Source organism: Anser anser (assembly GCF_964211835.1).
Source record: "Anser anser genome assembly, chromosome: 3".
In the NCBI taxonomy this organism is placed as follows: Eukaryota; Metazoa; Chordata; class Aves; order Anseriformes; family Anatidae; genus Anser; species Anser anser.
In genome coordinates this window covers 72,915,367-73,017,251 of record NC_139722.1, presented here as the reverse complement: position 1 = coordinate 73,017,251, position 101,885 = coordinate 72,915,367, and the positions used below count along the sequence as shown (strand labels likewise).

General features: G+C 43.4%; 3 protein-coding genes across 4 annotated transcripts; 1 reads left to right on the top strand and 2 right to left on the bottom strand.

Annotated features, from left to right (window-relative positions):
* The first annotated feature begins 15,020 nt into the window (after positions 1–15,020).
* LOC310897720 (solute carrier family 22 member 2-like) lies at positions 15,021–28,095 on the top strand. 2 transcript variants are annotated; one of them, XM_083831610.1, is made up of 11 exons: positions 15,021–15,528; positions 16,857–16,960; positions 20,997–21,151; positions 22,024–22,192; positions 22,967–23,081; positions 23,642–23,748; positions 23,915–24,129; positions 25,801–25,909; positions 26,444–26,556; positions 27,092–27,191; positions 27,895–28,095. In XM_083831610.1, exons 1-11 carry the CDS (start codon positions 15,118–15,120, stop codon positions 27,959–27,961), a joined length of 1,665 nt encoding a protein of 554 aa, XP_083687736.1. In that variant the 5' UTR covers positions 15,021–15,117; the 3' UTR covers positions 27,962–28,095. The 2 variants fall into 2 exon arrangements, with proteins under 2 accessions (XP_083687736.1, XP_083687735.1); XM_083831609.1 differs by lacking the exon at positions 27,895–28,095 and having other exon boundaries at positions 15,023–15,528; positions 27,092–27,449.
* A 2,779-nt stretch (positions 28,096–30,874) lies between these two features.
* Positions 30,875–43,213, bottom strand: LOC310897721 (solute carrier family 22 member 2-like). The gene is made up of 11 exons (XM_083831611.1): positions 42,718–43,213; positions 40,545–40,648; positions 39,298–39,452; positions 36,972–37,140; positions 35,913–36,027; positions 35,367–35,476; positions 35,035–35,249; positions 34,495–34,603; positions 33,310–33,422; positions 32,131–32,230; positions 30,875–31,829 (listed from the first exon to the last, which is right to left on the bottom strand). Exons 1-11 carry the CDS (start codon positions 43,126–43,128, stop codon positions 31,763–31,765), a joined length of 1,668 nt encoding a protein of 555 aa, XP_083687737.1. The 5' UTR covers positions 43,129–43,213; the 3' UTR covers positions 30,875–31,762.
* Positions 43,214–45,015: 1,802 nt separating this feature from the next.
* On the bottom strand, positions 45,016–100,539 carry IGF2R (insulin like growth factor 2 receptor). Its single transcript, XM_083831608.1, has 48 exons — positions 100,324–100,539; positions 93,774–93,907; positions 88,970–89,094; positions 87,200–87,298; positions 86,660–86,792; positions 85,430–85,550; positions 83,077–83,191; positions 81,451–81,613; positions 81,136–81,316; positions 80,201–80,304; positions 79,647–79,811; positions 79,173–79,313; positions 78,699–78,845; positions 77,655–77,786; positions 77,056–77,203; positions 75,625–75,802; positions 74,948–75,063; positions 74,389–74,551; positions 73,585–73,764; positions 72,590–72,691; positions 71,794–71,895; positions 70,980–71,154; positions 69,969–70,136; positions 69,299–69,442; positions 68,273–68,451; positions 67,852–67,939; positions 66,159–66,365; positions 65,648–65,778; positions 64,818–64,915; positions 64,182–64,318; positions 63,399–63,589; positions 62,625–62,751; positions 62,144–62,266; positions 61,010–61,272; positions 59,109–59,321; positions 58,033–58,182; positions 56,801–56,962; positions 56,088–56,295; positions 55,550–55,696; positions 54,855–55,089; positions 53,720–53,856; positions 52,638–52,752; positions 51,558–51,704; positions 49,967–50,151; positions 49,032–49,218; positions 47,767–47,931; positions 47,109–47,178; positions 45,016–46,678 (listed from the first exon to the last, which is right to left on the bottom strand). The coding sequence occupies exons 1-48, from the start codon at positions 100,434–100,436 to the stop codon at positions 46,277–46,279; spliced, it is 7,416 nt and encodes a 2,471-aa protein (XP_083687734.1). The 5' UTR covers positions 100,437–100,539; the 3' UTR covers positions 45,016–46,276.
* Between the last annotated feature and the right edge of the window lie 1,346 nt (positions 100,540–101,885).

Sequence of the window (101,885 nt, the reverse complement as noted above, 5' to 3'; positions counted from 1 at the left end):
GCAGCAGGGACAGAAGGAAAGTTGTCTCAACGTGAGCCACAAAGCCTTTCCTTCGGCAAGTAGAAGTGAGTACTGCGGCGATGTTTATTTACTTTGCCAGAGCTCTACTTCACCCCTTCACCTCCCCCACAGATTTAATTTGCAAGTCTTTCCTTTTTAAAGTGTAATTAAAGTGAGGCTCACAAACTACTCCTGTCCAAAATACAGGAATATTTTTTTTTAAGTTGGCTACACCTATTCAGAAAAGGCTTCTGTATGACCTCGTTCATTTTATTTTCACAAAATCTCCCAAATATTTAAAAGATAAATTATGAGTTTCCCCTTCTCTCCCTCAGAAATGAATGGAAAACAAGTTATTTCACTTTTCTGTTCTGCTGTTTTTTTGAGTCGGGGGAGAAGGGAAAGGAGATCCAAGTCTGGGGTTTATTTTGTGTGCTCATGGGCACATCTTGTTGCCCTGAATGAGATCAGTGGCAACAACAGTTATTTTGCACTTTGCTCGGGATTTTAAGGTCCACAACCCTCCTCTTCCCTTGCAGGAAGGAACACAGGGCCAGCACTGATGAAAGACATCTCCAGAAATCCCTTGTCTCTTGTTGCCTGTAGCTTTGACCATGGATGTCTATGGTTTTGGGTAGAACTAGAATTTCCAGAACAGTTAGATCCCATCTAAGGAAGGCTTTGATCACTGTACAGACTATCTGACATGGATTTTGTAACCACCATGAAGACCAGTGCTGTGGTGTGAGCCTGGCAAAGATGTGTGTTGTAGGGAGAAGAGCTGTTGTGCTTGCATCAGAAGATGCATTCAAGGGAATTTTGTTTGGCTCCTGGTTATACTGTTTTGCAGCAGTCAAACTTAGAGGTCATGAACACATCACCGCTGGGTCCAGGTCTGTGTCTAAGGAAAAGGGACACAGTCTGACGGCTGGTTTCAAACAAGAGAAGCTGTTTTATCCCAACTGAGGGTTGATCATGCTGGGATGTCAAAGGTGAGGTGGCTTATTCTGACAGCTCGCAGTGACCAGGGAGGAGGTCGTCTCTGCAGGGACCTCCACAAAGACAAACAAATGGGGACAGAGCCTGGTGCAGGTGTCAGCACAGCCTGTGCACTACCCTCACAGCTCCCCTTGAGGGTGTATCAAACATCCATGGCTTCTCCGGCCTTTCCCCAACAAGAAATGTGGCTTTTAACCCTCTCAGGTATTGGCTCAGTTCTGAACCATGAGGGCTGGTCCCCTGTCGGCCATGTAACAGCACAGCCAGGCTCAGCTTTCACCTGTTTAAGAAACCATCAGTTAATCGGTGGAGCTAGACCAGACACAGTTGAGTGAGAATTTGGTCCAATATCTAAGCACTGCTTCTGGAGCTGCTTTCTTTCCCCAAAGTACGTATGGTCTAGTAGCTGGATCTCAAAATTTCATGGATCTCACCCATTATGCTCCAGTTAGGCACAACATGTGCACCACAGCCTGCCAGAAAATTAGCAGCTGAGGTAGATCAGCGCTGATGTCACAGCAGTGGAAATCTGGGAATGTTCCTAACATTCCCCACTGTAATTGCTCCTGGGAGATGTGAAGGTTCATTCAGTAAAGTCAATTCAATTGTCTGGTATAGACAGTGTCAAAGTGACCTTAAGTCCGTAGTGTTCATTAGCGTTTTCATTTCTTGCTCCAAAAACGGCTTATCAGTATTTGCCACCATATCAATGTGCCGCAGGACTCCGGTTTCTGAAAGAAATTTAAATATCTCAGTGAGAGGTGCATGAGATTATGTATTACTGTTACTCTACAGCAAGCAATTCCCATTTTTGCTGAGGCTTTCCTGGAAGCTGAACTTTGCGTGCTGCGAGAGATGAACACATCTGAGAACGGAAAGATGGTGGGTTTGTATACAAAGCCTGCAACTGTAGCCTCTTGAAAAAATGCTTTTGAGGACAGATCTTGGGGTCAAACCATAATTCTAAGCATTTTATCCTACGCATACAGTAAAAAATTATGCTCTTTGATACTGGGAGATAAGCAAGGGAATAAATAGCTAAGGAAGATGTTGACTGGTGAAGAAGACAGAAGCAGTAAAAATAGATGAAGAGAAGTGAACAGAAAGAGGGAAGGGGAAGAGTGGAAAGGCAGCAAGCCAGGGAAAGAGTAGAAGCAGAAGGAGCCATGAAAGGGGAGCAGAGGAGAAAGAGATATAGAAGAACAACTAGATTACAAACACAAACATCTTTGGAGCTGTTTTTAGACCCCTAAATGTCACACCTATTTCAAAAACAGAATGAAAACTGCGTAGTCTAAAGGAGAAGACACATACGCTCCCTGTCTACTCATGGCACTAGACTACTGTTTATACTAGCCTGGAGAGCTACCCCAATCAAACCCTGGAAAGTTCCAGCTTTAGTGCAACACCATGGATAATTGTTACCAGTACTTCAGAGAAACAATTAAAAACCTCAATGTTCTTCTTTTGGACAACATAAGCAGTGAGGCAGTGACATCAATCAATTTGCAGACACCACCCGAGATTATAGCATCATTTCCATGATAAAATTACACAGAAAAGCACGACCTAAGTTTAGATGTCCTACGGACATATGCCTCTTGCTAAGTAAAAGAAGGCCTGGGAGCGAGACTCTGCAGTTGTCTACTACTCTTCATATTATGTGACTGCTTGATGCTGCTTCATTTTGCACCAAATTTTTGTCTCGCAGACAAGTTTGCTACAGGCTAGACAGTCCTAAGCAGCAGGGGTGAAAACCAGTCCGTGTCACTTCATCCTAGGGCCAGGAGACTGCCTACACCAGTCTTTCTTCAGCCCTCCATGCCAGGAGAAGGGGCTGCCTTTCTACTGGACCACAACCCTGCATTTCGGGATTGTCTGAGCCTCCGTTCCCTGGTGACCCCACAGCAGAGACCACCGCAACAAACCAGGCAGTAGTAGCTCAAGGTATGTTGAGAAGATCTTACTGGCAAAGCTTGGTTCAAAGCAGAAGATGGCAGGGCCATTTTTTGTTCTTGTCCACTCAATTCACCTCCAGCTCTGAGAACTAGCTGCATCCCATGGGTCTGGCTGTTCTGTACAGAAAGCATTCTTATTCCGTGCTGAAGTGCAAAACTTCCATCTTCTTCTTTTATCTCCCCTTTCTTTCCCTTCAAGATTTCCTTTTTCTTTCCAAGAGGTGCAAATCTATTCAGTGGAGTATGTCCTTTCCCAGGCCTCCAGGATCAACTTAGCTATCTTCAGGCTAACTGTGAGACATGGGAAAAGTCAGTTCCAAACAACGGGGTTTCCACCTTTTGGCAATCCATGAAAGCAGCACACAACGCACTATACTCCCCTCCCTCACTATTTCCATGGCCTTTAGTCTATTTTTACCATCTTGGTTCCAAGAACAAATATAAATAAATGTAGTTCTAGGAACTGTAGAGTACAACAACCAGGGGGATCTGTACTCATCACTAGGACAGCAGCTGAAACAGCAGAGAAAAATGGGGACACTGGGAGAAAAGGGAAAGCCCAAACAAGAAAGAAAAAAACAAAGCGTAAAGGGAAAAGCAAAACAGAAGCGATGAGGAACACACAGGAGGGGGGGAAGAGAGAGAGAAAGCAGCAGTGACCACAACTGAGACAGCCTGTATTTCTGTCACTTTGAGCACATATGGACCGAAATTACAGCAGGGGAGGAAGCCATCCTCTACCCCCCAGCCAGCACTCACTCCTACACCCGTAGATTTTCCTCTTGCCACCCTGGTGCAGAGGGTGGGAGGTCAAGGGGTTTAGGTACCAAAACTCCAGGGGATCTCATCCCTGCTGCTGGCAGTGGCAAGGGCTCCCTCCCTGCTGCACAAGGCATGCCAGGGCGGCTGCACGCTGTTCCTCTTCGCCTGCCGGAGAAGATCAGGCGCTGGGCATCCAGGTGCCCATGGATAGGGTGAACCTATATCCCACTGGCTTTAATCCTACTTCTGTGAGGGAACAAAAAGCGTCACAGCTTCTCCGTGACCAGCGGAAGGAAGGACAGCCAGAGGAAAAGGGATTCCTGCACACGCATTTTTACAGTCAGTAAGTGGCTTCCCTTGTCCTTTTCCACTTCACCCGGTCGCTCTGGAGATACGCAGAGAGGCTGCGCTACCTTCCTGTCCAGATAAATATGCCACGATCCCAGAGGACATTTGTCAGGACCCTTGACAATGACTTTGAATAACCGAGCATTTCAGTCACAAGACAGCCCGAGTTTAACAAAGGCTATTTTACACAATGGAATGTACAAGGGCTTCTCCAGAGATGGGTGTAAAGTCCTGCTTAAAAAAAAAAAAAAAAAAGTATCCTCCTGTTATCAGACAGCTGTCAATCACAAGCTTTTCTTCTCTCTCAGCTACCCCTGCCTCATCTCCTGCCTAGAAAGACGGGGAAATTACATCGTTTTTGCTTGTTTTTTTTTTACTGTTGCACACCCCTCCCCTCTGATTCTGTTTCCATCCAGTTTGGAAGCAAGTATTTCTCAATACTAAGAAAAAGGCTGTGCGTGAAAGTTTCCAGCCCAGTTTTGTGACAATAAAGGTTAGATATTTACATTACATCAAGGATGATGTCAGTGTAATTTGGATTTCCAGGGCTGCCACTCAATAGCTGCCTGCTTCTCTAGCTGTTTGTGAAGTGCGACTTCACACACACACACACACACAGAAAAGCACAAAAACCTTTGCTAAGTTTCTAGCATTAGTATTTTTAATATACTTCTGTACCATTTCTCAGTTTGCAGTTTTATCAAAAATTGCCAATGAGCCTTTTTTTTGGTGATCTTTCTATTGCATAATCTCTCTTTCCGAGAACACTTAGGATCTTTGAAAACCACTCAGCTGGTGAGTGTAACGAGAAAGCTGACAGTCGTACATTTCAGGGAAGGTAATAGAGTACTTCCCTAGAGATCACCACTGATCATCTTATGGACAGCTTTATGTAGAAGAAGCATGACCCAGTATAGAGAGTAACTGAGCTTCAAAATACCCAACGAGCCTGAATATCTAGCTGATCAAAATCAACACAGGAGAATTAATGTACATCTCATACTTATGAAAACTAACAAACCAAACAAAACAAAACAAAAGGCGAAAACAAACACAGCAAAAACAAACAAAACAAACAAAACCTCAGTCTTTGTTTCTGCCTTTTTTGAGATATCTTTTATTTTTATTTTTTAAAAGCCACCACTGAGAAAGACCCAAGATACAGCCCTGCAGAAAATACAAAAGGCTGCCTGAGCAGGGTAAGTTCAGAGCAGCAGCAGGGACTCAACGCGCTCCATCAGCAAAAGTTGGAATCATCCTGGAAGGATAGATGGGAACAAGTAATTCTTCAACACCTTCCTCTAATCTCCATGTAGTTGTTTTTGGAAGCTCTTAGTGGTAACAATCTATTTATAGTTGACTTTGTTTTTGTAGTTTATCTCTCCTGTAACACAGTGTCCTTTGTCCTAACTGCACAATACTAACCAGAAAGAATTCTTTACAGCTGGGTTCTCACCCCTTGCTTGATGAGCATGCTTTATTAATAGGAAGAGGGACCAAGCCACTTCCATCAGGCTGTTTAGCTGGGCATACACCCTCACTGTTAATGATCCAGCACCTCGTGTGCTACTCAAAATGGGCATCTTTAGATGTGTGGACCTACCACAGCGTATTCCAATTACTCTGTACTTTCTGTTGTTTTAATACTTATTTGCTTTTAAATGTCAGTACATTCATTACACATGATTTATTTTATTTTCCTTTCCCTAGTAAATGTTTCTGAGCATACTGAAGAAAAAATACAAAGATGTAAATGAATGGTGTGGAGACCCAAAGCAAGGCTGATTCAACAAACATTAAAAATCAAGGCGGAAAAGGAACTTTTTACATTGGTCTGAGGTCCCGAAAAACTGAGCAAGCAGATGAGCTGAAACAAAGGGCAGTTCAAGCTGAGTATTTCTGAAAAGCTGCAGCATTCCCATCCATTTTCCTATGAAAAAGTCCTGCAGTGACAGGATGGAAAATCTAACACCTACACCTTTGGAAGATGGACCAGACAAAATAATGCAGATGGCAGATGCTGGGGCTACCAAATGGTGAAGGGACACCAACAGCCATGGGCAAGGGTTGGGACCACAGCTCCAGCCCAGCTCCACGCTGGCCAGTTGCAGTGGAATAGGGAAGCAGGGAAGGACGCCTGCGAGGTGATGGAAACCCTGGGGCAGTGCCATCAGGGCACGTGGCCTTCCCTGGGGACAGGCCCACCCTGAGGCCTGGGGGGCAGCCAGTACTTCCAGTCCTGCCCATCTGCTCCTCTGCACTGAGATGAGGAGGCAGGACTGGACCGCCTCGGTGAGCAAGCAGTTACCGGACTAACAGCCAGATCCTTCAAACTCAGATTTAGGAGCCTCGCCCAAACTTGAACTTTATTTAAATGCAATTGAGATGATTAGTTCATACAGCATTTTTAGCAAAATGATAGCTGAAGAAAAGCAGAAGGGGCTTACTTCAGTTTTGTTTGATAAATGAAAACAACAGTGTTACCACATGATTTCCACATACACATCAGCACAGCTGCTGGCACCACCTGGATCGTGCCTGCGCCAGTTGAGCACAAGGGCTGTCAGTGCTCCTGCATGTGCTCCTCCTCATCGTCAGCAGCACAGCAGCAGCCTGAAGGAGTCACTGACCCAGGGGGAAAACACTGAGGTGTGCACACCTTTGGCTGAGGCTTGGTGAGGTTCGGTGGCACCACACTGGTGGCTGTCGGTGGCAGCCGGTGGTGGCCAGGCCGGGCCCTGGCAAGGTGGCACAGGTGGCTCCCAGGGGCAGCCAGGGTGCTGGGAGAGAGGGGAGCTGCTGCTTCACAGGTGGCTCTCGCTCCCGGGGGGGTTGTCAGTGCTGAAAAACAGCACCTGTGACGGCTAATGCAGAAGTAATGGTATTACCACCTCAAATGTCCACAGGGAGATGGTTTTTCCCTGCACTCACTCAGCCCATATCACTGGCCACCCCCAGTGCCTGCTTGGGAAACTTAGCTCATTTCCATGGAGCTCATTTAGCTTTTTAGTCACCTATGGCCTTTCCAGACATTCTTCAGCTTCTCGCTTGCTATCCAACAGTTTTATTTAGCAGCTCTAGATGCATTTTTTTTTAAGATTATTTTTTCATAGAGTTCACTGTGCCTGGAAACCCCAAGATAACCACAGCAAGGCAGAAGTTTAAACAAAGTTCTTGTGTGCTATCATCTGACTTAAAAGCGTTTCTCTGAACACTTGCCTCCTGCAGTTATCTAAGAGCACATACAACTGTTACAGTAAGTTCTTGATAAGATCAAAGTTTAGGAGCCTGCAATGTATTTTTTCCCTGCTTGGTAGCTGTCAGATTTGTTTTGAACCAGGTACAGCTCTGTGCTGAGGTTTGCATACCCAGCTGCATCTACCCTGCCCAAACTCACTGAAGAAGATGCTGTCTCCTACTTTGCCTGGTCCTTGATAGATGTATTTCTATCTGCTATTCCTCTTATGTCTGTAGAGTTCAAGAAAACAACATTTCTCATGAACTTAAGCCACATATATCCCAGACAGCAGACGTGTCTGATGAGTATTTATGCACTGCTGGGAGCAATGGCAGACCTGGAGGCTCTCATAAGTATGGTTGTAAGGCTCCTATCACTGGGTAAAAATGATGCCAAACATTGAGAGGGCATGAGCTTGCTCAGCTGATAATGGTTCTCCCAGAAAGTATTGAAGAGAACTTCTGGCTGATGTCCCTCATGTTATGCTGTCATCCTGGGGCTGGCATTGAGACCTGTGTAAAAGCAGAAAGTTGGCACAGACCCTACATCATGTGCATTAATTCAACAGAGGCATGCGTTTACCCAGAGGCAATTCAGGTCAACACAGTGTGCTGTGTGACCTGGGAACCAGCGCTGGTGTTACCGGTGCGCTCAATTCTGCTGCAGGCCACAGTGGAGGCATACATACCCTGAGATCGGGAAGAAAAGTTGAGATCGTGGCATCTGCTGCTGCCACCAAGGAACAGCTGTAGTTACATATCGACATCGCTGCAATGTAGCTATAGGCTGCCTCCCCACCCACCCACCCACCACTCGTCCCACACCCCATGAAGGACGTAGTAACACAGTCTTCATCACATATATCATTGTGAACAGTCAGTGACCTGGATGCCCCTCACAGCATGACTCACTGCCTTGGCCACCCACTGCCAGTCTTATGGACTCATGGAGATAACATTGAGTTCAGACTCCTAATTTCCTGGTGTACTCACAGTCCACCTACTTTTGTGTTTAATCCCCATGGGAATAGCCCAATAACTGAGAAAGTCAATGGGAACCTCTTGTAACAGATGGATGGCTTGCCCAATAGGGCTGTCAGGGCACACATTTTACAAGGTCACTCAGTCCGAAATACCTTTTTGCAGAGCAGTTTGTGCTCCGTAAAACCGTCTGTGCTGCTGGTTTTACCACCTCCACCTGGGAAAGTCACCATGGGCCCAGAGGGAGGTGGTGTTCGGATGTCAGTGCCTGCTGGCCAGGGGCGGCTGTTTGTCCACCACCAGCTTGGTAACACAAGATCCTCCCTGTGCACACACTGCTCCCATGCACTCGCAGTGACACACCGTTGTTGCCATACTTGAATCTGTGGCTCCTTTTGTGAACGCTTCCTGCACTTTGTCCTTGTTTTTATCTTTATTTGACTTGGAGGCCAAGCTTCCGCAGTCACTCAGCTAATGTGCTTGATTCCGCACCTCAGGTCCAGGCCCCCAAGAGGCTGCTCCATTGGGAGCTCCCCTGCCTTCAGCTGCCCAGGTCCTCCTAGCCTGAGAGCAGACCCACTCCAGCCCCGGAGTGGCCCTGCTGTGGATTTACGGTTCACTTGTACAAAACCCCCCAAAATTGGTTGCGATTTCCTAAGCCCTATTCCAGACAGTATATTTCCCTTCAATGCTGCCTGGTAGCAAGTTTCCTTGCCCTTCAGCCTGGACAACCCCCAGTTCTCTGACCAGCGTCTTTAGTCTAGCAAAGTCCCACTGCAGTTACAGGAGTCTGGGGATAAAGTGAGGGAGGGCTGTCTGCATTCGTGATGGATCCAGCCCCGTGACTGTTGTCCCTTCTGGAGTTAAGTTACCGGCCATCATTCCTTGGCAGCTTTCTTTATTCTTGCAGACCCAGTGGGATTGCACTTACCTTATCTCATTAGTAGTTGCAGCTGGCCCTGTGTCATCGGTGTGTTTTATTATCTCCCAGAAGTGCAGATGGATGCCCAAATGTTCGTGAAGCCAAACTACGAGATATCAAACCCCAAAAACTTACAACACAAGCTAAGATATGTAAATAAAATTAAAGAGCGGGAGCTCTCAGTGTCTCAAGAAGAGAAGAAGGTCCAGAAGAGCACCTACCATGAGAGGCAGGGTTAGATAGCCCCTTCTACAGGGGCAGCAACTCACTTGCACCCATACTGTGCTAGAGGCAGCAGACCAGAGTCGAGCACTGAACCTCACCTATAAATGTGCCTTTTCTCAGCTCCAAAAAGGCGGGTTTTACAAGCAGTTTGAACAGAAGCAATAGCTTCATCTGCTACTTTGCAGAAAGCCCTTTTATGGGGACAAATATCAGGGCTAATAGCATCTGTGTTTGTAAACAAACACTGGCAAGCTACATCACAGCTGTGTGCATCTGATATTTACTTCCCCAATCATTCAAACTAGCAGAATGTATTTGAACTGCTTTTGCATCCACAAAAAAAAAAAAAAAAAAAAAGTCTGGAGAAAAAAAAAAGCTGGAAAGTCTTTCAATACAGTCTTTCAGCCACCTTAGCAGCTGCTCTGTGATATGCCAGGAGCAGGGCTGTCAGAAATTCAGAAATTCAGAATATCAGGTCTCATAGTGCTATACCACTTTTTTCTCTGTTAGGGCCCAAGACAGCCCAGCACTCCTGTATACTGCTGCCTTGAAGATCCCAAGGGATTTCAGCTGGATGCTCAGGACAAGGGCTGCAGGAGTAGCCAGTGGTTGAGGTAGGACAGAGAGGTGAGTTAGGGTCTCTAAAGAGGACCAATTGGTCTTGGAGGACAACAGTGCAGACAGCCCATGCTCCAGGCATGTGTAGAAATTGTGTGACTAGATAGGCAGGTAGTTGTGAGAAGAAAAAAAAAAAACAATCACCATCTAAAGAACAACCATGTATTTTTCCTCCAGTGCCAAGCACTCCCTCCAGACTCCGTACCAGTAGTTGCAGCACTGTCTGGGCTCCTTTGCTCCCCTCAGTAACCCGTTATCACTGCCCCACTTGATAAGAGCGGCTACACACACCCCAAGCACATTGCAGGGTGACCTTGCCATCTCCTTGGTGACTCAGGGCAAAGCAACAGGACCCCATGGCATGGGTTCGCAATGCCCTAGGGCTGCTTCCCTCTCCACAGGCAGCACAAGCATCCCTCCACCCAGCCACGGGTGGCCCGTGCACCCTAGTGCTGGTGGCAGAGTACCTCAGGAGCGCTCCCGGCCCTGGCAAAAGCCATGCCCCTGCAGAAGTGCTATGTGCAGAGAGCAAACTCCAGCAACGCATCATGTTCCATGCTGCAGCAGACGCCAAAGAGTGAGTACTGGGCGCTGAGTTGTCTTTGTCACTGGCAGAGCTACTCCCAGGTTGCACAATACTAGGTGGTAATTAGTGTTCAATGAGGAAATGAGCTCAAACTGTGACTTTTGGATCTAAAGGCAAATAATCCAAAGCTAGAGGAGTTTGCCAGATATAGTGTGATTATCATCTAAGAAAAATATGTTATTAGTACGTGAGCCAACTGTAAGGTACACTTTGTTTCTCTAAGTTATAAAATACGTTCTCATGGTGCAAATAAATACCAAGTACAAACACGTGTTGCTCCTAATAACTTACGCAGCCTAAAACAAAGTGTGTAGGCTCCCTCTATAGCCAGCTCCTAGCTTTTAGATATGTAGCTCCCACTGCTGGGTCTGAAAAGTCGAGATCCCATCATGCCAGGCACTGGTGGACTACAGACTCCAGGGCAGCCCAAACTTGCTTAACCATTTTTGACATGCATCTTTCTCCCAGCAGGAGTCAGACCAGAGCAGGTGCTGCCTGGATGCCCACAGTCAGCGTAACAGTGCAGCCCCACCATGAGCTCAGCACTTCATGCCCTGGTTCGTTTGCCAGACATGCCTGCATGTGTCAGCACCTCATCTGGGTTAAATTCATGCTGCTTGGTGCTCCAACTGCTACTGACAGCTCTGGGTGCTGACCTCTGCTGTCAGCCACCACTGAGCCTCCTGCCAGACACCTGGATATACGTATCTGGAGATACCTGGAGCATCCTGGGCAACAGGCATGGACAACTAGCTCAGACCAGATGCTCAGCATTTGCATGGCTGAAGTTAGCTGAGGTGAAGCCCTGCTGAAAGCTGAAGCTATCTCACCACAAGGAGGACATCCTGCTTCTCCCCTCCTGGTCCCAGCTTCCCTCTCCCTGCAGCTGCCAGCCATGCGGTCCTGACCCTTCCCTTGCACTGACTCTGCACCTCCTCAGCCCTTTGCTGAGCCCCTGTGACCAAATACTGCAGGGCAAAACTGCAAGGACAGCTACAAGGATCAGTCTTGGCCTAGTTTGCGAGTTGGCTCCACTCATGGAGCGCAGGGCCAGCGAGTGCCAGAACTGGGCATGGACAGGGGATGGGGAGTGATGGGGACCTTCACACCAACAGCTCGGACTGGCTCTCCCTGCCTCACGTACCTGCACCCAAGTTCTCAGGCCATGAACCCCAGCGGGAGTACAGCTCGCCGCTTGTTTGGAGGCTTGCAGTGACTCCACAGCTTTCCTGTGAACATGGTATTTCCTCCTTGGGTCCATGGCAGCCTGTGATTCTGGCACGCAGCACCATGCCTATAGCTCACTGTTAAATGCTTACGTCCTTGCTATACTCACAGGAAAGAGAGTTGCGATAAGGCCTACACATACAGCAAAATGCCTCACCAAAATCATTACTACCTGATGTGAATGAAAGAGTGACTCACGAGAAGGAATTCAGCACAGCAATATTACTCATGCAAGAAGACTTTCAGGAGAACACCTTAGGAGGCACCTCAGTGGAAACCTCTAGCTCACCTCTAGTAAATCATTTTAGCCTCAAAGAGCTGAAAACTAAGCTCTCAGAAGAGCTAGCCTGTTATATCTCTCTGTCTCAGTTTCTTGGCCTTCAGGACTAAGAAGATGCTTTCAGATCTTTGAAAGTCATGGCTATTGTTTGGTAGCAAAGTGTTATTTATATATCCTGTAATTATCAGTATGCATTATTATTATGGATGAATTAGACTTGCCTTGCATTTGCATCCATAATATTTTAGAGCAGAATTTTAGCCTTTGCTTCATTCCCATTTCACCCAGCCCTGCGAGCATACTGCTAAAGCTCAGGAAGGTCAGAGTACAGGAACACTTAACACATCTTTTGGAAGGCTGATTGTAAAGCAGGCATGGTAATGTTTCACTGCCGTAAACTGAAGAGATTACTGATTATACACAGTAAAGCTGTCCCAGCTGATGGTTTGTTTCATGGACCTGCCACTGCAGGGCAACGTGGTTCCTCCACTGGAGGCTCAGATAGCCTTTGCTAGCAGAGCAGCTCGGGCTTTGTTCACCCTGCCGTTACACGTTGTGCATCGATTGATGTTGTGCTGCACCTGCGCTAATAAATAAAATGGGCAGGGCCATTTTTTCTTGCTGGAGGTGTGTGGCACGGTGTGGCTTACATCTATATTGCACCATCCCCAGCCAGAGTGATCTCTTCTCTTCTGCCCACCTGCGACAGCCTGCAGCCAGTGCCACTGCTCCAAACACACCTGAGTGTCGTGAGGACTGTGCCAATGGCAATCAGGCAAAGCAGTCATGGAGACTGGTAAAGATTAGGAAGTGTGGATGTGGGACAATGCTAGAGCCCGTATACAGTCCCATTTAAGTTCTTGGTGTACAGATGTCACCCTGGCGAGCTATCACGCTGCCACTGTTTGCATGCACTCCTCTCCAGCAGCAGAACTGCATGCTTGCTTGCTCCCTGCTCCGATCCCGATCTCCGATCTGAAAACTCAAAAAGTCTGTCTGCAAAACACCTTAAAGTGATCAGACAGACAGACTCGGGTATGCTCAGGCAACAAGAGTGACATGCCATTATGTTGGTGGGATGTACCACTGAGGGTTTACTGAGGGAAAGTGGCGTAGCCAGTGCATGCCCTGCTCCATCCCCTCAGCCCTTGTCCCAGCAGCACAGATGCACACTGAGCCCCGCTGAGCTGCTGAGTGAATTCCCTGCAGACAGAGAAGTCCAGAAGGATGGAGCCCACCAGGCTGAGCTGTGCCCTTGGCTGGGTAGCAAAGCTGAACCAAACAGCTATTCTTCACAGAAACTGCTTTCCAAAGTGGTCACTGAGGAACCAGCACGTGAGGAAGGGTTAACGCATGTTAGTTTGGGAAAACTACTCAGTTCCCCTAAGACTGGTGTCACTGTACACAGGAGAGAGTCTTGCTATGATATTCAAGGGCAGCTCAGATATCAATAACAAAATCTTCTGAATGCCATGAAATATCTGCAGCTACTCAGTAGCTTACTGACAATACAAGAGAACGCCTAAGTGTCGCTGGACGTTTTCCAAGAGAAGGAACATCAACGTACCTTAAAAGTGGAGACACAACCTTCTGCCAGCAGAATTGGCATTGGACCCAGTAATTGTATCAGTCTTCCTCCACTGTGAAACTACACCAGGCAGAATCAGGAAAGGGAGTAAAGTGCACATCCAGGATGCTTTATGCACTTGTTGCTGTAATTAATTGAGTTTTGGCTGACCCAAATTTCAGCTGAGAATGAACACGCCAGATACATGCACTGCTGAGTCGTGTGTGTGCAGGTGGGAGTAAGGTTTGAAGGATGCTTGTGCAGTGAGGTCCTGTCACTGACCTGGAGCATTCGCAAAGGGACTAGCCTCTTCCCCGCTTCTGATGTAAAACAGACTTGAACAGAGATAGGTGAACAGTTTAGTCGTAAATGGTCAAAGGTCTGCTCCTTTCTTAACGGTAAAAGATGTTTATTGCAAAGCAGCAGTCCCTTTTGTGATTCATGACAGTTCCTAGGTATGACTGCCATTGCAATTCAGCAGGGCTTGTTATTAATAGCCCTTTAAAATATCACATTACTTATCACCTCTGTTTTCCTCCAAAGTTCGTTTCGTTTTGTGCCTCATAAATCTCAGGGAGGTCACTGAGTGTCCTTGGGAGAGACATTAACTCTGTGACACCCACCTGCGCAGGGATTCCCTTCAGAAGCACTGAGCAAGCTGCAAAGTTTTTTCATTTTGGCTGGAAAAGAGCGACAATAAAAACTGTCTTCAGAACATTTGCAGGAAGAAATATTCTTTAAAAGGCCAAAGCCTTTGTCCACAGATGTTTTTGTCCAAATCCACACCTCTGATGCTCAGCTGCACTGCACTGAATCTTTTCCAGTTCTCCATCACTTCTTATATTACTTGACACAAGCTAATTTCTACAGCGGAAGCAAATGGGGAAAAACATGAAAGGACCTTATGTAACTGCAGCTATGGGAACACAAGAGAAATCATCCCACACAGCAAAACAGACTGAAGATGCCTCCATTCCTTAGGCGCACGTTCAGGTCCTTCAGTTGCTCATATACAGAGGAGAGAATGACATTGCTTTAGAAATATTTATGGTCTCTGTTAAGTGGAAAACACTGGACAAAGGAATCATTGCCTGCCCCATACTGTGCACTGACAGACTGTCAATGACTTGAAATGGTCATAAGGTAGGACACCAACTCTTGTATTTCAAGCCTGCCACATACAAAATAAAGCAACAAAAGAAGGCCAAAACATGAGAACCAAAGTTTGTTTAGAAGGGGCATTTGAGAGACAAAGGTTGCAATGCATGGCTTGACGATTGACCATTTTCTTTAATTATTGGTTCGTGGGTTTTGAACAAACACTTCAGCTGTGATTTAAGCTCACAGCAAAGGCAAAAGCAGTGAAAAGCCCCAGTTAGATATTTTAATGAGCTGCAACAGAGGAAGATGCCAACCCTGGATGACATTTTAGAGGAGATCGGCGAATTTGGCAGGTTCCAAAAGCAAACCTTTTTCGTCCTATGTTTGCTCTCTGCCGCCTTCACTCCCATTTACGTGGGTGTCGTCTTCTTCGGGTTCACCCCCGAGCACCGCTGCTTCAGCCCCGGCGTGGCGGAGCTGAGCCGGCGCTGCGGCTGGAGCCTGGCGGAGCAGCTGAACCACACCGTGCCCGAGTGGGGCGGCCACGGGGCCGCTTTCGGCAGCCGCTGCAGGAGGTACGACGTGGACTGGAACGCGACGGGCCTCAGCTGCACCGACCCCCTGGGCAGCCTCGCGGGCAACCGGAGCTCCGTCCCCCTCAGCCCCTGCCAGGACGGGTGGCTCTACGACTACCCAGGGACCTCGCTTGTCACCGAGGTAAGGCACGGTTCATCCGACATGATCACTCTTGCCTGCCTACCTTAAACTCACCCTGGTTAGAAAGAGAAGGTGAAATAAGGTTTCCAGGCTGAATTCTGGTTACTCGTGATTTAGTATTTCCATACATCGTAAAAATAGAGTTTTACTTTTTTCCCACCAAACAGTGCAGATTGCTTCTGCAGGTTCAGCAGTGCGCAGCAGCTGTAAACTTTGCTTTTCCAGAGCATCCTACAGGCAGAGCCTTGTTTTAAAAACAGGTGATTGTCCTGGAGGCTGTAATGTCTGAGTTCCTCCTCCTTGGAGGAATCCTTGAGGTTAAAAAAAAAAAAAGCAGCATCATTCCCGTCTCCCAAAAGAAAACACTGCTGCAGAGAAGTTAACCTCAGTGTGCCTTCCCCCCCGCTTGGGTGTGGGTTGACAGCCTGCCAGTTGTAAATCAGAAGGAGGTTACAGAGTTCCCTTTCACCGCAGTGAGTCTGTCAAAGCCTGGGCTTTTTGCCGGTGCCAGTGAGGAGCAGGACAGCCATTTCTCAGCTCACCCCTGCCAGAGCTCACGGCAGCATGCTTCAAGGTGCTGCAAAGCCACAAAAGAAAGACTCCAGCTGGCAGATCTCAGCTACGCTGGGACCTCTTCGCCTGTCACACACAAGCCTGGATGAAGGCTCCAACAAGGAGCTCGGGGATTTACTAAAGACTCCTCTTTGACCTTTATGAAATTTACATCTGGCCAACTGCCTGGCTTCTCCCAGCTGCTGCAACTCATTCAGTTTGGCCAAGGCTGGGAAAACATCTCCTCACCCACGAGCAGTGTCATCTGAGGGCAGAGCAGAGCCACAGATGGAGATCTCCTCTGCCTATAGTCCCTGTACACACAGACCTCCGCTGGTACGGCGGCGGCCCCACCACCTTGTGCCCTATGCTGCTTTCACTCAGTGAGATGATACACGATGAGGAGCAGGCTTTGACATCCATGAAGGAAATGGTGCTGCAAGTGTCCTCCAGATTTCAGGCAGATGTGGGGGAGGAGAGGGTGAGATTTTTCTGAGCTTTTTCATTTGTTTGTTCAAAGAGTCTCTGCCTTTCTCACTCCCTTTATGTGTCATTGCGTAATCATTTTCCAGGGTGTAACTTTTCTGCGGGGTCTGGGATAATCTGCACAAGCCTTTCAGATGTTTTTTATAAGAGATTAGCTTCTTTTTCAGATCCTTTTTTGTTGTTGTTTTTCTTTTCATTTTTTTCCCATTGGTTCCTTCCATTACCCATCCTTAACAAGCCATCGTTTGTGTTGAACATTCCCATTCTTCTAACTGTGCTTGCCCTTGCAGTTTAACCTGGTGTGTGAGGACTCCTGGAAGCTTGACCTCTTTCAGTCATGTGTAAACGCTGGATTTTTTATTGGCTCCATGGTCATCGGCTACATGGCAGACAGGTAGGTAGCGTGCAGGCAGGTGTAAGATGAACTGCTCCCTCTGGTTTTGTTTTCTCCATGTCACTGAACCACATGTATGATTCAAGGAGGAAATGAGTGCACGCAGAACTTGGTACAAAAGGCCCATGTGTCACGTACAAAGGGGTAGATTGTGATTCCTAAGCCCTTGATTTCAAAGGCTGTTGTGATCCAGGAATTCATGGAAATGTCACGGCATTCACTCTCCCAGTGGTTTGTGTAGAATTTGCATACTTAGGAGTGAAGAGATTTTGTTTTCTTTTCCAGTGGCAAACTGCAATGGGAGCGCAGAGTTTGAAATGAAATTGTAACTCCTGCACCAAGATTTATTTACCCATCTTGTAATAATACTTTTTTTCACGTTAATTTTAACACTAACCAGCTGGCCATAAATCAGATTTAAAATAGGAGTGGTTTTGTCAATGCAGAAATAGAAATAGTTGTTCCTTCCTAAATTTTCTTTGATCCATCCCTTTCTCAGCTGGCTGCATACATAGCCGGGTCTAGATTTTATTATCCCTCACATTCTCTTTTCCGAGATAAATGTCATTGTGCCATATATCTGCCCACTTTTTTTTTTTTTAGGTTACACTCAGAACAAATTTTATGGTTTGTCACTGACCTTCCTGTTCTTGTTCGACACTTTTTTTAGCAAAATAGTAAGAGAGACTGGAATTTGGAGAGGTGAAGGTAATGGGGGCTGAACAATGAGACAAAGGCTTCCTTCTCTAGCATTGCCAGTCCATCTTGGAGAAATATTTTTGTGTTTTCTTTTTTCTTGAATTCTCAGAATTTATGAGTGCTGATGTCTACAGCCTTTCCTGCCATGCTGAGCAGGCCCCAAAATCAACTTTGCTGAACAGATATTGCCACAGCTCCCTTCTTTTCACTTTCCTTTCTTCTCCAAGCAGAGAAGAAAACCCAACAGGAAGGTGCACCACTGTCACCCATAGCAATTCTGTAAAGTGTCACGTATTAAGGTTGGGACTGTGTGTCTTGCTGGTTCCACATCACGTTTTGTTGTATGAAAACACATCTTTGGTTAGGCCGCGAGCACCATTTTTGTGGAAAAAGCTGCTACCCCCATGCTGTCCCCCGACATGGATGAACATGTTTACAAAGAAGCTCATCTACGCATAGGTTGGACAGACCACTTCCCGGTCTGCAGAAAACCATTATCTTACGGTCTGTGAACCAGAGCATGTTGAAAGCTTTATGCTTAAACATTTTTCATCAGAAGATCCTAATTTATCAAAGTAACTCTTTCTGGCCACCTCTTGTGTGCTGCTACCCCTGTGGCAGAAAGCTTTCTCAGGTGAAACATATCATATGGTTGCAGAATTACCATAAAGACCCAATGTCCAGTCTTCAGGCCTGGGCTGGAGTCCGTTGTGTGATTTGACGGATAAAGGTTCACATTCTGAAGCTATTTTTTTTTGCTTTTCTTCACACATTTTGAAAAATCTTGTTTTCTTTTTGCACCAGAAACATTTGTAAAACTACAATCTTCTCTTCTCTGAAAACAAAGCTCTTGTTCTCTGTCCAGTTTTCGAGGCTTTCATACTTGAAAGTATTCCATCCGTTTTCCCAGAACTGATGCTTTGATAATAAGGCACAGCTTATGGGAGCAAAGGACAAGATATGTAGCAGCCATTCTTCCAGGAATGGTAGGACATGAAATAGCAGTGAGCAGATCCTGTGGCCATCAGAGGAGCTACTCTTTAAATTCCCTTTCCAGGACAGAGATGGACTAAGCAATAACATTAACTAGCAAAGGCGTTTCTTGGCAGCGTATAGATATGTGAACCAACGGAAACCAGAAACCTCAATCCCACAGCAAATTATATCTGAAATGCTTTCTCTGTGTCAAAACACTGAAGAATCTTTTTACCATGTCTTATTATCAGGCAAAAGTATGAGAAGACATGAGTAGGATATCATTGATGTTAAGATAATGCAAGTGCTTGTTTTCATAGTGCTGAGGGGTTTTCTGCTGCTCTACTCATTGGCACTCTCTCCCAGTTCTCTGGGGTCCTAAATCACTACAAGCACCCAAGAGCTAAACAAAATCTCATACCCGTAGAGAGTTATGCTTAGGGCAAAAACAACCCCAGAAGATTCAATTTTAGTAGATGGAATGGGAAAAAGGCCCAACTTTTGTGTTTGAAATATCCATCCTCTCCTAATCAGAAATCAGGAGTGCATATGGAGTGCTGTTTTTCCTGTGCTTTAGACTGCTGCAACCTGATGTACTCAGGACAACTCCTGAGAACATTTTAGGTACTTCAAAAGGAGGTTTCATCAGCTCTTCTCAAGTCCGAACTATGCTTCTCCCAAAGGGATTAGACCTTTACATTTGCTTCATCAGTCTCTGGGCACACTTCCAGGCATGGGTGTCTTGGAAAAGGCACTCCTGTTTCCTGAGACACCTGCCGAGGTCAGTGCTAAGATGCAGCGTTTGTACGTCTGTCATTCATTGCCAGGGTTCTGAGAAAAGGTCTTCTCAGGAGAGGGCTTCTCTCATGGTCTGATAAGGCTCTCTTGAGCCGGCCTTTAAGAGTCAAAAATGTCTGTGTGTCAGACTCATGAGAGAAGGAAAGTATGAGAGATTTGATCTGCCCATGTTATTGTGGAGAACTAAAGACATTTATTTTGGCTGGCATTTATTATCACACTATTTTTGTCAGTGGACATCGACAAATTTAATGTTTTTTATAAATCATACTTCTAACTGAATATTTGTCTCTGTCAGCTAGAGAACAAATGCCTTCCCAGTGCTCTAGTAAGCTTGTTTCTTTTGGAAACAATCTATTCCTGACTATCAGTGAGTCACTGTGATACAGGGAATGACAAATAGGGATGTACAAGACCCCCTTCAAGAAAAGCTCAGCATGTAGCAAAGGCTATTGAGAAAATACGTAAAGATAACAGTTATCAAACACTATACACATGAAAACTATTGCAGCTTTGAAAGATGGGCTGAAGAGCTACATCAGAGCATTTCTTAAACTCAACAACTAAGTCATTAACCAGAAGTAAGTAATGACCTGAAAAAAAAGAAAAAAAAAAAAAAAAAAAGGATGGGAAAAGTTCCCTGAGCTTCCATCAAGACGAAAAATGCTGTAAAGGGAAGAGTATATCCAGACCACTACTCAAAAAAAGGCGGGCAGAAGGGGGACAGGGACCATTTCCAGCTTCTTCACACCATTTGTTTTTCCATCCAGCCCTGCCTGCGCGGTGGGTGAGCAGGGGAGCCTGGCCAAAGCAGGTTGCGCTTGCTTTCTGCCAAAGCACCACGTGGACTGCTGGCATTCATCACCAGCCTGTGCAAACTAGAAAACTACCAGAGCTCAGGAATAAAACAAAGCAAACTAAATCAAAGAGGGTGGCTCCTACATGCTCCCCTTCCTCCCACTGAGACAGACAAGCATGGTCCTGTCATGAATTCTGATTTTTCCAGTGCTCAGACATGGCCCTGAAGCCCTCATGTGGTTGTCCGCCTTTTCAACCATCTCTCTGAAGAGATACAGTACCTTTCTTTTCTACCTAGTCTTGCTTCTGGCCTGGGCCACTCCGCACACCACCAGTTAGATACCAGTGCTCAGACTGCTGTGGCAATGGCATTTCTAAGCAAGCACGGTGGCTTCTTGGGTGCCTCGCACCTGGGCTGTTCTCCACAGGTCTGTGCCCTGGGAGGGCCCACTGGGTGTGAAGGCAAGTGAGAGGAAAGGGACAGAGAAGTGCCTTGGGAAGGAGAGGTCAGCTCCTTAAAAATGTCACTGAGTAGATGAGAAAACAGTAAATTATTACTCAGGTCAGGACTTCAGGTGCTAATAAGCCTTCACTCTCCTTGTACCTGAGAAACCACCTTGAACAAAATCTGCCAGAAGAAAGCACCTGTTATTTCAACTGGTAATGAGCAATCCATGAGGAATGCCTCTACCATTCAGCTGGGGTTTTGTGCAGCCATGAGATGAGCCTTTCTTTCCTCTATTTTTTTTCTTCTTTCCTTCTGCAGGTTTGGCCGCAAGCTCTGCCTCCTGATCACAGTCCTCGTCAATTCGGTCTCAGGGGTTCTCATGGCCTTCGCACCCAGCTACACGTGGGCGGTGGTCTTCCGTCTGGTCCAGGGACTGGTCAGCAAGGGGGGCTGGCTGACCGGCTACGTCCTGAGTTAGTTACAGCACCTCACAAGTACACCCTCCGGCCACGACCCCCCGGTTTAGCAGCAGGACTCACCTCACCTTGGGCCCTCCATTTTTTAGGGATCTGTGCATAGCCAGAGCAGACAGGGACCATGTGCTATTAACTGCCAAAAGCGGATGTCTATGAGCCAAGCTGTGTTTTGTTTTGTGAGATGTCTGTCTGAGGGTTTACAGGCCTGCACACTTTGTTATCGCGCCTACATCATATTCCTGGAAAGCTTACATCGGCTCGTACATATAAGCATAATAATTGGGAGGTGGCTATAGAAACTAGGGAGGGTTTGTACCTGAAGAGTCACATGTCAAAATGGAGGACAAAGTCTAGATACAAGAACTGGAAATGCTGCAGAGATACCCACCACTTTTGCAGGAAAGGCAGCAGCAGCAGTGCTGTGAGAGACAACGTTCATGTTTCGCAGACGTTGTGCCAAAATGGCTTTTGCTGCAGCCCAGCAGGGTGACGCAGACTGCTTGTGTTCCCAGACAGTCCTCAGCCAGGAGGAGAAGGAGGGAGAAAGCTGTCTTTGCACGTGTTATGGGTGAGCCCTGACACCCCTGGAGGCAGAGACCAAGTCCCCAGCTGGATGGTGGAGACTTCATGGGCAGCCCCAGCTGTGGCCACCTCCAAAGCAGAGCAAATGACACCTCCTAGAAACTCAGAGCAGTGGCAAAGACCAAGCCCACAGCCCATACCCCATCCTGCTGTGTTTTTCCATCCATACCCATACCCCCACACTGTGCTGCGGGGGCTCCACATCGTGCAGCCAGTGGCAGCTCCCTTCCCCCAGCTCCCCAGCCCCACATGTTTTCCCTGTGCTTCACGTAACATTATTTTTGCAGCTGCGGAATTTGTTGGCTTAAGCTTCCGGAGGACCGTGGGCGTTATCTACCAGCTGGCCTTCACCGTGGGGCTGCTCATCTTCACTGCTGTGGCTTACGTGCTCCAGCACTGGAGGTGGCTTCAGCTCGCTGTCACCCTGCCCAATTTCTTCTTCCTGCTCTACTATTGGTAAGTCCCCAGTGTTGCAGCTCCCAGCAACTCCAAGCCGAGCAGATAAAAGCCGGGGACTGCACCTGGAAGCTGAAGCTGCTTTGCAGAGGACTGTTGCCTTTGGTAGGACTTCCAAGGCAACATCTGACCAGATCTGGCATGAGCCACCTGAGAGCACGGGACTACACACAGTAATGTGTCTGTGTTTGGAGGCCTTGCCACCCATCACAAAATAAGAAATCATTGGCTTTTGAAAAGTACTTCTAGGTACTGTGAAAAGTGGGATCTTTTAATCATTAATTAAATTTGCTTTGTTTTTAACACCATCTAGTTGATTATTTGTAAAAAAAAAAAAAAAAAAAAAAGTGACAATTTTCCCTAGAAAGTTTCATAACCAGATTGGGGAATTTTTTTTAAGTTTATTTTTAACACGGAAGAGCTTAAGGATCAGTTTATCAGTTTTACAGATGTTCTTTTAGTACCTACAGACCGCGAGCCATTTCTAAAACATATCAACACAATCTACCTTAGAAGAATGTTTCCAAAATGTCATGAAATTGTTTTAACATTGAAAAAATAACAAACAAAAAATCAGGCCAAGTCATCATCCAAGTGGAGCCCAAATCAGAACACAATCACTGACAGCCACAAATACCATTAAGTTCAATACCGCTCACAGGTATTCAGTATACTGTAGGACCCTAGCATGAGAAATTCAGTTCCATTTTCATTTTATGTCTAACAGAAAAATGCATTTTCCTGCCTTGTAGATGTCATGCTTGTGTGTTGCAGGTGTCTGTCTGAGTCCCCCAGGTGGCTGATAACTCAAAAGCAAAATGACAAAGCCATGGAAGTTATTAAGCGCATTGCCAAGGGAAATAAGAAGAAACTACCTCTCTCGTTCCAGGTGACTGCACTACATTTGCTGAAAGCAAATATGTATGCAAAGCTCAGGGCAAACAATGTTCTAAGTTTAAGATTGCTTAGGGCTTAGAGCAGGGAGCAGCTCAGTGACCAGAAGGACAGCAGTTCCCTAAATAAAACAAGTTCTTCTCTTTGACTGCCAAGGACCCTAACAGAGCATGTTTGAGAGGAGAGGCTTGCAAAAGTAGCCAGCAGAGAAGGAACATTCTTTCTCTAATTAGTACCAATCAACACACTGTAAACTCTCCCAGTCTCATGACTGAACAGTCCAAGACATCCTCATTCATTGTTTTTTAAGTTGCTGCTTCATGCCATGCAACAGCCTCATACACGTGGCTGCATGGACATGAGGACTGTCTACATAAATATTCATGTTGCCTTTCCCTAAAACACTTTGGAGAAGTTATTTTCCCTTCAGTTTCATAACTGGCAAATCAATTCCCTCATTTTCCCATTAATCCAGAGGAAAATATCCTTGCAGAGCTCACCAGCTTCTCCCCTGCCCACTCTAATCTCTTATCCTTCTCTTGCTTGTGCTCTCAGCATCTCAAATCTGAGGACGACGATGGAGAAAAGCTGAAACCTTCATTTCTAGACCTGGTCAGGACACCTCAGATAAGAAAGCACACGTGCATCTTGATGTACAGTTGGTAAGGAAATGGTTTTGCAGCCCAGACGGAGGTGTTGTATTCAGTGCCTTGAATTGTCATCATTGATTTAAGCCTGTTTTGCTCCTGACCAGCTGCAAATCTGAGGTCTTTGCACAAACTCTCTCCCAAAGAGTTTGGCTTCAACTGCACCCTGTTCTCTGCCTAGGTTCACGAGCTCCGTCCTCTACCAGGGGCTCATCATGCACATGGGAATAGCCAGTGGGAACATCTACCTGGATTTCCTCTATTCTGCCCTTGTTGAGTTCCCAGCTGCCTTCATCCTCTTGCTGACAGTGGATCGCATTGGCCGTCGCTACCCGTGGGCTGTGGCAAATGTGCTGACGGGTGGCGCCTGCCTTGTTACAGCTTTAGTCCCAGACAGTGAGTCACTCGGACCTCCTTGGTCAATGAGTTCTCTCCCTATCTCCTTATTATTGCTCTGGAAACAGAAAGCAATCTTTGTGAACCTAGACCATGTCAGTGTTGTGATCCAGTGAAGAGAAATACTGTAAAAGCTCATGTATGTCCCAGCACCACCATTTACACCAGCTAATGAGAGGCTTGAGAAATGGGGTGAACATTTCCAAAATGGCATCAAATCAGATAGCAAGTCTCCAGGTGCTAGACCTGAGGAATGCCATGCTAAGTCTATGATTTTTGTCTAGCTTAAAATTTCAATTTAAATGCACAGTTCTGGGTGTTCATCCCCAAATCCCTGTTTTCCATTTCTAAAAAGGAAAACTATAGGGGTGCACACACACTTAGACACCATCTGGGTACAGTAAGTGCTTTCTGCAGTGCTGCTGCCATCAGTGTAGGATGTTGAGCAACCACGGTGACAGGCACTTGGTGTGTATTCAGCTGGGCATTCTCTGCAAGGCCAGAGCCTCAAAGAAATGCGTCCCTCAATGGCTACTGAAAGAAACATCTTTCCTTTCTCTTTGTGGAGTATAATTAGGCTGAAACCACAGAAGTTGCAGTGCCAAACAACTATCAGTTCATGGAGGGACAAGGACAGAAACCACAAAGTGTTACGGAAAAATGTCATAGGCAAAAAAAAAAAACAACGCATTCAGACAGTGGACACTTTAACAAGCGGCTGGGGACTGCAGAGGCACAGACGGGTCTGATGTGCTTTGCTGGGGTGGGAGCCCGCAGCTGCTGCCCACAGCTGCAGTCGATGCCAACCACATGCAGCAGCAGCCAGTGGCATGGCTCTAGAGGGGGTCTGAGGAAGGGGTTATCAGCAGCTATCAGCTGGTGAAATGCTGCCGAGGGCTGGGTGCATCCCTCAGCTGGGTAGATGAGGAAGAAACTCAGTGCTGCGTATATACTAGTTGCCAAAACTGCTGAAAACACAACCTAAGATCAGGTTGGGATCAAAGGACCCAAAGGGAACACAGCAGCGTCCCGGACTGACACCCAGTGCAGGGCTGGGATACTCATTTGTTGGCAACAGACGCCTGCATGTCCAGGTGCGAAAGCAATTACAGAGCACGCACCAAGAGAGAAAGGGGACAGCACAAGCTTGCCCCGTCTAAAAGCCATCAGAAGTCTCTGTGCAAAAGTACAGAGTATCTTGCAAATTAGCAGATTTCAGTGCTAATTTCAAAGATTTCAATGCTTCAATTAAAAAAAAAGAAAAAGAAAAAGAAAAAGAAAGAAAGAAAGAAAGAAAGAAAGAAAGAAAGAAAGAAAGAAAGAAAGAAAGAAAGAAAGAAAGAAAGAAAAAGCAGCTGTGCTCTGTTTAGTTTTATTGCAAGCAGGAAATGGTGGCTTTGTATAAGCTTTTGGTTAATACACTGGACAAACCAAATTACTTTTTATCACCAACATCTCCTCTCTTTGACAGTCTCAGATTTGTTTGAATCACAAGACAATAATGTTATAAGTTCTTTAATGAATGAAACAGAACACAGTCACGTGCTGTCTTCATGACATTTCATGCCAGTAAAATTACTCTTTTCTAAAATTAAATCTTTAATGCTGTTTTATGTTAAGAATAAAATGCAGTTTTATATTCCAACGTAAACGTGCATAATATCTTTCCAGCTCTTTATTGGCTTAAAATGACCGCAGCTTGCCTGGGAAGGATGGGAATTACCATGTGCTATGAAATGGTTTGCTTGGTAAACCCTGAGCTGTATCCCACTTTTCTCAGGTAAGTGCACCATCTTCTGTTAGGGGCTAAAAGCAGCAGGTGTTCCCATGTATCCACTTGAGACTACTGTAAAGACTTGGTAGAGTCACGATTTGGACCTCAACAATGCCTACTGTGGAAAAAGGACTTCTGGGAGCTTACGGATCAGCTTTACAGATGTCCTGTCAAATGGCAGAAGCATCATTTAAAACTAAAAGCTCACAAGCAAGCTGTTCCCATCAGCAAACACACCGTGGGGAGCTGCAGAAGAGATTCCTTGTGAGGAGGTAGGAGTAGATGATCTCAGAGGTCTTTTCCAACCTAACTGATTCTACGAGAAAACATAGGGCTGTTTTCCTGAGCCTGTGGTTGCCTGATGGGGTATGTAAGAAACCTTCCCAGACATCCTCCAGGCTCCTCTTTTAGTGCAGTTCGATGAACCTGTGGTCAAATGCTCATTAACATCTCTCCGTCATTATAGGGCAAAATGAGCCCTGTACTGGGGGAGAGATGTTAATGAGCTTTTGCCCAAAGCCTTGCCTGCACCCTTTCCAGGAACCTGGGAGTGCTGGCCTGCTCGTCCATGTGCGACCTCGGTGGGATCATAACACCCTTCATCGTGTACAGATTTGCAGAGCTCTGGCATGAGCTGCCCCTGGTTGTCTTTGGTAAGAGCTACGAGACCTGTTGCTTTGCCACAGCCTAGATCAGTGAGTCTGAAGACCTATTTCCTTCCTGTAAAAAAAAGTGTTGAAAAAAAATGCTCACACACCTATGTGTGTACAGATGCACATAGCAGGGTCTAAAACTAAACAGAAGACAAAATGGGACAGGGGGGCTGATAGCAACCTTTATTTCATGTCCGAATTAGCCAAAAGTAGGGATGGCAGCCAGCATCACCCCCATCCCACGCCAGCTGAACAAATGCAGCCAAAACCTGTTTCCTATGCGCGAACAAGGGAGAAGGGAGGCAGACTGCCTGTGGGCCTATGGGCCAGGGTGGCTCTCCACACCTCCATTGCCCCATCAGAGGTGACTGCAATTACTCTGAGAAATGAGCATCACATAGACAAACAGCCAAGTGTTATTACCACTTTGAGGAGCCCTTATTCAACCACTGGGGCAGCTGTGTCTCAGTTAGAATTAATTAGCAACTTAGAAGTTGCATTGCCCTTGCAACTCTGGCTCTTGCTGTCTCTGCAGCTGTGATCGCTTTCATCGGTGGTGGCTTGGTTCTGCTCCTACCTGAGACCAAGGGAAAAGCTCTGCCTGAGACCCTTGAAGATGCTGAAAACATGCACAGGTACGACATGGAGGACAGGCCCCATGGGGCAGGGCAGCTCTCCTTCGCATCAGCAAGACCTGGGAAGGAAAACTGTCTTGTCACTATTCGTCACCAGGGTGCCTTGGTGCTTCACTGACAGTACAGAGAGACTTGGAGAGGGAAGGGAGCAAAGAGGATGGAGACGGATGGAGAAAAATATGTGGGGCAAGACTGGGACAAGCCAGAAAGGGAGCAGCTAAAAGTGATTCCTCCAAGCTGGAAAAGGCCACAGAGATGCTAAATCCTGGGCAGAGCTCAGGAGCCCTGAGTTGGGGGCTCTATAGGACCTGGCCAGAAAGGAATGGCAATGTGGCACAGGGTAGGACAGGAAGAGGCTGTCTCTAAGATAAGTTAGTAAGTCCACACATACAGCTACACAACCAGACATTACTTCAGAAAGCACCTAGAATAACAGCTCTTCCAGTAGGAAATGCCAAAGTTACTAATGGACCCGTTGATATGATTTTCAGACAGCCATGCAGCTGCAGCAAGGCCAGAGAAGATCTCCAAATTACTTCTCTTTCTGCTCTCTTTGAAATAACCTGACCTCATCTGAAAAACTGCCCGTGATGAGATAACCATTACATTTAGTTTTCAGTGAATGTGAGCATATGGATTACTTAGTGGATCATGCTCTTTGCCACCCAGAGCTTCATCTGTCTTTCCCTTATTCCTTCTGCAGGCAAAAGAGACGAAAAGAAAATACGATTTATCTCCAAGTTCTGACTTCAAAAGCCACTCCCAAGTAAAAGGACCCGCTTTGCCCCAGACCTGCCTTTGCCCGGGCAGAGGGGCAGCAGAACAGCCCCCACCCAGCACTGAGGGAAGAGCTGAACAAACAGAGTCAGCTCTTTCCCGGCTTGCTCGTGCACTGCCAGCAGCCAGAGCTGCTCCCAAGCTACACATTAGCTTCCTGGATTTCTACTTCGGCCCCTCATGGACCATTCTTCCCTGAATTTCTCTACCTTCTGGACACTTTCATGCTTCTGGTGTCCCTGGCCATCCGGCAGCAGTGACTCTTGCAACGTGGGCAGGACTATCATGAAGGAATTCTAATTTTTTTTTAATTATAGCAAACAAAACAAAAAAGCAGTCCTTTGGGCTGCTCACTTGCAGTTCATTTCTGTAGCAAGCAGTAGTGTATTTGTGCTCACAACCCCCCCACGCACTATATCTGATTTTACATGAAAGCAAGCATGTAGACCGTAGCTGATTTACTGCCGTGCTCCCCCTACACTCCTGAAAACCTTGGTACTATTTGTCCAAGTCTCCTGATGCTCAGCAGATTCAGTTCCAGCCACCCCACAGCGAGCACCTCTGCAGAGCATGCTCGTGGAGCCCAGGGGCATTCAGAAGCATCTCTTCCTACCTACGTGATCCCTCCTCTTCTGGAGATCTAAGTACAAAAATTATAAATACTTATAAGTCCAGACTGGCTTTTAAGCTTTAGCATCACTGAACTTGACTGTTAGATAAGCTGGAAAACGAAAAGCAAGGCAAAGAGGAGCTGCAGGCAGCAGAGCCTCAGGACATGGCTCAGGACTAAGGGGAAAATGAGCCACAAAGGGTCTGGCTTTCTAAGCAGATCTCCATGAATAACATGCCAGAAAATCACTGCTGTAGGGCTTAAAGTTGAAGGTGCTCTCTGTAGTCACTAGGATCCCCTAGCAATGTGGTTCACATCATGTTCAGCAGCTTGCATATATTCTGTGGAGTTGGGTTTGTCTCCTAACCAGCCCCAGTTCTGGGAAGAGGCCTGATTTATTCATATTTTTTTACTAATACACCGAATGAAATGTGACAAGTGTATACAGTAGGGATTGGACTGGAGCAAGCTCAAGCACAATCTAGCACACTTACAGCTTTGATCACGCTATAACAGGAGCTGGAAATGACATAAGCTTTTCAGTGACCCATGAATTGGCAGAAAATCATGGGATGCACACAAGACCACCTTGACAAAACAACCACATTAAGATCATAGCTTCCAGACAATAACCCTTAATGAGTCTCTGATAGACTACAGAGGCCTGTTCGAAAGGATAAAATTAGCAGTGAAGTCTCCAAATTGCAGCTATGCCAGCACTGGGATGTTTGGATGCTGGTGCTGAAAGCAACAGCAGAGGACAAGAGGAGTACTTAGGGACTGCTGCCCTAGACCACATCCACAGTCACACTGTCTCTCAGACAATGCCAGGGAGAATACCAGAAACTTTTTATCCAACAGTTATGAATTAAACAGCAATTCTTTCCAAAACTCGGCTACTGTAGGCTCACGAGTAGCCTGAAAATGGAGACATTATGTTCTTCCCAGGCACAGTCTCCTTGCACTGCGGTTTTTCAGTGGTTCCTGAGCTCCAGGTACAGCCGTGGCACAGAGCTGGGCCCGGCTGCTGCTACGGGGAACAGGAGCTGGCACAACACTGCTTTATCAATGATGCCACCAAGAGCAAAGTGCCATTATAACTCGCAGGTGGCTGCAGAAGCGAAGGCGTGGAAGCGAAGAAGCTGCCACCTCCGCAGCTCCTGCTGCAGCAGGGCAGCGCTTATGGAGACACACACCTCTGCGATATGTCAGGGCTCTGAGACTCAGCTTGTGGAAGTCTCCATTTATTCAACCCAGTATTTGTTTTACTTGACTTCTTGACCCTTCCTCCCCTACCCCCCTCATCCCGCCCCACCCCCCTTGTTCTTTCTGCACAAAGTTTTCATCGGGTTTCAAAGTGACGTACTATAATAAAAACAGATGTTCTGCCAGCTTTCTTCTGGCAAAGAGCTAAGTCATCACAAAATGACAGCAGGGGAGCAGCTCCACGGGACACACACAATTGCATCCCCACGGGCCTTCTTGCCAGTCTCAGGACCAGATTGTTCCTCACTGACCCCAAAGCAAACATTGGTTTTGCAACAGCTCAGCCTAAAGTCATCTGGGGGCCCTGCTTAGCTGGACAACATGCTGCCCTGCTGCCTTCAAGGCCCTCACAGCAAGGCTGAACATTAACTGCTGCTTGGGCCGGGAAGCGATCCCAGGGCAACTGCACACTGCCCGTGGGAGCCCAGCAACACTTTGCTCAGCTGGGGGCTCTCTCCCTGATCATTAAGTGACAGAAATATCTCGTGCAACACATGCAACATCCTCACTGGCTTCCAGTTTTTCCCAACAGTGCTAGGGACCAGCAAGACAAACAGCAAAGGGGAGCCACGGTACTTCATGCCCCTTCTCCTCTGCAGCCACAGGACTGTTAGGGTTGCTCAGTGGTATGGAAAAGAAAAGGCAGAACATGAACAGGAAAGACGGGCAGGGGATACACTACTGCCACTGACAGCAGAGAGGAACAGGAGGCACAGAAACAGGCAGACCCCAATTCTGGGGCAACTGCAAATCGTGAGAGGTGCTGGACAGGCCCTAGCAGATCTAACTTTGCCCCTAATGCTCCCCGTGGCACAGGATCACTGGCCAAATCCCAGCTCAGAAGCCCTGCCCTAAGCCTGAGCCCCACTCACTCCAAACAGAGATACAGCTCTGTGCTGGCAGAGGCCAACCCTAATAAATTAGGTGGAGCAAGACACTGTCAGGCCCTGGTCTCCCTGACAGCTGTATTGTTCCCCACCCCACACCCCCAGCTGGACTCAACAGAATATTATTAATAAAGTTCCACATGTCTGCGTGCACACATTTATAATGACATGAAGATTTAAGAAAACAGCATCATACCAAAAAGTATAGAACCTATGGAGATATTAACAAGACAAGAAAATGTAGTGGCTACACTGAGTAACGAGAAAAGACTCCTAGTTCTTCACAAGGGCAATAGCCTTCCTTCCATGCACCCTCTTCATGCCCATGCCCATCCTTGTAAGCTTGGGGATAGCCAGTAAAATCCCCAGTCAGGGCAGCTGTACAGTCATGTGGGCGTGCATGAACACCATAACACATATGGGATAACAAAAAAGGTCTGTGCAAAGTTGTTGCCTGTTGTAACAAGATTATGTGAGATCTGTAGTCACCTCAGTGCCATGACAGAGGTAATGGTAACATAACTCTTATGCTGTCCCTGTATAAGGCAAAACAAAGTCAGATTTCATGGGGGACTCACGAAGATCTTTAAGGAACCCTCCATCCTCAAATTAAGATCTGCTCCCATGTTTAAGTCCACACATCTTGTGTGAACATTTTAACAGCCTTAAAACATTAGTATTGTAGCATACAGAGAGTAAAGCAGCTATGCAGTCATACGGACAACCTGATCAGAAAACAATGTAAGCAAAGGATAGACAGTCCAAAAAAAAAGGAGGGATGAGTGAGCAACCCCAGCACTGGAGGCTTTCAAGCTGCTCTTGGACAGGGTGCTAGATAATCTCATCTAGGCTCCCCTCTGTCATGAAAGGTGGGACCTGATGATCTTTCAAGATCACTTCGAGAACACAGCCTGTGTTGTTCTGTGATTCTATGTAGAAAAGAAAAGGAGGCAAGACAAAAGGGTATTCATTCCAATTTGCTTTTCCATGCCAGTGCCCTAAAGCAGACTGCCCAGAAGGTTGCACCATCTTCAGTCACGTGCTACTTCTGATGTCTGGACGTGGAGATAGATCTTTTTGTCCTTTGGAGCACTTTGCCTGCAAGAACAGAAAGATATAAGCAGCTAACCAGGAATTAATGCTTTCAGCAAGCACCTGACTTCAAATTCCTCATTTGCTCTGCCTCTTCCCCAGAGAAGACAAGCAGTTATTCTTCAGATGTGGAGAAGAGTGGCAAAAGAGTCCAAAATCAGTCTAGTCTTAGTCTGGGAATTAGCAAGCAACTTCATGGAAGCATAGGAGGCAACCAAGTAACCCCTGTGCTTCCCCGAGGAGCTCTAGCTGGGGATCTTGTACAATTTCAAGTGAAAGTTGCCAAGAGTTCACCACCATAACTCACCTGTGAAAATTTTCAACATCTTCAACTGTCTCAGGCAAAACTCTTCCTTTAGTTTCAGGCAGAAGCAACACCAATCCACCCGCAATTAAACCAAGAACAGCTTCAAATCAAAGATGCACAAAGAGCTTGTTAGAATATACTAATTTCTAGCACTCACCTCACTTTCCGCTGCCTGGCACAAAGGACTAATAAACAGCATTTTATATTGTTCTTTAGAGAAGATGTACTCATCAAGGCATGATATACAAGACCAGCATGCCATCTTCGGAGGACCTGGCAGCCAAGCAGACATGGTAATGAACCAGGTTCAGTTGTGAGTTATGCACTGACCTAGGGCACTGAAAACTGGACAGACAGCTGTAAAAAGGGAAGAACCCTTTTTAGGCTGAGCGTAAGCCAGAAAATTGATGCTATTCACATCACTAGATTTAGAAAATATATAAACATCAGCTCCTGCTCGATGTGTTTCATTTCTCTACTGCTAATTTCATTCACCCACTTTGCACGTTTGGTGTCTCTATTTTGAGCCTACTAAGCACCCTCCTAAACGTGCTATCAGTTAAAAACTGCATACTGCCATTCAATACATTTTTCTATAAATAGCATGCTGATCAAAGGTTCAGAGAAGTGTTGCAGACCTCGACCTGAAAGTTCAGGCCAATAGTCTGCAAACATTCATCTTGCATTTATTTACCAATCTCCTTCCAAATAGATGGAGAACAGACAGTTAACAGACTGATGGAAAAGCTGCAGCATAGCAGCCATGTTTGCTCCCCATTAAAAAATGAATTATGGGAAGTTCTAGTTTTTGGCTCCAGGACTGAGAAAATACACCTCACAGAAGAGCAGTAATTTGTCAGATTTGAACCCATCAAAACAAAACCCCACTTAGTCTCATTAAAACGTTAGAACATTGCTCAGCTTTTCACCATCTGTCAAATCTGTATTCACCTCCAGGTTCTCTTAAAATGCAAGGAACAATAATGAGAGCAAAGGAGACACGAATGCACAGACAAGTTCCAGGCTGTTACCAACTAAAGGTTGCAGCACATACGGATGGGGAAGGTGTTTCTGCTGAACTTGGAGCAAAATGCCTCAGCTGCTTTTCCCTCCCTCTGCAAGCTGGACCCCACTGCTGCCCCCCACGAGCAGGTGGCAAGGAGGTAAGGCAGCACTTACTGAAGACCACCAGAGGCAGCTCGTGCCGGATTTCCACCAGTCTGTAGACAATAAACGGGACGACGATTCCACCAACATCGCACAAGGCAGAGCAGACCATCACCCCGAGATTCCTGGTTCGACAGCAAAGGGATCAGGTTAGCAAGCACTGCAGGTGGAAGAGGACAGACCACGACTGCCTCTGCACAGAGCATGCAGCTCTGCAAACCACTAAACATCAAGATACTTTGCAAATTAATTTTTAGTATCTGAAGTATCTAGTTTTCTATTGGGGGGCACATCCAAAAGTTGTTTAGACCTAAACATCTGAAGAATAAAAAGCATAGCAAATAGGAACAGGAGAATATACCTGCATTTTCACGCAGGTGTGAGCAAATTCCCAAGGTTAAACATAAAAGAGAATCATGCCCAAATTATCCGAGGAGAGTCTCCAGATACAGTAAAAAGAAAATCATTGCTTCAGTATCTCTTGGGAGACTTAGTACAAGAGGTATCAAATGATGCTTCTGTTTGTTACATGCCATTAATAAAATCTCAAAATTTATCTTCCGTTATGTTGATTACCGATAGAGAAATAAGATTTTCATATGTCGTGTAACTTCATATAATCAGTTTCCAGTGAAAAAAGGACATGTAAAAATCATCTGTTCAGTACAGACATCTTCCCTGCGTGCAATGTTCTATGGTCACAGGTAAAAAGGAAACTTTGAAGAATTAGCATCTAAGCTTTAGTTACCTGCAGTTGATATATCTACATCTGAGCTATGCACCCTGCAGCCCACTTACAAGCAAGGAAAATTCCAGTCCTCAGGTCAAGGGCTTGGGTGAATGTACATTCTCCATAGCAACAGCCACTCTGGACAGATCCCTTTCAATGTTATTTTGATTCAAATGAGATACAAATATAAGCACTACATGGGACTTCAGATCCCCCATCCAACCTGCTTGTCCCCACTTTTACCTTTATTTTATCCACACGAGTTTCCACCTGCCTTGAAGCACATTTTTTTTCTTCATCAGCTTACCTTTTAAAGTACCTTACTTGTACTCCCTCCTGCTTTATGATCAGCACTACCTGTGCAGTTCTGAAGCATTTGAGGATTACTTCATTTAGCATAACACAAAATACACGTTGGCTTCAACATTCCCTGGCCAAATGGCCCACTGGGAGAAGGATGCACCTACCTGATGTATGTTGGATATAGTTCAGTGTTTACAAAGCAAACCATTTCAAAAGCCATTGTGATTCCCATTCTCCCAAGGCAAGCAGCAATCAATTTTAGCCAATGTATGTCTGCAGAGAAAATTCATTCAATGCATTTAACTTATCCAAGTGATTTAGGATTCACTTGACACATCAGTGCTATTTTAGCTGGACCTCTGATCCCATATCACAATGTTTTTAAGGGGCCTCCTTTCACTTGTGTAAATCGGGAAATGGAAAGTCAGCACTGCATGAGCTGTGGCACAGGAAAGCTTTGAAAGCAGCAGAGGAGACCCAGGTGCTTTGAGATTTATTATTAGCAGTGCTACAAAACTGTCTCATTTCACTTCTGCAGAGCGAGGAGCACCACTAAAAATGAGGAGGCAGCACCCAGTGGTGGACGTACTTTTTGCAGCCTTTCAGGGCTGGAACACATGGAAGGGGAGGGAGAGGCAGGTGCTGTCCCCAGGAGGCGACGCTGGGATGGGAAGCCACCACATGGCCTCACCCAGGTGACTTACCCGCTGGGATCAGTGCTGTGACAAGGCAGGCAGCCCCAGCCACCATGTTTGCTGCAGCCCAGGGGTAACGCCGCCCAACACGGTCAATGGTGACGATGATGATGAAGGCAGCTGGGAACTCAACGAGAGCAGAATAGAGGAAATCCAAGTAGATGTTCCCACCAGCTAGTCCCATGTGCATGATGAGCCCCTGGTAGAGGACGGAGCTTGTGAACCTAGGCAGAGGAGAGTGTTCCAGCTTTGTTAGTCAGTCAGAAAGACTGCAGCCTGCGTCCTGCTGGAGCATTCTCAACCAGAGCTTCAAAAACAACTCACCAACATTATCTTCTTACCAGTTGTACATTAAAATGAATGTGTTTTTTCTCATCTGTGGTGTCCTGACAAGGTCAATTAGCGAAGGACTCTGCTTTCCGCCCTCATCATCATCTTCAAATTTAGTATCCTGCGGAAGAGCCAGCATGGTGTTCATAGGAGCTGAATGCTCCCTGCTCTCCTAGGAAAGTGCCTGGGACATGTCCTGACACTACAACCATTCACAGCAGGCAACAGTCCCAGGAGGGTGTGCTGGTCCCCTCTTCCCATGCAGCAGGCCGTGTCTGGGCAGGGCTCCCTCAGCCTCCCCCCAAGGTTTTCTATGGGTCCATGCTTTCAAACATTTTCCATCTTATTTCCACAGAAAAACTCAGTTTCCTGCTTAATCAGTGTTAAGACAGTTGTGCCATCTCACTTCCACCATTAGTGTAATAGAACTTACCACCTCCCTCACTGCAGGGCCAGGTTTTCCAATATTCAAAGTACAATGAACTTCTACTGGAAGGAACAGATGGAAGGGACCATCATGGTGCTTGCTTACATGCATAAGCATTCCCTGAACTTACCTCAAAATGGGAAGGGATCTTTTTCCGATTTTTTTTAGCTATATCGTTGACAATTTTCTTAGCTTCGTCATTTTTTCCTTGAGATATCAGCCACCTGGGAGACTCCGGGAGGAACCTACAATGTAAGTGAGTGGATGCTATTACACCAAAACATAAAGGTACCCATAGCATTCTCACAAATGGAGACTGTGGGGAAAATATTTTGGTTGATTAGATAGAGTTGGTTTCCTCCCAGCCAGGAAAAACAGTATATCCCACTGTTGAAATAGGAAGAGGAGCAGTTGTCGCCGTGTCTTTGATCAGAGATGTGGTTACTAAAGAGAAATTGGGACAGGGCTTTAAGTGAGAGTAGTGCCAAAATTTTATTCAGCCTGTTGACAGCAAACTGGCACCTTCTAGGGGGCCATGGTCCAGCTGTGCCATCACATGATAAGTAAAAATGAGCAAGCTAAAACACACTCCAAAAAAAAAAAAAACAGGAATAGGAAAACAACAAGTCTTTTCCTACTAAGCCTAATAACTCAACCCTGACAACCTATAACCAAAATACTCAAAAACTGAAAAATATTACTCAAAAGTTAGGAGAGATCCAAAATAAAGATGGACCCATGTTCCTTCCTTCGGTTGGACCACAAAAACTGTTTTTTCTTAAAAAAAAAAAAATGCAAATAACATGTTACAAATATGTAGGCATTCAACAACTTCTTTCAGTATAGGATCTTTATTACCATATTTTCAGTATAGGATCTACTTAATTGTCAAGGCATTTCTTTTCCTTTACGGAAAGTTTATCATACCAGGCCATTCTCCTCCAGTGCATTTCACATTGCCCTTTCTTTTTAAACAGAAACCAGGTGTAGCACACAGGGTAAGACGCAACGAAGCGGCAGTTGCTGAGGGGTCCTATTTCCCACCCCTTGTTGCCGTGTGCCTCCTCTTTGCATTAGGAGACACACACATCCAAAAAGCAGTGCCAAATCTCACTCGATACCAATTCCTGGGAGCTGAGAGAATCTGCTTTTTGGGTCGTGGGCAGAGGCGCACGGAAAGCAGTCTTACCAGTGGAGGAGCAGGAAGAAGCAGCTGGGCAGGGTGACCGTGAGCTGCAGCCACCGCCAGTGAGGGATCGCATAAGCAATGGCGTCGAACACCAGGAGCCCAACGGAGAAGGCCGTCTGGTAGAGAATCCCCACCGTCCTCCTGTACTGCGGCCCGACGACTTCGGTCACTGAAAACAGACAGGGACTGACAGCTCTGCCACCACGCAGAGCAGGGGTGGCTTGCTCAGCAGCGTCCACAGAAAACAAAAGCTTCTCCAAGACCTTGAAGACACCCTGAAGAAGGCCTCTTGTTAATCCTGGGCTTCCTGGCATGAAACCTCAGGATAAAAATACCCCAGTGCTTGCAGAGGAAGGTTTGCTTTGCTGCCAGACTACCAGAAAACACTGCTCCTACGCTCACGCTGACCTGAGGCATCCAAGTATTGTCCTCTGGCATGGAAATCTCTGAATAACTCACACAGTCCTCAAAACGTACAGAGGGATTTTGTTGCAAAAGCCGGGGCTAACCTGCATAATGCCTCCAAACCCAATAATGAAGCAGAATGTTTTGTTTCCCAAGTGCACCTTTTCAGCCTCCAAGCACACAAATGTTTGTGCACAGGATGGCATAGAGCTTCCCCATCAGGATGGCTTCATCGCCCTTCTGTGCTTTGCAACCACACGTCACCAGGTAGGTTGAGTCTTGCTAATGCAGAGCTAAGAGTAATTATTCCAGCAGACAGGCATAAACATACTCATTTTTGCATCCAGTCATGTCATTTCAAGAAAGCAAACAAATTAGAGAAAGAACAAAGCAGTTATTCGGCAACTCAAGGAAGCCCTTGGTTTGGGGATGATGGATTAGCTAATTCTGCTTGGCCAAATGATGAGCAGAGACAAGAACAATTCCTCAGGCTCTGTAAAACTGAGCCATAAGCAACTGCAGGGTAGACAAATATCAAATATCCCAGGAGAGCATGACAAGGAGGCTGCTCTGCCCTTGTACCCTTCTGTGGGCACTCAGAATGAGGCTCCTTTAGGGAGGGGAGACAAGTTCAAATGGGCTTTGGGGTTGATTCTACATGCCTTCTCTCATGAGAGAATTTCAAGGAGAAACCAGAAGCAACAAGGTGTAATTGAGGGAGAAAATATCAAGATGGGGCACGTAGTCATCCTGAAAGGGATTTTACGCTCTAAAATGGCGTGAAGTTCCCCAGAGGTGATGAAGGTTTTATTTGTGCCAGGAAAGTATTTAAGATGACAGGTGAGTATCTAGAACACACACGGGAAGAAACAACCACATCTTGGCAGAGGATGGTCCAGCCTGTGGGCTAGATGTTATTATTTCAAACATCCAGATAACTGCATTAGCACAACGTCTCTGCTAAAAGAATTCACAGATGTTTTGGGTGTTGACATTTACACTTTAGCTACAGTTAACTGAATCACTTGGAGATAGCTAGTAGAGTCACTAGCCATGATAATCCAGATAAGTCTCAACTGGCCAGCTTTTACAATATTTAATCTGCTGCTTCAGTGATTGCTTGGTGTGGATTTATGTATTTTTGTTTGTTTTGTAGTTTTATTTTGACATGAGCCTGAACTCCACAACAGAGAAGCTCCAGGCAGCTCCATCATGCATTGGGTGACATTGGTAGTAGGGCGATGGTTGAACCAGATGATCCTGAAGGTCTCTTCCAACCCTAATGATTCTGTGATTCTGTGCTGGGAGGAACACCAGCACCGCTTGGCTCTGACCATTGCTTTGAAATCCCCCGGTTTGGCTTCACTCAACCAAGTGCATAGATATCCAAACAGCTCATCTTTTCCTCAGCAAGTACATGCTGTTCTTCAGTTATTTTTAGGCTGTAAAGCCTTTTTGCCCTTTAATGTTCTTTGTGTCATAACAACGTCTCCAGACTTCCCTACCCTCCTGCCTACTTCTTCAATGTCCTCTTCTGTCCTCACCCTGTGGGCGACTGGGCTGCAGAGGGGTGGCTGCTGGCAGCTCTGGGGCCAACTTCTTCCCTAGCCAGCACTCGCAGGAAGCAGGGTCTGGTCTGCAACAGGGAGCTGACCCACGGGGAAAACTCTACCTGGAGGTGACAGCCTTCATGTACCACCACTCGCTTGGTCTTTGAAGGTTACTGTCGTATGGGAGAACCAACACTGTTTTAAAGAATAGCAAGAAGACAAAGGGAAATCACACCTGTGATGTCAGCTTGCATATATGATTTCAAAAAGCCATGACAGGTGTTTTTTAAAAGGCTTTTCTTTTTTCTTTTTTTTTTTTTTTCCTTCATCTTTTGCAGCCCATCTAGCTCCTGGAGAAGGTCCAAACTCACCTAGGATGTAGCCCGCAGTCCAGCAGCCCTTGCTGACCAGCCCTTGCAAGAAGCGGAAAATCACTATCCACAGGTAGGAGGGCACAAAGACCAGGAGGATGCCACAGACCACATTTGCAAGAAATGTACTTAAGAGGCAAAATTTACGGCCAAACCTGGATTGGAAGATATTACATATACAGCAAAACACTAGTCATGAGAACAGACATAAAATACAAGCTTTGTGCATTTTTGAAAAAAAAAAAAAGATCAAACACTTCGCTATGCAACGGCTAGGCACATACCAACTTTTATTTTTAGGCCATTACTCACTTATTTGCTTTTTGATTCCCTGAAAAGTTACTGTGCCAATTGTTCTGCAATTCCACAAAAGCTTTCAGGCTTCTCAGAGGAAGAGAAGTTTCCCAAATGAGAGCAGCAACAGTCCCATATTCACAGATGTTTGGGTTGTGGGTGTTTTCTCTGAATTTCAGAACAGTTTATTGGTCTGTTATATATAATAGTGTGAAAAATAAGCACAGATTTACGATTCTGATTTGTATGCACCAGGGTAGCAGATTTATATGCCAGGAACTTGATCCCAAAAATTGAGCGTACAGACCTTGCTGTGAGTGGGCTGCATTTCACAGCTGGAGACACACACATCCTCCTCTACTAAGAGTCTCCAGGCAGGAGGGGAACAAGGGAGAAAAAAAGGATTTTCAAATATTACCGTTTGCTTCTTAACCCCAGCTGCCTGGACAAGGACAACTCTGCTGGTTCTGAAGGGGCTGTTAAAGATGCCAGAACCCAGGGATTTCCAAACCAGCTGTACCCATCTGGCGACCTCTGTGTCTACTATATCAAAGTCTCTCAAATGGAAGCACGATGTTTCCAAGCTGTAGCCCCACTGAGGATGACAGATGAAGCGATAGCTCCAAATCAGCATCTCCTGGCTTCTGTTAACATGCCCAGGACTCCCATATGGCACAGCAGGGAGGTCTGGGGGCACCATCCTGGAAGAGCTTGCAAACTCTGCAGGACTCACAGAGCAGGAGAGATCTGTGCGAACTACCAGGGACGATTTGTTCGCCTAAGACAAAGTACTTGCTTCTGATAACGTGACTCAACACCCAGTGGTCGACCTTACTTTGAGAAGAGAACAACAGGTGATACCAGTTGCACAACCTTTTTCTGCCTTTACCTAAGGTTAGCTGCTGAACCCTGATAAGGGAGGCCAGAGGGTTTTGCTGCTGTCCCGCACATACCTGTCTGCTATGTAGCCAATGTTTATGGAGCCAATAAAAAAGCCAGCGTTCACAGATGACTGAAAGAGGTCTAACTTCCAGGAGTCCTCGCACACCAGGTTAAACTGAAAGAACGACTACAGTTAGAAGCAAGACAGTGAAATCAGGAGGTTGCTCACATTCACAAGTCTCCTTTGCTTCATTTAAAGATTTAAACTTGTTTCTGGATTGATGCTGATTTCATCAGCACCCAGGAACCCTACTGACTTAAGTTTCAACACTGAAAACAAGATCAAGCCCTTGGGCAATTCCCTGGTATTTACCTAGTCATGGTTCATCTCTCAATACTGAAAAGAATGTAACTAAGTTATTGCCAAGTTGATCAAATATCAAGTTAAACAAATCAGCATGGATTTGTTGATCACTCTGGGCATTTTAAACAGATTTTTAGGGGCTGATGGTTAACACTTACAAGCAGTTCCAGTTGCCTCATACCCTTATGTGGCATAGCAGCCCCTGGGTGAGCACTAAGGGGGAAGGCTTCACAAAAAGTATTGTAGGTGCCTGCAGAAGCCTGCCTTGTCCCACTTCCCGTGGAGCACCAGCAGCACTGCTCCAGAGGAACATGGGATGATGTACACCACATCCGTCCCCAAGGCCACGGCATTCTCGTTATGCTCTGGCCTTTTGCTCACCTAAACCCCCCTACAGGCTAACATGTCTAGAGATCAGGCATTCTGCATCCAGGGACAAGCTTTACCACATGGTTAGCCATGAATATTCACCATCTAACCTTCCCAGCCTACCGGTAGCTGGGTTTATTTAACAGGATGCATTTTCAATCAATATGTACTTCTTCCTGATACTCTGTGAGGGTGCCTGTGAGGATATTCTTCCATGTGGGGGTATTTTATTTTATTTTTTCCTTTGAGGAAAGTAACATGGTTTGCTCCGTGCTTTCTTCTTCCTTGCTTAGCTGCCAGGCAAGGGAGAACACGGGCTGATAGCCTTAAAGGAAGCTCTCAGACAGAAACAAGATACATTGCCAAAATGAACCCAGAGGCGTGCGACATCTGCCAGCTATCCTGTGAAGGAAGTGACCCAAGGGCCTGGCCCTGCACCACCTTCGGAAGAAAAAGGAAGACAACTTTCACTGAGCACGACTGTACAAATCCAGTCAGGCTGCAAGTTCTTCGGTGTCGGACAGTCTCAAAAGATGACAGAGGCCATCTGGAGCAGAGACTTTGCTCAAACCTTTTGCTGTGAAGATATTGAGGTGCTGCTTTGGAGGCTGATCAGGACTTTCCACAACAGAATCCATCTGAAAAGATTTGGTTGCTTATCTCCACACCTTAATGTCGTGCAGTCCATACTTTGTGGAAAGAAATATCCCTACATTACACCCTCCGTTAAGGGCTACAAATACGGCATTTACTAGAACACATAATTTACCTGCTCTTACGTTTGTTAGAAAGTTCCAACAAATTTAGATAGCAGAAGTCATTTTTTTTCCCTAAGATGAAATCAAGTTCGCCATCCCAGATTTTTATTTTTATTTTTTAATAGGTTAAAGCGCCTAAAAACCTAAAGCACTCTAAACAGCTTAAATACCATTTTCACATTTGTTCTGAGAACACAAAACAGCCATTAGCTTTTCTGTGGTTTATTCCAGAATTAAACTGTTTACTTGTGGGAGGCAGTTACTTTTCCCCACCCAGTCAATCATTTAATCATATTTGAAACAAACTAAGATTTGTTTGTTTTAAACGAAGGAAGTCAAAACCTTCAAATCTGTGCGGATATCGCAGAAAGCATGTGTGGTTTCTGAAAGGCACCAGCCCAGACAGCCGGTTTTGTTTGGAGCATTACAGGTTCTTGATTTCTAACACACTGTTTACACACTTCCACCAATAGGACTTCTCATGCAATGGGAGTTTCATTCCAGACTGGACTTTACCTAGGGATTTATTTGCTCCACAGCTGGAGATATAAACCTCCTGAGCAGACCAAGGCAACACTTCACAGCAAGGACAGAGCGAAAACTATTTGCAAAGCATTCAGAATAAGTTCACAGATGGTGACGATCCCCTCTTACAGGTAATTGCAATTTAATACAACATAGGCTACATCAACCATCTCCCACACCGTAACAGAATCCTTAATAACACAAGGTAAGAGGGACATAGGTTTTTACCTCGGTGACAAGCGAGGTCCCTGGGTAGTCGTAGAGCCACCCGTCCTGGCATGGGCTGAGGGGGACGGAGCTCCGGTTGCCTGCGAGGCTGCCCAGGGGGTCGGTGCAGCTGAGGCCCGTCGCGTTCCAGTCCACGTCGTACCTCCTGCAGCGGCTGCCGAAAGCGGCCCCGTGGCCGCCCCACTCGGGCACGGTGTGGTTCAGCTGCTCCGCCAGGCTCCAGCCGCAGCGCCGGCTCAGCTCCGCCACGCCAGGGCTGAAGCAGCGGTGCTCGGGGGTGAACCCGAAGAAGACGACACCCACGTAAATGGGAGTGAAGGTAGCGGAAAGCAAAGACAGGACGAAAAAGGTTTGCTTTTGGAACCTGTTAAATTCACCGATCTGCTCCAAAATATCATCAAATGTTGGCATTTTGGCATCAAAACCACCTCAAAACTTCATCTGTCCTCTCTGCAGCACTGATATTCAGTTGGCAGCAAAGCTATTTAAGTAACGAAAACATTTGACCAAAAGTCAAGACTAACTCCATAAATTATTAAACGACATGTTGCAAGCTTTATTTTTTAAGGTTTCATTTGAAATCAGACCTTAATTCACCCAGGCAGAATTTGCATTTAACCCCTAATCAGACCATGTTTTTCTCCCCCAAAACAGCTAAATAAATACAATACTCTGACTGTTACATTGTGTTGATTTGTTGTGTTTTTTGTTGTTTTTTTTTTTAGTTTTAAATTAGCCATTACTAGTTGTTTCAGTCTTCATTGAAGATTTCCTCCTAATACTGCGAAAAAAGCAAGTGTAGGCAGCTGTTCTGGCAGAGGGGTAGAAAGAGAACCAGTTCCTCCCCAGCCCAGCAAGCCCACAGAAGCCACCCACAGACCACCAGAAAAACTATGGCCTAGGCAGCTGTGAGGACAGCTCTGTGGCGCAGCACTCCCTGCACACCTCCTCTTGCCAGGCAGAACCACTGAAGCAAGGAACAAGACCTCCACTCCTGCAGTGACCTAAAGCAGCACTACCCCAAGCCCAGCACCCCGCGGCCACCAGCCCACAGTGGACTTTCACCCCCCCAGCTGCGGTGCTTCAGTGTGGAGCCAGAGCTGGGACAAGTGTGCAGCACCCACCATGCTCACAGCAGGAGGTAGTCATGCTCACAGGGGCAGTCAGTGAGGCCAAGGAAACAAATTGAAGCCTGCCTGGAAAGTGGGTGTAGTTGAACGCTATTAGACCCTTCCTTAAAAGAGACAGCCCAGAAAATCTCACACTGCTTCTTTCCTAGCAGCTCTGTTTACAGTTGGTAGTGATGTGCACTTGTTCCACATTAAAAAAAAAAATAGATCCAGACTGGTATCTTTCCCCCTTTCTGATCTCTCTTCCTTCACAGTGCAGTCAGGAGTCAAGCAGCACTTGACGTGTAAGCAGAGTCACAGTAACACAGAGCCCTGCGCCAGCAGGGGAGATGCTCCCCTTAGGGAGTATTGCTGTCGACCAGCAGAGTTCAGCATCTAACCCAGAGTCATCACTGCCTTAGACTTGTATGTTATGAAAATGGCAGGACCAGAGGAGTACACTTTCCTCTTTATGAATGAAAAGCATATTTTGCTGGAAAAATAGCTCGGGGAAGCTAGTCATGCATACAGCAATGAACATGAGATTTAGTTTACTTACAAATGCTTAGATAAAAAGTGGGCAACAGCCTCAAGACTAAACAGTTATTGCTGTCAGCTACGTGTTATTAGAAAACATCATTGATACACTACCTGGGGATGCTTATCAAGCAGTACCTGTTCTACATAGGTTTTATTATGCACAGTAAACATGAAGCAACCATTTGGTTGTCATATACCGAGTCATTTCATGCAGCAGTTTACAGACTGAACAACTGTAAAATGCAAGCCTTAAAGACTTGGGGAAGGGAAGCAATATTAGTCAATATCCATTCAGGGAACTCTTCCAACAGTAATTGGCAGTATTAAAAAATACACTTTGGGAAGCCTTATTCCCCCAGAGTATACTAATGCCAACTATGAAAAAGGCTGCTTTTGTTTTAACAATGATGAGATGCAGCTTTAGCCAAACTGTTTTGAGACTTCACCGGGAACAATGCAAGAAGAAAAATAATTTTGTGTCTAAGAAAAACGGTACTGGGGAGTACCTATATATATATATATACACACACACTGATCTTTATGATCAAACATTTTGAGTGATGTGATTATTAGCTATGACAAACAACAGAAAAGGATATCACCAAGCTGATGACCAGTATTAGCCCAGCATAAGAAAGATTCCAGACTTGAGATGTGGGGATTTGGAATACCCACGTCATATCTTTTATTGAAATTGCTGAATACTTCATATTACACTATTTTGATTCAAAATGGAGTTTTTATAAAAAGAAACCATTGCTGAAACTGAATAAGCCAGCCAAAATGAACAATGAAGAGTTTCAAAAAAATTCAGACCAACACATGTATTTGTAAAATTCTTTGAAACCTTATCATTGCCCATGTTAAACACCTGGAAAAGGCAAAACTGCTAGATGAAATTTGACTTCCATTAATTGCCAGCAACACTGCAAATCAATGACCACGGCCAGGACCTCGGCCTAAGATCTAGCTCTTACACTATCAGAAAAGACTAGCCCAATTCTTTTCTTGTAATGAATGCCAGAGAGGTATCATGCAGACCAGGGCTCCTCTGGTTGTTGGGCTTTTTGGGTGATGATAAACTGGGCAGTGCAAGCTGTATTCTAAGAATTCTGCCTCTGACCTTGAAAAATCTTGTTCTGTGTAGTCAGTCTAGTCCAGCCATGATCTAGGAAAAAAAAATCTTTGGATGCTCGTCAGCTGCTCTGGCAAATACTGATGAAGTCAGTCATATGACCAGTACCAAGAAAATATCATGCAAAGAACAGCAACCATTCCAGGCTAAAGCTATACAGAATTGTACCTTTCAGTCAATACCTTTGAACCAATGATCTGTTTAAATTAGAATGGATATTCAAATTTACAGGATAAATTAGACCAGTTCTAAAATTTACATCAAATCATCCCAACACAGAAAAGTTATATTTTTCCTTGTCTTACAATGGATGAACCCATAGAAGGGCAAACCCATAGAATAATACCCTGCCGGCAGGAAGAACACGTTGCTATAAGCAAACCTGAGTAGTGAGGATCAATAAATACAAGGAGTTAAAATGCTAGTAGTCATAACTTGAATCTCAGGAGCCAGGGGCTTAATTCAGCTCTAATCTTGTCCTTTGAAAGGTTCCTTTTTAAGCAAGCATTTAACGTCTATGCTGAGGCTTAAAAAAGTTGTCCTGGCTAGAGAGAGTCAACATAACTCAGCTAACTGGATGCTAGAAATCCAGTCATTACTGAACAGATCATTGTAAACAACCAAGACATCTTTCTCTTCTTCCCTTTTCAATGGTTTCTTGTTAAAGGCAAAATTCAGAAAAATCTTTCAGGCTGAAGTCCTCATATTTGGTTGGAAGTGTTGTCCCATTTTATATATAATCTCTCTATATATATTTGATTAGGCACAAGAGGAATTAAACATTCAACAAGTCCTCATCACTATCATCATGAAATGATGCTGTATTTGTAGAGTTCTGTGCCTGCTGTTGACCTGACTTGGCTTTTGTTTTCCTTTCCCTTCCCCCATTCAGCAAGTAAGCTTTGTCATCACTGCCAAGGCTCGGCGGCTTCTTTTGTGGGTGCTTGCTTTTGTCTAGTCCTCTTCCTGTCTGAATCTTTACATCTGGAATGGTTAACACTTCATCCTCACTGTCCAAGTCATCCACATGGAGAGATGTAAAGGCTTCAGATGTAACAGACTTGGTAGTAACGTGACCGTTCTCCTGCACTCCTTTTGCTGTTCTTTGATTTGGTGCTGCAATTTCCTCCATAAGCCACTCTGTTTCATTCTCATTAGCTTCTTCTTCACTGTTTATCTACAAGAAAAAAAACGCAAGAGGTTTCTATAGCACTCCAGACTCTTCTACATACATTGATCTCCCCAGTTGTCAGACCCACTCCACACATCCTTGGGTTTAATTTAGACTGAGATAGTTAACAGCACACACTTGCAGTATTACTATTGCCTTACAGTGTCTGAGGTGTACTCTTCTGGCAGATTTGTTATTTGGCTATTGTTTTTGTATTATTTGACTGTTCATTTCCTCAACTCTGTTCTAAAATGGGAAAGGTTCCCATCTTACAATATAAATGTAGACAATTAGCTACGTAGCTTTCCTGAAGCCACACGCATTCATTTCCATTCGCTGAAGGAACTGGAAATTAAAGGTTTTTATCTATCCATTAGAAGAGCTTCACATTAAAATTTGACAAGAAACAAAACCTTTGGTTTTGCTACTGTATTACCTTTGTGTATTTGTAGGAAACACCTGATGTTCTTCTGCAGCAGTTTGTTATCTTGTTTACTACAGTCTCCCTAAAGAAAAGGAAGAACACTGCATTAGGAAGACTATATTCCCCTCAATAGCCCTCACATTTCGGTGGATTTCTATCAAAGCATTTTACCAAGCAAGCTGTAAGCTGTCACGTAGCAACAATTGACCCTAAACCATTCTAATTACTACAGCATCATGGACTGAATATTACATCTTCCCCCTTTACCACAGCTTCAAGGTGAATACAGACCAGAGGTGTTTTAGTCTTAAGGGAAAAAAGCAACCTTGTCTGGAAAGCAGAGAAGCAGCATGACTTGTGTTTGTTCTTTGCTATGGTTCCAGCTTGACACCATGAAAGGAAAAGGACAAATACTAACAATATTGTCACGTGGGTTTATCCTCAGTTAGTAGTTGCTCACAACAGAGACTAGCCCAAACCAATTGTGCAGTCCGTCCCTCTTTACGTGGGCCTTCAAACAATAACGGAGAGTTTGGAAAACTGTTGCTTGACACTTGATGCTGCCAGCTGGAAAACAAAACTTCAGTCTCTGAAGTTCACCACTTCCCCTTCACTGAGGAAGCCAAATTGTCCTACCAAAATTTTTCAAAGCCTCCCAATCATTTCTTACCTTCTTTCTTTTTTGTAGAACAGCAAGATTATCAGGCATGCAGTGAGAACAACCAGAAGGACACTCAGCACAGCACCAACTGCCTGACTTCTCCTTGAAAGACCTTTATGTACTTGGGCTTCCTGATCAGATTGGCCCTCACGGCTTCCTGGAACACTGGTTGATCTAATAACAAATTGGGAAGAAAAGGAAGACTAAGATCTACTGACAAACTGCATCAAACTAGATTGGGAACAGATTTAAATTAAAAATACTATACCAGCCTGTCAGAATTTATAAAGAACAGAATTTAGGGGGGTTTATTCTAAATAAGTCACTGAAAAAACAAAGATAGATACTGTGCCTACGTCGTGGTGTGCTTTTAAGCAGTGCATAAAACTGAAACAGTCAAGACTAAAGTGTGCAATTACTAAAGTGTGTGATTAGACACCAGATCTTAAGACAGCAGCAGCTATCCAGTCGAATAATTAAACCTGCACCTGAGCAAGCTGTAGAAGCTACAGCAATTATTTGCCTTCCATCTGACAGTGGCTCTACGCAGACTAACAGAAAATCCCCTGCTTAAACCAGAATGAACAGTTTCCCTGTGCTTTTAAGCTAACACCTAGAAGATTACAGTCCTAGAATTAGTTCATTCTTTGCAGCAAGGCTGCCCACAGCGTCAAGAATGCAGGTAAGCACTGAGATGCATCATTTTGCTTTTAAACCACTGCCTGTCACCTCATTACTCCGTTCCATAAAATAGAGAGTTCAATTCTGTAGAATAAAGAGATCAATTCACTGCAGAAATACCTTGTTATTTCTATGACCTATAATGATTTTTTCACTCTAGCCTGAAGAAGTGGGCAGACAGAGACATAAGCCAGTTTTTGCTCTGTTTTTTAATTTTTTCCAGGCAATAAGGCAAGGAAGACAAAAATCCAAATACTCCTTACTCCTCTCAGTAATGTGAAACAGCATGTTCTCAGCTACACTAAGTTTTACTTAACAGGAAGAACGGTATTAAATCTTACCATATCTCTCCATTATTTCCACTGCAAACAGGAAGCTTTTAGATCCATATCACTTTTAGATCCAGATCAATTTGACTGCTAAATAAATGCTTGCCATGTACCAAACATTACACACATGGACACTAATTCCATTTACTCTTAAGTCTACTTTTTTAAGCTTGTCCCCAACCTCCCACCCCATTACTCCGTCAAGTAAAGACAAAAAGCCTTTAGCTGAGAAGAGTTACTTTAAGAAAACAGTTAACTACTCACATTAGTGGACACACAGCAGATGTGTACCAGGTAAATAAGTACTGACAATCTGCTGTTTCATGGAGAAATTCAGGGATGCCCTCCTTTACATGTGAACTGCAGTGGAAGAAAATTGTTGAGGAGACAAACTTTGATTTATCTTTACCACATCTGGAGTCTGATGAAAATATGACATCCAAGTCATCATCTAGAAGAAGAAGAAAACCTTATTTAGCACTTCCTTGAAAACAGCCAAGAGAACTACACCCTAAAAAGTTGTGTGTTTGCATCTACGTTATCACATGTATTTGTTCTGCAGTAAAAGCTTACATTTTGCAGCACCTGCAGGTGAGCTTATACCTTCATATAGCTCATTCCACCCAGTTGCTGCGGAACAGTGGGTTAAACTCTTTACAGGGAAAAGCAGCTAGCTGGAACACCACAAGCACAGAGGAAAACAGGAAACCTAGTCTCATCTTACATTATTTTTACTGAAATCTTTCAACAAGTGTCAAGCCCAAAATCTACTGCTAAGGCCACATTCATAACTGGGCTCACATAATAGAAAGAAGCAGCCTGAATTATAAAAATCATACAATGGTTGGAAGGAACCTTAAAGAATACCTAATTCCAACACCCCTGCCACAGGCAGCGACATCTCCCACTAGAACAGGTTGCTCAAAGCAGCACCCAACCCGGCCTTGAGCACCTCCAGGAACGGGGCATCCACAGCTTCTCCAGGCAACCTGTTCCAGTGCCTCACCACCCTCATGACAAAGAATTTCTTCCAAATACCTAATTTAAATTTACCTTCTTTTAGTTTAAGACTTGGAAGAGAGACTCCAGACAACTTTACAGAAATGGTTTAGCATAGATGTCATGAAACAAGAACTGTTTTTTAATAGAACAACTCAAATGGAAGATCAAGCAATTACATCTACTGAGCAAGTACTTACCCTGAACGTAATATTTAGCTTTTTTGGCAAATCCAATTCTCCGAAAGCGACGCTCATTAGTTTTAACCTGACAGATGTTAGCTTCAGAGCACTCTGGGAAACTTGAGTTTGTTATACCAGAAAGCTGAATTTCATATAGATATTTATCTCCATTTGTCCGTATGTCACCAGAAGCTGTGTACAACCTGAGGAGACAGAGGGCATATCTATGCTAAGTCTAAACTCAGACTTAGGTAATTTCCAAGACTTAAGACTGGCAACAGCAGTACCTGTTGCGTCAAGCAGATTTCAGATCAAGTTGGAGTGATAGACTCATCAGCCAGAAGAGACACAGGACAGAAGCTTCCTCCTTGAGTATTACAACCAAGTATTATATTTAGCATAAAGCCTTCTAAGAACACATCAAAACCAAACTCTTCTAGTTATACTGTCCTCAATGGGTGCACGAGCACTTAAACACCTCTAAAGGAGTAAGACAAACTGAATACAAAGTATGATTCAGCAGCTCTCACGCAAGCTAGCATACTGACCATAAAATCCATATTGAGTGTTCTGTAGCTATGATAAATAGCCTGGCTTAGCTTTCATGAATTAACAAGCTTTCGCCAGGTGGGCAACTAGATGTATCCAAGTGCTACCCAACTACTACTTACAATCATATCCCTCCGTGCTGCTGGCAAGACTAAAAATGCTCTGAGACTCAGTTATTTATTTGTTCTAGCCACCTGCTTGAAGACTGAGCTTGATCAAATGTGACTTGACTTTAATCCCACATTACACAAAGTTTCTCATTTCATCCTGACCTCCTCTACTCCCTCATCCAGGCCTGTTTGATTTTACCTGATAACGTTATAAGCAGAGAAACATGCATGCGCAGCAGGTCTATTCAAAATGCATTTGCTCAGTTACACCAATTCTGCGCTCTTCAATGCACACTACTGAATTGTGCCCTGCAGGCAGAGTTTATTCTTCCCATAACACTACTATGGACAGGTTTCCTTCCATAACACTAGAATTGATGTTAAATACAGTTATTTATAAGAGTTTCTGGAGCAGAATCATATGCCATGCTAGTACAAACAGTGTAACTGCTGGTCTTTCCCTGCCTGTCCAGAGTTCAGTCATGCTTGAACATTCCTCCAGAGCTGTACTCCTTTGCTTCTAAGGTTACTAAAGCATGGGTTCTTGCTTGCATATGGATCTGCTGAGCAGGAAGAAAGGTAATTTGAAAAGAGTCAAGGAGTACTGTAGATAAAAATCAGGATCTCTGATAATGATCCAGTGTCTACACATTATGGAAAAGAGCAATAACCCACAATAACGCATTCTAACATCAAGATGGTGTATGTGCAGCCTTTAGATTAGTCTTGAATACCCCAGGACATGCTCAAAGTTTTAAGCCCAGCTGTAAGCTGCAGTAGCAACCAGAGCTTTAAGTCAGCCATTGTTACAAGGCTGTCAGCAAATTCCCACTTAACAGCTAGGAATTGTTAAGGCAAATTGGAACATTCATACCAAGCTCTTTTCTTGCAGTAGAGTTCTACAGAACTATATTTTTATTTTATTATTTTGGTTTGGGTCTTTAACTTACTTGTAATAAACATCCCCTAGAGAAAAGTTTTTCCCAGTTGTAGGATTAATAACTGTTCCATTCACTACCTCCACCTCCTGTGGCTTCACGGCACAAGCTGCACGTGTGTCCCAAGTGATGTAGTAAACACAGTTTTTTTCATCAATCCTGCCAAACAACAGATAACTGATTATTCCAGGAAAGAGTAACAAGCACTTAGTATCTTGAGTAAGAGAAGACATAGCTATTTGCTCACGTATCCTAACGATGGTGCTAACCATCATGCAGAGAGTAAGCTAGAATAGTAAGCACTGAAAAGTTATGTAAGTTATATTGATCTTATCTGACGTACAAGACAGCAGTCACCTGACTTCACTTAAACTCCGGCTTCAGAAGTTCTGGAAGTCACACAGTACATCACAGGGTTTTATTTAAATACTGTAGCTAACTAACATGCGAGTTTGCTCTTGGCAGGTTTAATGCTTTGCACTTTATCTGGCCAGGACAAGAAATATAAGCTAGTCAAATTTTGCTGCCTAGTTCTTTGACTCAGGCACAGCCTCTTGTTCAGTTTCTTTATTCTACAGCCAATATACAGTCAACCAAAACCAGACTGCAAAAAGCCATTGAGGTTTTTTAGTACTTGTGATCATGCACATATAACTCAGTCTAGACAGTGTCTATTTAAATAATCTGTACTGATATAACAAGAAAGCTTTGGTATGGTTAAGTAATGGAGCAAAAACATGTTTTATTATCTGAATTGCTTATCTACAGTAACTGTTGTCTACTAAGTAGATTTGGAGCAAAGTTACTAAGAAGAGCAGTTATACTACAACTGACAACGTAACAGCATCCCAGTCTAATTCAGGAGCGGAACGCCTAGATTTTTGCCCAGGCAATTTAAAATATACAGAATACAGCTATTTATGAAAGTGAACGAGTACAGAAGCTTCAGGAGATCCGCGTCTTACGAATACAGACCAAGATTACTCTAGGGGCTGTCCAACAGAATAGAGGGTCACCGTCCTGAGACTTAGTTATTAGAGGTCCAACAGAAACCACGAAGATCAGTCAATAGTACGCTAATTTGTTACCCACCTCTGCAGCAGGGGCATGCCAACTGTTTTTGCGCATTTCAGTTCTATAACTGTTGTTACTTTCTTGTTTTTCCTGCACTCCTGCCCACTGGAATAACTAATATACACTGTATCACCTAGAAGAGAAATAGTGATGCAAGGTATTCGTAAGCAACTGACAAATTTCCTTTGTTTTTTCTCCAGACTTCATTACTTTAGACTAACTTCTAGGTCCTTCCACCCCACAAATCATTTACCAGTTACAGCACTTGTGTGATTTGAGGCTTTCACCATGATGATCATTTAAAAATCACTCCTCCAAAACTTTTGCATTCACATAGTACCTTATGTTCAGGTTGCCAGTATGGGTATGACTAACTTTTATATTTAACGTGTCCTTTTTGACATCTTAAGAGCAAGTAAACAGCTTATAAACAAACTCGGGCAATTAATAAATGCAATATATCCTTTTTTTTGTAGCTGGTTGGAAGACTTCTCATTTTCACAAACTTCATAGCATTTTTTAAAAGATTCTTTAAATTGAAAACTTGAATAAAGTTGGGATTTCTACTCCTTTTCTTAGGTGAGAAACCACTTAGTCATCTCTCACATGCTGCTTTAATTGGAAGCATTAGCAGACATAGGACAAGTTTTTCAAAACAGGATGAACCAAAAATAATTCTCCCCTCCCACAGTCAGAGGTTGGAAGGTACCTCTGGAGGTCATCTTATCCAACTCCCTGTTTAACAGGGTCCCCTAGAGTCATTTCCTCAAGACCATGTTTAGACTGCTTTGAAAGATCTCCAAGGAGGGAGACTGCACAGACTCTATTCAACCTGCGCTAGTCATCCTCACAGAAAGTGTTTCCTGATGTTCAGACAGACAATTCACCTGTTACAGCTTTAATTACAACACTGCTTATTTGCTTTAATGTTTTCTCATGGCCTAAACACTACTTTTAATTCTGTGTTGTTCTCTTTAAACAGAAAAAACTGAAGACACATTGGCAAAAGTATCTCAAAGTTTAGTAGAATCCTTTAAGAGCCATTACAGCTAGGTTGTAAGATTTGGTTCTCTCAGCTCAGGAACAAAAGTTAATTATACCTGTCACATTCAGCTTCTGTGTATGAACAAGCCCAAGAACTTCAACATCTCCATTGTTGCTTTTCCTACAAATACTGGCTCTTTCAGGGCAGCCTGTGGGTCCTTCATGTACCCTCTGACAGAGATTCAAATAGTACCTAAACAAAGAACATGGCAGAAAAAAGCTTCTTTAGGCTAAACTGTCAAGATGAAATATAAGCTTTGTAAACTCTTTGCAAGGAGCTAGCCACATTGAAAGATCAAACCAGCTGAAGGAATAAAGCACATTAACATTTAGCAGGTTACTCTTAGTTATTTTACAGTAAATGACTGTCCAGAGAAACTGATTACCGGATTAGTTCACTAGTTAGTTTTGACCTGAGTCAAAACTAGAAATTTGAACAGAGACAAGGAATACACAAGTTCTCTCTCAGCTGTAGAGCTTGTAGTGCTCTCAATATAAGCCTCTTTGGAGTTATACCAGTTAAGTTTTACAAGAACAAAAGAACTAGGAGCATTACAGTTTATGTAGGGTTTTGTTAACCCACAGTTTACCGTAATTTTAGAATTAGATGCTAATTTTTGAACTAGATGCTCTTATCCTTGCCAGTTCACTTCTTTGTTAACCAGGTGGGTCAGACTAGAAAGGCTGATGACTTCCTGACATTTACATTTGCTTTTAGGTTGATACTGGCATTTTTTTTCTGCCCTGTCTTTATGGAGATAAAGCCTTTCTTGAACTTCAGACAACATGTTATGTGCTTGAGTCAAGAGAGAACAAACAAAACAATAAGATTTTTGATCAACTTACCTAAGAATTAGAAAAAGGCATTTAGGCTACAAAATTACTTTAAGATAGTTTAAGCAGAAAGTTTTTAAAAAGCTTTTGGTTTAGATTTATTAATTCTTTAAAAGGAAACCAATAAAGGGGAAGCGTGATGATGAAGACCATAATTATTCATCCTGTTCAGATAAAATGGGTCCCTTTGTGCTTTTTTTTTTTTTTAAGGTCTACAAACAACGTTAAGCATCTATAGCTTTAAGATGCTGTCAGAAATTTAAACAACCCTGAACATGGACCTGAACAGAAGTACTATGCCACATTATAACTTCAGCTATATATTGAGCAGCAGGTTGCTCCCTGCTCATTACTCACGAGTTTCCATTGTGGAAGAAGATCCATGAGCCTGTCAGAGAAGACAGCATTCTCAAGTCATAAGTTTTGTGTTTCTCAACAAACTTGCACTCCATCTTCTTTGGAGGACAAACAGCCTGTGTCTTCCATTCAAATGTCACAGCACAGCCCAGCATCTCACTCATAAGGTATGGACTCCCACTGCCAGCATTTTCATCACATATGAAAATAATGGTAGATGCCCTTCTTGCAGTTGCTATAAGAAGGGAGGTTGGAAGAAAATTATTTTGCAGGAGTCTTCCAGACATGTATAGATTTTAGTGTAGCAATTCAGAGGTATGAGAAATGTTAATCAGGTATTGTTCCAGAGAGAGAAGCAGCATAAATGCTTTACCTAGCAACTTCCTTCCCTAGGTTAACTTCCCATGCTATTTTTTCAGGAAGTTGTGTAACTCCTCCCTCCAAGATGAGGGATGTCCATCAAGGCAGTCAGCACTTGAACATGTGGTTTTGAATCACTGTGATATCTAAAGGCATGGACTTTCTCTTTCAACTCTCTCAAGTAAAATTAGGTTTGTTCCATAGATTCCTTACCTTGCCCACTCCCACCCCTTTCATTTCATTGCGTTACATCAGAGGTCTTCTGCCCAGCCTAATAACAGCTAACTCACACTGTTAACTCAGAGCCTTGTATATTAGATATAACAAGTTCTTACCATTAACACAATATCCCCACTTTCCATCTCCCTGGTAGTCTGCAGTTGTAGCACACCAGGGCCTCTTCTTTTCTTCCGTAATACATTGCTCATAGCTCTTCTCTTTGTACTTGAAGGGGAACACACAGAGCTCTCCCTTTTCAGTCACTGAGAAAGAAAGGTATGCTCTCTGAACAACATGCAGTCGAATAGCAGGCATATCCAGATCCAGGACCACACCCAAAGCCTGCACATCAACACCATTCAAGAAGAGTCATGTGCAGAGGCCGACAACAAATACTGAAACATCGAGTCAAAACCCAATCAGAAAACTCAGATGTAGCATACAATTAGCTATGATCACCCCTACAGAAAAATTGCGCTCTGTTCCAAAAGAGAAGCGTTGATCTTGTAGGTGAGTATGGTGTACATGACTGAAAACCATGTTTCTACTATGGTATCCAAAATAGATGCTCCTTCCCTCCTTTAGCAACAAAACTGAGATTTAAGGGTAAGAAAGCCAACAACTCTTTACATAAAGAGTCTGCTGCAGTCTCACCTGGAGGACACCGATCACCTCCTGTATACTGCAAGATGACTGTTTCATCCTGGCGGCTATAGTCCATTTTCATTTCTTTTAGGCTTCCAAAGGATGACACGCCACTTTCGGATGTTAGGCACACTGCTCCATCTTTGCATTTTCCCTGGTACACATCTGCTGCTTTACTGCATACACTAACATGGTAACTTTGGGATCCAGAAAGTACCTGTGTGGACACCCAGAAACATCAGAAACAAGGTTTTAAAGGCTGGACTAGATGACTAGGTCTTTTCCAACATAAATGATTCTATGATTCTAAGGCTGCCTCTTGAAGCCTGCAAGTCAATACTTAGAGAGAACAACCAGGGTGCTTTATAAACTAAAACTCATGCAGTCCTTGCTTAATGCAGATAACTAATTTTGCAAATTTGGCCTTCATTTATGTAGCAAAGCTGCAGGTAAGTACACCCATGGGTCCAAGGATACAGCATGTTCAGCAGACATCTTCGCGTTCAAGGCCAAATCAAGATTCCCTTCAGTGAAAAGTTCTCCTTCCTTTCCAACAGTAGAGTCATGAACTTCCCCCTCAGAAGCATTGAAAGGCAATGCTCTCATGTTACTCCCTCTGTCAAAAGGCAAACCACCACTGACACTGACCACAGCTGCAGCACACACTTCAGTCTCTTCTCACATTCCAGGAAGTTTAGAAGAACCTTCTGAGAAGACTTTACCTCAAATGATCTTCCAGAAAGGCTGGTCAGGTTAAAAGTATAGTGTAATTGTTCATCAGTCACAGAGCAGCCCAAAGTTTTCACTTGATCAGGGCACACAACCGGAGTTTCCCACTCAAACACAAAACTGCAGTCAAGTTTCCGTATCATCTTTGGCTTGCCCTGTTACCAAAGACCACAGTAAAAGAAGATTAGGTTTAACCTTGGAAAATTTGCTCTTTTCTGCATTATTCTTTTCCCTCCAGCAGTTAACCTCAATTATTACTCACTAGGTTTTACTGACTGTAGGACAAACTCCATACCTTAATATTGCAACTAGTACCAAAAGAGCCCTAGGTGAAGAACTTTCTACCTACCTACAGAAAACAAATAGGAATTGAAGTAGGAAAGTTTTCTTATTATAATTAGGGTCGAGATTTTGATGTTCACCTCGGTTGCAAGCAGGAAAAAAAATGTGTGAGTTTTCTGTATTTCTCCACAACAAAAAAAACGTTAAGAAAATTAACGAAGTTAAGGTATGGACAGAATGCTGGTTCCTTTGTCATCCTATTTTAAATGAAGTAGTAGTATGGCATGTGTAATACTCAGAGCCACCTAGGATTTCAGTTCTCCCCCCATCTTGATGGAAAATGGATGGAAAACAGTTCCACTGAGCATCTTTAAGAAGATCTAGTGTGTCACAAATACCAAAGTGCTTCTTTACTGTTTTCGTTTACAAAAAAATCAGGGAATGTTAAATTCATACCACCACACAGCTTCAATTGTTCAGGTGTCAGTGAAAAAACATAGCATCTGAATGCAAATTTTGAGAGTTGTATATGATTACATAAGTGGTTACATCACAGGTGAAATATTTCATAATAGCTTTATAAACAATTACACTGGTTTTTGTTTTAGCTTATGGTACAAGTTCAACCTTTTGGACCCAGACAAAGTACAATAGAACATTAAGCTTAATGCCAGCAATAAGTTATCAGTACATTACTTCAGTGGAATCTGATCCTTGAAACCATCACAACTTGATACTTTCAAGCCTGAAGTTCATGCTCTATGAAATTTTGCCTAGTTTAGAACACAAATACTAAGCGTATTCCTCACTCAACCGTATGAAACAAGACCATCCTTACGTGCTGGAAACGAACCATTGGTTTAGCTATAAGCAAAGCTAATAGTTGTTACTCCCCACTTCTCATTGCACTCCAATATCAACATTAATTTAATAGATATCTTACCAGACCAGTTCCTTGGCTGCAATGAAATACAATAAGAGAAGTATAGTTCAATTTGTTGTTTATCTGACAAGGAGTAGTGCTGGTGTAAGTGATGTAAACCTCATTTACTGCCTCTTTTAGCTTGGGAGGTTCAGTAACACGACCAATATCCTACACAAGCAAAAACATATAGTAAGACAAAAGTAACACATCTAGATTTCAGATCAGCTCAGATTTAGATTAGTTCAGAGATTCATCTGTTTAGCTGACATAGCACAATTCCTGTGCACTTTTGAAAACTGCATTCTTTACTCAAAGAACAGTTAACTAGATTTCAATCCTAACAAAGCAAGTTGCACAGCTCATAACACCCTTTAGCTAAGCTTGACAAAAGCCACAAAAGCCAGGAAGATTCTGCATCTTAAGGGTGGATTCTTTTTTTAAAAAAATCATTGTGCCAAAAATACCAACACTTGAAAATTGTGTAGTATTAGCAAAAGTTCCCTAGATCAGTGTGGAAGTTCATGAAAAACCATCACAACTTCTTGTTTGCGAGCTGTAGAAGATGCACATAAGACCTCAGATGCAAGAGCCTCCAAAGTCTCTTAAGGACATATAACACTGACAAGTTGCCCAATATCCTGTCGCAGTCTTGTTAAGACTGTGCAGCTGTCAAGTTCTTAGAAATACTAAACATGTTTTGGAGCATGCTAGGACACATCCTCCTTCATATTGCAAACAGGCTATCATAGAATCAAGTGCACTATTTCTGCACCACTGAATAGCAGACAGACATTCTGCTTCCCAGGCTCAGTGCTTGGCATGCAGCAATACACAAAAATTCTCTGTAGTAATTGTTTATACTCATCAGGACATGGAATCTCTCTACACCCAAAAATCTTTGAAGCTCATAATAAGTAAATACTGCTTCGCAGGGAAAGCAAAGAAAGGGAATTTTGCAGAGTAGATTTTAATTCTGTGGTCCATTTATTTATTCCATTGTCAAGCCTATAGTTTAAATCAGGTCTCTAGTCAGGGATACTGTTATAAACTAGCAAGGAAATGCATGTTCCCATAATTTCAGGCTTAATACTTACTATTGGTGGTCCATTAACAGGAACCATACAAACAGCTGCTCCAGGTGGACAATTAACATCTTTGATAGGATTGAGAGGCTCACAAATATTGATGTAGAAGTCTGGAGAAACATCTGCTACATCTTCATCCACAAACGCCTCGTAATACCCAGTGCGATGTATCAAAGGGGACAGGTCAATAACAGAACTGCCATTCAATACTGAGCACCTCACCTATGAGAAAGCATATTTTTTATTTTGTTTGTTTTGACCTACTGATAATCATCCTCTCCTCCACAGTGAGAAATGTAGCTACATTTAAAAGTTCAAAGTTTTATTCAAGTAAAGCAGCATTTATTATGGCTTTTGCTTAGCTGTAGATACTAAGCACCTAGAAGCTACATACGAAAAAAGTCAAACTCTTAAACATATTTATAGAATTGAGTCCATACCAAAATAACATCAAAACAAAGCTCTGGAATGCAGCCTCCAGCATACATAGTCACTACAGTCGTAAGATCAGTGGATCCTACAGTTCCTTCCTATTCAATGTTGTAGGGAAGATGAGGACAACTTCCAATAAAAAAAGCTTGGTTGTAACAATGTAAAGTTATTGCACTGCAAGCTTGTGGCTTGAGCACTGCTTTAATCAGGGTCTGAGGAAACATTTTTTAAGTGCATAAGCTTACTGACACTTGAAATCTGGGGAGTTTATTCATGTTCACATATTGGTAGTTTTGTTTCTGTCTTAATTTCATTTCAGTACAAGAGATCATTATTGCTACCTAGCCATTGCCACTCTGAAACAAACTAGGGGCACTGTGGATACACTGAAAAGTGATCAGAAACACACAAGTGATAACTGATCAAAGTTAATAGGTTAGAAAACAACTGTTTCTATGCATTATTGTTTTTTTTTTATCTGAGCACATATTGTACATACTACTAGAGAGGAAACCACAGCTGCGCACTGCGCAACTCCTACAAAAGACTGGAAGTGGGAACACGACATTTTCCATCAGTGAAAAGAGCTGGAAAAGCATTTCTCTAAATGAAATTGAGAACTATAGTAAAACTGAGACAGTCATGGGAGGGGGGAACAACTAGTCAGAGAACCATGGTCACACTAGGAAGCATTCATAGTAGCAAGGATTAAATACTCATTGAATTTAATGCTCAGGTGTTAAGAGACCTTAATTCACCCTATGGCTCAGGGAACACAAACCATTTAACCTTCTCTTCCTATTACTGGCTTTCATTCTGTGCACCTGTTACCAGCAACAATTTAACTAGCTAAAACTAGCTACAGTAAGAATAGCTCAAGATATTGTCTGGAACACCAGTTCATCCAGAGTTGACCAAATCAAGTTATCACAACTTGTGTTACAAAGCAAAGGCAGATCCTTTGTTCAGTGTTTATCAGATAGCGTGAGAAAAATCTTTGTTTCTCAGAACTGTTTCTCACAATTGTCACTGCACTTAACAGAATTGATCAGACTCACCTAGCCTTTAGTCACTCACACAGAAAAAAGACCAACCCCAGGCACAGCAATGTCATCCATCCTCAACTCAGCCTGATTTATTGGCCTGTTCTGTTGGAGGATCTTAACTATTACTTCCCAAGAAGCTCCCTATGGCTTTTTTCAGCTGTACAGAAAAGCACCTAAGTATATTCCAGAGAGGTTGATCTAAAGATTTCAAGTTTTAACATACTCACCATGTTCACAAGTTTGCCAACTACTGTTCATCCCTGCTGAACATACCAATAAAAAAGTCTTTCAGAGTTTCAATATGAACTTCATTTCTGTACTAGAGGAAGAGACCTTTCTCTCAAGGGATTTAAAGCATACACTATTATTATGCATAACCCCCCCCCAGAACTTTAGTCCTACAGAAGTGTTTTCCGTGGAAGTAATTCTTACCTCTTCCTCACAAGCCAAGGACGTATGCCAAGAGAAGTAACTAGTGCACGTCTGCTCATCAAAAGACAGAAAAACAGGCTGGCTGTCATCTCCAGCATCAGACTTGCACACAAAGCTAAAATAGCTTTTATGTTTCAGTTCAGGGTCTGCAGGGCAAGGATCTCCATCTTCATAAACAAGCTTCAACACTTGATCTTCATAAGTTAAAGTTTTACTTAATTTTCCAGCATTAATTGGTTTTGGACCACCAGTGACGCAGACAGCTACAGTAAAAAAAGTGAACAAAGCAGATGAAGTCTGATGTAACTGCCTTTCAAAACTGCACTACACATCTACATTACTGAACAGCAGGAAACTTAAGATTCTAGCCCTATTCTAATTTCCATAGGAAAGGCTTTTTCACACTATCTGGAGTTACCATTAAACTGAGCTGCACTGAAACAAACCAAATACTCTCTTTAATAACTTATTAACCAGTAGAATGTAGTATAACTATATACATTTGAGCCCAGCTTTTGATTACTTCTCTGAAAATCCAAGATATTCACACAAAAATATCACCTTGACTATACATAACTTCATTAAGGTGCCTACCTGTAAGAATCCTAAAATACAAGTTAGCTGCTAATGATATTTCAGAAGCACCCAAAAACCAGAAAGCTAGAAAGGGGTCTGGCAAGATTTTGAAGCATAGACACAAGGGTGAATGGAGATGCATTACATCAACACAGTAATCACCACACAGCAGTTAGTGCTCTCAATTCATTCCAGCTGAAAGCTAATATCCTTTCTTTTCACAACAGTCAAGAGATTTAGCATCAGCATCTACAGTCTTGCCCTCATCACCAAAACAATACCCATCCTTACAGACATAAGGGCACAGACTGTAAGTAAACCCATTTAAGGTTAAAAAGGGAATTTAATAGAACCACATCATTTTATTTCTTAGGACAGTTTTTGCATCTCTTCCTAAGCAATTCAGATACAATTGTTCTCTTCAGTCCTTCCGTTTTTTCAGTAAAACTTGCCACTTGCAATTTACCACAAACCTGAGCATAAGTATTTTGTTTGTTTTTTTTTTTTCAGGTACACCATAGTCAGCAAATACAATAACAATAGGGATGAAATGCTTACCAGCTCCATTAGCACATGAACTTTTAGCTTCAGCACAAACATTCAACTCAATTCTTCTGTTGTGTGAATCACTGATTATATAACCAGACTCTCGCTTCAGTGATGTCAAATCAAAGAGGTGACCTGTAGGTAGAACAGGGTGTAGTTTAATCTTTTTGCAGATTCAAAGTCACGTTTCTTTGTATTAAAAGCTTTCAGCAACTTCCTTTAGTTGGAAGGTCAACTAGCACCTACTTGCCCGCTAGGTTAGAAGACAGTTAGAATTCATATCAAAAATTGGAGGCAAAACTAGTTCCAGAATATATATATAGCAAACTTTCTACAGACCTTTTCCGAAGGACATTGTAGTAAAAGATATTTCTACCCACCACCAATAAGCTTGTTAGTCACTACCCTTTTCTAATAAATCCCTTGAGAACAAACAGTAATGCTGCTTCCAGAAGTCTTTTCCACCTACAAAGTTTTGGGGCTTTCTCCTTACCTGTTGCAGGATTTGTTACCCGGCAGTCATTTTGCACGTTGCTTTTAAGAGGACACGCAGCAGCAGTGAACCATAAGAAGCTATATTCACAATCTTCAATGGCCATTATAAGTTCTGGTTTTGACTCCTAAACACAAAACACTAGCAGTTAACTTGTAATTCAAGTGATATTGTAAGATTTCATGCCACAGGCTTATTCCTGAAGCCTCTAGCTGAGCTTCATGTCAAATAACAGTTCTAAGAATTAACCCATTCTGGAGCAGTGAATAAACCCAAGGCTACAGTATTGAACCGTAGCTATCTCATATACACAGGACAGTCCAAAAATCATTATCTGTAGCAATAAAACTGATGAGAGTAGAGCTAAATGCAGTCTAGTCACGCAATAGAAAATCCAAGACATTATGGTGAAATGCCTCAAGTGCATATTTAATGGCTAGGCACACGGAGGTGCAACCAAGCACTGACCAACTGGCACTGCCCTATGTTTCCTACCCCACAATATGCTCACCTTCAACATACAGACAGACAGACAACTTGAAGGTATTACAGATGATAAAAACTGTTAGACTATACAAGATGATCTCTTAAGAACTGCTCATCATCTAAAGGTCAAGTACTACTTCATAGTCTACTCATAAGGCTCATAGGGCTGCCTCCCAACCAGCTGCACAAGACCAGGGAATAGTTAAGAACTGTCCCACCATCCTTCACACAGATGCGGTGGTCCGAACTCATAAAAATGCAAAGCCCTGCCAGGAGAAGCCCACTTACTATTCTGCTTTCATCACATTTGAGGCGCAATATTGTTGTTTTCTTGCGAATTTTATCTGGGCACTGATCCCCATTAATGTATTTCAGAACAGAAATGCCATTTTCCCACCGTGGTCCATCAGCCACTTCTCCAAGGCTTATACATTTTGCATCCTCCACAATGGAGGCAGCAGCATCAGAAGGACAGGAACCTGTACAGATTAATATACTGTATTATTACTCCAAAAGTTGCTAAGGCTGGCTTGCCTGGAATAAAACTCCATTTTCAGTTATGTCATGGCTGATCTACCTCCAAACGAATGCCCAATCATACTCATAACCACCCACCTTCTCCCCAGTCACAAGCAGCAGCAACCACCTCAACTTCACACAGGAATGCAGTGGCAGCTACCACTGGGGAAGCAGACTACTACTCATAGTGAAAGGCTAGAGCTTGATGCCTGGTCTTCCACTCCACCGTGTGGAACCAGGCTCAGAAGATGCCACAGAAAACACATCAACATCCTACTCCAGATTATTTTAATCTCCAGGAGCTATGGAAGACTTTGTGTAAGAACAGAAGAGCTGGAGTGCTGAAAAGATCAAGATATGAGCTGCAAGCAGATCTCATATACCAAACACATGGAAATAAGGCCCAAAAACTAGCCTTCCCTCTCATGCCAAAGTGATACCACTGTCTCCACAATCTGCTTTTATGATTTTTTACTCTGAATATCCAGCAGTACTGTCCTACCGTTTGCCTCCTCTATCTGTAGCTAGAATATATTTTTATTTAGCTCTTACGTGCAGCACCGTATGGTACTAAGGACTTGCAGACGTTAATATAGTATTTCTGTGTAGAAGCAGATAAAGCAATTGCCTCCCAATTGTCTCTATGCCGTGTCAGAGATGAAAAGTCGTAGAAGTTTCCTTCATCATCCCTATAAGATAAAGAATTTAAATTAAGTAGTTGAATTAAGTAGTACTAAAAAGGTAATTCCAGTAACTTCAAAATTGTAATTTACAATAAGCTTCATCTTAATAACTCTACCAGAGTATCTTGCTAGAAAAGAACTCTGCACCAGACTCATTGGTCCCCAGAAACTTCAATTTCAGTACAGAGAAATCACTGCATCAGCTAATCCACAGCAACTGGCTGTGTACACAGCCTACAGCCAATGCAAGAGTAATTCTGACTTCATTGAAGCACACAAGTTTAATGCATGGCAAGCACAAATGGAGGGTTGCAACAGGTTGTTTCATCTTAGAGAAACTTATCCTGACAGCACACGTTAAAACTCATGGGCAATTGTCCATATTTGACCACACTTACTAAGTATTATTACATTAACTAAAGAGGCAGTATTGCAGAGCTGCAGTAAGGCTGTACTCATTTCTGCCATCATACAGCCCCATCTTACATTTGTGGAAACAACTTACTTGTAGGAACACTCAGTGGATTTAACAGGTGGGCAGGCATACTGTGTATGCCATTCAAACATGTAGGTGCAATCTGGAGTTTCCTTCAAAAATACAGGCTGAAAGAAAAAAATGGAATGTACTTTCTCCAATTTAAATATAGAAACTACCAAAAGGTCTCAGTCTTTCTTCAAGAAGGCCCAGCAACTTGTATTTGCATAGCATCTTAGAGACATACTGTGCCTCTGATCTGAACAGTATGGCCTGAAAAGCTCAAAGCACGGCTTCTCCCAAACCCAAGTTCATCCACATGCACACTTCTGATTAAAGAGCAACTATTAGGAGCTACTGCCCTCCTCTGTGACACGGGGAAGGACAAGAGCCAAAGGTAAACCCAGGCACCATTCTTTATGAACAGGAAGGTAAGCACAAGAACAGTGAGGACTATTAAAAATTGCAAGTAACCCACTTATTTTGGTCTGGCCATATACTACGTGATTTTCTACAATTTCATTCGCCTAGCTTTTATTTGTCACTAAGGGACTACTCTTATTTCTGTGCAAGTTTCCCAGTCTCTCCAAGGGCTTTGCTAGTAGCAGGCATCTCTTAAATGAACAGCATGCTCTAATTTTCCTGGGGCACAAGGGAAGTACCTTTCATAAATCAGTTTGTTTTTAAACCTCATGGGAGCTTTGTATCTCCTACCTAACCTATAAGTGATTTTAACCTCTAAGTGATTTAAGCAGTCCCTGAAGGAAGCTAATTCATGTTCTTCACCTTACCCTGCCACACATTAAGATGACAAACTCTGGAAGATAGTATATGCACAGCAATTGTATTTTGCAACTAACCTCTGATGTAGTCTTGTCACAATAGAATAATATGGCAGTTGATCGTTCATATATTTTATGACATTTTTCTCCACTAGTGTAATTAATCATTATTAAACCATTTTTGAAAGTCAGTTTCTCTGTATGCAAGCCTAAAAACAAAGAGTTGAGAAAATTAAACAGTTAATCCAGTAAATACACGAAACTGCAGTCATGCATGTGGCAACAAGGTTACACAGCAATAACAGGCACAATAAAATAAGCATTGATAGAAAGACCTAGACCTTCCTCTAAAACACGACTTAGTTATTTAGCGAATACTGTTTCAGTGTAGTAGTGTTGAGCTCATTCCCAATTGTGTGGCAAGATAACTATATGCATAACATTTTATTTGCACATGAAGTACAACTGGTAGGGTACTTTATCTCATAAAACATGAGATTAACCAGGGTGTAACAAAAACTACTATTGGATAAATTAATAGCTCTCGCTACTCTTCCCACTTTAAGTTCCTTCTGATCAAGTGCCATACCTGCTACTTTTCTGAAAGTACTGTCCATCTTCTTTACTTGACACGATGACACGCCCTGAGCCTCTGGCTTGCAGTGTTCTGTTATTTCTCCACAAACTCTGAAGTAGTAGTCATACTCCTCTGTACTCACTTTTACGTCTTTATTGGAAAGTGGCTTCAAATTATAAACATGACCATACCTCGGATCTTTAACCTGGCAATTCTCTCCTTTAAAGGAAAGTTAAGAATGAAAATACAATCTTATATCTGTGAGCCACACCAAATACACTTAGACAACTAAGACCTCCTGGCACAACTAAGGTCACAAAAACTAAGTAGCTGGCACTTCAGTGGAATGACACTAAAGAACCATTTAAATCCAGTTAATCAGGTTGTCTTGAGAAGTTACTAAGACCTAGAATGATAAAACTAATGCACAAGTACAATTTTTAAAAAAACTAACAAAGATGTAAGAGCTACAATGTACTTCAAAAACCACCTCAAGCTGGCCTCACAGGCTCTTCCTTCAGCAAGGCTGAAGGTTAAGGACAGAACCAGAGATACTGAGTCCAGCACTTGCTCAATTATCTGGAAAGAACAGTGAGGTCACAAGGTTGAAGCAAAAGCTGTCCTAGATGTCAGTCTTGCATCTTCCTTTAACAGTTATCAAGTCTGCAGAGTTAGGTTATAACTGATATAGGAATTGTTAGCTACAGCTTAAAGCCATACAGAGTCTATGGAGAAAAGGTTTGAGAAATGTCTAGTTTCATAGGTTTAATCAGCTGAAAAGCACCTGTAACATTACTGCTGATTAAGCCCTCAGTTTTGAAGTGACACTTGGCTCAATACTTTGAAGATTTAAAAAAATCAGATCATACCACATGACTATGCTTTCCTCAATCCCCTAACAAGTTGATACCAAGATGAATGACAAGATATCAGTTCTCTCTTCAAAACCACAACTCTCGTCAACCGCATCCTGCACTGTACTTGTGTGCCACAGAGCAGCAGCTTGATAAGCATTCTTCTTGTACCACAGGAGATGACTGACAGTTTCAAATAGATTGAGTACAGATGCAACAGATACTTTGCAGGAAGTCTGATATTTCAGAAGGTATTATCTACATTCACAAGGTCTTATCTACAAGCTGCAAAACAAAGCTCTTAAGAGCAAAGAAGATAACCTGCACACTCAGCTTCCGACCAACTGAATATCAGAACTAGAACCTGCAATTCCTTCTTGCATGTCCTGAAGTCAACTGTAAACTGACACTCTCCCCTCTGGTGTCTCCACCATTGACTAGTAAGAGTCAAGTTCATAATACAATTTCTAGTTTTCAGTGGAGGACAAGGAAATATTTGACAGGCACAGGATCAATCACATTTTCATGAAATCTAACACTTACCAATATTTGCAGGACTAACAAGTTTCATTGTGATTTTGGTTTAACAAGGTAGCACTATGATTTGACCAGAAAGTATTATTACTGTACCTTCTTTTCCAAGATAGAAAAGTGCATTTGACTCTTATCCTAATTTGTACTTTTCCTGTTAGATTGGGAATCTTTGTTGGACTAACTCTCTGAATAGATTTCCCTCTACAAGCCAGCATCTTTTACTGACAGACTTGTAGGGCAAGAAACAAATGTAGCTCCACTAGGTTTTCATTTCTTGTACAGATTTGTTTGATACTTGAAAGCTTAACTACACTTACCTTCTGCTTTGTGAACAGGGCAGGCTGCCAAAGTTCTCCAAACAAATACAAACTCACAGTCATTTTCTTGCTCAAACACTGGTGAACCCTACAGGAAAAAAAAAGCCATGTGAAGGAGACTTACTGGAAACTACATTGCAAGTCCCAAAACATACACAAAGAATCCCTTTTTAATGGGGTTGCACAGTCTTAAGGTCTCTTAGCAAATTTCTGTACCCATTTTGAACAAAGCTGTCTGCAATACCGTCCACCGTTGTGTTCAAAGGGCTCAAGAAAGCAGTTGAAAGGAAAGACAAGTAAAATGCCTGTATACAAGATACTGTTCTAAACAAATCAGTCTATTCCAAAAGAAGGGAAACTGTTTATGTTGTAAGTCGAAGCTCTTAAATCTGTATTAATAGCTCTTAGCATAGAAATTTACCATTGTCTGATCGCACTGAAAGATTATACGTGTAGAATAGCGTTGCTTATCTTTGCAAGTATCACCATTCAAGTAGATAATGCTTAGTGACCCGTCAGTAGCAGCCTGTGGATTTATCTGAATGACTCCAAGGTTCTTGCTTTTATCAGCATATTTCACACAGGATCCTATGGCTCCACCTACAGGAAACCAGCAGAAAAATGTATTTTAGTTCAAAGCTTTGTCAATGAGTTACCTTTATTGTAAGACAACATAATGAAATAGTTTTAAGAGAGATTTGAGCATTCAGCACGGTTCAAACTCCTGAAGCACAACACAGTAGACGCATTTTCATAAACGTGGAGACACTGTGTGCCTAGAGGCTCTGAGGAAGAGAACAAGTCACTGTCTACATTCACTGAAATCTTTAAAACTGTATTAATCTGCCCATATAGACTCAGAAGGCTAGAGCAACAAGTTTAAGTCAAACTGGTTAGAAAGGCAGTAAGACATGCATGGCATAAGCTTCTCATTCAGACTTTATTCAGTTAAGAAGCATCAACATTTAATTTGCCTTTTAAAAAAAGTTCAGATACTTGTAAATACTGCCCCTCAACAGTTTTCCCCAACTGCTTTTCCACACATCTCAATGCAATAGTCCTGATTAAGCATTAAGAGTGCTCTCAGTTTGAGAATATCTGCAGTACTTTATTATCTTAGACATTGGAACAGGCTGTCCAGGGAGGTGGTGGAATCACCATCCCTTGGGGGTGTTCAAGGAAAGGTTGGACCTGGTGCTTAGGGACATGGTTTAGTGGGTGACATTGGTGGTAGGGGTACTGCTGGACTAGATGATCTTGGAGGTCTTTTCCAACCTTAATGATTCTATGATTATACCCCTGTGTAGACCTGGGTGAGGTATGTCAAGTTCAGCAACTGAACAGGCAGGATTGAAGAAATGGTATTAAAATAACAAGGGTTGTCATTCTGCATGCAAGGTCTGGCACCAGAAATCAGAAGTTAAGAAATGCTTGCTATTTGGCTTACCAGGGCATCCAGGCACAGAGGGCAAAGGTTTGCAAACATTCAAGAAAAATGTTCGCTTCTTTGCGTTCTTGGAAGTATCTATAGCAACCCACGGTTCACTCTCTTTGCTCAAGTCACTTAAGTCATATTCATTACCAGCAGCATCTGGAAGAGATGTGGTACATACAGTAAACTGAAAGACCTGCTAGACAGTTGCAGTATAGTACCAGGTTTCAAATGATATGTTTCACTGATGAATACACATAATTCAAGGTATTTTTCAGAATCACATAAGAATCATTGAGACAAGACAATTACTGTTCACAGAGGTAGAGATACACTAGATTAAAACCCAATTCTTTTGATAATCAGTTTAGCTACCACAAGCAACTATTCACAGGTTCATTTTTCTACAGGCAATACAAATTTAACCCGCTTTCTTCAGAGTTAGACTGAAGTGGCACTTACTTTCCATATTAGCTTCTCACCTGTTTTTGTAAGTTAAACCTGCTTTAAACAATCCATTTCCTCTCCCTCTCTACAACATTTCTGAAGACCTCAGGCCTCACAAACTTCTTCAGACCAGGCATCCTTAAGTTATCTCAAAGCCCTACTCCATAGGAGCTTGTGGTGTTCAGTTAATCCTTCCAAGAGTTGTCGGACAAAGCCCACCTGAATCCCAGGTACTTACCTGTAACCTGACAATCTACAGGAGCAGGAGCACAGGCCAGAGCTGTGTGAAACTCAAAAAAAGTATCATGGATGTTCAGTACACTGTTTATCTCTTCACGCACAAACTTAAGCTCTCCAGGATATGAATCATTACAAATGAAAGTCACCGTGAAAGTGTCTGATGTCCCTGTAAAACAAATAGTTATCTCCTGCTGGTTCACTCAAGAATATTTAAGTTGAAGTTCAAGCTAACACTCGACTTTAACATTTTCTAACCACTTATTCTGTTTAGGCAAACACTACATTCTGTTTATATGCTTTTTGAACAATAAAAATAAGCCTTCTTTAGAGACCTGCGCTAAAGTGCACCTAGCAGTCTCAAGCAACTTTCCAAATGGGAGACAAGATAGCATTAACACAGTTCAAAGAGCAGAATTACATTCACTCAGCTGTGCTCCCCATGTCTGACATATGTGAAGAAACAAAAAAGCAAGACATTCAATCAGTTACACCAGCAACCTCTAAACTGCATCACACAAAAGGTAGGATTTTATTTAGGTTGTGTAATAACTGGAAAACAAGTACTGATACTTTTTAAGTAGCACAAGTTAAGTTGTTTAGTTTTCCTTTCCACAGCCCATGATTAGAATTAAGTGGAGGGGAGTATTTGTCATCATTGTATCCTACAGTAACCGAAAAGGTAGAAGCTCTAACAGTGAAATACACAATGGCTCAATCACTTGTTTTGGTACACATTATACAATGAAAAACTATCATGGCTATGAAAATGAGAAAAATGAGATCACCACAGCACATTGTACAGACAACCAACACACAAAACTGAGCCATTAGGAAGAAATCAAATCATGCAAATGATAAAGTTTTATTTGATTTCTTCTTAAGGTTTTAATATGAACTAGCCTGTTTAAGTGATTAACATCAAACCCAGGTGGTTTTACTACATGAACAAAGCAGGGAATGAAGACCATTCACAGAACACTAATACATTGTCACAACTTCCTGAACTCACCTGATTGCACCTGAAGAGGACCTCTGTAGGTAAGAGTTAGAACTCCCTCACCAGACAGATACAGAGTTTTGTCCAATTCCACCATCCTCACTGATGTCAGATTTTCTGCTTCACATCCAGCAGCTTGTTTTCCATTGATTTCACCACAATCTGGCATGGGCCCACAAATGTTTAGCTAGAAGTTTTAAAAACATGAGTGTACAGTGTTAACTGTATCACAAAATTAGACTTATTTATATATCAGTAAGTTTCATTTGTTAAAGCCTGATTTCAAACATCACAAGATGCCTTTCATTTCCAGACTGCAAGACAACCAATTACACAGGAACAGCATCTTCACTCGTCAGTTTACAGGGTCCACAAGTTCTCCCCACTGGAAGTACAGGATGTGGTTTAACGACCAAAAAACCCTATGGTACTATCTGTAGATAGCCTAGAACTAACAAGATATGCAAGCCAAATTAAGAGCACTGATATGGATAAATTAAATCCATTTTTAGGCTTACACTGTCCATTTTTAACACTAGTAGATAAACTAGTATTATACAACAGAGTCCATAATCAGCCCTGCATAGCCTAGTGGTGCCACTACAGTGAGACTACTGTTTGGCTTTGCTATAAAACAATGTTGATGTTTTTAAGACCATTTGAAATGATGAAGCAAGTTACCTTCTATTCTTTTCTCAAGTACAATACTTTTTTGTCAACTCAACTTTCATAAAAACTGTACAAGAGCTCCATTTCACTAAGCTTGACCAGAAGAAATACAACAGCAGAATCCATAAGCAACAGATTGTACAGTCAGAATCCTTACCAAGAAGGTCTTCCCAATTCCTGTTGCCATATAGCCTTTTCCTGAAGCTAATGGCTGCAGATTGAACAAAAAGCCACTGTTTGGATCTCGCACAGAGCAGGTCTACAAGAGAAAGGTTACAACAGCATTATTTTCTCACTCAGCATTTCTAGTGTTTATGTTCTACTTCTAGTTTGCTTAAAGAGTCAGAGTAGTGATTTGCATATCTATCTATCCTGTCTAGGAAGCAGGAACTTAATTTGGACAACCAGAGTACAGCTCCGGCAGTAGCAACACTTCAATTCTTTTGCACAGTTGTCCATTGACATCAATCGCATATCAAGATATCAAAGTGTAGTTTAACAGATACTATCAGGTTAGCTAAGAGCAAAGAAATTTTAATTGAAGGATACTTCTACTCTAATGTGATCACTTCAAGACCTGTAAATGAGAAGCAACTGAGTAGCCCAGTGTAAAGTGAACCTCATTTGATGATCTGTACACAAACAAGGACAACAGAAGTCCTTACATATACATTCAACTTTACTAGCAACCTCATAAGGGAATGAAACATCCAATACCATAGCAAGCCATTCTTCCTTGAGTGCACACTGTACCACTTTGGCCAAAAGTTACATATTTCATGAACACATCAAGACAGACACATCAAGAAGAAAGCAGTAAGCACTAAACTCCATTGTGATCAACTTCATACTTCACTCTAGTTTTCTTTAAGATTCATTAAAATGCAGAAACCAGGAACACTAGAAAAATAGCATGTGAAGACCATAAACGCATTTGTCTCACCCTTTCTCACCTGAGAATCATCTTTTGTTTCCTTAATTGGACAAGCAGCTTCAGTTTCCCATAAGAACGTGACCACACATTCCTGAATAGATATAAACCGTGGGCTGCTACTCTGGAAACAGATTGCAGAGAGAAGACCAGAATCAAGGAAAATGTAACAGCCAACACCTTCCATGTTTGAGATTCTGCTTTAAAATTGCTATGTTCTAAAAGATTTCATTACAAAAGCACACAATTCCCAACCCAATTTCCTCACTCCTTTTTATTTTGAAAGTCAGGAGAACTGAATCTGATATACAAATATTCAAATGCAGTTCAAAACTGAACCCAGACACATATAATCACACCTTTCTTCAGTCTGTTTTGGAGAGTTTGGGGTATAAGGTACAGCACGTTAAAAAAAATCAAGTACCACAAAACACTGTCAGCTGAGGCAACTGGAATAATAACTACTCAGAATTCATTTCAGTGCTTTCAGGCAAAAACAAAGCAGTTCATAACTGCACCATGTCCCAGATTTTTACCGTATCTCTTGGGGAGAAGAGCAAGGGAGGGGAATAACACTTGCAGATTCACAAGCCAGCATGAAAAAGTCTAGGCAAGCTTCAGTGGTTCCCCCCCAGTCTAAACTTCAGCAAAAGTTTTATAGAATTAAGAACTCATCTAGAATCAAGCTACAGAGATGCACAACGTCAGCCTGAAGATGCACTTTACAATGTTCTTCCTCTTAAGAGGATCTGCTATGTCTGCACGTGTAACTCCAGTTGACTCCTCACACACTCTCATGCTAATTAAACTAGCCTGATGCATCAGTTTCCACCAGGGTTATTAGGTGTTAACTATTTCTTACTTATGATAAAGTACTCAGTCTCAGATACACATTTCTCTGGCATCTAATTTAAAATAGATGTAAAAACGTTAAGTCCCCAAGAAGTCTCTGTTATCATGAAACCCTTGATGGAAAGCCTCCTATGATGTAACAGCTGAACGATCATTTGTCCTTACTAGAGTGCCCCTGGAACAGACAAAGTGGATGGTGGTGGTGTAAGTTGTCATCTTTCCATCAGCATTGATGCACACAGAGCCATTTGAATAGGTTAGAAGAATGTGACGAGGTCTTTCAACTACTAATTCTTTGCTGGCAACACCAAGATTGCTAATAGAGGTGGCTTCATAGTAAGAATCCTAGAAATAAAGAAAACCATCAGCAATTTTGGACTCAAGTGCATTGTTACAGAAATGCCCAAGAAAATGGTACCTACCACAGTAACCTTGTGTACAGAAGAATACCTTGAGTTTTGAATGCAACTGAGAAGGCTAGAGATCCCTCTATATTCCTCCCCCATTCTATATTTAAGATCCACATTTAAGCACCACAAAGTTTTACTTTATAATAAGGTGCCTAGAGTGCCTCAGAAATCATCCCCATCTCACCAGCTACACAGCTCAGGAGTTTAGGGAGGCCTACACCTCATGTGCAATAAGTACAATTTAATTTGTGCAGCTCTTTAAAACAGTATGTAAAAGGCTCCAGCCATTCTTAGAGCTTACTTATCTGTCATGCTTAGCGAAGTTTAAAAAACACTAGCAGAAGTTGAGAGTAGGAACCTTGTAAAAATTAAAGCTTCGGTGTTTCAAGAGGCTGGTAGAGGTTTGCCATACTGCAATGACTATGCCGACGCTAAGGATGCACAGGATACCATTGTATGCTGCACAAAGGGGCCAAAACTCACATGCTCATCTTGTATTCCCTTTTAACTCAATCACTTGGGCAAATCAGCTCTGAGTTAGGACAAAAACACTACTCACATGATCATGTTGATATTCCACCTGACACACAGATGCTCGTCGGTCACATCCTGGAACAGCAAGCAGTGGTCGACAGACATTTATGTAGTACTTTTTGCGCTCACTTGGTCTTGAATTATCCATAGCATACCAGTTTCCACCTCTCTTCTCAGACTTTGCTAAACTGAGTGGGAGGAAAAAGTTCTATGCTAAGAATACATGTTATTCACAGATTCCCTTTAGCTTTGTTAGTTTCAAGAAAGAAACTGCAAGGCATTTCAGTTGGCATTTCATGTAACTTTTTCCCCTCATTTTTAAGTGTCGCAAAAAATTACTCCTAGGAAGGTAGAAAACAGTTAAAGTAAGTTAGGCAAAGCCAACCCAAGAAGTCAACTTGTATCTTAGGAGGTGAGTCAATATACCAGATTATCTCCATTTCAAGATACTTGCAGTTAAGACTGTCAGAAGAGATCACTTTTCCAGTGCTTTTTATGCACGAAACCAGTGTCATCCAGTGTTAAACAATCAGCTAGAACACTAAACTAGAATAGCCAAGTTCACACAAAGACTGTTACTTCACCTTGACAAATCATATTGGTCCATGGTGTTGGGATCAGTCACAATACATTCCAAGGGCAGTTCAGGACAGGCATATTCAGTGTACCACCTGAAGTTGTAGGTATATTTATCTTCTACCTAAAAAGAACAGCAGAGTAGGTCAAGGGAGGCTTTCATACAGACTACTATGTGAAGCAACGTGACTCCTTTATATGTTCAGTTTATTCCCCTGAGTTTTGGGATGCACTTTCTCAGACTGATTAGCACAGGTCCATCTTCACATTGATCTTGCCATTATTTCTGCTGTAACACCAAAAACACTTGCAAAAAACAACCATAGCAACGTAACTGCTGTTTACTGTGTTACAGGGCACAGTCCTAGCACTTGACATCTCTGGCCGAGAAATATGGCTTTTTTTTCCAATTTGAAATACAAGAGGATCAAAAGCACTGGTAATTATACGTTCCAGAAACTAGAGAATAGTGAAGTGAGAACCCTGATGCAGATCAACAGTTTACTGTTCAGTAGGCAAGACGAGTACAGGCTGGTACACCAAGAAAAATACCTGCTTTGTTGAGCAGTCTGCTTTATAGATATGGTTATTTCCATCCATGAATCTCTGCTGTACCAGCCTAGAAGTGATTATTTTCATGATTTACAGATGTAGAGAGTTCCCTTCTTCATATCGAACTTCTTACCTGATATTCAGGCTGACCTACTCCAGCTTGACGGTCACACAAGAAAGTTATGAGAGTAGATCTCTGTGTTTTCTTCTCATCATTATATGCTGTACCATTTTTGTAAGTCAACTGAATCAGACCATCATAATATGAAAGTTTGGAATTAGGCAGTCCAAGACTCCAAAACTGGTTCTCACTAGAAAATAAAACAGGCTCTGAGGTTGTGCAGAATTCAGATGTAGTCATCTTAAAGAAAAGTCTACCAAACAGTAGGCACACAGGTATGTTCATAGAATACTCTGTAGTAAGACAAAAGGATTCAGCAAGATTGACTATACAAAGTCAAAAACTAGGATGAAAAGCACTGCCAAAAACAAACCATGAACAGGTGTCCTTCTTTGGGAAGGAAAAGAAGTTATACCTTACTTAGGTACCTAAAATACCAATACTCCATTCTCTAGAACAGTGACAGAAAAGTCAAGCTCCCACAGGCTTCAGAATGGGCTTCAAACTGCAGACACCCTAATGGCAAGCTCATGCTGGTTTCATGCAACTACGTGAGGACAGCAAAGATCTCGGACTGCACAACAGCAAATCTTCTCACTTAAGAAAACTTTGTATGCTCTTAGCTCAGGATCAGCTTTGGTCTAGGAGGGTTTCTTTACTCTGACTTAATGTCAGACTAGCTCTTTCAGACCTAGCCTAACCACCTTCCCCCAAGTAAGTGCAGACAACTCTCCTTAGCTGGAGAATACTTCAAGATCAAGCAAAGTCAAGTGCAATTGCATGTGAGTGCACTAGGCTGACCTGGAATCTGAAGTGTTGCACAGATACTACACCTTAGACATGGCTGGTAGAAGATGGAACAATGCTGCTCACAGAGTAGTTGTGCACATTGAGACTGTGCCTGCATTTTTAGCAATACAAACATGCTGCAACACCCAAGTTCTGGGCTCTACCTCATATAAGGCAGCTACTACTCAGCCTTAGGACCTTGGCTAACCTAGGCAGTAGTGCTTCTTTACAGCAAACACTCTTCAAACCAAGCTGATTTGAATCCAATGTGCAGGTTGGCTTAATACAGCTGAAGCAGTTAATACACAGCTTAAAACCCCTCTGGGAACACTCTCAGAAAAAAATTCCTGAGTTGGAAAGGACCCACAAGGATCATCAAGTCCAACTGGCTGCACACATGACCACCCAAAAAAAAAAAATCAAACTATATGTCTGAAGGTGGAGCAATGGACACAATCTCAAAAGCTAATTGCAAGCAAGATCACACACACTTTGCTTGAAACAATTGACAGCATAATTACTATGCTGACACTTATTTTACATGTAAGTTACCTGAATCTACTGCAGATAGTAATTACTTTACATGCAAATTGGTCAGTTAGATAACATCACACAACAGTAGATTTATTACAAGCAACAGAACCAGCAACTTACTTTTGTGTTACTTGGCATGCTGCTGATTGTGTGTGACACAATTCAACTGGCACGCTGCCACAGATGTTTATGTAGAACAAATATTCTGAAGTATTAACTATGTAGTACCCGTTTTTCTTGGCCAGTGGTGATAAATCAAAGGAGAAGCCTAACAGAGAAGGAATAAAATTTCATTCAGCATAAGTTTCAGTCCCAGTTTTTCCCACCATCTCTCAGATCTTGATTCTACTGGCCACACAGCTAGTTGTTATACAGACATGTTCCCCTAAACATGTCTCCCCTTCCACATAATCATTCCAGAAACATGGAAATTCAGACGTATTGGAAGGATATGCTTTCCTATAGAAGAATTCACTACAGTCAAGTACAAGTTACACCTATTTCCCCCCCACACATATACACTAGGAAGAGCATTAAGCTCACACTGCTCTCATTTTAACATGTGCATATACTTTAAAACTCTGTGCTCCAGTGTTTTAGGTGCTTCAACTTGCAACAAGTTCACTTTGGTTTTGCACAGAAAGAGGACTTAATGCTCAATGCCATGGCATAAGTCCTATCCTTGAAGGCCCTTCAGTTTGGCCAACATAAATACATACCTGCCTGAGCATCAGAGACTTGACAGTTATCTCCTTCAGTTTTAGACAGGACACATGCAGCAGCAGTATACCAGTCAAAAGCATACGAACATACGCCCTCAGACATCAAGATTGGAGCACTTTCTAGATCACCTGGTATTGAAAGAGCAATGCGTTAAACAACACGCAGTACAGTCAGGCTGCCAAAACTATTAATCTAGGCCTACGAACACCGACTCCTCCCCAACAGCAGACCAGAAATAATGAAGTACCTCTTCTCTGAAAATAAGGACCACAATCAACAATTCCTTACACTAGTTCTTTGCATCCTCCTCCCCAAGTTTAGCCAAGAGGTAAAGATGTACTGCTTAGTCTGTTCCCAAGTATTCTCTCACACTCCAAAAATGTTGTGTTTTTTTTTTTTTGATATGCAAGCCTGGAGCTTGGCTATAAAGCAACAGCTTCATCAGAACTAGTACATGACCTGATCTGAACAGCCAACATGCAGAGGGTTTAGCTTCCTCATGCTCAAGTGCAAGAATCCGAAACTTCTATTTCCCTGGAAGAAGTTATACTAGTAGGCTATTATAGGGAGATGAAAATTAACAGCTTCTGCAAGTGTTCCTGCTTACTGTAAAATGCAAGCAGTTCAGAGAAAATTTATTGAAAAAGGTTAAAGTAAATGAACATGGTTCAGGACCAGTCTTTTCTATCAAGACAATCTAGAGATAAGACAATCTAGAGATAGAAAGTGCTTTCTAGAGCTTTCAGGTATTCTCAAGGCTTTAGTCACTTAAACTTACCTTCACCTTGTTTGAAAAAAATCTCAGTTCAACAGATTACTCAATGGTCTTGAATATTCAAAGAATACTTGTATAAAACATGAACAGAGATAAATATCTGCAGTTATATTGCTCTCACCCTAGCAAACAACAGTCCTTCAGCTTTTGCGTACAAGAAAAAAGACAAAAGGCATATAACTAAGACTTAGCACTCATGTCTGGGAATATTAAATGATCTCCATTTTTTAAAATGGATTAAGGAAAAAGGTGTGGATATTCTTACCTGGTCTGCACACAAGAGTGATGACAGTTTTGATTTTTTTGTTAACACCACAGCTGTCTCCATTTGAATAGATAAGTTGAATATTTTCTCCAACCTTTTTAGGCGAAGAAACAAATGTTCCAAGATTCTTGCTCCTGTTTTGTTTATCTGCAAGGAGAGTAAAGGCATTACCTTTTTCCCCTAGAAAGTTTACTCTATGAAGAGAATATTAACTAGCCAAAGTCATAAGACAGCATGCCATTACAAGTTGGTTTTCAACCTTCCCTAGACCGTTCTACAAGCCATAGAGGAAAGTGTAATACCATTCAGCTGTTAGGAAAGTCTACTGATATCATGTCTTTTGAGGTCTTTAGCAGCACAAGGGAATTACGCTCCTAACTTCCATTTCCTCAAATAAATGAAGGCACCGAGTGCAGCCCTTTTGCATTTACAAAGAAAGAAACACCAAGCCTTCAGAGATTTAAAAAGACTCACCTACAGAGCAAATAGCAGCAGTATCTGGGCAGAGGGAAGCTCCTCCACTCTTCAGCACTTTATGGCAGACATTGATGTAATAATGTTTCCTTCCTGCCTCTGAAAGGCTACTGTCAACAGCTTCCCAGTTCTGGGCTAAATCTGAAATACAGACAGTCACTAAGAACAAGTCAGCTAGCTTAATCATGCCAACCTCTCCATTCCAAAACACCATTTATCACAGAAAAACAATTCACACTTAAAGCCACTTAAGATGACAACAACCACGACAGTCACAGATAGGGCTACTTTCCTAACGCGATTACTTCTTTTGAGAGGATAGAACTGGGTGCCAGTACCCCAGAAAAATACCAAGGTAAGTGACAGCCGTATTACGTTCAGCTACGGAATTGCAATGACACTAGAAATGGCACGTAAATTCAGAACAGATGTTTCAGAACAAAAGTAACCAAAAGTGAGCTTTCGCTGCCATACCTGAACTGCGGATCAGAGGTGACAAATCATAGTGTTTTCTCTTATCAGAAACTCTGCAAAGGAGATCTTCTCTCTCTTTAACACATGCGTATTTTGTATCCCAAGTGAAAAAATAGGTGCAGTCCACTTCGCCAGTAAACACTGGAGTTCCTCTACCATCATTACCTTAATATTGAAGATGAATACACACAGGTTAGGTTTCCAGTAGGAAGAGAGAAAAGCAAGAGATAATTGAGAACTCAATGCAACAAGCAAGAACGACAGAAAAACCATGAGTCCTGTGCAGCAAAAGGATTTATTTTGTTTTTAAACTGTTGACTAAGAAAAATAGGTCTTTTCATGCCTCAATATTCTTTATCACCAGTGCAAATTTAACTTAGTAGTGCTACTACAGAGTACAAAACGATCCTGCAAGCCATAGAAATTAGTGTTTACTCTAGCAATATTTATTTCTTGTGTTAAATGTGGTTCAAAGCATGCATTCATTTGAGCCTAAGATCTACCAGCAAACACAGAAGAAACTCTGAGCAGTCACCACAGCTGATTATACTCACCTGCTGTTTCATTGCACTCAAAGTTTATGACTGTCATTCTCTCAAAGCCGGAACTACATGCATCCCCATTCGGATAAATTAAAGTGAGATCCCCATCAGAATATCTGAGTGAAAAGTCAGTTTTAGATAGAAATGTGATCAGGCAATAACGCGGTGTTCTCCTCATAACAGAAGCCATACTTTTTTTTTTTTACTTAATCATCTCACTCAAGAGGGAAGACTGATGCTTGTTCAACATTAATACTGATATTTCTACTGCAACAAAGGCTTCCATCCACAGATGTTCCCTCTTCATGAATTATAGTATTTTTGAAACTGTACTAAAGCTATTCCAGTCTTAGTGGAACATTTCTTCATATTACTCTATTTCATGGCTATTTTTGCAGGTGGAAGAAGCCATACTCCCTGGACAACTGCTCTTACAAGTCTGCCATATGCATACAGATAGAATGAAAGATGGTACCTAGGTGAAGAACCTCTTTGCTACTGTCCCAGTATGGGAACCCTCAGGTTCTTCAACACACTAATTCCTGGACTCAAGTAATCTTGGATATGATTAATGCATGTTCTTGCAAATGAGGTGGAGATTGAGAGGACAGCTAAAACATCCAGCCCTGATGTCACATTGCATACAAAACTCGAGAATGACAAGATAGAGTACAGCACAGTCTGCAGTTCCGACTAAGTTGGTGAAAGTTTCCTTCCTGTAGGCATTGGCCCCTACCAATCCCATTTGCTCCTGTTTGCTAATGCTATCTTGGCATACTGTTAATGTTTTCCTATACAACACCAAGCAAGAATGCTTGCATTTTGTATCCAGTATTGCTTACAAGACAAATAAGGGCATCAAAGTAGGAAACAAAGAACAATCATCATTCAGACAACTTAGCACAGCTGAAGAGCCTGGAAATGTATGTTTTTTTTAATATACATACCTTAGGGTCTGGTTCTCAAATCTTCCTGCCACTTTTTGCTGGTTATTCAAAGATTTTACTTGGCAAGATGAAGTGTATCCCGTGCTGTCCTTGCAGTTACCTGCACTGGTTTTCCCACATACATTCAAGTAATAGTAATACTCATCTTTGTCATCTTTGGCTAAATACGGTGTGACATAATCTGAATAAATAAAAAAAGAAGTGTTATAGCAGAACAGATATAAACAAAATCTGCCAAAATCTACTTGTCAGGTGTGACTGGAAACATAACTGATTAGTAGCACCACAGACTCAAAAGAAAAATAGTGAGCTTACCTGGAAGTTGAGTAAGTGGTCTCAAGTCAATGGAGATATCATGTTGCTCGTTAGTCAGAAGACAGCTCTTACTCTCCAGGTAATCCCTGTGACAGGCATACTCAGTAACCCACTCAATTTCATATCGGCAATTTGTTTTTGCTGTGAGTCTGGGACCTGCACTCTGATACAGAAGTGATCAGAATTAAAATTGTAAGTCTAGAGATGTACTTGAAATTGAATCCATTAATTAATGGTGTCACATTCATTTACAGTCAGAAATGAGCAGCTTCACCTGTAAATTGCTTAAGATCTCCAAACACTGTCTCTGGCTATTGAGGTATTGAGAACTGAATAAAACACCTCTTACTGATTATGTGGCAAACTACTAGGAGTCTAAACAGAGGTAAAGCATCAGCCATTAGCAAAGGATTACAAGTAAAGTACATTTAAAAAGCTCTTTTGCTTTACATGTCAGCAAAAGAGAACATGGAGCTCAAATTGCTGAGCACAGCTTAGATCATGTCTGCCTCTGGGGATTCCTCAAAGAAGGGAACAGATCAAGTATTATCTGAAGGCAAAGCAGCCTCTTGGACACTGGACATTTTAGCAACTTCCCTCAGTCCAAATCAGGATAAGAGGTAGTAACTGACAATTCTTTAGCCAACACTTTCATCAGATTTTTTTTCTGTAGAGAATATTTTTGCACCTCTTGAAGTGAAACGATTAGAAGCTCACTGACTCACATAACTAAAACAGGCAGATACACAAGTTACGGGCACAGGTAACATTAGCAATACCATTCATAACATATGTGTGCATAGTTATGCTGATGTATTACAAAGTGACAGTAGAGGACACCCTATGGTCTGCTTCTTCAGTCATGAGAATGATGTATGGTACCTATCTAGGTCATAGGAGGGACAAAACATTAAATCAAACTTAGCCTGACAGGAGTTCCTTCTTTGCCAGCCCAAAACCAAAAGCATTGCAATATGAAGCAGTAGAGCACTAGCAATATCCACACTGGTCCAATTTAAGGAGTGCAGGTTGCTGAAATTACCTGGCATCGCAAACAGTGATTACCATACCGCATTGAAGTTGACTCAAATAGCATCCTGCAAAAGTTGATCTGCTGCTTAACAGTACAAACTTTAAGGTTAAAGGAGTTCATTAGCCTGCTTAGCAAGTGACAAACTTTTGCCAAACAGTGACACTTGCTTTTTTTCTTCCTGAGGAAGGCCAGAATAAGAAACAAGTAACAGACAAAACTATAAGCATGCCCAAGCCTGACTGGCAAAAAAAAAAATCTTCATCAGCCAAAAGAGAGCTCTGTGCCAAGGATTAACATGGTACTAAGAGTCCTGTTCAGACAAAAATGTTTAACCTAGAAAAGGATAACTAAATTCACCAAAATAATGGAAGAATATAACCCTGGGAAAATTTTATTGAAGTCCTTGTTTTATTTAAGTTTTAGAAGACAGTTTTTTTTATAGTATTATATTTTGAGTACGCCCAACTCTTGACAAGCCACGAAACAGCAGAATTTTTCTGTTCCCTTCAGTTATCAGTAACAGTGAAAGATAATGTGAACAGAAGTTAGAAGACCAACCATTTAACACACACACACTAAAACAGCAAAGTTACCTGTTCTCCTCTCTTTGATGGGCAAACAAAAGTGATCGTCACTGCTGGATTATGGCCTAGACAGAAGTCTAGCTTTTCATCATCCCTGTATATTCTCTCATAACTCAGTACCAGCCTAGAAAGAGAAAACAAGAAACAAAAAATACACTTAAAGACAACACACTGAACAGAAGCATAGTGTTGGAGGGACACCTCTCTTTTACAGAATACACTGAAGTAGTCCCACTCCCGGAAGTTACTTTTTATGGAAGCCTTTACTCCTTTCATTTACAGTTTACTAAATAACTATTAAAACAGCCATAGAATCATTAAGGTTGGACAAGACCTCCAAGATCATCTGGTCCAACCATCCCCCTACCACCAATGTCACCCACTAAACCGTGTCCCCAGGCACCACGTCCAACCTTTCCTTGAACACCCCCAGGGACGGTGACTCCACCACTTCCCTGGGCAACCCATCCCAATGCCTGACTGCTCTTTCTGAGAAGAAATGTCTCCTCATTTCCAACCTGAACCTCCCCTGACACAACTTGAGGCCATTCCCTCTGGTCCTATCACTAGTTTCCTGCAAGAAGAGGCTGACCCCCAGCTCCCCACACCTTCCTTTCAGGTACCTGTAGAGAGCAATAAGGTCTGCCCTGAGCCTCCTCTTCTCCAGACCAAACAACCCCAGCTCCCTCAGCTACTCCCCGTAGTACTTGTGCTTCCTGGTCCTGGCTACACTGTTCCTGATACAAGCCAGGATGCCGTTGGCCTTCTTGGCCACTGGGGCACACTGCTGGCTCATGTTCAGGCGAGCATCAATCAGCACCCCCAGATCCTTTTTTTCTGCACGGCTTTCCAGCCACTCTGCCCCAAGCCTGTAGCGCTGCATGGGGTTGTTGCAGCCGAAGTGCAGGACCCTGCACTTAGCCATGTTGAACCTCACCCCATTACCCATCGATCCATCCTGTCCATGTCCCTCTGCATGGCCTTCCTACAATTTCTATACAATTCTTTCAAATTCCTACATTTTTCTATAGAATTTCTTTCCACCCTGATCGAGACAAACTCATTAGCAAATTGACAGTAGAAGGACAATTAGAAAGGATCAGACAAGGTAGGAGTAGGATCACACAACATAACTATCTGACAAAGAAAAATGGCAAGGTGACGGTAAGAAAACAAGGAAACCCCGATAAAACTTTCCTAGCAAGTGTTGCTGTTCTATGTGATCTAACATGCAGAAAACGACTTGAGGAGGAGTGACCACCTGGCTTCAGGTTAACTGCACCTCTAACTGGCCTCTGTAACAGGATGCAGACATACACTTCACATTACTCCTTTCCCAGGCCACCCTAGTCTGATTCAGTACATACAATGACTTTTCCCTCAAGAATGAAGCGCTCTTCAATCCTAACAGGGTAAGAAAAAGCTTTCTTGCCAAGCACTTTGAAATCCAATGTAGTTGTACTTTACTACGAGGAAAGAGTTATGCTTCTTCAGATGCAAGCTTCTGTCTTGGTACACAACACCTTAGCTATTTGTTTCATGGGAGACAAACCCTCCAACAAGATTATAACGTTGCTAGCCTTTAAAAAAAAGAACAACCCTGGCACCAAAAGGCCAGAGCCTTTGGTCTCCCTGTTATCCTGGTTTACTGTTTCAACTTGTATCTAAAATAAGAGTACGCTATTGACTGTACAGACAAGGTAAACAGGCTTAGATCTGACCATTTTGGCATAAGCCCCCCAGGACATACAGAACTTTTATATTTTTTTTCTTTCAAGCAACACTCCCAGCATAAAAAAAGCAGGAAACAGAACAGAGAGAGCATCAAGGAAACAGTTTCTCCTAGCCCCCACTCTTCTGCCACCACCAGGAACAATAAACCTTGCACTGCTTATCTGTTTCTTATATTAAGAACCCACTCATACAAAACTAGAGAAGGGCAACATCTGGCCCTATTCTCAATTTAAAGTACTCCTGGGCAGTAGAGTGAGCCAAACAAAGTAAGTCAAAACACAGAGCCAACACATTTACCCTTTGAGCCCTGAGACATTAGACAGATGGAATTAAAAAAATCATTCTTTTGCCTAGAGGCAGAGAACACTAACCTTGGCTTCCAAGAAATTTGCAATTTTGTAAGGAAGAACCTCTGAGAAGGAAGAAAATTTGTTGTGTTATGGCAGTAAAATGGGATGTCTGCAAAGACTCTACCCTCCTACTATTTGAAAAAATCATCTCTGCCAATGCTTCAAAATTGAACTTGTGCTGATGGCAACACGAGTCTTCTAGAAGTTAATACGACTGCTTTACCCAGCCTAGATGAATGAGAAGCATTCACAGAAGTACCACCAGAAAAATGAAGTACCTGTCTTGGTCGTGACGCTTCAGCTGTTCCTTTGGACGGCCAACATCATATGCATGACCTTCATGTATCAAGCAAGCAGCACTGCCAGCAGGGCAGTTGTTGGCCTCTCCACCTGAGCTTCCTGTTAAAGAATATAGAAAACAAAAATCAATTTTTAAGCCCAGCTCTGCACGGAGTACTTTGTGATTTTATCTGTGGACTTGCTTGCTATCCATTGCTTCACCCCTTTCTAAAAATATCATTAAAACAGGTAACATTAAGAATGTGTAACTGGCAAGACAAAATCTGACGTACTTATGTACAAGCTCATGCTGTCGCATTTTTTTCCTTGCTGAAATTAGTTTCTGGTAGCTAGTACAGCAGTTGGATATATAAGGCTCAAGAATTTCTAGAAGTATTTTATCTACTTTTTCCCCCCACAACAGTGAAATAGTATCAAGGGATGGGTAACACCTACTGTCAGGAAAGGGTTTTTTCCTCCTTTGACTCTTATCTTATCCAAAGCTGTCAGCAAAAAGTTTCAGACTAATAGTTTGTTGTTTTGTTTTTTTAAAAGAAGATCAGACCTGCCACTAGAGGTAGAAGTTTTAGTTTAGTTGTCCACTAAACGTGGGCACACAAAATATAACTGCACAGCTTAAAAAGTCAGTGCAAATATACAACTAAGCTAGCATTTTCAATAAGATTCAAAGAAGTGATTTTTCTCTTTTAATTCCTTATTTATATAGCTCCCAACTGACATCACAGTGATAGCTATGCACCGTTACTTATCAAAGCACCTAAACACTTCTAATTCACCTTGGGATAGACTTGGAACAAAGCAACAGCCTGAACGGGAGCCCAAAGCAAGTAATAAATTCAGAGCACAAATAAATTTATTTAAAGTTTATTAAAATCTCTTTAAAATTTATTAAAACGTGCTATGAACTATCTTGGCAGTATTTGGCAGTAAACAAACAGCTGAAAGACTGGACTGAGTAGAAGAGCTTAAACTTCTCTAACAGTCCTTGCCCTTCCAGAAGGCAAATATCTCTAAACAGCTCAATAGTTAGAGGACAAAACTTGGCTTCACAAAAAAGCAGCCTTCAAATCATCAGAAATAGTTTGAAACAATAGTGAAAATCCTAATCCACCCGTCTTCAGTCATGGGACAACCTCAACTGGGGCACTAGAAAAACCATACTGCTAGAAATTTATAATCTGACAGGTGATACAAGCTTGTGCCCACACCTAAGTCCCTGCAGATGTTTATAAACAAGGAATCATCATCATCAGAATCATCCACCAAGTAGTGTCCTGAAACTTTGATGAGAGGATTTAAGTCATGTTTCTTCAAATCTTCATCAAATACATAGCAAGGCACCTAAAAGAAAAAGAAAATACATACAGTGCAGGCCAATGAAGTAGGGAGAAGTTATGAACAGGCATTTATAAAACCAATTCAATACGTGGAAAAGGCTTTTACTTCTGGAAGATCGGGTACTTTCAGACAGACTTAAACCTAGATACACTGGAGAAAAGAAGGCACCAGAACTTAGCGTGTTGTGCTGCAGCTCTTATAAGAGTTCTACTATAAACCATATGGATCCCAAAAGATTGAAGAACTACCAAAAATTCTCAGCTCCACCAGCTTCCAACAGCTGTTTTATATGCATGTGAAGAAGTCTGGCCTATGGAGGCTGTTGGGATTTGTCTGGGGTAGGAGGGTTGGAAGAGCAAGATTACCAGATCTGTAAAAAGAAATTTCTGTACGTATAGTACATAGATTACCTCTTTCACAGGTTTAAACAAGTCTTTCTTGCAAGCAACAAATGTCCTCCACTCAAAATAGTGCACACACTCTGTTGCTGTTACAAATTCAGGGGTACCCTATTTAAAGGAGAAAAGTCATTTTAAGAACGGACTTCAGTTTTATTTTGTATCTACAGACAGAAATAAGTTAATATAAGAGATTAAAAAAGAATACAGAACATCAGACCAAAGCCATACAGTTTCTTAATAGCACTTAAATAGCATGACTGTTGTTTGTGCTTTTTTTTTTTTTAGCAGATTTGTTGGTAAACTCAGGAAGATGCAGGGTGCCAAATCCTTCTCACTCTGCATATGCAAGCTCTCCAATTAACATGTGCAAATCCTAATATGCAAAAATTGTATTACATCTTTTAGAAGCACTCGTGCCAACTGACATTGGCAGGAATACCAGGCACATCTAGTTACTAAAAATGAAAACACCAATGTGTGTGTATAAAGAGATGAACAGCAAGACAACGCATAGTTTACCCATTCCCTATCCCACAAAGAAGGCTGATAAGTAAGTTCTTCAGCTATACAGAAAGGATACCTCTGAAGTCAGCTACTTATTTTTTATAGGCTCATGTCAAACATTTGCATCTATTTCAGGACAAGGCTTCTACCACAGTTCAGGGCTGGATACTCAAATGAATGCCTCTGCTTATAAAAGGAAAATGAGACTTTTTCCCGTACTGTCTCTTCATCACCCCAGCTAGAAACACTTTAGCCTATTCAAACAGATACCCTCCCCTATTTAACCCTGCAAAAAGTGCTGGAAACAAGTTGTTCCAGACACTATTACAAAATCTTTTTGCTAGGTCACATGAAAATAGGTGTTGCAAATACACTAACTAGAAGAGGTTTGACAGTGGTTATGATCTGGTGATACTTCCTCAACTCCAGCTGAATTTTTAATTTTGTTTACAGAACCTTCTGCTAAAACAGCACACAGGTAGCCTTTAAACCTCTCTGCTGCACTGGCACCTTGTTTGTGTTGGCTACGCTTCCAAAAGAGGGTGTGCAATGGTGTTACCTGTGCCAACAGCAGCCCTGGTAAGTATTTCTCTCTGATACACAAATACATAAACTGATGAGTCTGTACAGAATACTAAGCTGTGATATCACTTATGTGTTTGGAAGGTGCAACTCCAAAAGCACATGGATATGAACTGCATACACACTTTTCAGGTATCTCCATTCATGCTTTCAGCAGATACCCATGAACAACTGCACCCCCAGAAGCCCAGGTAGATGCACAAGCACTCTAATCTCCCAACTATGTGCAGACAAAATCTAAAGCTTACTGACATCAGCTTTGCTGACTTGCACCAGAGATCAGTCTTGTCCTTCAGTACTGTTTTATTAAACAGCCATTCTAGGTTCACAGCTCAGACACAGCCAGCATTGCAACAATAGCTTTCAGTTACAGCACCCAGTTGACCAATTCCTCCAAATTACACTATTAAAATACTACAGAAAAACATGAAGATACTACTCAAAACATTAAAGACCCAGAAGAGCCTGTGATCAGACCTAAGCAGCGGATCTGCAATTATTTTCTAACTTCACTGAATTTTGAATGCTCCTTCAGATCATGTCCTTAATTTGGTACTAAAATGTAACTGGCTCTTCCTTAGGCTACGAAACTTGTTAATTACTACATCCACTAATACAGCAAGTCTCCCTAAAAAGCAAGTTAAAAGTACACGCTTTATCCATTGAAGATAAGAATAAGTGATTTAGACTTACCAGTGTTTTCCCACACAAGAAGTTAATGTTGCTTTGAATTTGGTGCTGACTGTCTTTCTGCAAGCAGTTAGCTGTAGTGTTGAGTTCCAGAAGAGTTTTAGAAGCTTTTTGCAAGTTTAGATCACCTAATGTTTGGGAAAAGAAAAGGGGGGTTATAGTACTGTGCTTTCGTGGAAGCTCAACATAAAGGCTCTAAGTTCAAGCACCAAGCAGCACAAGACATGCCAGTCCACCTGAAAACTGTCTGAACAGCGTACAACTGAAGACCTCCCTTGCGGTTCTCATGACCTAAAGTCCAGCTGCAACTTAAGACTGTATTTGATCTCTCTAATCACGTCTACTTCCTCAAGATTCTGTAAGCAAACACCATTACAAGCTAGCTTCAAGTATCACAGCTCACTCCTTCCTCCAACCAGCTTCAATTTACCAGCTTCTCAGCCTGTCTTTTATACAGATAGTGTCAGAGAGCGTACTTAATGGAAACTCCATCAGTGCCGGGGTGCATCTGCAGTACTGGCATTATCTCCTGCTAAACCCAACACAGAACCACTACACCCATGCACATCCTCCTACAGCTCTCATCCCCTTTAGCCCAGCCTGTGTGCTGCAGGAAGGCTGGGGTCAGCAATGCTTCACTGCACGTCCCTCTTTTTCCAACACCTGACAGGAAGGGAAAGGGTGAAGCACATTTCAAGTCTCAGGAATGTTTCTGTTCAAACCCATTTGGTTAGCATTAAGCAAAGTCCTCCACGCTGCCCATTTTTACTAGGTAGATTTTAGTGCTGCAATAAGTTTGGGCTGAACTGCAGGGAACACTATAAAATGCCAGTATTGACTGGCTTCCCTCCTTATTTTTTTGTTGATGTCTGCACTAGAGATAAAGTCAAATCTGTAATCACTGCAGATAGCAGCTTTGCATCTAGGTCACATGTGAGCCCAGCCACATTTCCCTGCCTGTTAACTCTTCACTCAGGGCAGACAGAACTACACCACACCCAACCTGGGGTAATATAGTTCTGAGAGCAAAAGCAGCAGAAGTAAATGAACTGGGCAGGAAGAGGGTACAAGAAGCTCAAAAACATAGCCAAGGCAATGTTCTGTAGCAACACCTTTCCAAGCACTGTTACCAGCTGCCAGGGCTTTTCCTAATAACATACATTGTTTGGCATCTTTCCATCAGGTTCCCCAGCACTGTTTTTCAGCCCTGTCCCACACATTAACTGCTTTGAACTGTAGCAGGAGAAAGCTGCTATAGCCACCAAGCTTCCAGGTAAAGCTGAAATGGTGACGGTCAGAACGCGACCTCCACAGCTAGCCCTAAGCAGTGCAAGGGCTGCCCATTGGTGCTGTACCTGCTCACGTCACGCTAACTTTGTTACAGGAAGCCACATCGAGATGCTAACACCTAAGCAGCCATTCACAGCACCCCTCTATATATCCAGGGTAACAAGACAGACAGAATTCAATAACCGCCTGCCTTCTCAAGGGAAGGTAAGAATGGAGACTTGTCAGCCCAGAAGAAAGGCAGCATAGACTGAACATGCACATTCACATGTGCATGGGGATTTGTGCCAGGCTGAGAGCCTGCCACAGTGATGCATGTTACCACCATTCAGTTCAGCATCAGCTTTCAGGCACCTGGATGCTGTCTGAGATTCCTGCCTTTCATGTTTCTTGACACTTATCAAAACATGGTCTTCAGGTTACTCTGAGAGCAAGATTCCTACTCATCACAACATTGCTTAGAAGATGCTGTCAGTGTCTTCTCTTCTTCACTAGGAGATTTAGTAGGAAGGAAGCCAGTATAACTTTCTAGTCATGAGGTACATATAGTAACAATATGCACAAGTTATTAAAAACCCTGTATAAACGTGTACAGTTTCATGCCTCAGTTTAGCCAAGAACTTACAGCAGCAGCCACTAAGGACCTAACTTATCCCTCTGTAAGCATTAGCTTTCTCTCAGTTCTGAGAACACATTAATTACACTGCTCTAAAGGACTTGTTAGTTAACTCCAGTTTCCTCAGTTAAAGTGATGTTCAAGAAAAAACACGCAAAGCCAGTACATCTTGTTTAACCCAGGACAACATGCATACTCTCTCCCCTCCCTCATGCATGCTTAAAGCTACTTTAGGAACTTACTAAGATCTTAGCAAGAAACCCTTCAGCAGCACACTGTGAGGAAGGTTGGGAGTAGCCTTATAAGCCACCCCCTCACACTGTCAGCTTCCCATAAACGTCCTTCCAGAGTACCAGTTCTGCAGCAACCTTCCCTACAACAAGCTCCCTCTTCAATCACATTTCTTCATGACTCTAGAGATGCATTCTCTCCTTAAAGTAACACTGCAAGCCAGCTACTACAGGTCAGAAGAATTAGCATCAGATAAACTTCATTTTACATGGTTGTACTAGACCAGTATTAACAGCACTATCCACAACACTTTTTACTCATTTACTCCATCTTTTAGGCTGCTTGGAAGAAGAAAGGCAATCAGGGAAGACATCTGATCAATCACCCAAAAGGAACGGGGCATGTAGGTGGTAGCTATCATTTCATGTCCAGCCCTTCTGTTGCAGCTGAAAAACTGCATGTTTCACCACTCAGGTTAACACAGTTACAGCAACATTTCTGCTTTTAATTGTAATAGCGGTCCAACTAAGTGGAACATCAGTCACTAGGTATCACAACACATTAAAAAGGTACCGTACCGTGTCATTTCCATCCTCTGACATTCAAGAACTATGCATTCTGCCTACACCCTGAAAGCTGCTAAAGTCAATCAATAAAGCTGAAAAGCATTTTCTAGGAGAGGCCTCTGGGATCACAACACAACACTGCATGTCCCACTGACACAGTTAGCACTGGCCACAAGGCCTCCCTCGCATACAGTTTGATTACAGTCACAGATCATACAGGTCCTACCCCCACCGAAGTTGAGTTGGTTTTATTTGTTGCTCCCTATAGCCGTTACCTCTCGCATAGCAAATATTTAAAAGCAAAACTATTGTTTGCAGTGAAAGCTCCTCTCTGCAAGAAAGCAGAAATCTGATTAAGTCCAGATTAGACTAAAGTTCACCACTTAGCAAAGTTTATTCGCTGGCTTTTTGCTCTTCCTTCCCCCAAATCAAAACCCTTCAGCTGCACTCAGCACAGGCGTTCAAGTAATCTCGTAACAGGCAGATTGCTTTAAGACAGGCACGTGGCTTAGCTGTCTTGGCTGCTTAACCTACAACGGGAGTCTACATCCAGATAGACATGGATTCAAGGATTGTTCTTCTCTTGCTAAAAGTGACTTGGATTGACAAACAAGCAGCTTAATAATACATCAGCATGACCCCAACTCAGTCTGATGGTGCTGAAGTCCCAGTACAACCAGGACAATGTTGCTCACATGCTACTTCATTTTGCATCCATATGCAGCTGAAGGCTCAACTGCCTAAGAGGTCAGATACACCTCAGCAGAAAACAAAACTTACACATTTTGGGAACAAAAATCAGCAGCAGAGACAAGCGGTCTAGAAAGATGTCATGCTCCTCGGAGTGGAAGACGCTGCAAAACACAACTGCAATTTGAACTTTGATGCATCTAACCAGCCATTCCAGAAAGCTCTTGCTTAGATACACTGCACTACATTAAAAAAAAGCACAGCCACAAATTGAGGAATACTTTTACTCATCAGCCAGTGATTTTACATCAGGGTCACAACAGCATGAAAAGCACTGACTGACCACAGCCTGAAGCCAAAGTATCTCTGTGGTTAAGGGAGGGGGCGGGTAAAAGGGAGGCTGACTAGATGCTGCTCATCTGCATACAGGTGAGAATTTTTCCTCACCATCTTCCAGCAATTCAAGCTCAAACACTTACTGAAGACTCAAAGCTTCCCATAAAAGCTGTCTGCCAATGGAAAGTAAGATTGACAAACACAGCCAAATTCAGACATCAGATCTGCAGCAACCAGGAGTCAACCTGAAAACATACTAGCCTTTGGAAAGCTGTTTCATCATTCTGTTTTAAGTAGCAGCCAACTATGAAAAAATTCTTTATTGGTATCTGTATGCTATTGTTTCAGTAGCTGAATTAAAAGAAGCAACCTCAGAAGTGAAAAGCATCCATGCAAATCAGTACAGAAGTACAGTTTAGACCATGAGCCGCTTCCAACCAAAGTAAACATGCAAAGGATGTGGCCAGGAATATACCAGTTTCATACTTCGATCAGCCCCCTCAAGTCCACCACTCCTTAGGATACCAAGGATGCCTCAGAACTACTGAAGCAGCCACCAGATTTGACACATGAAACTGAAAACAGGATTGTGCATAATTAACTTCCTTTGGGTAACAACTTAAAGATATCCCAGAAGCTAAGCAGTACAAGAGTGCATTACAGAGTGTCACCTAACCCTGGTGAAAGAGCTAATTTAACATCAGGCTAGGCTGCAGTATAGTTTAGAGCTCTGCCCCAAGCTTTTCCTATGTCTGGTATCAAGCTTCAAATGAGGATACACACAGGATAGGATACATCCTGCCACAGGTAGACACACTTGTCTCTACGTGGGATAGTGCTGCATAGTTTCTCACTGTAGATCATTGTGAACTAGATGAGGAGATAAATTTCACTGTCCTGTCAAGTAATCATGTGAAATCACATTTTCTCAAATTTACATAGTAAATCTACAACAGAATGAAGTGCTAAACTGTTCTAAGAAAAATCTTTACTAATACGAAGAAGTTTGGAAAAACAGTTATAAGACCGTCCATTAACATGACTCTGGACTGCGTAGAAGGAAAGACACTTGTTTACTTACCTACTGACATATAATTCTGCTTATTGATGTCGTATGCACACACTGCACTCGTCCTTCCACACTCTTCGACACCAAAACAGAAGTTTATTTTATAAAGTACATGTCTGTCTGCATCAATTGCTTCCCATGTGTAACTGAAAAGAAAAAAAGCAGGTCTGTTAGTATCCACATTGGCTGTGCTGCCACCCTCTAGACAGCAGTCCCTGAAACAACCAAGTTGCAAGGTTAAGCACACCACTACATCAAGTTTCTTGTTTGTGTTCTGTATCAGTATCAGAAATAGTTGTTGCTGTGTCAGGGCCAAGAACCAAACAGATTTAGCTACTAGAGAAGCATCTATTTCCCCCATTCCTTACAGCACCCAACCAGCCACTCTCCCTCCCTCAAATCCCTGGGAAGGGTACTCTGAACAGGTACATCCACCACAGGTGGTGGGCCTTTCTCCTTGAGAGCCTGACCAATTTGTCAAATACCTTAGGCCAGCTGCACAGCACTGCCATTCAGCAATACCCAATGATAGCATAAAATTCACAAGTCTAAGCGGACTGGAGCAGCAGGCCACGTCCTGAACACCAGCAGCAAATCCATCTGGCTTCAAGGGAAAATCTGCGTCTGAGATTCTTACTGCATTCAGATAGAAAGATGCAAACAATGCTTCCTCGGACTAGCTGCACCTCTAGGCATTTTTATATACAACTCAGTATTCCAGGGACAGTTTCTGAAGGGTAATGTCAGAAACTGAAAAGGAAGCAGAGCTATCCATGAGGGACAAAAAGGGATCGTGACAGCTAGCTACAACAGCCATATCAGAAAACCAGCTGAGCAACATCTGATAAAGGAGCACGAAGCTCTAGGTAACACAATGGGGAATAAATCAGAGCAAGAAAACAAAAACAAATGTACTGTATTTCTGAGGCTGAATAAGGCCTAGTTTCCCTCATCACAAGCACTGAGATGACGGCGCGGATGTGGTGAGCTACATGACATGGCATTGCTCACTTTGGAGCCGTGCCCGGGTCAGCTGGTTTTGGTCAGGAGCTCTCCAGACGGGCTGGCCTACCAGCAGGGAGCACCGTCCAAGCTCTGTTAAAGAGGCCCAGCTCAGTAAACATGCACCATCAGCTTGGCTCTGATCTCTTCTAGTTCTGGCAGGAGTATGCATCCTCTGGATTAAATTGATTTCTGCAGTGTAAGAGATCCCCTAGCTTTCCCCCTCCATCTGAAACAGCAACTTCAGTGGGATTTGATGCACACTCGTGACATCAGAAAATCGAAGACAACACAGCAGCTTCCTAGGTATTCCTGATATTTACAATTCTCCTAAGGTTTAATGAATCTGACCCAAACAAGCATTTGCTTTCATCTACAGATTAGTACCAAGCCTATCAAGGAAGCTCAGCTCCCCTCTCTCAGCTATCGAGAGACGAGAAGTCAACCAGAAGCTTCACCCCCACGGTTTGGCTGCCTCCACCTCGACTTGTAGGTGCTACATCACTTGGCACTGCCATACCCCGGGCCCCCCAGGAGAACCCACTCTCCTAACACTTCAGAAGCCCAGTTCTTAGGTAAGGACAGGGCAACAGCAGCTCAGCTCCCATATTCCAGTTTTTGAACCCTCTAAGAGCCCCTCTGAAATCCAGTGAATCTCATCTCTAATCGAAGAGCCAGCAGTAAAATACCACACAATTTTCCATTTAATTGCTGAGTACAGCTCTTGGCTTCCTCGTACTACAGCAGCCTTAATTTCAGTCTGCTAGTGGCTTGAACAAGCAGGGGACAAATACAAGAGCTCCCTCTGCAAAACAAAAAAAAAATCTTCATCTTATTACAAAAAGAGAAAGCTCAGAAAAACCCCAACATACCAGGTACTGAGTCATACCCGAAACACTAGTGAAACTATTTTTTTAATCAGATCAAGGATCAGATTCAAGGATTGTGTCTCAGTCCTAAACAAATACTTGCCATTGTTCTTTCCTCCCAGGTACGCAGAGCTGACATTTTACAATCATAGTGATTAGCTCAGAAATGCAAGAAAGTGGCACAGAAGTGGACAATCTCTGTGCAGGAAGATGATGCCAATTAAGTTATAGTAGAGAAAAAGCAGGAAGGGAAGAAAGCCTGACAAGGCAATCACACAGAATAAGTTGGAAGAACCTGACTTCAAGTGCTCTGAAAACAGAAATTAAGACTAAAATCATTTTTTCCTCCAGCAGAAAATGTGTTTCAATCAAAACACAACTTTAAGAGGAAGCCCTGGAAAGTTAACATTCTGCTGAAGAACTCCCAGAGGCTCCAGTGCTCTTTCTGACTTGTTTCAGCAGATTACAAAAGAGGCAAAGAATTACATTTTTTGATCAAGCTGGAGTGTTCTTTAACACCCATAGAGAATTTGGAAACTAAAGCTTGTTTGTGAACTGAACAAGAATCTGAGTCCTTCATACAACAGAATTATCATTATATTAGAGATTAGTTTCTTGCTTTCCCAGTTCCCTGTTATGAAACAGAGGACATCAACACCTTTAAGTCCGCTCACACACATGCCAGAAGCAGAAAAGAAACAAGATGACAACGCTCACAAAACAGCAACAAAACAGCCACTGAAGTCAGCCTCTCTCTGGCCTGTCACAGACCCCTACACAAGGAAGTCCGAGGAATTTTTCTAAACAATCCAGGGCAAGTAAATGTGGGATTTCTTGTTTCATTGTGTTCCAAACCACACCTTTAATGGCACACACAAATTAAAGCCTACACCAGTTTCAGAGCACAGCTACTTTCAGGGAAGCTGAAGGGCCTTTTCTTTAAAAGAACAGGGGTGGAAGGAAAAGATTTATTCATTGCACTGACCAAACACACCAGAGCTTAACAGCAGGTTGGATGTAGTCTAAGCAGCTGTTCTCAACTAAGAGCTGCAAAATGCACATCCACAGCCAAAGAAAGAATTATTTATTTCACAAGAAAAGCTCCTGACATTAAATGAATGCCCAGGGACAGGACCTCACCGCAGCCCCATGGCATGTGCTCTGCTTTCCCATGCTTACAAACTGATCTCTGCCACCAGGGAAACAGCCTGTCTGCAATCGCTTGGCCATGCCGGCTGCAGCCGGGCCACGTGCACTGCCTTCCTCCAGCTGCTCAGCAGGCGCCTCCTGCCAGCAGTTATTCATCCTGCTTGGCCCCTTACCTGGTCCAGCCAAGGTCATCCAGCTAGCTAAGAGTTGCCATTGGAAGTGCTTAGGATATCCCAAATTCGTTCTAAGGGAGCTGTTACAGCAGCAGCTCTAACAAGCAATAGACTTGGTTGTAAGGGTGGAGGGTACACAAGCACTAACCTCACTGCCTGCTCTGGGCTGCAGCTAGAGCCAAAGCAGCAAGCACAACCTGAGGAGGAAAATACCCAGTTATTTCCAAAGCACCGCCTCCAGACAGGCAGCAAACCTGGCTTGTGCTCTGCCACAAGAGGCAGAAAAGCCTCCAGTGCCACCACTCCACAAGGCATCCCCAGCTCCTGCAGACCCCAGGAGAGAGGAGCAAAGCCGCACACTCGTGCCTCACACCACCCAGGCAGTCCTTTCCGGTGCCGTTCAAGAGCTGGGATCGAAGGTGGTTGGTTCAGAAGTATCCGCCTTGACACAAGCTGTGAAATAGCTACTTCTGCTGAAATTACATGACAGCACCTGTTTCCAGATAGCCCACAGACGGTTTTATCTCACAGTTACAGGCCTGAAACAGATCCACCTCCACCTTATAGGGGAAGTTCCCCTCTTCTTTGCCTTCCCCTTCCCCATTGCTTATTTCTGGCCTCTGCTTGCGGCACAAGCTGGATCCAAGAACTGCTCTGCCTCTGAATTACCTCTGCACAAACAACAGGCGCATGCCCAAGTGCACAGAGAGCAGAGGAGCCAGCCCCAGGCCTGGCTCACTGCAGCGACTGGCTGGGCACAGGAGGCAGCAGCAGCAGGCAGGGAGGATCCCCTGCTGGAGGCAGCACCAATCCAGGCTACGGTTGACAGCAGTTGTGCAAGCAGTGTCCAAACACATACTTGGATTAGACTTGCCCGCAGGTCAGTCTTTCCAGCTACTGAGCTTTACGTCCTTGCTTCAGTGTCTTAAAGAAAGTTAAAATACTTTCTAGAGAATTCTAAGCTCAATAAAGTGCTTGGCATTTTTTGACAAAGCAAAGAAGCAAAAAAGTAGCATGAAAATGGATACGAGCATCAGCAAGTTTAGTTCGCCTTGCGAACGAGTAGCTCCAGAGTTGAAATGAACAGCTTGCAGAAAGAAGGCCGGCAGCTCGCACCGTACATGCATCCGCTGACTCAAACCGCAAGCCACTTTGGGGTTTGAATGGTAGCGAACCACCCCAAATGCAATGAAGCACAAGACAGCTACCACCACCATTTTCATAACCACCCTCAGTTTCCTGGTTCTCAAACCCACGAGATGACTGCTAGGAAGGAACACCCCCTGCCCCAACCACTACAAAGCAGGGCTACAAAGAGGCAGCATTGCTCTTGTGGGGAGCACGGCCAGCTCCCTTTTTTGAAGGGGCACGACAGCCAGACCGCCCAGCACACAGGTGAGTAACCTACAACAGTGGGATTGGAAAGCTGATCCCTAAGTCACTGCATCCGTACAGCCTTGTGCCCAGCACCTCCTCAGTATGAAAACATTGCAGAGGTGAGACTGAAACCAGAAAACTTCTGCAAGCAGGTTCAACCAGCACGATCACAAGCTCACAGGCCTGGGAACAGTTCCCAGGATGATGATTTGCAATCAGCTTAGATGCAGAACTTCCCACAGAAATCACTATTAGATGTGGCTAACGTTTTAGCATAAACATGCACAGCGCAAGTTTGTTTCTGTATCAAGGGAAGTTCTCCCTAGAGAAAAACCAGAGCTTGAATGGCACAACATACAAAGCTGCTGCTATGCTTCAGGAGCTGAGAGAACACTTACTGTGTATCCCTACTCACGCTTAGCTCCGCTCTAGCTTACCTGTCACCTTTTCCAATCATCACACACAGCACATGTCTTCAGGCAAGTTCTCTGACAGGCACGTCGTGCGTAACAGCCTTACGGTTACACCACATGCTCTTCAGCTTTCGATCCTTGCATGCACTTTGACATTTCACCTTCTGTGATACAGTCTAAACCACATCTACTGCATCACAGAATGTGTGAGAAAAGGAAAAGCAATATGAAGTTCAAGCATGCAAGAGCTATAGGAAGCTCATGTGCTGAGAAGTCACATTTAAGCCATTACAGTGGCAACTTCCCAGGCATATGAAGCAACCACGGACATATGCAAATAAGTCCAGTAACGAATTACTTATGACATCTCCCATTTAAGTGTGTCGAAGCACTTAATAGAGCTGAGCAAGTTCACCTTCAGGTCATCTCCCTGTGCTCTGGGCATGCCTCTTCTCCGAGGCTAAGCCAAACGCTAAACCCAAGGCTTCCAGCAGCACAAGAGCACGCTGTGGTTTCAGGACAAATGCTGAAAGGAGTAAGCATGCTGCTCTGTTCATTCTCACTAGTAACTTCACATATCCAACCAAGTCCTCTGTATTCTTTCCCAGGTGTTCGTATTGCAGCAATCCTAGAGGCTCCTCAGCACAGAAGATAAACACAGCTAATTGCAAGTCACATGGCAAGTCACACAGCCAGCTTTAGGAGCACACGAGAACAATAGAAAAAGCGTGACGAAACCAGGCACTGCAAGACACGACATTTCACAAAGTTTCAGAAAAGTAAAGCTGGTCTTCTTTCCCCAGACTGTCCAAGCATACCTGTAGTAAGGCTACAGGAAGCAAGCAAAGAAAGACACTCAGAGTTTAAGCAGCCTCACACTTTAGCTCCTGCAAACATAAGTTCTGATATCTTTCTTCCCCACTGCAAGTGGGCCTTCCTCATCTGTGTACCGATCTGCTCTTATTTATTTAGAAGCAGAATGGCACCTGCCCTTATCCACAGCATTTTCCTTCCTCGTCCAGCTTTTGGCATTCACACACTGAAGCAGGGCTGTTGCAGCCTCACCAGCCCTGTAAGGGACACACAGAAGCGAGGGCACATGAAAACAGCTCCCGTAAAACAAATCCAAGCCTTGCCTAAGGCACTGCAAAGACGGGCCGGCCCGGGATCTGTCCCCACACTGTACCCGCTGGGCGAGACTCCAGCTAAGAGCCCAGGTCACCCAGCCGCCTCTCCCCCCTCCTGCTGGCTTTTCCGCAGCCGCGCCTGAGCCGGCGCAGCCCTCCTCGGGAAGCTGCAGCCCGGCAGGGGTAAACTACCAGGCAGCAGCCCTTCGCGCTCCTTTCCGCCCCGCCTCGGCACGGGCCGGTTCCGGGGGCAGGCCACCTCAACGAGACGAAACTCGCCGACGACGCCACCCGCCCTCCCGTCAGCGGGCGGCAGGCCCCTGCCCAACCGACCCCATCCCGCCGCAGGCCGAGCCCCGCCTCACGCCGCCTGGCGGGGCCGGGGCCGGGGCCCACACACACACACACACACACACACACACACACACCGGCGGCGGCGCCCCGCCACCCACCTGCACAGCTCCCGGTAGGCGTCGCCGAGCGCCGGGGGGGTCGCACCGCCGCCTCCCCGCGCCCCCAGCAGGAGGAGGCCGAGGAGCAGCAGGGCGAGGCCGCGCAGCGCCATGGGCTCGGCTCGGCTCCGCTCCGCTCCCTCCGGGCCCTGCCGACGCGGCGGCCCCGGCACGTCAAGGCGGCGCCTCACGTGACCGCCGCCCGCACGTGACGGCGGCGGGAGGGGCGTGCGCCACGTGACGCGCGCCCGCCCCGCCCCGGCCGCTGAGGGGCGGAGCTCCCGCCCCGCCGCCCCGCTCCCCCCCCCCACCCCGCCTCCCGCCGCGGTAACGGCTGAGGCGGCCGTTGGGGGCAGCGGCCGTTGGGGGTAACGGTCCTTACCGGCTGCCGCCCAGGCGCTGGGTGGGAAAGTTGGCTGGGCTGCTGACTGACGGGCTTCCCCGCGGTGTGGGGGGCTTGCACAAGGCGGCTCCTCGCCGCGGGGAAGTCCCCAGGGCCCCCGAGGTTGCTGAGGTGGGCCCGGGGCTTCCGCGGTGGGTGAGCTGGCAGGTTCTGGCCGCGTGTTTAAAGGCTCAAAAGGAGGGCTTACCTCCTAGTCCTTAGGAAACTGCGGTTGAGAAGGAAAGCGCCTCTGAGAGCGGGATGAGGCATAAATAGGGAGAATAAAAGAAAAATAAAAATTAGACTCTAGAAATACCTATCTTATCAGTCTAAATAAATCCTGTCCGCTGATCATGAATGCTATCCAAAAGTCATTTGCACAAGGAAATGCTGAAGGCCTATCACTGGAATACTTAACTATTTTTCTTGTCCCATCCCCTGTCATCCAAATGAACAAGACAGCATGAAGATCTACCTCTGTGCTAGATCTGATTCCAAGCTGCTCATTGTTTTTTATACTTATTGTTTCAATTCGATCCTTCACCCCTCCTTTCCCCCAGTTACACATTCCCCTTCCCTCCTTCCCAGCAGCATCAGCAGTGCCACAGGGCAGCCAGCAGGTTCGAGATGCCGGTCTGGGTGAGGGACAGCATGCCCTTTGGGCTGCTCTGGGTTAGCTTTCAGCCCTGCCATGGCCTGAGTTGCCACACTGGACGGGCACAAACACCGACAGCAGCTCAGGACGGGGAAGCTGGCACTGCAGGGGAGGTACACCAGCTTCGGCTTTTTGGGCTGCACTGAAATGCCACCCGAGCCGAGACCGAGTCAGAAGTTACAGTTCAGCTCTAGCCCACGGCTCACCGCTGCCACGCGTGGCCTCAGCTCCAGGTCCCCTCCTGTCTGCTGGCACAAGGTGGTTCAACGCTGTTCAGCTCAGAAATTCAGTCCAACAGAATAATAACCTGCGGGGAAAATAAATAAACACAAACAATAGTTTCCTGCTGGCTCAGCAATAGTAGCAGCTTAGTGAAAGGGTGAATCCCGTACAAGGGCAAACAAGCAAGAGGAGAAAGGAGGAAAAGGAGGAGGGATGAGTGAAAAGGACTGGCTGAATGCCGTTACCCATTCCAGTTTTGTATCACCATATGATGGATTGTTGCCAGCCCATGAAGTTTTGTTT

Coding starts and splice junctions, on each gene's coding strand:
- LOC310897720 (XM_083831609.1), top strand. CDS start 15,118: ATGCCAACCCTGGATGACATTTTAGAGGAGATCGGCGAATTTGGCAGG. Junction 23,082..23,641: donor AACTACCTCTCTCGTTCCAG/GTGACTGCACTA, acceptor TTGTGCTCTCAG/CATCTCAAATCTGAGGACGA. Junction 23,749..23,914: donor TGCATCTTGATGTACAGTTG/GTAAGGAAATGG, acceptor TTCTCTGCCTAG/GTTCACGAGCTCCGTCCTCT.
- LOC310897721 (XM_083831611.1), bottom strand. CDS start 43,128: ATGCCAACATTTGATGATATTTTGGAGCAGATCGGTGAATTTAACAGG. Junction 36,028..36,971: donor TTCTTCCTGCTCCTCCACTG/GTAAGACTGCTT, acceptor CTTACATTGTAG/GTTCCTCCCGGAGTCTCCCA. Junction 34,604..35,034: donor CACAGCACTGATCCCAGCGG/GTAAGTCACCTG, acceptor TTTTCTCTGCAG/ACATACATTGGCTAAAATTG.
- IGF2R (XM_083831608.1), bottom strand. CDS start 100,436: ATGGCGCTGCGCGGCCTCGCCCTGCTGCTCCTCGGCCTCCTCCTGCTG. Junction 87,299..88,969: donor TCTTGTGTGGGAAAACACTG/GTAAGTCTAAAT, acceptor TCCTTTAAATAG/GGTACCCCTGAATTTGTAAC. Junction 58,183..59,108: donor CTGTTAATGGACCACCAATA/GTAAGTATTAAG, acceptor TTGCTTGTGTAG/GATATTGGTCGTGTTACTGA.